This window comes from Polyodon spathula, chromosome 25 (assembly GCF_017654505.1).
Source record: "Polyodon spathula isolate WHYD16114869_AA chromosome 25, ASM1765450v1, whole genome shotgun sequence".
NCBI lineage: Eukaryota > Metazoa > Chordata > Actinopteri > Acipenseriformes > Polyodontidae > Polyodon > Polyodon spathula.
This window is the reverse complement of record NC_054558.1, coordinates 23,703,649-23,830,277: the sequence shown is the minus strand read 5'-3', so window position 1 is coordinate 23,830,277 and position 126,629 is coordinate 23,703,649. Positions and strand designations below refer to the sequence as shown.

General features: G+C 39.1%; 5 protein-coding genes and 1 pseudogene across 6 annotated transcripts; 4 read left to right on the top strand and 2 right to left on the bottom strand.

Annotated features, from left to right (window-relative positions):
- The first annotated feature begins 25,251 nt into the window (after nucleotides 1–25,251).
- Nucleotides 25,252–62,825, top strand: LOC121300278 (serine/arginine repetitive matrix protein 4-like). Its single transcript, XM_041228780.1, has 3 exons — nucleotides 25,252–25,827; nucleotides 60,454–60,594; nucleotides 62,606–62,825. Exons 1-3 carry the CDS (start codon nucleotides 25,697–25,699, stop codon nucleotides 62,823–62,825), a joined length of 492 nt encoding a protein of 163 aa, XP_041084714.1. The 5' UTR covers nucleotides 25,252–25,696.
- A 1,442-nt stretch (nucleotides 62,826–64,267) lies between these two features.
- On the top strand, nucleotides 64,268–76,658 carry LOC121299584 (serine/arginine repetitive matrix protein 4-like). 2 transcript variants are annotated; one of them, XM_041227385.1, is made up of 8 exons: nucleotides 64,268–64,315; nucleotides 66,264–66,350; nucleotides 66,514–66,685; nucleotides 71,906–72,225; nucleotides 72,318–72,533; nucleotides 72,917–73,006; nucleotides 73,235–73,381; nucleotides 73,746–76,658. In XM_041227385.1, the coding sequence occupies exons 1-8, from the start codon at nucleotides 64,308–64,310 to the stop codon at nucleotides 74,032–74,034; spliced, it is 1,329 nt and encodes a 442-aa protein (XP_041083319.1). In that variant the 5' UTR covers nucleotides 64,268–64,307; the 3' UTR covers nucleotides 74,035–76,658. The 2 variants fall into 2 exon arrangements, with proteins under 2 accessions (XP_041083319.1, XP_041083318.1); XM_041227384.1 differs by having other exon boundaries at nucleotides 72,896–73,006.
- A 1,521-nt stretch (nucleotides 76,659–78,179) lies between these two features.
- Nucleotides 78,180–84,951, top strand: LOC121300125 (heat shock protein beta-8-like). The gene is made up of 3 exons (XM_041228542.1): nucleotides 78,180–79,025; nucleotides 82,153–82,216; nucleotides 84,731–84,951. Exons 1-3 carry the CDS (start codon nucleotides 78,674–78,676, stop codon nucleotides 84,888–84,890), a joined length of 576 nt encoding a protein of 191 aa, XP_041084476.1. The 5' UTR covers nucleotides 78,180–78,673; the 3' UTR covers nucleotides 84,891–84,951.
- A 535-nt stretch (nucleotides 84,952–85,486) lies between these two features.
- On the bottom strand, nucleotides 85,487–89,244 carry LOC121300124 (heat shock protein beta-1-like). The gene is made up of 4 exons (XM_041228541.1): nucleotides 88,787–89,244; nucleotides 88,166–88,229; nucleotides 87,942–88,068; nucleotides 85,487–87,166 (listed from the first exon to the last, which is right to left on the bottom strand). Exons 1-4 carry the CDS (start codon nucleotides 89,172–89,174, stop codon nucleotides 86,930–86,932), a joined length of 816 nt encoding a protein of 271 aa, XP_041084475.1. The 5' UTR covers nucleotides 89,175–89,244; the 3' UTR covers nucleotides 85,487–86,929.
- A 2,434-nt stretch (nucleotides 89,245–91,678) lies between these two features.
- LOC121299549 (coiled-coil domain-containing protein 60-like) lies at nucleotides 91,679–110,516 on the top strand. The gene is made up of 14 exons (XM_041227332.1): nucleotides 91,679–92,230; nucleotides 96,253–96,342; nucleotides 97,578–97,657; nucleotides 99,605–99,787; nucleotides 99,925–100,047; nucleotides 101,302–101,406; nucleotides 102,624–102,714; nucleotides 103,085–103,352; nucleotides 105,630–105,717; nucleotides 106,048–106,125; nucleotides 106,773–106,913; nucleotides 107,267–107,404; nucleotides 107,635–107,824; nucleotides 108,091–110,516. The coding sequence occupies exons 1-14, from the start codon at nucleotides 91,940–91,942 to the stop codon at nucleotides 108,196–108,198; spliced, it is 1,974 nt and encodes a 657-aa protein (XP_041083266.1). The 5' UTR covers nucleotides 91,679–91,939; the 3' UTR covers nucleotides 108,199–110,516.
- An 8,692-nt stretch (nucleotides 110,517–119,208) lies between these two features.
- On the bottom strand, nucleotides 119,209–122,834 carry LOC121300047 (annotated as a pseudogene).
- Nucleotides 122,835–126,629: the final 3,795 nt, after the last annotated feature.

Sequence of the window (126,629 nt, the reverse complement as noted above, 5' to 3'; positions counted from 1 at the left end):
TGCTCCACCACTCACACAATGCAATCAGTGTATTTATTTTGTGTAGATGCTCCACCACTCACACACTGCAATCAGTGTTTTTATTTTGTGTAGGTGCTCTACCACTCATACTTTGCACTACAGTCCTGTGTGCTACAATTACATTTCTGTGCTTCACTCTGTACAAATGACAAATACTCAACAAAGGAGCGTCAAAATGGACTTTATTGATTTCAAATGTCAGTTAATATGTGACAAGATAACCCCTGGGAGTGGGGAGTTTGATTGCACGTGTGTGGAAGGGGGTTAATGAGAGCTTTTCAGTGTCATGAAAAGGGAAGCTCATTCCTCCCTGGCATGATCAAATCAGTGTGACAGACACACAAACTCTGCTGTATTCTGCTACTAGATAACTTCTATTAAAAATCCCCACAATTAAATCAATAGTTTACTTTTCATTTACTGCATATTATTATTAGTATTTTTTGTTTTACTAAATGAGAAATAAGTTTTGGACCTACAGTCTGTAGCTGATTCCAGTGTTTCTGGAAGGATTCCTGCAAAAATTGATTTATAACAAGAAAAAAGACACGAACACTGCTTTAAGCGTATTGAGCAAAATTGACCATCTATGTCAGGCTCTCAAGCAGGCTGTGAATGTGGTAGGAGGCTGAAAATTGGTACAGACTAACTGCAATACATGCAGATAATCACTGCAGAAGTACAAGTTTGTGGACCTTTTGCTTCCGATGCTGTACCTATCCTTATATGGCACATTTCACTGTATTGTGCTATACTTGAAAATGTCAATTTTGAAGTGTTTTTTCAGCCATGCAACCACATAGAAACTCCATTTGAAGGGCTGTGGTATTAGACCTACAGTCTGTAGCTGATTCCAGTGTTTCTGGAAGGATTCCTGCAAAAATTGATTTATAACAAGAAAAAAGACACGAACACTGCTTTAAGCGTATTTAGCAAAATTGACCATCTATGTCAGGCTCTCAAGCAGGCTGTGAATGTGGTAGGAGGCTGAAAATTGGTACAGACTAACTGCAATACATGCAGATAATCACTGCAGAAGAACAAGTTTGTGGACCTTTTGCTTCCGATGCTGTACCTGTCCTTAGGTGTCACATTTCACTGTATTGTGCTATACTTGAAAATGTCATTTTTGAAGTGTTTTTTCAGCCATGCAACCACATAGAAACTCCATTTGAAGGGATTTGGTATTAGAATTACAGTCTGTAGCTGATCCCAGTGTTTCTGGAAGGATTCCTGCAAAAATTGATTTATAACAAGAAAAAAGACACGAACACTGCTTTAAGCGTATTTAGCAAAATTGACCATCTATGTCAGGCTCTCAAGCAGGCTGTGAATGTGGTTGGAGGCTGAAAATTGGTAAAGACTAACTGCAATACATGAAGATAATCACTGCAGACGTACAAGTTTGTGGACCTTTTGCTTCCGATGCTGTACCTATCCTTATATGGCACATTTCACTGTATTGTGCTGTACTTGAACATGTCAATTTTGAAGTGTTTTTTCAGCCATGCAACCACATAGAAACTCAATTTGAAGGGCTGTGGTATTAGACCTACAGTCTGTAGCTGATTCCAGTGTTTCTGGAAGGATTCCTGCAAAAATTAATTTATAACAAGAAAAAAGACACGAACACTGCTTTAAGCGTATTGAGCAAAATTGACCATCTATGTCAGGCTCTCAAGCAGGCTGTGAATGTGGTAGGAGGCTGAAAATTGGTACAGACTAAATGTAATACATGCAGATAATCACTGCAGAAGTACAAGTTTGTGGACTTCTTGCTTCCGATGCTGTACCTGTTTTCTCAGCCATGCAACCACGTAGAAGCTCCGTTTGATCAGTTCTGTTTTTTTAAATGTTTGCTTTATTTTATATGTTTGTGTTTTGTATGCTGGTGGCACCTGGTGTTTTTCTTCCCCCTGTGAGGAGCTGTATGAAGATGTGTTCAAATGTTCTCAATTGATGAAGTAACTTGTGTTTCTGCTTTCATTGTGACATTGGTGTTGGAGAACTTCATCATGTGGAACAGAATTGTGTGTATATATATATATATAATATATATATATATATATATATATATATATATATAATATATATACAGTGTTTAGTTTTGCTCATGCTAGATTTGTGTTGAGATTTTGATACATGTTATGCTGTTAGATTTGTGTGGAGATTTAGTTCAGGTGTGTTTTATTGAAAGGTGATGCTGCTCTTGTAGCTATGCTGTTATATTTGTGGCTCATGGCTGTGCAGAGTGTGTGTTCATACCTGTACTAACCAGTGTGAGTGTTCATGTTGCATGCTGTGTGGGTCTCTGGCAGCACCCTGGGGTTTGTCTCAATGCAGTGAATGCAGAGTCTTCTGATGCCTGTGTGTTCTCTTGCAGAGTTGGAGATGTGAATCCCGCTCTGTGTGCTTGTCTCGAGAAATACTTGAAGAATGAAGAGTTAAGTGTATTTGACATTGCTTCCTTCTGTGGTAATGCGGATGAAATGTAACTGTAGCTACATTCGAAAGTGCAGTTTAATTGATTCATGGAAGTGTAATGTTAAATGTAGTGGGAATGCAGCATTTGTATTCAATTTGAAATACGAATGTTCATGCATGTATTGAAATGTACACTATTTTATGTTGAAGCAGTTTCATGAAGTTACAATGACATGCATGTAATGTTACAACATTCAAGTAGCTAAGTAACATTCATGCATATTAAACCCTCAACACAGCAAGTTGTATTTGCAAGACATTTTATTTCAAAGCGAGTTGTTGACTTTTTGAAGCAGAGTAGCTTGAAGAGAAGCATTGTAGTATTTTAAAGGAAGTGAAGTTGAGTTAGGAGTTGTCAGTTTGTCAGTGTATTGAGTAGTGCTTGTTGCCCTGTCTGTCTGTGCTGATGGCTCCTGTTTGCACACTGGCACTCAGGTGACTCCTCCCCCTTCTAGTCATGCCTTTTAGAGTCCATTTAGAGATTTGACTGACATTTTTCCATAACTCTGCAGATGCTGATAACGTTCAGAATGCTGGTGATTTTAATGTGGGCTGCTGTGATCATCCTGTCTCCTGGTCAGCTGTCCACCTCGCTGCTGTGATCATCCTGTCCCCTGGTCAGCTGTCCACCTCGCTGCTGTGATCATCCTGTCCCCTGGTTAGCTGTCCACCTCGCTGCTGTGATCATCCTGTCCTCTGGTCAGCTGTCCACCTCGCTGCTGTGATCATCCTGTTTCCTGGTCATCTGTCCACCTCGCTGCTGTGATCATCCTGTTTCCTGGTCATCTGTCCACCTCGCTGCTGTGATCATCGTGTCCCCTGGTCAGCTGTCCAACTCGCTGCTGTGATCATCGTGTCCCCTGGTCAGCTATCCACCTCGCTGCTGTGATCATCATGTCCCCTGGTTAGCTGTCTAGCTTGCTGCTGTGGTCATCATGTCCTTAGTCAGCTGTTCAGCTTGTTGCAGTGGTCATGTTGTCCTCTGGTCAGCTGTCCACCTCGCTGCTGCAGAAGTTTGTTTGGGGCTGGGACATTGTTCTCAACAGACAGGTGTTTTTTGCCATTTGTTAAACTTTGAAGAGGACCTGCAAGTTTGTCTTGTAGTCTTTACTGCAGTGATGTTGGAGTTTATTTATTTGAGAATCTGTGTTGGATAATGTGCTTTTTGACAGTGAAGTTGCTTTTAAAAAACAAGAAGATAAAATGTACACAATCTCTCACTCACTGTTTGACAAAGAAAGAAAGAAAGAAAATTAGTTTTATTACAAACAACAGTTCTATTAAATGGCCACACGATGGCAGCATTGGATAAGGAATGGCGAGAGCTACGTTCTGCCCGTCTTCATAAAGTTCACTGCATGCTCTTCCCGTTGTAATCCGCTCGACAGAGCCACGCTGAATTAATGAGTTCACCCGGGACGTGTCTCAGTGTGAAACAGCGGGACCTCATTAAATATGTTGGTCTGTGGAAGAAGGAAGCCAAGCGAGGATGTGTTTGCTTTTGTTTTGCAGATTACGATGGACGGAGCTCTTAAACCAAGTGATTGACTGCACAACAAGTGAAGTTAATTTTAAAAAGCAATTCCAGTTATACTGTCAATATGATTGTTGGTGTGTTTTAAAAGTGTTTCAGAAATGTCTTTATATTTGAACTGGTGGTCCAGGTTAATCCGAGTCATTTCAAAGGACTGCTGAGCTGTCCAGTTTTAAAAACGAAATGCTGGTTTCTTACAACCAGCAGTTCTATTAAATGACCACAAGATGGCAGCAAGAGACCATTTTACAAGCGCAGCGGTGTCTGAAATGCGGAGCGGGCGCTGCTGTTCCTCCACTCCGCGTCACAGGTACCGTTTGTTCTCCTTTTATTTATGTATTTTCTCATTTGATCTCTTCTAAAACTGCAAGCCCTTCAGGCTGTATTTTTTATTTTATTATTTCTTATTTATTAATAGGTGATTTTGTATTTGATATAATGTTGTACTGTTCTCTCCTACGTGTTTTATTATTTCTTATATAGTAATGGGTGATTTTGTATTTACTATAATGTTGTACTGTTCTCTCCTATGTGTTTTATTTCATTACATTTTGGTAAAATATGACATCCATGAACTTGCTAGTCTTGCATGACACATTCTTAACCACTGTATTTACTCCCTGTATTTTTAATCAGTAATCAATAATTCAAAATATATCTTTCCATGCTTTTGAAAGCACTTGAATAAGATTAGCAAAATTCAAAATAAATAAATAAATAAATAAATAAATAAATAAGGTTTCCTTTGACTCACAGAATGATGGGGGTTGAGAAAAAACTGTTTTTTCCAAACAGACGCTGGTAGTCTTCCAGGCTGTGTGCAATGATCTTCTGCCACAGAGCCAATCCACCAAGGAGATTAGGAAGTCGTGCCCAAGACAAGCTTGCCTCCATTTAGACAAACTCCTCACTAAAGCAAGTAATCCACTGTCAGTAGGAAAAATGAACTGGTGGAAATATGTAGAAAGAAATATTAAAGTAAAGGTTTCAAGGGCACTTCATTGTTTGTTGAAATAGTCAAGCTACAGTGTGTTGTTCTTGTACTCTCTGGAAATGTATTTTTACAAAAGGAAACACTATATAGCAAGCCAGCTATTTATGAACTGTATATTTCAAAAGGATGCTACCATGAAAATGGACATCTTTTACTGAAAAAAAAAAATTAGTGCATGAGCTCAATAGTTATTACTTGTACGTCTCATTCTTATAAAAAACAATAATAAAAATCTTTGATTCATTGCTTCTGGTTGTATTATTTACATGACTGCTCACAAAGAGAGTCTATCATCAAGAAGTATTAAATGAAAATGTAAAATGAAAAACAAGCTCCGGTAGGACATTTAATCGATTTCTGTAAACATTAGTTTGTAAGCTTAATCTTTACAAGTAATTTAATAGCAAATTAGCTCCATTGTATTGCCTGTAATCGGATGTTGTGAGCGAGACTTTATAGGCCTTGGTTAAATTGTGAAGAAGTTATCCTGCAAAAGCAGGTAGACAATGGTAACCTAGCAACAAACAGTTTAAGCAAGATGAGAGTTCTTAACCTAATTATTTCCTCTTTATTTACTCTCAAGTAAGCAGATTGAGATTGTATTTCATGGTGTTTTTATATTCATCCATTGCTGTATCGAAAGGAAGATATTCTATTTAACCACTCCTGCAGTTTAATAACTCCATGTATGTGGAAGACTATTTTTACAATAGGTCTACATGAAGATAAGAATAAGCCATGGAAGACTGTTGATCAGATAATGAATGAAGATTAAGCAGTTATATTTAACCACCAATAAGTTTTTAGTCATCTTCTACCAACACCACACATTCCCACCATCATCAGTTCTTTCCTGGGGAATTCTCTTTTGTTTTCATTTAAAGATAAGAGACATTGAGGATTTAGTTTGCACAGACAGACAGGCTTGTTCAATATGCCAAAAATATTTACTGCTCAAATTCAGCAGACGCTGGTTATTTGGAACCTTAAAAATTGGGTTCAGTCCCTGTAGATTTCATATGAAGTCTGTCTGAGATAATTGGCTTCCTGTTGGATTAAAACAGAAAGTCATGCTGAGAGAAGAAATTGTTTGGAATGCGTCACCATCTGCAGCTCTTTTTTTTTTTTTTTTTTAGCTATGGCAGATTTCATTACACAGCAGGTTATCATTGAACCATACTAACAAACAAATCTGTTTGACTGTCAAACTTAAAACAATGTAACTCAGGAGTGTTATGTATATTGTTTTATTCCTCTCAGAATAGCCAGCCTTTGGAAAAGAGGGCCCCCTGCTATGTAATAACTCATTGCCTTTAACTGTCTCCCAGGCAAATGTACACAACCCAACAATGGAAATTTAAGAATAAAATGTACACTTTGCAGTAACTCTAGGCCAATGTAACCCCCGAAAAATAACTATTTAAAGAATCATAAATAATTTGTCAATGCATTAATATATTTTGTAACTTGTCTTACTGATACATTTTATATCTATGTAGCTCTATGTAAAGTATTAATAAAGTGTATATATATATATATATATATAGTGAGGGGTGGTTAGGAGTTGTGGGGATTGTGGTCCACGGTATAAACAACATTACACAACTTCCACCATGCTGCTTGTCCCGTCGAGACTGCCTGAATCCTGTGTGTGTTGATGGGGAAAAAAACAGCAATGCAATTATACAGCATGCTTTTGCATTTAAACAGCAGCACCTGAGTCATGTAAATCCATTACTAGAATAAAAATCTTTCTACTAGTGGGATCTACTTTACCCCCACTTCGGGTCGACAAACTCGTTAATTTTTTAAAACGTTTATTGCAGCAAAAAATTTGGGATACTGTTATATATATATTTATATATATATTATTATATATATATATATATATATAGATAGATAGATAGATATGATTTTCTATATTCTATCAATCATCTAATGAAGGGAATGAGAACCATGTCATAAATAATTTATTTTCATTAACAAACCAAATTAAATGTACATAAAACGTCATGCAGACTTAAACAGACTCTGATTCCTGGATAAAATTAAGCTTAAACCAGGCTTGAAGGAAGCCAGGACCTATGTTGTAGATGCACAGTCAGCCCGGGACCCAGATACAGCCTGCATCACCTTCAAGGCAGACCATTCCCTGTATGCAGTATAACAATTATGTAAGATTTTGTTTTAGGTGCTACTGAAAGACATTTGCATCCTGTGCCATTCTGGAAGAATGCATGCCTCTTTGATAGTAACTGCTGTAGATGTATGTGACAGAGGAGACCTTACAGCAATGCCTATAAGATTGAGATGTAGAAGCAGCTGGCACTGTCTTCACCAGCTTCTGGAATAGCCCATGTTGTGTCAGGAGGCAATGATGTCAGGGCCCCTTACCTCAGTGTCTACCATCAGTCCAGCAGGATTAAACACTTGGGTTTTGTTTGTGAGAAGGCCGATCATCTCAAATTTAGGCAACAACCATGCATTTGACAGCATGGCACTTTTTTTTTTTTTTAAATCGTTACTGTCAACTAACAAACAAATATGACTGTGAAAGCCGAGCTGCATACGATACATCACAAAACATTCCACATAAGCTGTACAAAATCGAATTTCTCTTCATAACAATTTCCTAGTAAATCTGCCTGTTTCCTAATTATGCCTTTTAAACAGTTCATCAAAGCGATTGATCAAAGGTTCTAGGTAGAGGGAAGCTTACATGTATTCCTTGAGGAATCCTGCTTAGATTGAGTGCCAAGACAAAACAAAATAATGCTGATGTCAGAAATAAGAGTCCAGGATGTAGTTGAGGTCCCATCCCAGGAGTTTATTTCCAATGCTGAGATACAACTCTAACAGTTGTGCAGATAATACTGTCCCTCTGGGGAAGGGCCTGGATAATACTGTCCCCCTGGGGAAGGGCCTGGATAATATTGTCCCCCTGGGGAAGTGCCTGGATAATACTGTCCCCCTGGGGAAGAGCCTGGATAATACTGTCCATCTGGGGAAGAGCCTGGATAATACTGTCCCCCTGGGGAAGAGCCTGGATAATACTGTCCCTCTGGGGAAGAGTTGGATAATACTGTCCCTCTGGGGAAGAGCCTGGATAATACTGTCCCTCTGGGGAAGAGCCTGGATAATACTGTCCATCTGAGGAAGGGCCTGGCTGCAGAAAGGATGGGTTTAGCTGGATTTCTGTCACTGGGGACCTTATCTCAGCTCGGGCTCCGAAAGCCACAGTTTGCTCTTCATCATTGCAGATGGAAACATGCAAGGGCGCAGAGGGGTTGCATTCTGCAAGTTTTTTTTGTTGCTTTTTGACAGTGTAGAAATGAATTGCACTGTCCAGGATGATACTACTGACTGAGGCTGATGGAGTCCCAATTTAAACTCGGAAGGATTTTAAGTAGCTTTCAACTCATTCTCAGATCAGTAACAGCTTGAGCACAGTCAAAAACATAAACTAGTAGGAGCCAAATAAAATACTTCATGTAAATTATGGGCATTAGTCTTATTTGCTTCATTAAGTAATAAGCAAAATCCAATTTAGGTAACAATTTATTTTAAGCAGTTTTCTAACGTGCAAGTATGGCTCAGTTGCTTGTAGTAACCTTATTTAATGGAGTCAGAAATATAATTAATGTTTGATGCATGCTTACTTAACATTCAGTAGTGCTTGATTACCATTTACTTAGTTTAATGCCTGACCAAATACCATAATAAAATGGATCTGAGGTTCCCTAATCAGTTGAGATTAACATTTCCATTGCATATACCTGCAGCAGTTTCATTTCATTCACAATGCACTGACGGTCTCTGATCATGTTGGACAGCAGGAGATTGAATAATATTCATTTATTCCTCCAGCCAATCACCTTGTAGACACGCCAAACAGGTTGCCATGGTGACCTTACCAACAATGTGATGGTGAGCGTTTCTATTTTTCTGTCCAGCTTCCTGGATATGCCGCTATCAGACAGCATCCCTGCGCTGAGCACATATAACAAGGCTCAAGTCTGTCAATCACATTGGAAACACAGAGCACTCTGGAATTAGAGCTGATTAAGAATGAAATCCACAGGGGGCTGCACGTTGTGTTGAAGAGTCCATTTCCAGTGTGGTTTATGATGTCCTTAGTGATGATGGTAACTTGGTAGAAGGTGCACAGCCAGCCTGCCTTGAGCATTCATTAAAACATGACTGCATATCTCATTGAAACACATTCACTCCATGAAATCAACAGCAGAGGGGGCAGGAGTGAATCATAGCTACAGTGAACTGGAAATGCGTCACTAAAATCAAGGCTGCACAATCAGCTCTAAGAAGCATGTTTTGCTGTTATGGAGAAAACATTTTTAATCCAACAATATATGAAAAGTTTTTTTTTTTTCAGAGCCAAATCTTTGTACATTCCAAGGATGAAATCCCCTGATGGGGCTTGGCTGCACCCAGTGCTTCGGTTAGTTCTAAAACAACACTGGACTAACTTATTATTAGCGTTTTGGCTGCAAAATGTGCTGTTAAAGGCATTATTCACACAGTTTGAACAGAGGGAGGGAAAAATAATGTCTACAGCCTTTTAAATTCAGGATGCTTTAAAGAACCCTTCCCTGGCCGATTTGAAAGGAGGAGTACGGGGCAGTATGCATTTTATTCTCTGTTTTTATTGCAGATTACAGTGGGAATACAGTCATACAGCCACTGCCAGGGCCAGTGACTACCTGAGGAACAAAAAGAATGCAGAGGTAGAATATAACAGCTCAAGCTTCTCGGGGGTGAAAGCCAGACTCATTATTAACAAATCCCCTGGCTGGATGAGATCCTCCCAATAGTACTCAAAGAAATGAAAGAAGTTATTTACAAACTGCTAACCAAGATCATGCAACAGTCTCTTGACACGGGGGTTGTACCAACAGACTGGAAAATTACAAGCGTAATACCAATCCACTAAAAGGGAAACAAAACTGAACCAGGTAACTACAGACCAAGTAAACCTGAGTTCTATTATATGCAAACTTATGGAAACTATAATAAGATCCAAAATGGAAAATTACCTATATGGTAACAGTATCCTGGGAGAGTGTCAACATGGTTTTAAGAAATGGAGATCCTGTCTAACTAATCTTTTGCAACATCGATAATGGATAATTGCAAAGCATATGACATGGTTTATTTAGATTTCCAGAAAGCTTTTTACAAAGTCCCAAATAAAAGATTAATTCTCAAACTGAACGCAGTAGGGATTCAAGAAAACACATGTACATGGATTAGGGAGTGGTTAACATGTAGAAAACAGAAAGTACTGATTAGAGGAGAAACCTCAGAATGGAGTGTGGTAACCAGCGGTGTACCACAAAGATCAGTATTAGGTCCTCTGCTATTCCTAATCTACATTAATGATTTAGATTCTCTATAGTAAGCAAACTTGTTAAATTCGCAGATGACACAAAAATAGGAGGAGTGGCAAACACTGTTGCAGCAGCAAAGGTCATTCAAAATGATCTAGACAAGATTCAGAACTGGGCAGACACATGGAAAATGACATTTAATAGAGAAAAGTGTAAGGTACTGCATGCAGGAAATAAAAATATGCATTATAAATATCATATGGGAGATACTGAAATTAAAGAAGGACTTTATGAAAAAGACCTAAGAGTTTTTGTTGACTCAGAAATGTCTTCATCTAGACAATGTGGGGAAGCTATAAAAAAGCCAACAAGATGCTTGGATACAGTGTGAAAAGTGTTGAATTTAAATCAAGGGAAGTAATGTTAAAATTGTATAATGCATTAGTAAGACCTCATCTTGAATATTGTGTTCAGTTCTGGTCACCTCGCTACAAAAAGGATATTGCTGCTCTAGAAAGAGTGCAAAGAAGAACGACCAGAATTATTCCACGTTTAAAAGGTATGTCATATGCAGACAGGCTAAAAGAATTTAATCTATTTAGTCTTGAACAAAGAAGACTACACGGCGACCTAATTCAAACATTCAAAATTCGAAAAGATATTGACAATGTCGACCCAAGAGAATTTTTTGACCTGAAAAAAAAAAAAGGACCAGGGGTCACAAATGGAGATTAGACAAAGGCGCATTTAGAACAGAACATAGGAGGCACTTTTTTACACAGAGAATTGTGAGGGTTTGGAATCAACTCCCCAGTATTGTTATTGAAGCTGACACCCTGAGATCTTTCAAGAAGCTGCTCGATGAGATTCTGGGATCAATAAGCTACGAACAACCAAACGAGCAAGATGGGCCAAATGACCTCCTCTCATTTATAAACTTTCTTATGTTCTTATGTTCTTATGTATTAACTGAGTGCTGTTCTTCACATTTCCAGAGACGTGACAAAGCAGAACAATAAAAATAATTACTACACAAGGGAAGGGAATTACCTAGAAATGTCACGACTTTATTAAAGCCTGCTCCCTGGATAAGCAAGTCACTTCAGCTAACACAGCAAACATAGAAAAACTATGGTTCAGAAATCAAGACCTTATCATTGTAAAGACTGACATCATTAGACTGGGGTGTGAATATATTATAGCACAAGCTAGCCATTCCCCTACAGTGCCTACCACATTCAAATTAGTAAGCCATGACTGCAAGAAAGATGCTATGAACATGTGTTACACAAAGTCCCACTTTCTTCAAACTGAGAAAACATTTTTGCTTGAAAATGTTGACAGTGTGTGATTGTGAGTTAACGGTTTCTTTCTCTGCTGAGGTGTTGTACCATGAATACTTTCTGTTATTTAAACATGCAATTCTTCATTCGAGACACTGTTTAATATCTATATGTCTTTGGGATTTGAAAAAGCTTGTGTTGCTGCAAAAAGTTATCCCCTAGAAGTAATTTAATTTTTGTTTTTATTTTTTACAAAAAAAATAATTAAAAAAGAAAGTGAATAAAAAAGTATTTGAATATCCATGAAAACAGTCTGATGAAACTGCTCAATGAATGTCAGCTCTTTAATGGGGCAAGTTGATGACTTCATTATAAAAGCTCCTCATATCATGGGGGTGGTCATGCTAATGACATCATAAAGGTTAGAAGGAAGGAATCGGTTATAAAACATTGCTGTGGACAATTGGTGAGCACGAGGGAGTCTCTAATACTCAAGCTATGGGTCCTCAAGGAAAAGCCTGTTATTCAATCAATGGTCCTTGATTAGACAAAGGATACGAATTGCTTTACATTTATTACTATAGAGTAGCAAGTTATTGTAAAGCTACACAATAGAGGCACATATAGAGGTCATTCTTTATAAGGGCATGTTTATAATGCATTAAAGTTGACTGTAGCTTTTATGAGTGAGTGTGAAGTGGTGTCTTGAGCATATTGTAACCGGTGAGCCTGTTGTAGGATTAGCCCACCCCCTGGTATGCAAATGAAATGGTGCACGGGGTTATGGGTGCTGCATTTATTGGAAGGTTATCTGGCTTTTTACCTTCGCTGTGGTGCTTTTACACTAAAGGATGTGTTTTCGTTTGACATTGAAGAGTATTGTCTAGTTGCACACACCCTGATTTGTTCTAATTTTTGATTACTTTACCTAAATTAACACTGAGTAGCCAAGATCAGTTGTGATCAGGGTCTGTGAAATTAGAACAAGGCATCACTGTTTCTACCAAAGTAATTTAGCATATAAAGGCTAGCCAACAGTCCTAGAAATTACTTTTGTAGCATTTATAGTAATTACACAAAAGTAACCTGGGAAGGGAATGCCGTAACTCAGTAATCTTATAGGAGACACTTTTTGTGTCTAAATTCCAACCAAAGATATAAGAACAGCAATTGTGTTTACTTTCAAAAGGGATCCGAAGATGAGTCAAAATTGTAAATTAAAACCAAGGATTAGTTGTACACAGAGTCAGTCATCTTTGGTGAAAATTAATTTTCATTATTCCCCTGCCTGTCACTTGCTGCTGATACAAGTCATAGTGTGAAATAAGGGAGCGGTATTAATGAGTTTTTAATTAATGACTTATAGAGTATTAACACAAGTGGGGCCCTGTTTGGTACCATGGGTTTACTTTATAAAAATTCTATTTATTTAATATACAGACTCCTTTCATACTGGAACTAGTATGTATAATAATAGATTTTATTCCAAGAAGCTCCCATATACACTGAACTCAGCCTCTGTGCTAGATAGGGAAATGTCAGTGCCTTTACCATTCAAATTCTTTGTGTCACACTGTTGTATTTTCATAAATATCAGGACCCCAAGCTCTTCATCAGGAGAAGTTCAGTTAGCATAGTTACTGTATCATTAACAATGGCATGATATTCTGCTAATTAGGAAAAATTTATGCCTGAAGAAAAGTGATGGAGGCATCAATCTGGGGCCAGGCTACCACTGGATTGTGTTTCCTGACATTTAGATTTAGTAAGATGGAAAGTTTTTGTAAAGTTTAAGTGGCCATTAATTAATATGTAATTATGCACAAACAACCGAGTAGCTACAGCATTGTTTAATAGAGTCTAATTCAGAATCCAGACAGATAAACACAGCCTGGTACTTTTCAACTATTCCAAAGATTGTATTTAAACCGCAATAATAACATGCTGCTCAATATATTCCTGGAACCCACAGATACCTTACTGCACTGAGATTCCAGCTACAACAGCCACTATCTTATTTTACATTTCGAATTGATAAACGCTCGCTACCAAAGAATGTGGTTCATTATAAAAAATAATGCTGGATTAGCTGGTGCAGTAAAATGAAAGAGGACAACCATCTTTCACCAGTATTACCATCAATATTGATTTGTTGAAACCAATAATATTTGCTATGACCCATGTCTTGATAAAAATGTAAAAAGAAAGAAAAACTGCAAGAAGAGTCAGTAGGGATTTTAATGGAAGTAAAACATCTCTAATAGTGAAGGGAATATGGAAAGACTTATTGTTATTTACCAAAACCTGAATGCAATTTAAAGAAAACATTTTTAAGGTACAGTATATGGAACCCACGCATAGAGTGAAACAAGGTAATTAGAGGTTTTACTGTCTAAAATATATTTTATGTATGCCTCTGTCATATAAGATACATCATTTTTAGATTTTAAAAAATAATAATAATTTTTGGAATCAGCCTACTGTAGACACAAACACTACGTCAGTGGCTTGAGTCAATGCTTGAGCACCTCCAGTGGACAAAACACAGAGTAAAACTGCAGGAATATAGTGTGAAAGTGGACAATTATCATTCTGCCTAATGTAGATGCTTTGTGTACACAGGGCACACATAGTCTCTAGTCCTGCTCGCACCACAGGACCACGTTGGCTTTAGGGAATGGTGTTTGTTATTTATTTATACACGACTTTACATAGTCCAAATCATGAATTAAACCAAACCATGCTTTTGAGCTTTGAACACATTGATCTGTAATTCCAGAAGAAGGGAAACAACAGCAACAGCAGGCCAGGACTCTCCTTGCAATCACAAAATGGGTTTAACCAATTTGTTTCTGCCTCTAACAATACATCTATTCAGATATTTTATTGCATGCTATGCATTAAGCAACATGGCAAGCCTTTCATTTCTCCTTTAGTTTACCCATAGCTCTCTACACTTATGGCCAGGGCTGTTATCAAAACAGACATTCACAAGAAAATAATGCACTTGTGCTTCTGTGTACCCTTTTAATGGCACAAAAATGACAATATAAAACACCATTACAAGTATATAACAGATGACTGGATTGGCTTATATAACAAAGTTCATGTGAACATTTCAGTGTTTGAGATTGATTATTTTCTAATAGATAGTTAGTTAATGTATTAAGCTTAACCTGGTTATCAGTTGTTTCAAGGTTCCTTTATTATTATTCCTTTTATACCATGTGGCCAGAATCTGATTCACAATTAATCTATTCATCACCCTCTGGCCACATTCTACACTTTACCCATTCTTGACTGCAGGCTGTTTGCCCCACATTTGCCTGGGTCTTGGATTTGATTGATTGTTTTTATATGATTGTGAAGACTTCATTTCACTTTATTCTTGTAAAGAAATCTGAATGGATTTTGCCACTTCCTGCAATCCCCAGTCCCCAACATGTAGAGTAGATTGGAAAATGAGCGCTCGTGTCCCATGTCAAAATCTCATTTATTATAAAACCTCAATCTTCCAAAACAAATGTGCACACATTGCAGATGCAGCTGCTGAAGTGACTCTCTGAGATGGGTTTCTGCACCACCAGTCAAAGTGTCTGTGCAGTTTTGCATGACATACTATTTATTTTTCAATTTGGCTTCTTTTCCTCATTTTCTCATGGTCCCCTCAATCAGTTATTCCCACAAACAACTGCCTTTCTTTTTGTATTTGCCATTGCACGTGTGCTAAATATCTTTAAATATCTAAATATTTTTCCTAAATTGTCACTGCGTTTGCTACACTGTTTTGAGGTCACTTAATTACCTATATACAAGAAACACCTATAAAATGTGTGGATTAAAATGTCATTGAAATACACAGGAATAATTCTCAGAGCTGGACAATGCTGTTTATATTTCCTTAGCTTTCCACATGCTAAGTCTCAGTAGCCTTCAACAACTGGCAGCCTCCTCTTCGTTATAGTCAGATCAATGGGCAGAGCTGCTAAGTGGGGTCGTCAAGGTGCACCAGTTTCTAAACATGATGGATTTACCAATTCTCTGGACAGACAGCCAGCTTGTGTCAAAGAACTTACATTGAACATTAAAAAGTTTGTCATGGTAAAAGTACAGCAGGCTGCATGTATAGTAAATCACTAAAGAATAAAGTCTGTCACCTCATTCTGTGAATGTCAATCCAAATAACGATAAAAGAAATGAAGAGGACTATTGTTGTACATTGATGGCCAAACACAGCACTTTGATTGTCACATGGAGTTTGAGCAAACACTGTCAAGATCCATTACCCGTATTTCATTGCAGCCAAGCTCAGAGCTGAAGCAGACAGGTGTCAATAGGACACTAACACCCCACTGCTTCATCCTGACCACACATGAGTGCACTGATAGTCTGCACTAGCAGATTGGACAGGCATGGTCTGTTGCTCTTATATTTGAATATGTGTTTTAATACATGGCATGAATTTAGATGAGATTCCTTGAAGAGATGTTTTATGTATTATATATTATACACACTTTCAGTTTAACTACCTAATATTGTTAAAGCATGTTTAGATGCAATATTCATTGTTTTCAACTGATACATAAACTAAAGTGTTGCTGATACCCTATATTTTGATTGCATAGTTTTTTAAGCAGAATTGTGCTTTCATATTTCTATTAATATTACTATTATAAACTGAGATGGATATCCTGTATAAAGAAACCAGTCAAATTCAATTCCCTACATTTGCTGTTTTACTTCTAAGAATGGGCAGACTGTTTTAGTTTATCTTTTGGAATACTGAATTTCTACTACACTTTTTACCTGTCTTCACATCCTTAGACAGCAACCTAAATGGTGACTGGTCAATGCAAGTAGTTTAATGTGTGATTTGCCTTCAGATTGGAATGAGTCACTCTGTTCCAGTGACTCGATTCCCAGAGGTGAGCAGCCTGCTGAATTACCACAGCATTTAAAACCACTGTCTCCCCCGGTCTAGTATGGGATTCATGTTCAGACAAGTCCTGTGTAATATAATCATATCTGAACCCCTGGTGATGTGCTCAATCACTAGTAAAAGGAGTGTGCTGAATCTCATTAGAAAACTCAGCTGTATTCGTTAATCTAAAATGAGCTTTGTAAAATGAACGTCTTTTAAAATGAGTTTCACTGAATGAGAACATTGGAAAAGTAGCTGTTTTCATTGATCTCGGTTACAGAAATGTAGTTTTTAATCAACTCAGCTTTACCTTACTCTGCTGTGACTAATGTACATGTTTAGGGTTTGTTTCTTTAATCAAGAGTAGCTGCAATACTTTTCTTTCAGGAAACTATAGATATATATATATATATATATATATATATATATATATATATATATATATATATGTGGGTGTTTGTATCTGAGCAGAGTAGCAAGTAGTTACGGTTTGGTGTGTGCAGTGGGATATGCAGTCTCTTCTTTGTTGCACTCAAGAAGATATTACTGCCAGATTGGATAACGTTATGGGACGGCAGCAGGAGGTTAAGGATTTGGTTTGAAGTGTTTTCTAGATATAGACTTCCTTTTATCATATCAATAGAGAATTAGATTTGTATGCTTCCGCCACACATTATGCAAGACTTGAAAAGTCCCAGTATTGTTTAACACATAGAAATGACTTGCAGTGCAACACCTCTCCGTGGTATTGCCCATCCCTTCAGGTTATTAATAATACAAATATAGCACTTAAAGTATATCAGAATGTCTCCTCAAATCCTTCTGGCTGTAAAAGTGTCAGCATCATATGTAATGTCTTATTATAAAGTTGTTAAGACACTTAGCATGTTGGTGAAAAAAAAAAAGTAAAATATGTAGATGCTAATTAACAATTTCACAGAAGACATACAAGACTGTCATTGCGAACCCATCTGCAGTGTAAATCAAACTTTAGCCACTTTGGAGATGATAACTTTTCTAACTGTGAGGAATTCTGCATGACATTGTATAATTGAGGTGTGGAAAATATATTTGTAACGGCTGATGTCTATATGTTACATTATATTACTTCTGTTCCAACTGTAACAAAAAAAACAAAAAAAAACATTTCAATTAAGCGTGGCTAATGAATGGCTGGTCTCACAGACCCCAATCAGCACTAACCACTACATCATGTTATTATAAAGTCTTAGGCCAAGTTTATGCTAATACAAGTCACTTCAGACTTAATTAAGAATCATTTATTTTTCCTACGCCTGAGAACCATCAGTCCAAAAAGGCATCCCCTTTATTTAATATGCTATGAACCCAATGAAACTGGAATTAAAAGAACACTGGATGAGCTAAACACTATTGCCCATATGACTTTACATATATTATTCACAATGGGTATTGTATCTTCTGTGCTGCCTATTTCTATTGATTATAGTGGAGTAAGGGCAGAACAATAAGGCAACATTAACTAGCGACCATAAAGGTGATATGGGGTTGTAGGACAGCAAACCTCTGTGTACATAACCAGCACAAGTAGAATTGAATGGACCTAGCGTCAATACGACCCACACACAGACCTTCATCCTGTAACTTTATTTATAATACATAACTTCAAAATCCAGCTATATTTGTCTTCTAATCATGACCAACCTTTATTTAGTCCACTGTCAATATCACTGAAAAGAGGGAAAGGGTGACGTCACCGTGCTGTTGTGATAAACACTGAAAGTGGCACAGCTGATGTCATGAATAGAGTTTCTCTGTGATGTGTCAATGAATCCAGAAGGAGAAATCATTGCTCTGATTATCTGAAAGATCTTGAGCAGCTCATAATATATTTACATATAAAGACAATATTGAAGAATTGTTATGGATTTAATCTAAGGGTTATTCTGCAGTAGAGGTACAAACACAGATCCTTTTGTGGAACATTATTGTGTGTATATAAGTTCTCGTGGATAATGTTTCACACTGTTAGGCTACAGTTTATTAGGAGCCAAACTAAATGAAAGCCTAATGACTCAATTTGAAGTAACGGCTGTCATGCTGCTACCTATATCAAAGCTGTTATCGTTATCATTATCAAGAGTTGCAATACAAAGGCCAGAACTACTGGCACCATGCTATGAGGAAATCCCCATCTGTGCTTGATTTGTGTAAAAGTCCATACTGCTCAGGGACTGGGTGTTGTAGATATTTCAATAAAGACCTGAAAAATACATTATTTCACAAACCCTATCAAAGATCCAGACTAGACCCCCTGATTTAGAAATTAAAGAAACTCAGACATACTTTCAAGCCTTTCAGACTCTCCTGAATAAAAGCAGTACGTTGTGAAGAGACAGATAACGAGATACTGGAATGCTTGCATAAGCGCTCTTCTCAGACGATGCCATTCGACCAGAGCTGGAAAAAAAAGACATCAGCACGAAGAAATGACCTGAATAAAGAATGTTTAATTTTATAGTCACTTTTGTTTTTATGGCACATATGCAGTGCAGCTAAATTCCAATTCGTAACGATCAATCTGTACAAGTTAGTGTCTGTTTAATACATACAGGACAGCATGGAGCATAGGCTGAAAGACAGAAACTTATATACCCGACTCACTGATATTGCTTGTATGCATTGCAAGTCTGTGGGAATTCAATTTGCATTTCTGTCCGTTTTAAAGTACCAATGCACACAATATTTAAAACATAACTTAGGCTGGAGATATTGCAGATTGTGTCTCTACTGTATGTAGCAGCACATTATTATTATTATTATTATTATTATTATTATTATTATGATTTGTTCAGTATAATTAATGGGATCAAGCTAATCATAGAGCATGCATGGATTGGTTTATTATTACTAATGACATGGGCACAGTTCCAACTTTACAGAGGTAATGTGGGGATTGCTACTTCACTTCAGGTGCACAGAGCACTCATTAAAATATTCTCTGTGATGAAATCTATTCGTCATACTGGTACATTCTGTTCTGCTCTACCACTGACTGACAGCTTCCTGTCTCTTGCTCTGCTAGATGTTTGTGTCAATCAAAGCAACCTTACGTACAAAAATAAACAAGACCCATCACACCAACAGCAACATTGTGACTTTGAACTGAATTCTGTGTACAAGGCTTCAGACAATCCTAATCTCACAGTTTGCAACGTTCCAGCTTACAAACTTAATTTAGAAAAAAACAGTAACCATCCTACTTCTTGATACAGCCTGACCAATTGCAAAAATAGTTCATTTTTTTCTTTGCTTTGCTTTATGCATTTGGAAACACATTCCAATGAACCTGTACCACCTGCTGCACATGTACAAAGAAAGAAGAGCTGCTGTGATGGGCAGAGTCAATTTGCCTGAAATAAATAGAATGCTCTGGGTCAATTATCTTCTCTCCTGCTGTCTCGGAAAGCCAAACTCAAAGTCTACTGTTCTCATCATTCAAGTCTTTTAGTATGAAGTCAGACAGTCTATAAATGCACATATAACAGTTACATATTTCAGATGAGCAGGTAAAATGTATGGAAAATAACATTTGAAACTGAATATAGCAATCCCAATTTAAATGGACATTTTATATTGCCCTTATCGGCCGAAATGCTTGACTTTTTGACTTACATGTTGGATTTTCTTTTATAGCGAATAATTTAGTATTCTGTACTATTCTAATTTAGTAATCTTCCCTGCTATGCATTTGGCTTATGTAGACAATGCAAGTTAGCTGAGTGCCAGTGTTGACGGGCTCATTTCATTGACAGGAAGATAGCCAAAGATTTTCTAAGAGCAAAGAAAAAAAGACTGCCCTAATCTGGACCGATGCTTATCACTGTTGAGTCTTGGTGAATAATAGGTGCAGCCTGATGCTGTCCTAGTCCCTTGTAAGTGATTCATGTTGGCCTGTAAGCAGTTGCAAGCTATTAAGAGGTGCTTTGCAGGACTGCATACATTACTCTGTCAGCAGCTAATGGGGAATTCAAACTCAAATTCTTGTTTCCCCAAAAAAACTAGTACAGAGCTCAGCCCCAGTTGACAATTTGATTTATTCTAGATATTTTTACATGTTAAATAACTGTTAAACATTTACACATAAGAGTTTTAAGACTGTAAGTAATTTGTTTTACATTTCAGTTCTTTGAAACTTCTTTGCTTTGTATTTGGAGCTAAAAGAAATGTTTTATGCTGTCAGCAAACATTACTGACTTTGAGAGCAATGAATCTTTTTCAGAAAAGGGTTTATTTTCATTTCAGGCATTGTGGAGGCAGTGAATAACAGGGCTGTCACATCACTGCAACATCAATTCAATTAACATTTCACTGTTTGCAGGGCTAATCTCAACCTTGGGCTTTTAAATCAAAACATTTTGCTTTTTTATCATGTTTGGCAAGCAGTGATTTTTTTGAAGACGAGAATGCTCTGTAGAATATGAGTATATTCGTATTGATCCACACTACACAGTGCTTTATAATGCTCTGCGATGGGATAGTAAGGACTGAGAGAGCAGCCTTTAACGTTTATAAGAATCCTGGTAGTTACTGTGCTGGCCTGCTCTGTAAGGATGGGAAGTCTTTTCAAAGGATGAGTTTGGTAACAATGAAACATGCTGGACTGAAGACTGCCATCATCATGTCTTGTCTGGAAAAGCTCACTCTTGTAGTTTTGGCAGGGGGATATTCAACTATTCGTAGTTTTCTTGGAAATTAGGTTTTATGTAGCCCTTTAAATCAGCAAACAGGTCTATTTAGTTAAACCATGGAAGTGCTCATTAAAGAGTCAGCTTGAAACCTTTTGTAATGAAGGTTAAAGAATGTCAAACAACACAAATCAAAAATCCTCTTTTCATGTCATTGACTAATAGCCTCTGACTTCACTAGAATTGCTTCATGATGATAATAATAACCGTTAGCTGTCTGGAGGTAAAGACTATTGATTCCGGGTAAGAGGTCATCAAGCATCAATCTGGAGATCAGAGTCTAATACAAAGAGTACAATACAATACAAAGTCAATTTTCCTGTGCTGTACAAAACTAGATTATTCAACATATTTAATATTTCTCAAAACAATTTTCAGTAATAGTGGTCTATAAAGTCTAAAATCTTAAAAAAAAAAACACACACACACACACACACACACACACACACACACACACACACACAGACACACAATGTGCATGCTACTGTCTACTGAACAGTGTACAACATGTATTAGGACAATAGATTTCTGCTCCAGATGTTTAAGGACAAAGATCTCCTGATATGTTTAATTTTCTGCCTACATTTATTTATCTTGCAACATCAAGCTTATTGAAACAGTATTCTATCTGAGCCACATTTTTATTCCAAATTTGCAGAGTTACTTTAAAATCTGTAACTGCATGTTAATTAAATTAATGGTAATTTATTTCATATACTTAAATACACTCAGCTGAAATTGAGGTGCTAACTGAACAGATAGTCTATATTCACTTGTGTTTTAACATTTTTTCAGAGGAATGTAAGTGCAGCTCCTACAAAGGCAAGCACAGTGGAATCAATGATCTACAGATGTCTGTTAAAGTGATAGATGGAAATTTTTGTATTGCAATAAAAAGAATAAAGGATTAAAACATGAAAGCAGTGGATTTGAGGCTTATAAATGATATTGGGTTTAAAAGAATCTGACCTGTAACTTCAACCAATTACGAGATTTATCTAAACATGGGGATGAGATTTCAATATTGCTGAAAACTGTATTTACTTCTGGGATGAGTGGCAGAGTTTTAACATTTTAAAAGCATTTTGTAGCTTAAAGTACAAACCACAGTACAGTCAACATTGTGTAGATTACAGAACATATACAAAACAAAGGTCCTTCTTTCAAATATTCTGTAGTTTGAAAGTTTCAAACAGTTTTCATGAAAATGTGGGTGATGCTAAGGCTGTCTGTAACTGCAAACACATGTGAAGTGAACCAGATTTATGGGGTATATGGTGCATACATAGGGGTTTTCAGCTTCAACCTTACATCAGACTGGTGGTTTATTTCAGTGGGAGGAAGACAGTAATATCCCTCCTCAGTTCTGTCATCTCATTACTAGCTTATTCACTGAGCCCCTCACACCCCAGAAGCAGAGTGGGTTGGTGGAAAGTCTGTTGCCTCGAGCAGTCTGGATTCGGCTCAGTATGGCATGTTTAAAGATAGAAGAAGGTTGAACAAAGTTATTGGAAAAATATGAACATATGTAAATGAAAAACCTTATCAGAATATTTCAGACTGGACTAACTGGAATCACACAATGCCCGAGCCGGAAAGCATCGTTTGCATTTTAATGAAGCTGTTTTAAGTTAAACAAGCAGAAGCCAATTTCATACAGGCAGTGTACTGCCTTACCCTGGACTTTCAGCAGGACTCGTTGCAATCTGTGCATGCTTTCTATCTTTCAGAAATGAATCCTAAATAATGTGATAGTTAATAAAACAGTGTGCTCTATATTTGAGAATATAGGGCAGTATTAATACAACTGGGCTTAACTATTTTGGCTAAAACAGTCACTAGTTTCATAAGCACATGAATAACTGAATTTGCTTGGATCTATTGATCCTTTTTAGCATTTAAATAGATATCTTTGCCATTGCGGTTTATCAGAGACATGAGAAAATATGCACAAGCTGCTTTGTATTTTCTTGCTTGTTTAATATTATTATTTATTTTAGTTTTATTCTTCTCTGAAAATTAGTCTTTGCACAACATTCAAAAAGGGCCCAAAAATAATAGTGCCGGCTTTTTCTTTAGATTAATGTTTCGGTTGATATACATTCTAGGTCTAAACACAATAGACCTACCCATTGAAGTAAATGAAAATTACATTAGAAGATGAAAATGTAATGCTGGAAGACACCAATCAAAGTCAATCAATGTCAGAAACTGTTAAGTAAGCTGTTCCGCCCCCGTGAAGAACAGGGAATTCCAGAGGCTCCTTTCACCTCCCTGAAGACATCATAACCATGCAGATGAAGGAGGGGTAACCTGCACCAAATCAGAGTCCCATCGTAGTGGAATTTATAGACATACACAGCTATTAGGTGCATCCAGTTCATATTTCCAATTAAAATATCTGCACAAACATGCAATAAAAAAATCTCTTAAAAAATAACCGACAAATCCAGCAAATCTAGACAGGTTAAAAAAGTCTGCATTATTACTCAGCTCTATTTCAGAGTTATTTTCACTGCGATCAAAGGCAGAATCCTTTATCTCATTATTTATTATTGTAAGCGAGTGTGAGAGTCCTGGACAGTATACTCTATATAACATAGATGTAAATGTTAGTCTAGTCTTGTGTCAAATACTTCAGCTATTGATAATAAAGTGTTATATCCTGACCACAAAGCCAAAGCCATTCACTTTGTTACAGAGTATTACTTGAGTAACCTTTTACACCTGCAAATGTATTGCAGCAACACAGCATCTCATTTTTCATTTCGATCAATTAAAATCCTCTGATATTGTAGACCCCCAGAACTCGGACCACAAGCTAAAATAAAACTTTGCTTTGCTGATGATGAAAACCGTTTCACCCAAATACAATGAATCCCATTCAAAATCAAAGTCAACACTACGTCCACAGATGCAGGATACCCAGGGTCAGTTCTGCGAAACAGTTTGGTATATTAACTAATGTGAGGAGATATGTACATTATTGATGAAGACATAACACTGAAGGAAAATCAGCCCTGGTTAAATAAACAAGGTTTAAATCTGTCAGATACAATAGCAGGTCTGGCTGTGATATTAAAATACATAAAAATAAACAAAAAAGCAGCTATAATAACCAGTGCCTGACTGGGGCTGTGGTTCAGGGAACTAGGGGTTAAACTGGACCTGTTTTAATGAATGGTGAGTGCGGCAGCTTTTTCTCCTAGCTATGATTACCTAATTGTCATCTGTTGTGACAGGACGTTGCTAGGTATCCTCAAGTTAATCTGGAATTATGGAAGATGGGGGGTTATTCTACTATTTCTCTAGTGCAATAGAAAGAGATGCTGCCTAGGGGCCATTGTGTCAGGCTCAGACATGCAGTCTTTTGTTACGTTGATGGAGGCAGCAGGCAGAGCCTTTTGTCAAAGACACGGCGAGGGGCTGATATAAAGAGGGAGGGAGAAATAAACAAAAAAGCAGCTATAATAACCAGTGCCTGACTGGGGCTGTGGTTCAGGGAACTAGGGGTTAAACTGGACCTGTTTTAATGAATGGTGAGTGCGGCAGCTTTTTCTCCTAGCTATGATTACCTAATTGTCATCTGTTGTGACAGGACGTTGCTAGGTATCCTCAAGTTAATCTGGAATTATGGAAGATGGGGGGTTATTCTACTATTTCTCTAGTGCAATAGAAAGAGATGCTGCCTAGGGGCCATTGTGTCAGGCACACCCAATGCCTGCTCTCTCAGACATGCAGTCTTTTGTTACGTTGATGGAGGCAGCAGGCAGAGCCTTTTGTCAAAGACACGGCGAGGGAGGGATATAAAGAGGGAGGGAGATGACCAAACCCCAGCCTCGATGTCATATTCTATAAGAGACAAAACAACAGAGCTTCGGCTGAGTACATACATATCTACTCACGTGCACACACACACACACACACACACATGCACACGCAGGCACACACTGCTCACATTAGAACATTTCTACTAGCCTGGGGGAAACTTAAAAGCTAACGGCTGTCAGCACAGGCAAGGTGCAATCATGGACTTTATCTGAATATATTATTGCTTTACTACATTTGGATGCAAAGCAACACATTTCAATAAATAAATAAACACATGAAGCATTGCATTGCGTAACCTTAGTTTCATCAGATTGGTTTGACCAGAAGGAGAGAGATCACATGGACTAGGAGACAAGGAAAGACAGACTGATTGGACCACCCATTTGAAAGGACTGTTACAGCAGTAACTTCCCTCAGTCAGTTTTGGACAGCTCCCTTGTTTTGGCTGGTGCATAAGAGGCAGCAGCAGCAGCAGCTTCAGCAGCATCACTAACAGCAGTGCTGCTTGCTTCCACCCTTCAGCACAGCAGAGTCAGAGTGAAGACCCGGGACCATGGCCAGCGTACAGCAGGGAGAGAAGCAGCTCTTTGAAAAGTTCTGGAGGGGAACCTTCAAAGCTGTGGCAACTCCGAGACCAGGGAGCATCCTTGTAGCCAGCATCACTGCCCGAAGGACTGTGGCTAAGTAAGTGCACTTTTCAATCTGTCTTAAACCCTAGTGTTGCCCTTTATTATGTGACAGGCTTGTCAGTTAAGACATATTTGTTTCAGACATTACATGCATACTTGATGAATTACATTTGCAGAGTTCAGAAAAAGGGCCCCTGGATTACCTATAATAAGCTGTTTTTCTTATTGCACATGTTCCATGTTATCCTCCCCCGATACATACAATTCTCACTATCAGAGGCTCACAAAGGAGGGGTAAAGGCACATAATGAAAAGCACCCCACTTTAACCCGGTGGACAATGACTCTCTTTTCATTCAGCAATCCCCGGAGAACAGCCTCTCCTCTCTTTGTCTGTAGTGGATGCTGATTTTATATTTAGTGTCTTTCAATATCTCAAGGTTTCTGGTAAGATAGTCATTGGCCAGCAGCAGCAGAACAAGTGAAAAGAGATTGATTCTGGAGTTGCTTTATCTCTGCCTGTTATCCAGGAATCACTTTCTTTATGTGCAGTCTGCTTTAGCCAGCAAAGACTCTCTATTTTCCATCTCAGCCCCACCTGTCTTAGGACAGTAAGCATCATCTGAAAAGACATGCATGTAATCAGTCTGGGCTCATGCCTGTTCATTAAAAACTGTGAAGCCCATTCTGTCACATGCTGTTTTTGTCATGATTAAGATCCTAACTTGCATATGATTTGCTTCACTGGGGGTAAAAAGGAAGCTTAAATGTAACATACTGCATAAGTTACAGTTGATGAGTTTTAAGCTCTTCATATAAAATCATGTATCTGTGGGTTGTGCGTGTCAGCACAAACACTTCATGGCTCTGTGTTACATTAAAGTCAATGAAAGATCCTAGTTTAGTACAACTGGATCCACATTCGATTTACTATGATGACATTAACATGTGCATTTTAATTAAGCATCACTGGACAGCACTGTGCTGAACCTCATTTTCATGTTGTGATTTGTCTGGGAATGCTGTAGACTTACACAAGTGTATGAAGCATGGAAGCAGTATGAATAGTCTCCAAGGTACAGTACCTTTGGTAATGTGTGCTTTCTTTCCTTGGAATGAAGACTAACTGTTTTGCTGCAGTGAGCTCCTTATTTTCACAGTGCTGACACGTTGCTAAATTAATTGCAATTTGCACTGAAAATGAGACAGGAAAAAAAAATGTTGCCATTTGCAAAATATGTTAAATATTGTTTCTTCCAAACCAGCTTATAGCTTATACACAGATTTGAAAAGCAGCATTAAGTAAAGAAAGTGATCAACATTAAGAGGTAGATCTCAATGGAAAACTCAGGTAATTATTCATATTGAAGGCACTGTATTAGTCAGTTGGGAGTGATTTTAAAAGACAAATCTGTAAAAGATTGTAAGTAATTACCTGCGTTGTCTTGAAAATATCAGAAACACAATCTATTTTTTATTGTTACTGATTTGTTTATATTTTACAAAGTATGCACTATTAAACATTGTATCTGTACACTTTGTAATATATAATATACATAGTCTTACTGCTATCAATAATTGTATCACTATTGTCTTTGTACACACGAGTATAGAGGCATCTTCATGCCATATAAAATAGAAATACAATGAAGACTGGCTTTGCTCTCCTCGCGCTGACTTCTTTAAAAAATTTAGATCAATTGAATAGACGGCTGTATCTGCATTAAAAAAATCACTGAAAAAAGAAGATTTTGTTTAGACTAAAAAGACGTGAAAAACCAAGGAAGATTCCTTACAAATAATGTGTCAGTCTGAGATCATTCAGTCCTGTTGGGTCTGTTTCTTAAAAACAATGTGCATGTCAGTCTGAGATCATTCAGTGCTGTTGGGTCTGTTTCTTGTGTGCTGGATGAACACTTTTCCGTCTCTAGAACAGTTAAATGGTTTACTGTTTGAGTTAACAGAAGAATGCTTGGAAGTGTTTGATGACTGTGAGAAAGGCAGGAAGGGAGAAAGGGAGATACAGAATGCTGTGCAATTATTGCCATTTCGTTTTTTCTCTTATTGTCCTTTTCTTTTAACGTAACTGGAGCTGCCTGCAGGCCGCCCTGATGCCTGTAGTTTGATAATTAGAGCCGACTCCCCCCTCTTCTCTTCCCATTCCAAGCTAGAAAGGGATGTGTTCACGACCACTCCAGCTGGAGGGCCTCTCTCCCGGCTGTTCTATCCAGCAAGCTGTTTTGTACCGTGCTGGAGTTCATTAAAAATGCAACATATTTTAAAGGGGGGGGGGGGAAGGCTTGGCCTGGAAAGAGCAGATGGCAGGCAGAGAGGCAGGCTGGGAGGCAGGGAGACAAGGAGGCAGGCAAAGAGGCAGGGAGGCAGGGAGACAAGCAGGCAGGCAAACAGAGAGGCAGGCAGAGAGGCATGCAGGAAGAGAGGAAAGCAGGCACGCAGATCGAGAGGCTGGCAGGCAAACAGAGAGACAGGCAGACAGGCAGGCACGTTGGCAGGCAGGCTGATTGTAAGAGAGAGCTCTTCCTGAGCAGATTCCAGTTTAATGAGAAAGAGAGAGAGTGGGGGTGGGGGGGGGGGGATTAAGAAAAGCTCACTATCAGCCTGATCTGAAGGATTACATGTTCATCAGACAAATATACAGTGATGGAATTGCAGTCTAAATAATGCAACATTTCTGTTGAATTTGGATAGATTTTGGTATATTATTGTGTGTTGTCTGGGAGAGGGATGGGGGAGGGGGGTACAGTGGATCTTGAGCGTGTCACTAACAAATATAGATTCCATTTGTATGATTCCCTTGAGGACATTTAACAAGAATCCTGTTTTGCACAAGCACATGGATTGAATTATCATAGCTAAATGTTTGAACATTTGCAACGTGTGCATTAATGCCTGTAGGTGTTATTTCATAAATAACTGTAACTGCAGCATTGAAAACTGTTAGATCAATTACCAACTAAAGTCCTCCTGTAAATGTATGCAGATGAAGCCCTGTGTGTGACGTTATGAACCTGGGTAACACTGAAATATCACTGGCAGTAATTTAAATAATGTGTAAGGAAGTCTCTGGTTTCAAGCATATTCATTGGCTGTGGTGAACTCCAATAAGATTTAGGCAGGATGAATGCACTTTACATGTATTTATTTCAGTTCCTCTAATAAAACGTGTCCTTGTTATTATAGGTTTGTAATGTGTAACCTCTTGGCTAGCCAGGGAATGATTGAATCTTCAACAATATGCTTCAACAAATGACTAGACTGTGGGGCACTGGGATCCCACTGCAGACAGGATCCAGCATATTCCAGTTAACAGCATTGCAATACTTTATTATATTGAAAGGCTCCAGGGCATTCCTTCTTCACAATCACATTTGTGTCTGTTTTGCGTACCATTCATGCTGTTACTGTGTCCGTTTATTGAATGCAATTACAAAACAGAGAGTAGGACCTCCCTTCAGAATCACTAGAAGTGTGAAGTGACTGAGCCCCACCTACACTGAATGAGCCTGGCGCTCAGTGCACTGCATTTCAATAATGCCACAGCCTTTGAACCTTTCTGCACAACAGTGGGTGTAAATATCTAGAGAATCGCTCTTTACTGAGCGTATGTATCATTTCCCAAATGCTTTTCAACAGCAATTCCATGGTTCTGTACGAAGGAGAAAGCTCAAAGTCAGGTACAACAGTATGAGACGGGGTCCGAATGCACCACTCTGGTTATTCTCTTATTGTTGGTGCTACAATGGTATAAGCCAATTGTTTTTATTTCATCAGTGCCTGCATCCTACCATATCAATACATCGTGCAAAATCTGTGAAAGCAGAAAAGAAGACTCATATCAGCGCCACTTATTAATTTCTACAATCCATTGAAAATGAAGCACACGAACTCACACCTTGGTTGACTCATCTTTATCTGCCTATGAAATGCTCTCTCAGCTGTTCCCTAATTAAGACTAATTGATGTCCAGCCTCCCTATTTACGTGTGTAAAGATACATGATTCCTACCTGGGAAAACTAAACCTGGAAGCAAAGCCTTTCCATTAGTACATCCAGGCTGTTTATTTTAAATAATCTAATAGAACATGATAGAAAATATCTCCCCCACCCTGAAGACAGTATATTAGCAGTATATTAGTGCATCTTAGCAGATATGCTATAGAGATGTACTGATAACACTTTAAAATAAGTGTTGGAATTCCAATGTAACTAACGCATGATTTCCTACTGATTTCAAATGAAATTCCTGTTGAATTCAAAAGTCACAAGCATGAATACTTTTCATGACTTCATAACATCTCTCTTAATACACATGAAATAATCATGATCAGACACTTATTTTAAGGTGTTACCGATACACAAAACCTAATGGCTGAAACATGTCAAGACTTTGTATTGCAATGTTAGCTTAAACAGCCACCAGAAGATTGAATTTTGTCATTGCATTTTTAAAAGGCAAATCAAAACTCAAATATACTGGTTTTTATTTATCAGATATTGGATACCCACATTGAAATACAGCACATTTTATGACAGTTCAGAGCTTCCACTAACTAATATTAAAAGTTCTATTTTTAAAATCTACTTCAGTCTGATTTCGATTGACTATTTTTTTTTAACTTGGAATGAAAATAAAAGGATTATTCCAGCTACCGGCTGAACTGAGTCTGCTAAGCATGTCACAGATGGCTTCAGCGGAAGGCTACAGTCTTCCATTCAAGCACCTCTCTCCTGAGCCTCCTTTTATAGTGGAGATCTGAATCCTTTGGCCCAGTAGAGAATCACTGAGGTTGGTCACGCACTTTGTGGTTTGTGTTGTGCATTACACTGGCTCTCTAACAGCTGGGTCATTATGGGGTTTAATCTGTATTGCATTTGGTGGATCTGACTGCACTTAGGCTAACTGCATTGAATACAGATTGAATGTGTTTTATTGAGACAGACACATAAACACTGTTAGGATACAGGAATGCCTGGTGGATTAATATGCCTGTTTGTCCTGTCTGGTCTGTCCTCTAGTGCTAGCACGTGAAGGTGTTTGTATTATGTTTGCTGTGGTGCTTCCAGTTCTAGTCTGGTTTTGGACACAGCAAAGAGTCAGTTTAGTGAGAAATAAATTCAAGGCATTTCAAAGAAAGTACAGAACCTCAGTTAGTTATGCAAGCTGGGGATATCCTTCTGTTCTGCAAATCATGCTTTTGATCCACCTTTCAAATGAAACCACAAACTAGTGACTTGAAAGTGCCTTCAGGTTGTCATGGCACCAGCCAGACACTTCTGCTTCACCATGGACTTGTTATTGAAGGCCTTCCTCGAGGTAGCTTTTGACTTGCTTGGTTATTTACGTGTTAGGTTATATATATATATATATATATATATATATATATATATATATATATATATATAATATACACACACACACACACACACACACACACACACACACACACACACACACACACACACACACACACACACACACACACACACCAGAATTCGATCCTTGTCACATAGTTTAGACTCATTACAATACATTTTTGTAAAGGCCAGTCAAGAGCAGTTTATTGATTGTTCAGTTTTTATCAGCCATCAGTTTCAAAACAAAGCAAACGTAAATTGGATTATGGAATCTTTTCCTCAAAGTCATATAGAGTATGCACTGCATATTCGATAAGGAACTATATATTAGTCCTTTCAAACAGAGGAGAAAAGTATTGTTACCTGTCCCCCTCTATTGCATCCCCCTGTGGGTGCACTATCAACTTGCATTATCCTGTCAGAGATCTCCTCATATAGATGCATCCCCTTGTGGGTGCACTATCGACTTGCGTTATCCTGTCAGAGATCTCCTCATACAGATGCATCCCCCTGTGGGTGCACTATCGACTTGCACTATACTGTCAGAGATCTCCTCATACAGATGCATCCCCCTGTGGGTGCACTATCGACTTGCACTATCCTGTCAGAGATCTCTTCATATAGATGCATCCCCTTGTGGGTGCACTATCGACTTGCACTATCCTGTCAGAGATCTCTTCATATAGATGCATCCCCTTGTGGGTGCACTATCGACTTGCGCTATCCTGTCAGAGATCTCCTCATACAGATGCATCCCCCTGTGGGTGCACTATCGACTTGCACTATACTGTCAGAGATCTCCTCATACAGATGCATTCCCCTGTGGGTGCACTATCGACTTGCACTATCCCACCAGCTAAGCTCAGCAGACCTTTATAAAGTAGCTATGTGATCAATATGTCTGATGTCAACATTATAGACTCAGAGGCTTCCAGAGGAAAGTAATGAACACAAGCCTACAAAGGGGCACCTGCTGGATAAAACTATGCATCCAAACTGTGTTAGAGGCTGGATCTGTTCCAGGGTCGACATGAAACTTGCTGCTGCACTAGGAGATCCTCTAGTTTACGGGTAAAGGGGAGGGAGGGGGGGAGGGGGAGGGGGAGGGGGGGAGGGATGTTCCCTCCCCCCATGGGGGCCGGGAGGAATGTTACTCCTTACAAGCATTCAGAAGATTTTGTAACTATTTCTTGCTTTTGATGATTAACCCAAAGGCTTGCACCAGGAATGTTCCAAGTGTATGATTTTGTTCCTGCAATTTTTTAACTGTTTGGAATACATTGAAACATGACAGCATCTGCTGCATCAATATGACATCATGTGATGCTTCTTGGTAGACTGGGTATTTACAGTATGTGTCCCCCTTATACAAGAGTGGCATTCAGAATTGTGCAGTATCACAAGACCTTAAAAACAAGTGGTATTTTATGTAAAGGGGGTTTAACATTGCAAATGTGCATTTAACATTTAACATGGGAAATATGCATTTAACATTTAACATGGGAAATGTGCAAATAACATGTAACATGGGAAATGTGCATATACCGTATGAGGATTCTTCAGAGTAGTTTAATTGTGTGAGGTCCTTCTTATATGTTGTCTTAAAAGCAGTTTTACATCTCATAGTAGTATTATGAGTATGATGGCTTAATTGTTATGTGAAATTGAGAAGAATTACTTTTGCTTCAGTGTAAACCCTGTATTAAGAAGAATATAAACCGCTACTCTGCCTGCATAACATAATTACTGTGACTGTCTCAAAAACAAAATAAATCAACTAAAAGATATATTGTGTCAGACACTTCTTATTGTACAAGGCTCCTTCTCAATCATTATACAATCTAAACAGAACGTCTCTCAATGAAAGGTGCCTGTACAAGAGCTGCTGCAGAGAGAGAGGGAGAGGTTATTATATTTCCACCCAAAGCCGCTGATCAAATCTCATTTGCTAAAAATGCGGTTTTGAGATACAGTCAAGTTAGCTTATTTTTTCAAAATGTTGCTGTGTGCATGGGTATGCATGTTGCTGTGTGCATGGGTATGTATGTTGCTGTGTGCATGGGTATGTATGTTGCTGTGTGCATGGGTATGCATGTTGCTGTTTGCATGGGTATGCATGTTGCTGTGTGCATGGGTATGTATGTTGCTGTGTGCATGGGTATGTATGTTGCTGTGTGCATGGGTATGCATGTTGCTGTGTGCATGGGTATGTATGTTGCTGTGTGCATGGGTATGTATGTTGCTGTGTGCATGGATATGCATGTTGCTATGTACATGGGTAAGTATGCTATTGCTGCCACTTATGGTGCATTTATAATGCTTTATATGTGAGAGCACTGAAAAATAGCTCCAAAAGGGCATCAGAAAAAAAGGAAAACCTGACAAGATGGATAGCTTTAAGTAATGATTTGACTTAGATAGAACAAATAAACAGATTGTAACTCTGCGGCAAGTAAACGTATGCTTACAGAGGGTTTGCCACATTTGTTGCAGCAGCGCACTCTATTTTTTCACCCCTGTCTGCTGTTATGCATCACACTGGGTTTCTCAGAGAAAGCGAGAGATATAGCTCATTGCTTAAAGCTCTCATCTACAGGTTGATAATCAGTTTGTTTCTTGGCAGAGCTGAAATCAAAAGATTTATTTGCACACAAGTTGTGTTTATAAAAATGGAGTTTTCAGAAGATCTCTGCTGACTCTACATCATTCCGGGGGCAGCACTTTGCTTTTTCAGTGTCTCAGGCATGTTTTCATCCAGTTTCTTTGAAGCAGCTTTGAATTGGTTGACAGGTTTGCTGTGACACGTTTAGCTTGTTGTTGACACAGCTGGGGCCATTTTAATATATCAAATGTTCATGCCCATGAAAACAATGCTTCCAATACATTGAATCAACTTAAACCCAACGAATCCAGTTTCTCAACAGGAACAATGCATGCATCACCATCAACAGTACAGTTACTGTACTGTAAGGAGAAAACATACGAGCAATGATGGGCTTTTGTAACAAACTTCCAGGAGAAGTGGATCAGGAATGAGAGCTCACTTCTGAGGAGGCAAAGCAGCTTTGTAAGAAAATGTGTTCTTTGCAACTTAAACTGATATACTATAGGGTACAAGATCCCCACTGTTTTGCAGTAATTATTTCATGTGCAGAAACATTTTGAACCCAATCTTGTCGTAATATATTTTCAATTCCCTACTGGTAAGTTCATATAAGCCTGTGGCTTTTCTAAAAAATCTAATAGGAGACAATGAAGCCAAGATTTAAAAATACTGTCGATGTTGGAATGAACTTCATACCATAATATTATTCCAAAAAATATTTTTGTCTTGCAGCAAAACCCTAGCATCTCATTTGATTTATCACATTTATAACTGTAAGCACAGTCTGCTGGAAAACTGCAAGAGTATAAAATCTATTCTTGCTTATTCAAATACAATCAAATATTGATTAGATACGTGTAGAACTTGCAGGCAAACTGGCCTATCCAGGGTATAGATTTGTCCTAGTTATGCATGAAACACATTTGTGGAGTTTATTTTTTATTGTTTGGAACTGAATTTACAAATATTGCACCAAAATGAGTAGAGCCACATCCCCAGTAAATGCTACATAGAGCCACATCTCTACATGACACTTTATGGGGAATGCTGGGACTGCAGTGCACCTAGCATGATCTCAGTGTTTCTGAGTATATATCCTGCTGGTCTCTAGACCAAGGGACCAAGCTTTGCTCCCTTCATCTGCAGGTAGGGCAGTGCAATGAAATGACTGTCAGTGCCCTTCTCTCTGCAGATAGGGCAGTGCAATGAAATGACTGTCAGTGCCCTTCTCTCTGCAGGTAGGGCAGTGCAATGAAATGACTGTCAGTGCCCTTCTCTCTGCAGGTAGGGCAGTGCAATGAAATGACTGTCAGTGCCTTTCTCTCTGCAGGTAGGGCAGTGCAATGAAATGACTGTCAGTGCCCTTCTCTCTGCAGGTAGGGCAGTGCAATGAAAGGACTGTGATTGCAACGGACTCCGAATGCTGATTAACCAAAACAGAAGTGAGGGGTTCACTGTCTCCGCTGGCTGTCTGGGTGAATTGTAAACTGGAGTAGGGATATTATCTTCAGCATATCTTTACAACTGGGGTGATGTAAAATAAAATCTGAAATGAACCATTCATATCTGGGTTGTATTTGTGAATGCTCTTAGTAATTTCCTATCTTTTAGTACCAGAGAAGGGGAATTGTTCACTGCAGAAGTCTGGCATTCTCGAGCCCTAATAGGTTTGAAATCTTTCTATAACGTAATGGGATAATGATTGGAGTCTGACTGCTTCTTATTCATTAGAGTGTACCAACACCAGCACCATGTGCTAGATTATTGCAAGCTGTTAGGCATTGTTACAAAGAGGATTGAAGCAGGTTTGATAGAACTGCAAAAATCCTGTAACTGCATTCATATTCATCAGACACTCTGTTAAAAGAGTTTACTTGTTATTAATTTCAATATCAATCAACATGGATTACTTAGAAAGAAGCATTCATTTTGAAATTAAGTATTGTCCTTCAATGTAGATGCTTTTTGCTTTGTGCTGCAGTAAGCCAAAATCTTTGGCTTGCAAAGGCATTATTTTACAAAGAAAAATAAATCTATTTTGAATTTAAGTTGAACATGTTGTTTGCTTATCATGCTTTTTAAACGGCCATTCCCTCAAACTATTTGGAAAGCTTGGCAACCTTTTTTGTGCCAGCTTTGTTCTTGTTTAATACAAGCTGTAGGTTATGATACTGATAATATAATGATAATATGCGTATTTATAGCTGCCTGTGTGTTTATCTCTAATAGGCTTCTGGGTTGGTTAAATAGGTTTTTAAGGGGAGTATAAGATTGCGTTTCAAAGTGAGCCCTATGTTTCTCTGGGAATACACTCAGTCAAGGGTCTCGGGCTGTTTCTCTCACCTGTTTTTTTGTGTTTCATGTCCTGTGGTTGCTCAGCTTGCCAGTAAGCAGTAACAGAATCCCAGACTGACAGGAGGAGAGCTGTGTTAGAAAGTCACTTATGAATGGTGATAAAAGGGTGACAGTTTCTTGAAAGGCTCCTGCGTTTCAACTCACATCTGAAGAAATCCAGTAATGTTGCATATGTTTGAAATATCATTAATAAAATAGGTCATAAGCTGTAAAAAATATAATAAACACGTATTTTATTAAACATTATCCATAGAGAAGTAAAAAATAACTGAATGTTATTATACAGATTTAAAGCATGTATAATATCTTGTCTTTTAAAAATGTGTTTAAACCAATTATTATAACAACAATAATGTATAAAACATGCATTAAAATATATTTAATGTTTCCATAGCTGTGTTTCAATTAAATTGTGAGATCTGTTTAAAGCTTTCTTCACATTGTGACATTGGGAGTCCATTATTTCTGAAAATAAATAGCAAAAAATATGAGTGTTGAGTGGGAAGGCTAGAAATAATGACCATCGATAGAAATGTATTAATGTTTTATGACATTTGAATGAGTTTTGATTTGTCTAAAGCTGAACAAAATCAAGTCTGTTTTTCTCATTTCACATGCCTAGCCTGACATCATTGTTCTAACTTAGCAGTTATGCCCTCTGGAAGCAGCGTGACTGGAAGCAGGATTTAGATAACAGTAAACAAGGGTTAATCTTGCAGATATCTTTCACATCAATTGTAGAGCACTGAGCTGACAGTCTCTGGTGTCGTCCTTGATAATATCCAGTGTGAAGATGTGGCGGTATGACTCAAGGTTACTCATGAATAGAGCGAAGGCTTCGTGCTCGGTGTCTGAAGCAGAGGAGTTACCGAGTGCTGCATCAGTTCTCACTTTTCATTGAGCAAGTACTGCCTCTTCATCACAGCGTCCTTGGCAGACAGAACCCCTCTCTAACCCTGCTACCCCATAAACTCCTTTCTTTGACTTGCTTACCTTTATGCTTAGATATTTCGATATATTATTATTATGATTTCAACTTTAATTTCACTGCATCATGTGCAGGTAGCCTCCATGTAATTAAAATGCCAGAGAACCATCATTTAATGATCTACATTAGGGGAGTTTTTGGTGTGGAGAGAGGTTAGCTTGCATTCAGCAGTGGAGTCTTTCAGCCTTTCACTGCACAGGCTCTTGCATGATCTTGCATGATCTTGCACGATCGGCACTCCCTCACATGTTGAAAGACAGAATCCCATAATCGGCAGCAGTCCCACTGGGTTCTGACTTTTAACAAGCATTTTGGAAAATGATTTCCTGTCTCTGGGGGGACGGGACGGGAGTGAAAATTCAATATGGATTTCAAGGCAATCCCCTAAAGTAAAGGCCTTCAGCTTGCCTTGAAGCAGCGTGCTGGAGAAACAAAGAGCAGCAATCCCCCCACAGTTTTATTTTTTTTAACCATTTAATCTTCTTTGTCTTTCTGGCGTAACATAAACATATATACAATGTATTGTATCCCTCTGCTAGCTTAATTATTAATTTGAATAAATGTCTGGCATTTTATTTTTTGTATATTTTTTTAGAGATGATGAAGTTTTGAAACACAAGAATAGATTCCAGAAAGTTTTACTGAATCCCAAAACTTTCTTTAGTTGATCCAGACAGTGTTTGAATAAAGCCTGTGTTAGCTCTTTGTGATATTGGCCCTATATTTCGGTTTGATCAGATAGATGATATAAAGTGTAGTAAATCCTTCTGCCAGTATTGTGGATCATCATCCTGGCAAATGAACTGAGTTGCTGTGTTGCTTGGCCTGGATAAAATACAAACTTGCCACAGGGCTTGAGTGCACTGTGGCTCCTCACTTGTGCCTATCTGCCAGTACTTCTGGTTGAAATGAAATTGGCATGGAGATCACAGATATTGAGCATCTCTCAGCCCAGCATGTAGTGTAGTGTAGCCCCAGCACAATCTGACCTGCCCACATGCAGGTTTTACATATGCCTTTGTGTTGAAATGTGTTTACATTAGTCATGAAACTAAGCGGACGCATAATACCTCAGCTATTTTAAAGAAAGCTACAGTAGACCTGGCTGGACCCACTTGACATGCATAATCTGATTAAATACAATTCCCTGTATGGAAATGCCAAGGTTCAAAGTGACAGATACAAGCATCCTGCTTTCTTCCAAGAATATTCCTCAGCACTGATTAAAAAAGAAGACATTCTCTTCAATGCTAACGATGATTAGAAAAGAAGACATTCTCTTCAATGCTAACGATGATTAGAGAAGAAGACATTCTCTTCAATGCTAACGATGATTAGAAAAGAAGACATTCTCTTCAATGCTAACGATGATTAGAAAAGAAGACATTCTCTTCAATGCTAACGATGATTAGAAAAGAAGACATTCTCTTCAATGCTAACGATGATTAGAAAAGAAGACATTCTCTTCAATGCTAATTTCTTTAGCTGACGTGTCAGATCATTCACCTTACTTGGATGAAGATGTTATTTTATTCTTTGTTCTGTACTGATTATGTCTGTCATCAATGCATTCTGTGACCATTCCTCTGGACTTGAAGCAACCCATTCCTGCTCATATCAACCCTGCTTTGACACCCAGAGGTACAATCAATGATGCAAGGAGGGTAATGATCTGCTATGATTGGGGCCAGATCTGAAAAGAAAGGCTTTTCATATGAAAAATTATATGAAAAATGAGCCACTTCTAAAACAGGATAAATATTTTGCATTAAAAGAGATTTCAGACAAAAGGTCACAGTAAACTGATTTATGGGCCAATTAAATTAAGAGTAATATAATACTGTCAGTAAAATAGCAAGTCAATATGTTTGAACTCTTCTTCATTTTTTGGAAGCAAAAATAAATAAATCAGTATAACAGCTGTTATTGTTGACAGTATGTTGATATAAATCAGTATAGCAGCTGATATTGTTGACAGTATGTAGATATAAATCAGTATAACAGCTGTTATTGTTGACAGTATGTTGATATAAATCAGTATAGCAGCTGATATTGTTGACAGTATGTAGATATAAATCAGGATACAACTGATATTGTTGACAGTATGTAGATATAAATCGGTATAGCAGCTGATATTGTTGACGTTATGTAGATATCAGAATCTACATACATAGAATATCAGAATCAGTTAGAATTCCTACAGAACCGTCCGGGTCACTGTGAAGGTAGCACTTGATGATCTCTGAAGGATGTACAGGATGTGCTCCACTATAAGCATACGCTCAAAACAGCCATGCACTGACTGTGTGGGTCACAGTCCCCATCATTAAAGGCAGAAGGATCTCAGTCCAGCATTACAATATATGCATAAATACAGCAAAATATTTTTGAAAGGCATCACTTTAACAGGCCTACCCAAGCCCCCCCCCCCAAGAGACAATTTATACTTTTGCATTACTGGAATCCAGAGCATGTTTAACTGAATCGAATTGACCTACTGTGAATTAAACTTAGGCAGTCAAGTAGCCGACCACAGACCACCCACAGGATTGGACCCTGTGAATGTCTCTTCCTGAAGACAATGGCTACAGCAGGCCTGGTATCCTGAAGCAGCAGCAGCTTCTCACACCTGCAGCCCATTTCCACCAGCCCAGCCAGCCCCACTGATAAGGCATTGTTCATCACGGCAACCATCTGCTGGGAGCAGCACTGAGGCACAAGCAAAGGCTGCCAATGTGGCAGGCAGATAACAGGGCTGGGTCGCCACTCTCGAGGGTGGCAAAGCACAGTTTGGAAGAGCCAGTGGAGAGATGGTACAGTTTCATACAGTGAAAAGCTTTAGAGATGGATAGATTTCAGAACAGAAGCTTCAAACTGGATGCAACACATGGCAGGCCACTGAAGAGCTGTATGAAATGTGGTTTAGGGGGTGTCAACTTATTGCAGTGTTAGAGATGCAACAACCTTACAATTTGTATGTGGCTTGCAAACAGACAGGGCATGTATACATAAAGTTTCCACCTTTCTAACTATCAGAACATTGCAATTCATTTCTAATCATACTGCTGTAACAGGGGCCATAGTTCCCTATATGCTGTGCCCCATGAATCACAAGTAGTGGATGTAATAAGAAAGTGGAGCCTGTTTCTAAGTGCCATTGTCACACTTAGCTCTGCTGAATGGAGCTGATGTCCAGGCTAAAGCTGTGTGTTGAAAGAAGGACCCCAGAGGCCTTGTCTTCTGCAATTATGTGCCTTCCTCCTGGATACATGATGATCACTCATGAGCACTAATTGGTTACTGAGCTCTAGTAGAAAAACAGTGAGTTCATGGTTCAGACTTCTTTGTCTCAGCTCATGGTGTTCTGCAGGGATATTCTGTATGAGGGTTGATGGCATGCTAACCAATTCTGAATGTATACAGAGTATATCAAGCCTGGCATGAAGTTAGTTTTAGTGTTGATTTAGCTTTGGGTGTTGGTTGGGTATTTAAGTTTTTTTTTTGTTTGTTTTTTAACAGAAAATGTTTGCATTTCATTTATATCTGTTTGTGATGTTTACAGTGGTGATTTCAGTTCCATTTTGTTTTAGAGAAGCCTTCAAATTTATCAATACTGCCAGTTTCACTTGTAAATTCTACAATAATTTGTACTCTATTAAACTATATTAGAGCACAATGAAACCTATCCTCAATGGAGCCCGTCTTTGCTGAGGGAATCTGGTGTACACTACACACTTGTTTATAGATTAGAATCCTGCTTGTTGTTCCACTCTCTGCTACTAAAACCACATCATGCACCACTTAGTAAATAATCTCACCCGATTCATACAATTCAAATTGACCTTAAAAGTGCACCTCTAGTCTTCCATGAAAATAGACAATATTAGTCATTTTAATAACAGCAGTCTCCAAATAATGAACTCCTAGTCATGACTAATTCCTGCGTCTCAGCTTGTTTCTTCATCCCATGTGATCTGTTTTGAAGCTCATTGGGAGTTACATGCTCAAGCATGGCCTGCATCCTGTTTGTTAGCCAATTAAAAAGAGACAATAGCTGTGGACAGATGGCAAAGAACACCTGATTCCTTCTATATGCTGTAGCCTTTGTGTGTGAGAAAGAAGGCTGAATGGAGGCTGCCAGTGTGTTCTCATTTCCTATTCTATTTGTTAGTCTACAACAAAAGATGAGAAAAGGAAGTGGTTTGGACCATTTAGGAGCTATCTGAACAAAAGCCAGCCCTGTGCTCTAATACAGCTTGCCTTCAGGTTCAGAGAGTAGTGGAGTGTTTCAACTCTGATCATGACAGTATCAACAATCCAGTTCTAAGAATGGATCGGTTGAACTCTATCTGACCCCAGAGCTCTGCGGGCTCCACTAGAACATTCAAAGGATTCTGAGCATTGGCTTCCTGATGTGTAATTGTCCCCTGATTAATTATACATTGGTCTGGCCGCCTCCAGTCTCTTTGCACTCTGAATCCCTTGTGCAGGCCAGTGTGGACGGGTAGGGGACTGTGAACAACCTGTTACTGATAGTATCAAATCGGGGCACTTGAAAAGCTTCCAGACTGCTGGAATACCCTGCACAGCAAAGCAGTAAGATAAAGACAAAGCTGTGGATGCAATTGCACTGGATTGCTTTAAGGAGTGTTATCAGTCTAATCAGAATCGCTCATAGTACATAAGAACATAAGAACATAAGAAAGTTTACAAACGAGAGGAGGCCATTCAGCCCATCTTGCTTGTTTGGTTGTCAGTAGCTTATTGATCCCAAAATCTCATCAAGCAGCTTCTTGAAGGATCCCAGGGTGTCAGCTTCAACAACATTACTGGGGAGTTGATTCCAGACCCTCACAATTCTCTGTGTAAAAAAGTGCCTCCTATTTTCTGTTCTGAATGCCCCTTTGTCTAAACTCCATTTGTGACCCCTGGTCCTTGTTTCTTTTTTCAGGCTGAAAAAGTCCCTTGGGTCGACACTGTCAATACCTTTTAGAATTTTGAATGCTTGAATTAGGTCGCCACGTAGTCTTCTTTGTTCAAGACTGAACAGATTCAATTCTTTTAGCCTGTCTGCATATGACATGCCTTTTAAGCCCGGAATAATTCTGGTCGCTCTTCTTTGTACTCTTTCTAGAGCAGCAATATCTTTTTTTATAGCGAGGTGACCAGAACTGCACATAATATTCAAGATGAGGTCTTACTAGTGCATTGTACAGTTTTAACATTACTTCCCTTGATTTTAAATTCAACACTTTTCACAATGTATCCGAGCATCTTGTTAGCCTTTTTTATAACTTCCCCACATTGTCTAGATGAAAACATTTCTGAGTCAACAAAAACTCCTAGGTCTTTTTCATAGATTCCTTCTCCAATTTCAGTATCTCCCATACGATATTTATAATGTACATTTTTATTTCCTGCGTGCAGTACCTTACACTTTTCTCTATTAAATGTCATTTGCCATGTGTCTGCCCAGTTCTGAATCTTGTCTAGACCATTTTGAATGACCTTTGCTGCAGCAACAGTGTTTGCCACTCCTTCTACTTTTGTGTCGTCTGCAAATTTAACAAGTTTGCTTACTATACCAGAATCTAAATCATTAGTGTAGATTAGGAATAGCAGAGGACCTAATACTGATCCCTGTGGTACACCGCTGGTTACCACACTCCATTCTGAGTTTTTTTCCTCTAATCAGTACTTTCTGTTTTCTACATGTTAACCACTCCCTAATCCATGTACATGTGTTTCCTTGAATCCCAACTGCGTTCAGTTTGAGAATTAATCTTTTGTGCGGGACTTTGTCAAAAGCTTTCTGGAAATCTAAGTAAACCATGTCATATGCTTTGCAATTATCCATTATCGATGTTGCATCCTCAAAAAAATCAAGCAAGTTAGTTAGACACGATCTCCCTTTCCTAAAACCATATTGACTGTCTCCCAGGACCCTGTTACCATATAGGTAATTTTCCATTTTGGATCTTATTATAGTTTCCATAAGTTTGCATATAATAGAAGTCAGGCTTACTGGTCTGTAGTTACCTGGTTCAGTTTTGTTTCCCTTTTTGTGGATCGGTATTACGTTTGCAATTTTCCAGTCTGTCGGTACCACCCCTGTGTCAAGAGACTGCTGCATGATCTTGGTTAGCGGTTTGTAAATTACTTCTTTCATTTCTTTGAGTACTACTGGGAGGATCTCATCCGGCCCAGGGGATTTGTTTATTTTAAGAGCTCCTAGTCCCTTTAACACTTCTGCCTCAGTTATGCTAAAGTTATTTAAAACTGGATAGGAACTGGATGACATGTGGGGCATGTTGTCAGTATCTTCCTTTGTAAAAACTTGTGAAAAGTAATCATTTAACATATTTGCTATTTTTTTTTCTTCCTCTACGATTTTGCCATTTGTATCTCTTAAACATTTAATCTCCTCTTTGAATGTTCTCTTGCTGTTGTAATATTGGAAAAACATTTTGGAATTGGTTTTAGCTCCCTTAGCAATGTTTATTTCTATTTCTCTCTTGGCCTTTCTAACTTCCTTTTTGACTTGCGTTTGCAGTTCTGTGTACTCTTTCTGCATACTTTCTTTTTGGTCCTTTTTTAGTGCTCTGTAAAGTGCCTTTTTTCGCTGAATATTTTTTTTAATTGATCTATTAAACCATTTTGGCAATTTAGTTTTACATTTAGATTTGTCTACTTTAGGGATATAATTGTTATGCGCCTCTAGTACTACATTTTTGAAGAATAACCATCCTTCTTCTGTGGGTGTTTTCTCTATTTTACTCCAATCTACTTAAGAAGAACATAAGAACATAAGAAAGTTTACAAACGAGAGGAGGCCATTCGGCCCATCTTGCTCGTTTGGTTGTTAGTAGCTTATTGATCCCAAAATCTCATCAAGCAGCTTCTTGAAGGATCCCAGAGTGTCAGCTTCAACAACATTACTGGGGAGTTGATTCCAGACCCTCACAATTCTCTGTGTAAAAAAGTGTCTCCTATTTTCTGTTCTGAATGCCCCTTTTTCTAAACTCCATTTGTGACCCCTGGTCCTTGTTTCTTTTTTCAGGCTGAAAAAGTCCCTTGGGTCGACACTGTCAATACCTTTTAGAATTTTGAATGCTTGAATTAGGTCGCCACGTAGTCTTCTTTGTTCAAGACTGAACAGATTCAATTCTTTTAGCCTGTCTGCATATGACATGCCTTTTAAGCCCGGAATAATTCTGGTCGCTCTTCTTTGCACTCTTTCTAGAGCAGCAATATCTTTTTTTATAGCGAGGTGACCAGAACTGAACACAATATTCAAGATGAGGTCTTACTAGTTCATTGTACAGTTTTAACATTACTTCCCTTGATTTAAATTCAACACTTTTCACAATGTATCCGAGCATCTTGTTAGCCTTTTTTATAACTTCCCCACATTGCCTAGATGAAGACATTTCTGAGTCAACAAAAACTCCTAGGTCTTTTTCATAGATTCCTTCTCCAATTTCAATATCTCCCATATGATATTTATAATGTACATTTTTATTTCCTGCGTGCAGTACCTTACACTTTTCTCTATTAAATGTCATTTGCCATGTGTCTGCCCAGTTCTGAATCTTGTCTAGATCATTTTGAATGACCTTTGCTGCTGCAACAGTGTTTGCCACTCCTCCTACTTTTGTGTCGTCTGCAAATTTAACAAGTTTGCTTACTATACCAGAATCTAAATCATTAATGTAGATTAGGAATAGCAGAGGACCTAATACTGATCCCTGTGGTACACCGTTGGTTACCACACTCCATTCTGAGGTTTTTCCTCTAATCAGTACTTTCTGTTTTCTACATGTTAACCACTCCCTAATCCATGTACATGTGTTTCCTTGAATCCCAACTGCGTTCAGTTTGAGAATTAATCTTTTGTGCGGGACTTTGTCAAAAGCTTTCTGGAAATCTAAATAAACCATGTCATATGCTTTGCAATTATCCATTATGGATGTTGCATCCTCAAAAAAATCAAGCAAGTTAGTTAGGCACGATCTCCCTTTCCTAAAACCATGTTGACTGTCTCCCAGGACCCTGTTACCATATAGGTAATTTTCCATTTTGGATCTTATTATAGTTTCCATAAGTTTGCATATAATAGAAGTCAGGCTTACTGGTCTGTAGTTACCTGGTTCAGTTTTGTTTCCCTTTTTGTGGATCGGTATTACGTTTGCAATTTTCCAGTCTGTCGGTACCACCCCTGTGTCAAGAGACTGCTGCATGATCTTGGTTAGCGGTTTGTAAATTACTTCTTTCATTTCTTTGAGTACTACTGGGAGGATCTCATCCGGCCCAGGGGATTTGTTTATTTTAAGAGCTCCTAGTCCCTTTAACACTTCTGCCTCAGTTATGCTAAAGTTATTTAAAACTGGATAGGAACTGGATGACATGTGGGGCATGTTGTCAGTATCCTCCTTTGTAAAAACTTGTGAAAAGTAATCATTTAACATATTTGCTATTTTTTTTTCTTCCTCTACGATTTTGCCATTTGTATCTCTTAAACATTTAATCTCCTCTTTGAATGTTCTCTTGCTGTTGTAATATTGGAAAAACATTTTGGAATTGGTTTTAGCTCCCTTAGCAATGTTCATTTCTATTTCTCTCTTGGCCTTTCTAACTTCCTTTTTGACTTGCGTTTGCAGTTCCGTGTACTCTTTCTGCGTACTTTCTTTTTGGTCCTTTTTTAATGCTCTGTAAAGTGCCTTTTTTCGCTGAATATTTTTTTTTAATTGATCTATTAAACCATTTTGGCAATTTAGTTTTACATTTAGATTTGTCTACTTTAGGGATGTAATTGTTTTGCGCCTCTAGTACTACATTTTTGAAGAACAACCATCCTTCTTCTGTGGGTGTTTTCTCTATTTTACTCCAATCTACTTCTGTTAGTCTCTGTTTCATGCCTTCATAGTTTGCTTTTCTAAAATTGTAAACCTTAACTTTAGTCTTTACTTTTGGGGATTTAAAAAACACTTCAAATGAGACCATGTTATGGTCTGAGTTTGCCAGTGGTTCTCGGACCTCTGTTTTAGTTATTCTATCTTCGTTATTTGAAAAGACTAAATCAAGGCATGCCTCCCCTCTAGTGGGTGCCTTCACAAATTGTGTTAGGAAGCAGTCATTTGTCATTTCCACCATTTCTATTTCATCCTTCGCGCTACCCACCGGGTTTTCCCATTTTATTTGGGGGAAGTTGAAATCCCCCATTAGTATGGCTTCTCCTTTGCTACACGCATTTCTAATGTCATTGTATAACAGATTATTTTGCTCACCGTCTGAATCTGGCGGTCTATAGCATGCTCCTATTATTATGCCCTTTGAATTTTTGTCTGTTATTCTGACCCATATTGATTCGGTTTTATTTTCTTTGTCCAGGTTTAACACCTGGGCTTCAAGACTGTTTCTTATGTATAGCGCTACCCTCCTCCTCTTCTGTCCTGCCTGTCTTTCCTATACAGTGTATACCCACAAATATTATATTCGTCCCCATCACTCTCAGATAACCACGTTTCTGTAACACCTATCACATCATAGTTACCTGTTAGTGCAGTAGCTTCAAGTTCTAGAATTTTGTTTCTGATACTTCTAGCATTTAGATAAATACATTTAATGGTTGTCTTACCTGAGTTGTTGTTCTTGTTTTGATGCGGTCTCCCTTCTGTTTTTTTGTTGATTTCTCCCCCCTTCCTTTCTAGTTTAAATGCTTCCGAACCTGCTTGAGGATCTTTTCTCCGAGTAGACTAGTTCCCTTGTTATTTAAATGCAGTCCATCCCGTCTATACAGATAGTCCTCGTTGTAGAATGTGGTCCAATGATCAAGATAGGTGAAGCCTTCCCGTGTGCACCACGTCTTCAGCCATGCGTTTTGATTAATTATTTCCAGCTGTCCATATGGTCCTTTGCAAGGTGCGGGTAGTATACCAGAAAATACCACAGTTTTGTTTTTCTCTTTTAATTTCCTTCCTAGCTCTCTGAATTTGTTTTGCAGGGATTTTGGTCTGTCTCTTCCAATGTTGTTTGTACCGATGTGGACGACTACTACCGGGTCGTCTCCTGTTCGTTCTAGGAGCCTGTCCACGTTCTCAGTGATGTGCTTGACCGAGGCTCCCGGAAGGCAGCACACTGTTGTAGTAAGGGGGTCCAAACTGCGAACTGAACTTGCTGTGTTTCTCAATATGGAGTCCCCAACAATCATGACCTCCCTTCTTTTTGCTGTCTGGTCACCACTGTCAATAGGGTCCTGGATGTTGTTCCTTTCATTCTCTTGTTGTTGGTTCTGCTCATCAAAATTCTGAAGTGACTCAAATCTGTTGGTTGTTTTGATTTCTGGTGGTTGTGTTTGACGAAGTTTCTTTTTTTCCCTGCTTCTGCCTACCTGAACCCAGCTGTTCTGACCTTCTATCTCCCTGGTGGCTTTCAGTCTGTTAGGGGTGATGCAGACTTCCATGAATTGTGGGTGTGCCAGTTCCTCAAGATCCTGTTGCTGTCTCGCTTCTTCCAGCTCCATTTCTAGCATACTTACTAGTTTATGCAAATCCTGGATCGCGCGGCACTTTACGCACACTTGGTTTAGCTCCGCTGGGTTTTCTCGGATTTCCCACATCAAGCAGGTGTCACAGATTACAGGCTTGAAGACCATGTTGAGGGTTTTTTTTTTGAAGTTTAGTTTCTTCTGCAGCCGTCAACCTGCTTTCAAACTGCTTCTAAACTGCTTTGTACTTTTCCACGCCTGTACTTCTCCCACTCTCTGTCGCTTCCACTCGCTGTCGCTGGGAAGACTGCCTCGTTTAACTGCGTTGTTCTGCTGTGCTGTCGGCTCCTCCCCTCGCCCGTGTCTCAGAACGGCGCTGAATTTGAATCAGCTGCTCCGAGTTTCAGCTTGTTTGTTTTCAGAAAAACACACGCGGCTGTTTGACTTTGAGCTGCTGCTGTGTTTCCCCAATGTCCTCTGTTTTCTGATTAAAGCAATTCAAGATGCAATTTCTCCTTTCTGCTTCTAAACTGCTCTGTACTTTTCCACGCCTGTACTTCTCCCACTCGCTGTCGCTTCCACTTGCTGTCGCTGGGAAGGATGCAGTACTGATGCAAATTGGCTAATGGTCTGTATGCAACAGAACAGGGAAATAAAACTAGACCAATACTGCAGTACTGTTTTGTAGGTTTTGCTGATTCAACACTTGCTTTATCTTTTGAACATGGTTTTTCAGTGATAAAGTTTTACCATATATTATCACAGTATAGAGTATGCGTATATTTGACAGGATAAAGCTCTTTTTTATTGTTACATATCATTTCAGGGCTTTATGAATATACTGGTCCAAAAAAATAAAACTAAAATATTAGTAGACTAATCCCTTGCATTTGTTTGTCACTTTAATCAAACTTATTGTCTTTCAATCATGTTCAAGTTATGCATGTCAGAAGGTAGTAGTTTTGCATCAAAGTTTAGTGCTGCACACATCTGCTTGACTGCATGCTTCAGTTAACCCTGCTGTGATCTCATTATGAACCTTTAAAGGATACAAACTATGTCCGATTGCTGATGCCGATGTGTATCACACTTTAAGGCATCGACGGATGTTAAATATAATCAGCATTAATTCTGCCATTAACAGATGAATAATTTAAGCACATGAGAGGTAATATAAATTCAGAAACAGCTGCAGTTTCTCTCAGCTCCTAATCACCTTGAATGTCACTTGATGACTGATTATTTATTTACGTTCTTGTAATTAGCAGTGGCTTGTTCTTTGATTGTTCTTAGTCATTTCTGACAGATATTAGCATAAGCAGGAGGTGCTTTGATAGCCCAGAAAGGAAGTTCAGTTAAGAATTGCATTTTAAACAGGACTAATTAAACCACAACAGTCTTCCCTGCAGTGTCAAGACCTGCTGAATTATTCCAAACAGGTTCAAATAATCCCCTGCATTTCCATTGGGGTGGTACGTCGATAAAGGTCAGGTTAGCAGGTGTGATGTATTTTCATCATGTAAAGTCTGCTTTTAATTTGGAGTCAAGGTTCAGTAAAACTAAATATTGCATTTGTAACTGGCTGCACTTCTTCTGACCCTAAAACGTTATTCTTTTTTTAATAGTGGTTAGCATAGTGACCCACCTTCTTACATTAAAAAAAATCAATCATAGGGTTTTCATAAAGAGCAAAAGGTATTTCTTCTTTAATAAAAGCCTTAGCCTCTTCTGAAAGCCCAAATACTTCTGAATTCACATTCAGTCATGCTTGATAATTGTTCTTATCTCCAAACCTCAATCCAAATCATCACTATGTGCTCCTGGACTCTTTCTTGTGGTTTAATATCTTCACTTCTGAATGTACTAAATGGATTTTAATTCATGGCAGCTTGTAACAGTAATGGAATAGAAAGGCATTGTTAGCAGTGAAGATTGAGGCCCCGTTTGAGAGAATCAGCTCTAGTCAGGTTCATCTCTGCTGGGATTATAATACAGAGCACCTTCTGACCTGGGCTGGAGGGTATTTGTGCTCATTGCTAATATCAATCAAGCATTGAGTTGGATCATAAAGGTATTTTCTAGTCAAGGTGAATGGTATTGATCATTGCATTGACCATTGGAGGGTCATTTCAACTGGGATACGTTGCTGTATTAGCTCAGTGACCCGTCCAGAGTGGCATCAGTTGAGATGCAGAAGCCTTTGAATGAAGGTATTCAGCACTTCTTGAAGAAATCCAGATATACTTATATAGCGCCCTTGTGTGAATCTTCCTTTTCAGTCTCCAGACAGTTTCAAGCATGTTGACGGCTTTGATTTGACTTTTTAAAGCTACTTACAACAAGCATTCAAGTTCTCTCCTCCACCTCAAACTCAGCTGTCATCCCTACCCAGCGAGAAGAGAGACATGACCAGCAGATAGAAAAGACAATTTAGAAATGTCAGGCCATCATTAACACAGTGAATAAGAAGCAGCATTGTAGCTCACACTAATAGGGTTCAACCAGAAATACGTGATGGACAGACTATAGTTAAGAGTTCATATTGATCTGGCTTTATATTTCCCTTTCTGTTAGGGAGAGAAGACCAGACTGGACCCTTAATTCATTCTGTTTGAATGGCTGTGATTTCACAGAGTGGATTGCTGTAATTTGATTGATGTGCGGTTCACAGAGCTGTGTACAGTGTTGTAATTACAATCTGTGCTTTCGTGATAAAGAAATTAATCACACCATTATGCCATGCTATTTTATCATCAGGCAGTACTCATTTAATAAACCTGCCTCACTTGCCTTCCAAACAATCCAGGTCACTTTAAAGATAGGCAAACATCCATGGGTTTTAGGGGTTATGAGTTTCAATTTGTGATTCTTGTTTTTGAGCTATACAGGTTTAAAGGGAAAGTGAGATGTCTCAGAGTTTGACTAAGAATATTGGAACAACCCTTACATTGTTAGTTAATTTTAGAAGTCAGTATTTAGTTTATGGAAACTATGCTGCCAACTCTATTCAGATTTTGTTGTTTTACATGTTATGATGTTTTACAATCATAAACAATTACTACTAATCTGTGTCTGTGTGCATATGCTGTCAACTAGCCATAATACACTAAAAACAATAATAAAAAAAATCCTTAAGATGTATTCTGAAACTACCATATATGAAGGCACAGTACAATAGAAACAGTTTAGTTGTGTTGCATACATGGCTCCTCTTCTAGGTTTCTATTATATAGTAAGATGTACTGTAGGGTAGATATCCATTTCCAAGTATGTGATATAACTAGAGGCTATGGAGACAGCTGTGATTCTGTTATTAATGTCGATTAATGTTTGAAACATGGCTGGGAACTGATACCATGGACAGCTCATGTACAGAGCAACCATGAGCCAAAGTAGAACTCAAGCAATATATCCTGTTGTCATGGGTAACAACATGAAACAAAATGAGAATAATATATTGGAATCTATTCATAAATAATACTAATAGTAAAATGTAACTGTCTGCATCACAAATTAGTTTGTTTTGTTAACTGGTTCTTCTACATCAATACAATGTTATCCCAGCCACAAGCCTGGTATTGTTTGCCTTTGGCAAAGTGATAAATGACAGTTTGACAGTAGCGGCTGCATTATCTTACCTGGGCTCATTATATCACTAATCTATACGGTTCATAAACCATAGCCATTGCGATATCACTGTCAGCAATGATGAACATGATGGACAGATATCTGTGAAGATGTGCTTTTAGAATTATAATATAGTGGGGCTGGGGGGGTAATTAGAGCAATGAGTTCTGGAGAAGTGTGCATTACCTTCTACATGCTCATTATTATATATTTATTTTAAATCAGACTAATTGCAATGTGCAGAATATTTATCTTTCATTAAATATTAAAATTAATTTTCCTGCGTTTTTTTTTTTTTTTTGTACACCCAGATAACTGCCAGATAGTAGTACAAAATGCATAATGTGGGCAAATGAAAGAATTAATTTGGGGCTTTATATCAGAAAATAAAAAAGCGTTTTAAGATAGTATAGAAAGTAACATCCTTTGCTGACACAGAGATTTGAAAGCAATTCAATACTGGGTACTTCACTATAAGAAAGCCCAAAGTGATTAACTTTTATTCAGAGGAAATTACTTCTTCGAAACTCTTCAGAATGCAAATTTCTAACTCATTTATTTATTTATGTATATATATATTTTTTATTGATTTATTATGTGCATTTGGATAATGAGATGCACACCTTACCCCTATTGACTGAAAATTGGCTCAGGATTCTTGCATCAGATGTGAAGCAATCTTTGCACGTTCTGAGAATCTGAAGATGGAAGACACTGGGAAGTCTTAATTGTCTTGTTGTCACTAAACATTTCAACAGGATGATGCAGTCAATCCCACGGCTTAAGAGCTCACTCTCTTTTCTTGCCTGCTTGGTTTAATTCATGAAACAAATAATAAAGTCACGAGCTGATAATATCATATTGTGAGGGTATGCATATTAACAACAGCAAGCACAAAAGCTTTCATTACAAATAAAAATACAAAAGGTATTCATTGAAGGGCATTGGAGATGCCCTGTAGTCCATATTCCTTCTTTAATTGTCATCCCAAGGATCTGGCCATGCTGCTTGTGGAAATGCTCCTGATTGACAGATTCATGCAGAAGAAACTCATCACACTTGAATGTTTCCTTGAGGAAAGCAAGCCTGCTGGATCTCAATAAATCCTCTCAGAAACACTTCTTCTAGGAAAAGGCACACAATAGCTTCATGGGCATCGATGCAGAGAGATTCAAATCGATATCTTGGATGTGAACTAAAGTATTGCATTTAAGATACAATATAATGTAAAGATCTGTCTTTTTTTCCAAAGGTCAGTTGTAGGGTAAGCTCTTGTTACTGCAGTAGATCAGTGACTAAACCTACTGTAACAGTGGCTGTCAGTGGTATTGAATGACACCATCATTGGCAATAAACCCCACAACTGAGAATGAGTTGCCATTGGAATGTGTGTTTAATAAAAAAGAAACACCAGATACAAAGCTGATTAAAGGGTACAAAGAGCATTAGCCATGTCTGCAAAACTGATTAATACCTGATCAGATCTGCTCTTTTTGTAATTGTTTACTGATGTCTATCCTGCTTTTCTAATTCCCGTTTGAATAAGCTGAATTTAGTTTACTCATTCAAAACTGGAAGCTGAAGACAACCATAATGACCTGCCTATGTGGTGAGGAACACTGGGTTCTGCAGTCATCGCATGGATGGCATGGCAACCAGCATTACTAGTCAAAGATTATATTGTGGCATCTCAGCGGCACTCTACTAGCTTTTGCTTCAAGTACATTGATTTATTTTTCATTAATTAAAAAAAGCTTCATAATGCTGTTAAGTACACTTGTTGTTGCTGCTTACTACATAAGAGAATAAAATAAGCTTTTAAACTGACTTGTCAGTTTTCATGATGGAGAATATAAAATGCATGATGCATGAAATAATTGTACCCTATATAGACTGAGTGGAATTGATCTGGGAAATAAGACATGATGGATATCATCCCAGTGTTTCTAAAGCCTTTTTAAAAAGCAGTTCAAATTCCTGGGATCAAAACCTTTTGTTCAATTGACGTCTCTGGGAGGATCAATTTGTTGCCATTTCACAGGGCAAGACACAACTAATCTGCTCTCTTGTTTTTATTGGCCTTTGGATTCATTTCAAATCAATTCTCATTAGATGCATGTTGAGGTCATTTGATCTTCGACGTATTAATCCTCAACCAGCTCAATCAGATCTGAAATAAAAATAGGGAAATATTCACAGGTAGATAAACAGCTGAACTACAATTTAGAGATAGCTTCCAGAAACATGACATTGTGTGTCAGTATAAGCCCTTTCCCGGAGTCTGCAAAAAGTGGACAAAAATCCAGTTATCTTTTTAAAGAGACCTTTTAATCGGTTTAACAATGGGAGAGGAAGCTCAGCTGGATGTAGGCTAACATGTTCCAGGCCAGCAGGTCGACACCCAGCGAAGTGTGAAGACACTATGTATTCTTATACACATGCAGTTAATGTGATAGGCCTAAGATCTGTTATCCTCTTATTGTAATTCTTCAAGGCTGTGTTGCCGCTGTTGCCTAGATGTGTGTATCCCACTAAACAAATCATGAGGAGAGCTGTAGATAAAATGAAACCTAACATCTAAGAGGTGATTATGTCAGCTTTTAAGAGAAACCTAAACAAAGCTCCCATTTAATTCCAGAAGTGCTTTCAGATTGTCAGTACTGTTTTAGTTTACAAGTAGAACTGCATTTGTTTAAACTCCTGAAGTTGTTCTCCACTCCTGATTCTTCTGTTTTTGAATCAGCAAACTCCCAAATCCACTGTGCAGTGAGAATTGAAATGCAGTTCAGAGTTTGAAACAGGAGGGTGGTAAATATCTGGAAAGCAGATGTGGGATTTCACTGAAAGACCTTTCTGCTTTTTATTTATTTAGACCTTTATAATCTTCTGAATACATTACAAATGCTCTTTGAAAGACTTTAAAGTCTTAACAAAAACATCTGATGTGCTAAGAATTCAATCTTTTGAGATTACCAATTAGTTTACTCTCTTTATGAATAGTACAGTCTAAGTATACCTTTTTCCTGGTTTCCTCTAACAGAAATAAAGACTATACATAATTAATGATGTTGCTTTAGGATTTGTAAAAGGTTTTTGGATTGAGAAATGGCAAAAATTAGTTGGTAAGAGTTTTCTGTTATCCAAATATAGTTTACTGTATGAAAAAAGTAAAAAATATATTTTTTAAGAAGACAAGAAAATTGATATAATTTGGTTCCTTTCAAGCAGAATCACTTCTTCTTGTAGCCCACGTTTGTTTCTTCTGATACTAATACTGCCTTAACTCATGCTCAAACCCCAAAATATATTTTCTTAGCCTATATACTTTTTTATATTCTTTAGGCTGTTCATAACAACCAGCTGAATTCATTTGCAAAAAAAAGAATGATAACGGTTAACACATTTGTAGGTTCAACCGCTGACATGCTTTTTGCAATTTTCTAAATTGCTCGTCTTGTTCAGCAGCACTATTGATTATAAAGTCCCTCCTGCTGTTTCTGACTCTGATTGGTGACCATCTGTCTGCATTTTGACAAGAAAAGTCTGCCACAATGGCAATTATCCTCAAGATGGTACTGCTGGCAAATAGCAGAACCTTCATTTTACCCAAGAGCTGCTTTTAAAGCATATAGTAGAACAAAACATGACAAAATCTCAAAGAGGAGACAAGAGGCAATATTCAACCTGAACAAAACAGGAGAAGATCTCAATGAGGAGACAGGAGGCAATATTCAACCTGAGCAAAACAGGACAAGATCTCAATGAGGAGACAGGAGGCAATATTCAACCTGAGCAAAACAGGACAAGATCTCAATGAAGAGACAGGAGGCAATATTCAACCTGAGCAAAACAGGACATGATCTCAATGAGGAGACAAGAGGCAATATTCAACCTGAGCAAAACAGCACAAGATCTCAATGAGGAGACAAGAGGCAATATTCAACCTGAGCAAAACAGGACAAGATCTCAATGAGGAGACAAGAGGCAATATTCAACCTGAGCAAAATAGGACAAGATCTCAATGAAGAGACAAGAGGCAATATTCAACCTGAGCAAAACAGGACAAGATCTCAATGAAGAGACAAGAGGCAATATTCAACCTGAGCAAAACAGGACAAGATCTCAATGAGGAGACAAGAGGCAATATTCAACCTGAGCAAAACAGGACAAGATCTCAATGAAGAGACAAGAGGCAATATTCAACCTGAGCAAAACAGGACAAGATCTCAATGAAGAGACAAGAGGCAATATTCAACCTGAGCAAAACAGGACAAGATCTCAATGAGGAGACAGGAGGCAATATTCAACCTGAGCAAAACAGGACAAGATCTCAATGAAGAGACAAGAGGCAATATTCAACCTGAACAAAACAGGACAAGATCTGAATGAGGAGACAAGAGGCAATATTCAACCTGAGCAAAACAGGACAAGATCTCAATGAAGAGACAAGAGGCAATATTCAACCTGAGCAAAACCTAAAACCATAGACATTGGTTATCAATGGCGACAAAACATTTATTGCAATTGGTGCAGGATTTGACAGTATCTAAAAAAAACCCCAAACATCCATATTTATTAATTTAGCATTTACCATTATGTTAGAAGGTGTCTGTGTGTGAGTGTGTATTGCTTTGGGTTGCCTTAAAGCAACATGCATTTTATATCCCATTTTGATCCTACTCCACCTCTGGAGAAAGGTGTGCTCAATATTGAATAGTCCAATTTGTGCTATACGTGCATTTTCCAGTTTGTGCTATACGATAACAATTCCAGAGGATTTCACCTGCCAGCATATTTGCAGGGCTTTAACAGATATAAACTGTCCACAATAAACTGAGGTGCTTATAGCTTTGAGAGCCCTGCCATAAATTCCCAGCTTGAAGGTCTATCCCTGATGGAGGAATCGATTTCATTCAAAACTCTCATCAAGAGAGCTTTCAAACTGACATTCAGTCGTGAAGGACCATAAAGCTCTGCAATGACTCCTTTGTAACTATGAATGGAACTTGGGATCAGGGAAAATACTTCTGGAATAAAAGTATCAAGGTATATAACCCAAGCCAAGAGTATGTGTGTGTGTGTGTGTGTGTGTGTGTGTGTGTGTGTGCATGTGTGTGCGTGTGTGTGTTTGTGTGCATGTGCGTGTGTGTGGCATGCATGTCTGTGTGTGTGTCTGTGCATGCGTGCGTGCATGCGTGTATGAGTGTGTGTGTTTGTGTGAGTGTGTATGTGTATGTGCTTGTGTGAGTGATTTTACACAGAGAATTGTGAGGGTCTGGAATCAACTCCCCAGTAATGTTGTTGAAGCTGACACCCTGGGATCCTTCAAGAAGCTGCTTGATGAGATTTTGGGATCAATAAGCTACTAACAACCAAACGAGCAAGATGGGCTGAATGGCCTCCTCTCGTTTGTAAACTTTCTTATGTTCTTATGTTCTTATGTTCTTATGAGTGTGTGTGTGTGTGTGCGCGCATGCGTGTATGAGTGTGTGTGTGTGTGTGCGAGTGCGTTTGTGTGTGTGTGTGTGTGTGTGTGTGTGTGTGTGTGTGTGTGTGTGTGACTTCAATTACATTCAGCAAGCAGCTACAGCCAATTGCATAGGGCATTATTTGTTCCAGGGAGGAAATAAAAGATTGCATTTTGTCAAAAAATGAAGTGTCCTGAGGACGCTTTGAAAAGATTGTATTATAAAGTTCCAGAATGCAATGAACATACCGGATTACATTTTTTATGACTCTGAATTACAGATAATTCTAAACTGACCTGAAGACCATTTATACCAGTCAAACCAAACATAAGGGCTGTGAAATCAAGAAAACTGACTAATAACTCACCCAAACAGTTATATCAATGTATTATTATTATTATTATTATTATTATTATTATTATTATTATTTATTATTAGCAAAAAATTTTCTTTCCCTGACACTCCGTCCGTCCATACAGTCAATGTAAAAGGCACCCTTCCGTGATAACCACTGATTGACTACCCAATGTGTTAGTCATCAAGTCGAAGTTCAGCTAAGGATTGCCATTTCCAAGCTTGTATACATATTGCACGTTAGAATAGCTTATTCCACCTTTGGCTTAAGAATTCTTACCAGAGTATCACTTAAGGACAATTCCTTTTATAAATAATTTATATATATATAGTATATATATATATATATATATATATATTATATATATATATATATATATATATATATATATATATATATATATATATAATGTTTTTTCAAAAAGAAAAACTAGCTCAAGTGTACTTTTAGCCTTCCTGGCGGCCGTGTTGGAGCAAAGGAGTAATCATCATCTGCATTGTTTCAACTGAAAACTTTTTTTAAATATTCGGTTTTGCTCAATTAAGTTATGCTAAGTAAATTTGGAGTAAACATGTCAAATATTTTATTATTTGCAAAATCCAATATAGACATACTCCTTGTAAATTGCTAAACCTTAAAAAGTAGATGAAATGTATGAGCCAGTTTGATACACCTTTCAAGGTTCTTACAAGTACAGAATACTAAATATCAACAACAAAGTCAGCTGAATGTAGAACTGGTGTGGTTTCCTTATTTGGGAAATGAGCAGTTAATTGATAGTAGATTTCCTCCAGGAGTTTGCAGACCAGGACTGCATTGCCCATTCATTACATAAGTAGCTTTGTATATATTTCAACCATTTGCTTAATATTTCAACAATTATTTCAAGGTGATTCCTCTTCCTGCAGAGAGCTACTTTAAATGTCATTAGTCACTATGTTTAATGAGTACCTGTTGGAAAATACCACAGTTACAACATGCAGAACATGAAACAAGTTTCAGGATGGAACAAACTGAAGAGATGATTGGGTTTTCTTTTTGAATTGCAAATGAATAAAGGTGACCAGCACTGTTCTGCAATCTCTGCTTTGTAATGTGTTTTCCTATTGTGTTGAAATGTCATCTGGTTTTGAAATGCATTCCAGCAATTCTCAGCTATATACAGATATGGACAAAAGTTTTGAAATGTCAGTGCTTGTCCTGAGCTGCTAAACAAACCCAGCAGTACTAAAGATGGCTGTTAGAAAAGTTCAATTTGTCACTGAAAAAGCCCTGCCCTGCCCTGCATTTCAAGTCTTATAGATTCATGGTTGTCAAATACCAATGCCTCTTTTTTTCAAGAAAGTTTGTGCAGGTGCCAACCCTAGTGGAAGTGACAGGTAGAGCCTATGCAATCTGAAAGAGACATGCTTGATAATAATAGTAAGTAATACAGCCATACAGAATACTGACTAGAACCACCCATACCATGTACCACTAGTATATTTGCTTTTAGTTTTTAAAGCTGGCTCATGTTTCTGGGATTTCTGTTCTACCTTTATTTTGACAGTTGGATTTCTCCATTTAAGAAATAGACCAAAACTGACTTCAGTACTAAATGATCGCTTCTTTGAAATGTATCTATATGATGTGATTTAGATATGACGTGACTTAGATCTAAGTGAATTCTGAATGAACTGTGTTCTTTGAAGTTGCTCAGAGTGAACTTGGGTGTCAAAAAAAAAGAAGTTCCCATGCTGTGTGCGGCAGTCCAGATCTGCACTGTTTCTATAGATCACGCGGTTTAGTGCAAAACTACAGTATACTATAGTATTGTTTTCATATAAGGTGCGTGCAAGGATTAACAATGACGTAACAAATCATTCATGCCAGGATGTTATTATCTCATTTTTAATATTGCATATGCATTTGCTGACTTTATATCAAGATTATAATTTAAAAAAAAAATTAAATCATATTTCCCATGTGTTCCATACCTACACCAAGAAAAATAAGTTTAGAAATGATACATTGAGGCAATGAATAGAGGAGCTGTGCACAGGCGCCCAGGAGGCAGTGTGGTCCAATGATTAAAGTCCAAGGCTGGTAACCAGAAGGTCCCAGGTTCAGATCCCACCTCTGCCACTCACTGACTCGCTTTGTGACCCTGAGCATGTTACTTAACCTCCTTGTGCTCCATCCTGCGGATGAGATGCTAAATAAGAGTGCTATTGTAAGTGACTCTGCATATAATGCACAGCTCGCAGCCTACCTCTGTAAAGCTCTTTGTGATGGTGGTCCACTATGAAAGGCGCTATATAAAAATGAAAATATTATTGTGTGATTCAGTCTGTGCCTGTTGCAAGGTGATGTGTAAGTATTGATTCAAAAGCAGTTCAGATTGACTTTCTGTCTTCAGTTAAAAGCACTGAGACAAGCTGGTCCCAATGTTTTCTGGATGTATGGGTTTATGAAGGGCTTTTAAGTTAATACCATTATTTTCTTGTACATGATCCCTTCTTCCCCTCCCTTTTATTATTAAACTCCCTTTGTTAAGGCCTCCCATCAATGCCTCACAACCTTGAGATGTGAAAATGAGGCTCGGAATCTCAGGGCAATTGAAGCATGTGAAGGGGAGCTTTTAAACTGACAGCTCATTTGAATGCCGACTTTGGTAGGCTTCAGATTTTATTGGGGTCTTGAATAAAGTGAGTGAAAGGCATGACACACAGCCAGAGGCGTGGGGCGCATAATATAAGAGACAGCTGAGATACAGAAATGTCCCAGAGTATGGTACTGGCTGAGGTACAGAACTATCCCAGTGTATGGTACTGGCTGAGATACAGAAATATCTCGGTGTATGTATATGCACAGTGTATTGTTACTGCAGGCTGTCCAGTGTATGTATATGCACAGTGTATTGTTACTGCAGGCTGTCCAGTGTATGTATATGCACAGTGTATTGTTACTGCAGGCTGTCCAGTGTATGTATATGCACAGTGTATTGTTACTGCAGGCTGTCCAGTGTATGTATATGCACAGTGTATTGTTACTGCAGGCTGTCCAGTGTATGTATATGCACAGTGTATTGTTACTGCAGGCTGTCCAGTGTATGTATATGCACAGTGTATTGTTACTGCAGGCTGTCCAGTGTATGTATATGCACAGTGTGTTGTTACTGCAGGCTGTCCAGTGTATGTATATGCACAGTGTATTGTTACTGCAGGCTGTCCAGTGTATGTATATGCACAGTGTGTTGTTACTGTCGCCTATCCATAAATTAAGCAGATTTGTGAATTATGGAACAGTGAAATAATGAGACTTGTACTGGGAAGATCTGAATTTAGAAACAAGCTGTAAAAGACAGGAACCACAACTATATTTGATTTTAACGACCGTTCTAGCTGGCGAAGCATTTAAATTTCCATTTTATTTTTCTCTAGCAGTGACACATCAAACTGTCAAGCTTACAAAGCAGATGAAGGTAAGCTGGAGCCTACAGTCACGACAGAGGAGACCTCCGACGGGAATGGATGCATCAAAGAAAGGGAAAGCAAGCACCGCAGCCACCACAGGTCACCTAGGTGAGTGGCTTCCATTGGGATTACACAGCCTCGAAACACAATGAAGGAAACCCAGTCAATCAGTATGCATCTCCTTACAGTATCCATGCATAGTGAAAGCATCACTCATTCAAATCCTGCTAAAGGGAAAAAAACAAGACTTACTTAATGACCCGGCACCCAGACTTGCTGAAGTCAGTTTCTAGGCAGCTGCATGTTACTACTTAATGACCTGGCACCCAGGCATGATGAAGTAAGGTTCTAGGCAGCTGCATTTTACTTTCATTTTGGAAAAGATGAAAACCAATTCTAATGCAGTTAATGGTTCCAGGCTGGAACACAAACATAAACATATTAAAACTGAATGTTCATGAGCTAAATCATGATGATTGGGAAAAAAAGGTTAATCATTTTTTTAACATTCAGATTGGTGATGTGCTCTCCAATGTGTGTGTGTGTGTTTTTAAGTGAAGACCTATCTCATTAGTAAATATAGATTATAATGTGAGTCAAAATTTCTGACAATCAGTCTTCCTGCCATATAAATATAGTAAGGTATGATTAATATAGGGAATCATATTGCATTTACCTTTAAATTCCCTAAAGGTATTGCAAAGCAATATCATGTTTTCATATATGAGCCAATTGGCTTGTTGATATGTTCTGTAGTGATTCCTTCAGTAGAGAACGAGAATGCAATGACACAGCAAGCCAGGAGAAAAAGCCCTGGAGAGGAGGAAGTAGGAATTTTAAGGTGTCTAAAGGTTGCGTGAAGGACATTTAGGAACATGTATTACTGGTGTAGCTTGCAAGTGTTTGCAAGAATTTAAAAATGGTAGAAAAATATTGTAATCTTGCTGAACAACTCTGATTCTTATTTATTTATTTTCTTATAGTTTTTTTTGTCTTTTCAAGGTATTGATACTAGGTAGTACAATATCATTTTCTACAGTCTTATAGTTAACACTTCCATACTGACTGGCCAGTTTTGCACAGAAAGCACCAGACACAAGAGACACATCCTCCTTTTTCTGAATGTCTCCTTGTTTTTTAATATACAATATTTACTGCACAAGTCTAGCCATGCATGTTCAGCGACTCATATCTAATTCAAGCCATTTAATTTAATATTTTCAAAACGCCCCCCAGTTTTCATGATAAACTAATTTTCAGCCTCATTATTACCCGAGTGATGTTGTCCAAATGGATTGCTGTTCAAGGCCCCTTATTGCATATCTCACCACCTGAAAGGCCACATTAATAAAGGCTGAGTTGTTTCAAAGGACTCCATTGGCACCAAGCACTCACTGTGCAAATAAAGTGGACCTTTGGAGATTGGATCTACAGTGGAAAAGATGGGATTTGACAAGAGACTCATTTCAATATTGACACATATAAATATATGGAATAAAATTAACATATTAGTGCTAAACACACTCAACCTGCATTTTAATAAGAACAAACTTTATAGTGTTTCTTCTTCAATTCCACTGCACTGGTGCTGCAATGATGGAGTATTAATAGTGCTCTGATTCCACTGCACTGGTGCTGCGATGGTGGAGTATTAATAGTGCTTCAATTCCGCTGCACTGGTGCTGCGATGGTGGAGTATTATTAGTGCTTCAATTCCGCTGCACTGGTGCTGCGATGGTGGAGTATTAATAATAGCTGTCAAGTGCAAAGGGATTAGTGCACTGCTTACTCTTTAAAAACCCAGAGAGCATAGCATTGTGAATGCTTTAGAGCAAAGGAGGCAGAGATGGTGTATTGCAGTTAATCCAGTCTTGAGAAAGTTACCTGTCCTGGCCAGTTTCCTCCAGATAAGAGCTGTTGTTGTTTTTAGAGCTGGGATATTGGGTGTTGGTTTAGTGGCTTCATTAGCTAAAACTGCACTGGCCATGCTTCATGCTAGGGCTCTTGGGTGCACCTGGTGTTTCGATTTAATAATGCTAATAGTTTTTGTTCTATTATTATGGCATAAATAATAGTTGAAAACTAAAGCAAAACAAGTCCTATATATGTCTCTCTGCAGTTTATCCTTTGATGAGGATCTCTCCCCTCCACCTGCACCCAAGGGGAAGAAGAAGAAGAAGAAGAAGAAGAAGAAGAAGAAGAAGAAGAAGAAGAAGAAGAAGAAGAAGAAGTCTGACCACAAGAGAAGAAGGAGGTCAGTGGACTGGCTCACTTTCAAACTAATAACAAGTCCTGGATACCCTTTCATGTGGCTCACAAAAAGCTCAGCAGGGCTCTAATCAGCCGGAGGTATTTTACAGGAAAGAGAACCCTGGTCTACATGTGGAGGGGGTTGTGTCATTGTGAGCGCCTCATCACCTACAATTTGGTAAAAGAAAATGGCAGGTCTGGAGTGTCTCAATATATCTTTACTGCTTTTCAATAGGTCTCCTTCATACAGCCCATCTCCCGTGAGAATGAAGAAAAAGAAGAGCTCAAGGAAAAGAAAAAGAAATAGGTATTTTTCTAACTGTAGTGTCCACATGCTAGTGACTGTACAGGAGTTGATCTCTATAACTGTAGTGTCCACATGCTAGTGACTGTACGGGAGTTGATCTCTATAACTGTAGTGGCCACATGCTAGTGACTCTACGGGAGTTGATCTCTATAACTGTAGTGGCCACATGCTAGTGACTGTACAGGAGTTGATCTCTATAACTGTAGTGTCCACATGCTAGTGACTGTACAGGAGTTGATCTCTATAACTGTAGTGTCCACATGCTAGTGACTGTACAGGAGTTGATCTCTATAACTGTAGCGTCCACATGCTAGTGACTGTACAGGAGTTGATCTCTATATTAATGTAGTATTAAAAGCATATGGGCCTGATGGTCCAAAGAAATCCAGATTTTTTTTTATCTTCAAGACAGCTTTGTAATTGAAAACTTTAAAAAGTGAAATGCAATAACCTCCAGAAAGCAAAATTTTTCTGAAGCAATGTATCTACTGTGAAAGGGTAGCATTATGGCCAAGGTTGGTTACCTGCAGGAAGCAGACCCAGAGACAGAAAGCTGCTGTTTCAAGCACAAATGCACACTTTCATTAACAAAACAAACCAAATAAAACATAGGAACAAACAAACACAAATCAAAAACTCCCTTTAAACTAACTCCCACTGTCCAGGCTGGACATTCATCTTGGAACTGGCTCCCTTTGTATACCATGTGGCTGGAGCTTGATTGACAATCAATGAATCAATCAAGACCCAGCTACATTCCACACGTGGCAGGAATGGGATTTTAACCCAATCCCTGCCAAACTTCAATTTAAAACATACAAACTTTATTACCAAACCACCCTACTTATACCTGCAGGGGGTAGCTACTAATGCAGCTTATCTTGACCTTATTGTTAAATTTAAACACATATGCTGAAACAGTAGCAATGGAAAATACACCAGAAACACCATTCAAATGTTTATACTGCCTTTAAACCAACATTGCAATCATTAGAATAGGCTCTGCCCTCTGCTGTATGTTGTAGCACTTATTGTATCTAATGAAGAACTCCTTTTTGTTTTACTGCAGGTCTGCATCAAAAAAGAGAAGACATAGGTCAGTACCTGTGGATGAAATATTTTACTTTATATCACAGTGATATGTTGATTTATGTTTGAAATGTATTCTGAGAGCTTGCGTTCAAAACCTTGATATTGTTTGGGTTTTTTTTTTCCATTTAGTTCTTCAAACTCAAAAAGTAAAAGAAAAGTTGAGAGAAAGCACATGAAAAGGTAGGTCCCTCCAAACCAATAACTGATCTGTATTTATATTGAAGGGAATCAAAGGCTGAACACAAATGAAATACACACCCTAACCCTAACCCTAACACACACACACACACACACACACACACACACACACACACACACACACACACACACACACACACACATATATATATATATATATATATATATATATATATATATATATATATATATATATATATATATATATATATATATATACACACATCCACCACAACCACCCCAGTGTTGAGTGGAGAAAGGGTTGCAACACACACCAGTGTGGCTCAAACACAGAGCCAGTGTAGAGCCAGTGTTGTGTAGTAACCCTAGAGCAGCTAGAACCAACATGGCACCCAAGGGGTTATCGCTTCAGAACCAGCTCTGCTCTTTAAAACTAACCAAGTACCATTTGGGCATAAATTCCTTTTAAATGTGGCAGCAGTCTTGCCAGTCAACATAAATAATATCCCACCCAGTCATTCTGTGTTGGAAGTAAACAGATAAGACTTGGGGTACGACTGCACTTGTGCCTGTTATCTATTCAGAGATTCCAAGGTACTGAGTGAACACGGCATTCAGCTCTACATTCCCCAACACACCAAAGCCCTCCAGTGTGAAGCACGTGGGGGGCGTTCAAGCTCTAGTGCCCTCCAGTGTGAAGTGTGTGGAGGGCGTTCAAGCTCTAGTGCCCTCCAGTTTGAAGCGTGTGGGGGGCGTTCAAGCTCCAGTGCCCTCCATTGTGAAGCGTGTGGGGGGCGTTCAAGCTCCAGTGCCCTCCAGCCACCTGTTGGATGCTGAGCTGACGCCTTCTGGCTCTCTACTAGGAACACCACTGTATTACTGGGTTTCAGAATATGCAGTCGGTTTAATTGAGTCGACTGGGAATGCATATGTGCTCTCAACCCTCAATATACAGCTCTCAACAGCGCTGCCTCTTCTTCAAAAGCACTGTCCCTTCGCTCACACTGCTCTGTGTGGTCTACATAACAGTGCAGAGTTAATAAAAGATGAAGCTCAATAAAAAAGCAAAGGACTGACTACACTAGAAATAAAAGTATGTTCTTTGTAGTTCAGGTCATTTGCAGTTATTTTATTTGCTGTTCATCAGCTGTGCAGGTTGCAGTTAGATTGCATTTTGGTTTGGGACAAATCATCAGTAAAGCACACTTATTTCTTTGGTAAAGATAATGCTTTGGGCAGTGTAACTGATGCATATCGCATATAGGTATTTCATATTTAACAATTACAACCTCCATTCCCCTGGATCCAAAATATTATTCTCAAATGGAGGCTTGTTTGGCTCATGGGGAAGGTTCTGTGATTAGCATACAATATCCCTGGTGAAATGTATTCCAGTACCGTACCCTTGGGCTGTTTCATTATTTTAGGGAATGCTGATTAGGACACTGTGTTAGACCTAACCCAGTGATCCAGCACTAAATTGCCTTTATTAAACTTTTGATGAACAAAATGTTATCAGGCTTAAAATGTGTAAAAGTGCTTATAATGACACCCAGGGGACGTAAACGTGGTAGTTTTAGACATCACTTTTATATACAGGCAATTGAACAAGGGAAATGCACAGTTCTGTATTTATGCATATCACAATAGACCTTTCTATACAGGGGCTCTGATGCAGATTGGACTGTAGTATGTGCCCATATACATACCAGAGCCATATCCAATTCCTAATTGTAAATATAACTTATTTTCAATGTACATTAAAAATCATACAGTACATATTTTGGAACTCTGTTATTGGAAGCTATGGAAGAATAAATGAAGCTGCTAGAATGACGTTGGTAGGATGAAGCTGGTAAACATGCTACACAAGACACAAGTTCTGATCAGAAATCTTTAGAGCCAGAGGTTGCCACTGTTGCTCTGTGTGTCTGTGAATAATTATTCCTCCATCCTGGATTCCCGTCAGGTCTCGGAGCCATTCCCGAAGGAGGCACCGCTGTCAGCACAGTGAATCCAGGAGTTCCACTAAGCATTCCTCAAGCAGCAACAGCAGGTAAGAGGAGTTCATATATATTTGCAGCCATTCTCTTTTGTCAAGCATGTCACCAATTTCATGGTGAAAAGAATTGAAGGTGTTGTGCTGCAGATATCTACACATTTTCTATGCATTTCTTTTTTTTAATCGCTCACCATTCCTGTTTTGCTTCTGATTTAAGACACAGACGAAGATCTCCAGAATTAGGAAGCCTGCAAAGCTCAGCAAGGCGCTACACCTCCAGGGGAAACCTGCCCATCTCTGTGGAACAGGGCGGCTCAACGTGGGTGCAGTCCAACATGCCCATCTGCAAAGCCCCTCTGAATCACTGCTGCATCTCCTCTGACACAATTGTAAGTGTCACTCACATTATCAATAGGTCCCTCCTGCACCCCTAACTCTATTAAGGACATGTAAAACAAAGCTGGTTTATAATTATATTACTTATTAATGACTACATTATCAAAAGAATGAAAGGGTGTTTACTAACACAGATAAATGGCAAGTGCTCCACACTTGGGACACTTTCCAAGGGAACAGCCCTATGAAATAATGTTCACCTTTGCGTGGTCTGGGCTGATAATCACTCAGAAATAAGGGATGCAGAATGTGTGTATAATTCAACAGCAGCGCTTGTTATTTAAGGGCAGTAAAAGGCTAAATACACAACTTTCTAGCGCCAGGTAGAGACCAGCTCACCATTCTCTGTCAGTGACTTTCAATTTGTATTTGGAAAATCAGAAAATATTTGGCCGTATGGTCACAGAAGAATCCATTTGAACAGTACATATTTAAGTACTTTAAATAAAGAATGGCGCATGCCTACAGTAATAGCTCAGCAGTGATCACAGGCTACAGTTTAACTAACTACTACTGGCACTGACAAAACAAAACAAAAACGCATAGTTCTCCAAAACAATTGTCAGGAAGGAACGCAATTCAGTATTAATACTCAACAACAGGGGTTTGTAAATGTTCTCTAGTCTTGGCTGTTTAGTCTTACTATTGTGTGTTTGCTTGCTGCAAAATAAAACAGAAAACAATTCAGTATTACAATATATTTTTCATCTGGTCTCTGATTGCTTTGTTTCTTGTTTAAATTGAAATTCACAGTTCTATTTCTTTCTGTTTATAAATGGCATATTTAAGGAAACAATGAGGTATCTTGCAGTAAAAACAAACTTCTAACTGACAGATGAAGATTGCTGCGCAAAAGGCACAAATGATTAAACTATTGTCAAAAAAGGAACATTTACAATCACTACCCTTGCATATACAACAATCAGTGCTCTAATTAGGAACCCACAGTGTTCAGTGTCAGGGCAGTAGATATTAAAGGAAATATACTGCTAATCAGAAAAACAAAGCCTCTCTCTAAAATGCCATTGCTGAGCCTAGATTACTTCATGAAAGCTTCATGAGACACAGCTCTCCCTTTGCTGTCAAAGTTGGTTCCTGACTCGCCCCACAGCTATACCCTGCTGCACAGTGCAGTCTGGAGTGGCGAGCAGGTTCAGTTTGTAGTTCTTCCTTTGTCTGTCTCTCAGTTGGTTCCTGACTCACCCCACAGCTATACCCTGCTGCACAGTGCAGTCTGGAGTGGCGAGCAGGTTCAGTTTGTAGTTCTTCCTTTGTCTGTCTCTCAGTTGGTTCCTGACTCACCCCACAGCTATACCCTGCTGCACAGTGCAGTCTGGAGTGGCGAGCAGGTTCAGTTTGTAGTTCTTCCTTTGTCTGTCTCTCAGTTGGTTCCTGACTCGCCCCACAGCTATACCCTGCTGCACAGTGCAGGCTGGAGTGGCGAGCAGGTTCAGTTTGCAGTTCTTCCTTTGTCTGTCTCTCAGTTGGTTCCTGACTCGCCCCACAGCTATACCCTGCTGCACAGTGCAGTCTGGAGTGGCGAGCAGGTTCACAGTCTGGAGTTCAGTTACATTTCTGCAGAGATTCTAGAATGTCATTGTCTTTGCTACGCATTGATAATCCACTATCTTGTTGTAAAGCCTGGAAATCGTTGAGTGATCCTTGCAGAGTGGTGGCTCCACTAGGTAACCCACAATAGTGTAGACTGATTAGTTGTACCATGCTGCATGTTTGATGCATTCCTGCATCCAAAACTATACAAAGTAACGAGAGGTGGACTGACAAACCCCTTCGTAAAGCCCACTCACTTTAATGTTTCTATCCACAGAATTGTTGATAAAACAAAGTGAGTCTTAGTCTAGGGATTTTACCGCCACGTTGTTCTAGATTTGTTTGCACAGCCTATCTGGGTACACACATTGAAATGTATTCCTTTGATGAAGCATGTTGACATTTATACCATGCTTATACTACTTAAATAACTAACGCATGATCGACACAACGGCATCGTGGGTTGTTATGACAACACGTCTTCATTGTACATTGTTCATGTAGTATGAATATTGAATTAAGAAACCACACCACCCCTCCACCCCCTCTGTGTTTGACCTTTTTATTTGTTTTGAATTCATAGCTGGTATACTTTCACGCATTGAAAGTATGAGGCTGAACACTGAAATGACCTTAGATTTGGATGTATCAACACAATCATTTTAAAACATTATAAAAATGACAATGGAATCAATAGATATTTCTCTGAAATGAATTGAATTCCTCATGCTAGCCATGTCATATTCAATAATTACTCAATGAAAAGGTTGTGTGCGGTGGCCTTGATGTCAGAAAGGTCCTCACCTTTCAAACAGGTCTAGTCCAGTGAACTACTGTTCTGAGGACACTTGGTGTGGCACTGAGCTTATTTTATTTTCATACCACTTATCAAAAAAGTAGATTGACAAATATCTCATTAAAAACCTGCTAATTTTTTTAAAATTAAGAAACTTTCTTTTGAGGAGTAATATAAAGTAACAGTATGTGTGCATCAAAGATTAGAACACATTATTATTAGTATGAATTAATCATTTAGCAGACGCTTTTATCCAAAGCGACTTACAGAGACTAGGGGGTGAACTATGCATCACAACTGCTGGTGCAGAGTCACTTGCAATAGAACTTTGGTTGATCCGAAGGATGGAGCACAAGGAGGTTAAGTGGCTTGCTCAGTGGCCGGAAACCTCCAGGTATCAAGCCCTTTTCTTTAACCACTGGACAACTAAGCATCCTTAATTTTAGACGATTATAGCTTTATGTGCCACAAAATACTGGGATACACTTTCAAGATACAGATACATTAACTACAATGGGCTACAGTGTACTTTTGTTACATTATTTAATACAGTATGGCTTTTTTACCACATGGTGAAAATCATTTTGTTAAATACATGTTGTAAAGGCAGGGAGTTCCATCCTTTATCCCCAATCGAATAACTGTGTGCTAAGCGGATGTCATAAATATTAGTAAAGGGTAACCATAGTGTAAGTGCATTTAGTTAATACTCCTGAAAGTGTACCTGTATGGATTGTAACATTAAGAGGATGTACAGAACATGCTCTGTGAACATTCAGGGCAGCACTCTTTACACTTCACAAGAAACAAAACCTACTGCACTTCCTTCATTGCAAATCCTTTCACTGCCTATATTACCAACAGCCATCTTTGATGTCAAAGTGTAAAGAAAATGGAAATAATATTTGATATTTATTTAAGCTATCTGTGACAGGTAGCACTGATTAAATCATTCATTTGCTTTTTTGAAACAATCAAAATGTGGTATTTTGTTGATATCTCCTTTCTAATAATGCATTCCACGCAAATAGGGGACATCTGGGTATTGTTCTCAATTAAATAAAAACCAAATACCACGTTTCTAACACAGCTCTAGAATTTGCACTGCAGTGTAGGTAGAGCACAATTCTGGGAGTTGTAGTTTCTTTAAATGTTATTTCATTGTCTTTCACTTCCAGGCATTCATGTGTAATTGTATGGATCAAATATTTTAATTGCGATTCACCTCCAAGAACTGGGTGGTTTAAATGGGTACCACCAAAATGGCACGTATGCAAAAATTAGCATTCTGCTCCCCCAAAAAACAGGTTGAACTTTTGAAAAGGTGCATATACAAATTCCTAACACTTTGGTGTAAAATTACAATATTACATGGGACCAAGGAAAATATGCCCACTGGCATGTTTTTATATTGTTTGAATTAATACAACCAGTGACCAAAATGCCCATTACATTTATAACACACGAACACAACAAGTACTGCGGGGTCAGTAGTACCTGCAAACCACAGGGAGTTTCAAGTGTAGCCTTATCATTTGCTAAAATGTTTGCCTGCTTGAATTAAACCCTAACCTTTTTTGTGTGTGATTGGTAAGCATTTATTTTAATAGTGTTTATACTTACTGGCAGTCTGAACCAAACTGAATTGATTATATTGTGAAGCAGCTGTCACAATGGAGCCTAGCAGTTTAAAAGTAAAAACACATAACAATACAATATATACAATACAAAGGGAATGGATAGCATGGAGTAACAGAGCCTTCAATGTGCAAACCAGGTCTCCTTTGTGCAAGAACTGTGACTCTCAATGAGATCACCTAGTAATAATAATAATAATAATAATAATAATAATAATAATAATAATAATAATAATAATGTTTTTTAAGAAATTGAAACTCTAATTTACTGTAGCTTTAAAATGAATGTAAATGCAATTCCCTTTAAATGATATACATAGCAGCTACACACCAGTGCACCACCAACATGATATGGATTTTTTTTTTTAAAGGTATTTTTTGTCTGTTTATCTACAGTGTTAAATTAAATGGTGATTTCTAAATTTAGCCAACAGGAAAATTAGGACAAAAAATAAATAGATAAAGAAAAAAATAAAAATGTAATTTAAAATGCCAATTGACAGTAACGCAGGGCTTTGCAGAGAGGGTTTGTGTCTTTTTCTTGTAATTTACGACTCTAACGATGCACTTATGTTGCCCGCTCTTCCCTTTTTCTTACACCTTACCTACTTAAGGAGGAATTCTTGATTGGTAAGTCATGCTATCCGCAGACATAGGGCTTTTCTGTAGGTCGCTGGAGAGAATAATTTTCTTCATACAGGAAAAAAGCACAAAAGATGTAGCTTTCAGAGGGCTTGTAGCTAGAGTGATGGAATATGTATTTGTTAGCGGGTTTTTAATATGTACATAATGGCCATTGTGTGATGTGTGTTCGATGTTCTCTTAAGACCACGCTTTTACTGGGGCTCGTCTTTTGTTTCTCTCTCTCTCTCTGTTTCTCTCTTTCTCTCTCTCTCTCAATTTTAAGCAGTATGCAGTTTTATGCACATCTTTTATCTTTTTTTCTGTTTAATTTTGATTGTTTCTTATTTTATTTTTTATTTTTTGGGGTTTATTTATTTATCTTATAAGTTTCCGGCATTTTTTTTCTACATTGTTCGCATGCTACAAATTTGCATGATGTCTAAATCTTTCCAAGTTTTCCTGTCCCAAAGTACAATTTTTCTATGTGTTCTGTAGGGAGGACGTGCCTTTTTAGAATATATACAGTTCATCATAGAGGTAGATGTTTAAGTTGGTCCTTGTTGGCTGTTCTAGCAAAGCAACATCGTCTCTGTTTTTGTTTGCAGATAAAGCATTCAGGGTCTGAAGCTGGTTTATTTACCAAAAAGGAAAGAAACCATGACATTGTGACCAATCAGAATGAAGGTCATCAGGGTTATGATTCTGGCAATGATACATCCTCGCCGCCATCTACAAAAACAGGCCTGCCAAGGTCCAAGGACGACAAAGAGAAAAACATTGTGTATCAAGTAGGGTTACCCTCTCCGGAGAAACTCCGATTCAACAATGCTGACAGCAGCTCGGATTCTGGGAATTCTGTGAGCAGTTATTCATCCCTGTGTCAACCTCTTCTTTCCACCAGCCCAGTCACTAGCAAAATTGAAAGGTGAGTCTGTTTGGCAAGCTGTTATTTAATACAGCGCTACTGTTACAAAGCGTTCCCAGCAGTGAACGTTAACGTTTCCTATTCTGTTTCAGAGAGGTTTCCTCTCCATGTTTAGGCGCAGTGGGGGAGAAGCGTAGGACCTCCTCACCAGTAGGGGGCTCTCTGTCTCTTAGGGGTCTGTCAAGGACACACTTGCACAGCAGCAGCAGAAGCTGCAGTTCTCGAAGCTCCAGCTGTTCCTCACGCTCCCCTGAACACAAACTCTCCCCTGACTACTCCAGAAACAGGTCCCTGTCTTCAGGGGAAAGGTACCCCCTCTCTCTCTCTCTCTCTCTCTTGCTTCTGTCACAGTCTGAGGGAAGAATTTAGTTGGCTAAAATTATAACATTGCTATTAATATATTGAATACCTTAGGAAGGCCTTGCAAAAGAATTCAACAGTTTTAAAAACAATAGTCGACCCAATTTTCAAAGGTGAAAGAAAAGGGATCTAAAGTACTAGTTTTCTTTTAAATTATCGGATGAATTTAATCTTCAAATTCAGGTTCCTTTGACTTAGAAAGCTGTGTTTTCACTTTAAAAATAATCTACTACTGGGATGTAGAAAGTTGAGATAGCGTATCAAAAAATTGCTGAAATAAACTGGTTTCTAACCATTCCCTTTTATTCAGTTGTTATTCCCGGTCTTCCAGCTACTCTGCAAAATCTCGGAAGAGGAGCTTGGAGAGCTGGAGTTCGGAGTCCTGCAGGAGCCCAAGTTACTCCCGTTATAGTCCAGACAGGTACAAGGAATCAGATTCCTCAATATCAGGACAGCAGCGCTTGTTGAAATGTAGCTGTAATTACTCACTCTTAAAGTAATTTGGAGTTATTGTTTCAACATTACCAGAGCGCTCTGCAGTTTTGAAAGAGTTGATAATGAGTTAGCAGTTCTGTATCTGTAATATATGGATTGTTGCTGGTCAGTGGTTTGTAGAATATACATGTGAAATATTTCTTTCCACTTTAAGGTCCCGAGAGACAGATAATAAGAAGTATGGTTCAAAGGGGAAAGAGTCCAAACGAGAGAGAGAGTGGAGGAGATGCCGGTCATACTCTCCAATGAGGAAGCGCAGGAGAGACTCCCCCAGCCACCTGGAGGCTCGCCGCATCACCAGGTCCCTAGGAATTCAGATCATTACTATCAATGAAGCAGAGAATCATGAGTCTCACACATCAATGCAGAATTAGGAAATTATAAAAGAATGCAATGTGGAGCAAATGTGGAGGGATTGTTATAAGTGCTGCTCATCGTTAGCTTTCCTCCAGTCAGGGTATTAACTGAATTCGGCACATGGTGCCTTGCAATACACACAACAGTTATTTTAAGATGAAGTTTGTGTTCAATTTAACACAACAAATCAAACTCCTTCTGAATAGTGATATAAAACAGCACATGGTCTGTATGCTGTGCTCACATTGCAGCTGTGTTCTTTTAGAGCTGCCAGTAATCTGCTGCTGATGCTGCTGTTTGTCCCACAGCGCTCGGAAGAGGCCGATTCCTTACTACCGGCCAAGCCCCTCGTCCTCCAGCAGGTCCAGCAGCTGCTGCTCCTGGTACAGCAGCCGGAGCCACAGTGCAACCCGCTGCCACAGTAGAACACGCAGCTGGAGCCACTCAACATACCGAAACCACAGCCGGAGCCCGTCCTGGAGATCCGGGAGCCGAAGCAGCCGGAGCCCGTCCTGGAGATCGGGGAGCCGAAACAGCTGGAGCAGCTGCAGTGAGAGCTACGACTCACTGGGCAGCTCCAGCAGGGGGCGCCGCTAACATCCTGCCTGCTGCTCGGTTCTGTCTCCACGCGGAGCACATCATTGCAGGGCTGAGTGGATCACTTGGAGATCACAACTTGAAGAGTGTGAAATACATAAAGGGCATTGCCTGTGAGAGTTGGGTATCACGGTACTGTAATAAGTGAAAATGGTTTCCATTTTATCAATGAAGTTGTACCCGGTATTATGGAGCTTAAATGAAACCCCCAAACCCAAATAAAAATATTGAATTGGCAGGAGGAGGGGCACAGTGACAGCATTCCACAACAGAGTTCCATTCCTCTTCCCTTCATAGCAGCTTGTTATTTGAATTATTTTAGATGCTGCATTTTCGTATTTAAAACTGTACCATATCTATGTAAAGTACTGTGCAGTATTTTAAACTGAAATGAACATGCAAAACCTCAAAGTCATTTCATTTGGACCAATGTTTTGCGTGCATCAGGTGTTGTTTGTTTGTTTTTACATCAACGTTTTAATATTTATTTATTTATTTATTTATTATAATAATATGCAGTGAAGCAGAGAATCAAAGCCATGACCTTCTCAACCAGAACTAAACACATTTTGTTTGGTCGGGCTTCATTTTTCTAGTCATTTTTGTTCATGCAAATGTACAGCTTTGTACACAATCTTTTTCATTTGCTGCATCAGTATGCGGTCAGCATCCAAACTGCTGTGATCTTTCTCTACGTGCTCCAGGTACAGAAATCACTCCTCATTCAGTAATAAAGTATGTAATGGGTGAAGAAGAGCTCTAGAGCCTTAACTGCACTTGCAGAACAGCTCACTTTTATATAAAGGAAATCTAGATGCTGTGGCTTGCTCTGCTTGTATTTATTTGCATGCATAGAAAATGCTTGCAGAGCATATCTTCTATGAATACGGTCCAACCTTAATATTTGCTATATACTGTATAAGGAACATCTTATTTGAAGTTTAACTTATGCTATGTCCCTGAATGGGTATAAGAACTGGTGATCTGAACAGATTTATATACAGTAGCTGGTCTTCTCCAACCCTTCCACCTCTCCTATTAATCAATAAATCTGGTAAAACAGTGGAGCCGTTTAATCAGTGCTTTCGATGATCAGGTTTCAGTCATCTGAGATACATCCCAGCAAACCCTTCTTCAGACAGACACGGGAATGATTCATTACAAGGCCTGGAGTTTATTTATTTCAATATTTTTCTGTATGCCGTAATGATTGTTACACAGTGCTGTATGTATTATTTATTTGTGTTTTACATATTATTTTTTCCGCTGTTATTTATTACTAATGACAACAGTATGTTTTAATATAGATGGTGTCATTATGTTCCAAAAAGAAAAGGATTTTTAATTGTGTTGGAAAAAAGAACAAAATGTTTCTGAGAAAATAGCTCTAGTAACAGTCAAACAATACAACCCCTTCCCCAGAATGTGCAGGTTTTTATTGTCAGACTATGTGAGTGAGGTGTACCAAAATGTCACTTGCAAGCGGTTGATTCATGATATGTTCTCTATGCACTGTATATATTAATGGGAGGGACAATGTCATGCCTTGGTATATTTATTTAATGTATGTATTGTAACTTATTTATAGAGAATAGTACAAATCGGATATTTAAAATTGATGTCACAAAGAAAAAAATATTCTAATACTTTTGGAGTAATTTATTTTAGCACATGCAAATCAATCTCTTTTGGTTCATAGTTCAATTGAATTGTTTGTACTTGATAATGGTTTTCCAAAGACAGTAAGTGTGACTCCCAACTAATCCGCTAACATGAATTGAGATAGCTGTTTAGCAGGTCCATGATCATGGGTTAATGCAAAGCCCTAGTTGTCATAGCAACTGGAAGTTTGTCAGTTAACAACCCAGTCAATGGCTGTGGACTTCCTAAAAGAAACATTAAATAAAGCGGGTTTGGTCGGGTCAGACTTTTAGTCCTAAACCGATATTGCAAGCTGCTCTGTAAATATTTTCCAATTCTCAACAATTTGAATAAAGAGAGTCCTTTCTGAGGACATTAATGTGTTGAATGATGGAAGTAACTTGTGAGAATTTGGAAGAATACAACTTGGTATTATAGGCAAGCTTCTTTTAGTTTGAGCTTATGAACTGCAGTGGAAATGCTTTTATGTGGCTCTCAACAGTGTGTTACACAGTAGACGGAACGCACTGCACAGATAGCACAGTCATTTTATTTATTGTTTCTATTGTGTAATCAATTAAAAAACATAATAAAAGGAACACAAACATCTATATAATCTGAACTTTTAGACTAGTCCTTGGGTTCAGGTAACACCTCCAACGCTGTTGAGAAGATTAATCACAAAGGAGTGGCTGGGCGGCCCAAGGTCTAATGGCATGGAGCCACAGCTAGACTCCCCTTACTCACCTAGAGTCACCTTGGAATCCAGCTAGAAGGTCATATTAATAAGTAGAACTCTACAGAAATAAGGTGTATTTATAAAATGAGTGTAAATCATGTTCCAGCTGCATTCGTGCCCTTCTTCAGTCAAGGGCACCTACCAGTATACGACAGTTAGAGTTTGAAATGTCTTTAGAACAAAAGTCAGAGAGGAGCAAGAATCAAGTGGAAATCCCTGTGCACATCTTGTGTGTGTGTGTGTGTGTCTGATTGTATTATTGTACTGACTGTACCTGAGGACCTTGATTGTGCTAACATTGAATTAAAACACTAATAATAATAATAATAATAATAATAATAATAATAATAATAATAATAATAATAATAATAATAATAATAATAATAATATGATGGGATAACCTACAAAAAGGTCTTCCTCATGGATTTAATTTGTGAGCTTGTAAAAAATGTTTGAAATAAAGCTCTGACTGTCTCCAGTGCTTCCTGTGTCTTTATTACCTTCAGGTGCTGCTTGCTGGGATGCTGTGTGTCTGGGGTGTGCCTAACGTGAGAGTGAACATTGTGACCACATTTAAAGCTATGATAGCTCAGTGAGTGTTTCTGGAACATCCCATGTATCATTGTCACTCTGCATGGTACTATCTGTATTGCTTTCAAGGACAATATATGACAGGAAGAAGTTTTAGCAAAGACTAGAAAGAGCTGGGATTTGTAAAGACTGCAAAAAAGCTTATATGAGATATACAGTAATATGAGAAACTAGAAACTAAAATACAAAAACAAAATGCACGGACAGGTCGCCAAAATGCAGATGTTCAATTTATTATTTATACATGACTGATTGTGTGGGGCCGAGAGAGGGTCGTTTCTGCCCTTGCTTCTCTGCATGGCAACTTCTGCGTGACTTGGCTGGGCTACCCAGTCTCCCCTGTTGACAGTGCCCACCAGCGTGTTAACATGTGGCAAAGCGTTCCATTTTTCTGGAATCTTCTTTAAAGAACTGCAGCACAGAGGAAAGCCAAAAGCAGAAACTGTGTTACATCTGTCTCTGGACTACAGAAAAACTAAAAGCACAAGGGATTCACAACTTACCCTAAAGCAGGGACAGCTCACAAATGTTTTGGGGCCACGGCAATTCCCTCTGGGTGCCGGGCAAGATCACTCTATTCATCCTAGACATAAACATGGACTGAATGCTGGGCAGGCTGCCAAAAATACATGACACTGTTTGTGATCTTTGGAGAACAATTTTAGTTCAAGCAAAAATGTTGAATGGAGTTTGTAGCCAGTGTTGTAAAAATAAATGTTTAACCAAATAAATGCTGTGCTCAAAACCACAGAAAGAATTATAAGGGAATATTGCCTCTATAATAATGCCAGTCACAAAGCAGGATTATTGCCTCTATAATAATCCCAGAGTCATAGACAGAGCCTTGTGGAAGAATAAAAAAAAAATCCATGCACTGTTGGATTAAGGGGCTATTTTACTTAACAAAAAATGTAATTCTAACAACAAAAAAGTATGTTTTGCACCAAACAAACAACAAATGATGTAAACATTTGCAGCGTTATGGATCAGAATACCGCTGCATTCCAAAGAAACATGTAAATCTTAGTAATGCGCGAGTTTTTACAAAATTACATCAAGCATTCTCGCTCTCTGTCTGCAGTCACTGCTATTAAAAACTCAATGACGCAGACGGGGGGGGGCTAAACTCTGCTGACAGCTGAGTGCTTCAATGAGCGGCACTCGCCAGATGGACACACATGGACGGGAAGCGCAATCTCTCCATTCCCTTTGGGGAACGTCACGTGCTACACAGCGCACATTCTAGTAAAGGGGGTTTCGAAATCCATTAAAGCCAGCTGTCTGAGAAAAACTGAGCACAGACCCGGGGAATCCTGCTAGATAAAGCTGAGTCTGCTGCGGATGTTTTCAGAAAACTTCCAGAGCATTTCTCACACCCCGAGTACAGACTATTAGGAGTTTAGTTGTTTCACTGAGTGGTTTGGGTTCAAGCGCTTTTCTACAGTTTAGTAGAAGGGTCAGGTAATCAGCTATTACATTTTAACTACACGATTTATTTTAAGAGACATACGTAATTAGCTTTCGTTGTTCAGTATTGATTTCCTTTTATGGTGTCAGGATTAAAGTTGTGTGAACTATCAGTTACGGTAGTTTAAAAGTTCTCGTAAGTTTCATAAAAGTTTTAACAACCTGAGAACTTTATAAAGACGTGTTTTTGTATTAAAGAGAATGGCAGACGGACACTTTTACACAATAGGCAGCAGGCACAGGATTCCGAGAGACCCGTTCAGAGAGCAGCCGCTTGGGTCCCGGTTCCTGGATGAAGATTTTGGAATGACCCCCTTCTCGGACGAGCTGTCAATGGACTGGCTGGGTTGGGCTAGACCCCGACTCAGCGCTCCGTGGCCGGGTACCCTGCGCTCGGAGATCTCGCGGGGATCCACTGCTACCCCTCCTGGATATGGTGCGCGATACTCAGCCACCGTCCCCGGGGAGCCTTGGAAAGTGTGCGTAAATGTGCACAACTTCAAACCTGAGGAACTGACAGTTAAAACGAAGGATGGCTTTGTAGAAGTGTCAGGTGAGTTTGCGCCTTTAAATAGTGGAGGACAACAGTGTTTTATGGACATTATTATTATTATTATTATTATTATTATTATTATTATTATTATTATTATTATTATTATGATTCACGTGTATTATAAAAGTGATTCAATTAAGAGCCTTTGCAATTATTGTAAACATTACAATAAATGTTTGTTTGCAAGTCAGCCCTTTAGTCCTATACTGTAGTCTAGGGTGCACTGTTCACCAATGGGTTTTGTTGTTGTAATAGTACATACACCCTTGCAGATGCTTTATATTTATTAGTAAATTTTAGATTATCAGTACATAGTTTTGCCTTGTTAATATGAAATAAAATAAGCAAACAATATAGCATGAATACACTGTATGAGCAAATCACACGCAGATTGCCCCCTCCGTGGTAAATGTGCCCACAGTGGAAAAGCAAGCCAAATAAGTCTTGATCCTTGCTAGTCAGAACATGCCTCTTGTTTAGGGTTGTTACAATTGGGAAACCAGCCATAAGCCTCAGTAATATTATGCATGCTTAATCAGTTTGGGGTAAAAGGTATCCTAATTTAAAAGTATGCGTATTAATATGATAATTACTGTTAAACTGAATGACTAAAGTACATGTTTCAATGTGTGGTGAAGTGGGATTTAGGGTGTAATTTTCCAAGGTTTATAACACTGCTGGTTTGAGTAATTCAAAATAATAAGATGGTTTTGAAGTGGCTTCATGAACTTCATATGGGGATTTCTGATCTTTTTCTTTAACTAGAACTCTGTCAGCTGATCACAGAACAAACCTCACTTCTATTGGCAAGTAAAAGGAAGCATTCAACCTTGGCCCCTCCCCCCAGCAAGTCTGTCCAGTCACACTGTTATTTATACATCGTGCACATGATTTGCCCCAAAGGTAGCCCAGTCATGTAAACAAACGGTCCTTCCTCTCCTTCAATAGAGAGATTGTTTTCTGGAGAAGGGTTATGGTTAGGACTATGGAATAAGCCTACTAAATAACTCCAATCAGATGTTAACATATAGTGGCTGTTTCTAATACAGGGGAGAAAATGCCCCACCTAATAATAATAATAATAATATAGTAATAAGCTTTATTTTTATATGACACCTTTCATAGTGGACCACCATCACAAAGCGCGTTACAAGATACGACACTAGGGTGTGTGAACTATGCATCAGCTGCAGAGTCGCTTACAAGAACGTCTCACCCAAAAGACGGAGCCCAAGGAGGTTAAGTGACTTGCTCAGGGTCACACAATGAGTCAGTGTCTGAGCTGGTTACAAGCCCGTTTCTTTAACTGGACCACACAGCCTCCTAGTTAGTGGGGAGTAAGAAGTTAAAACCATAATAAAAATCTTGCCAAGAGCGAAAGCTGAAACTTAAAGATAAACAATTACTCAGCGTTCCATTTTTAGACTCCACTGTTAATTTTGTGACAGACTTTTTAAACAAGGCCATCTCTAGTTTTTAGACACACCTGACTTATTGCATAGGCTTATTGTACAATTACTGTACTGGAATTGCTTCAGCTTCACAGTCTCTTGGTGATCTGCAACAGAATTAAACAGTTGGCTATAGCAAATTACTTAATAACATGAGGAGCAACAGATTTGTATCCAGATCCCTCATTGGTCAAAGCCTTGAACCAATCGGAAGCCGGAGAATGAAACCTCTTTCAGTTCCACATAGCAGCACAAAGGAATACAGATGATTTTTAATGGTTAGGTATTGGTTTAGGGTTAGGGTTACGTTCAAGGTTAGGTATTGTGTTAGGGTTAGGTTTTAGGACTGGGTTAGGGTTGCTTAAGGTTAGGGTTGGGGTTTAGTTAGGGTCAGGGTCAGTTGATTTCGTAGAGTTGCCGAGCTCTGGAAGTGAAAGGTGGGAGTGCTTGGCAAATGCAGTTGAATCATCTGATGCATTCAAGATACATTCTGGCGGATATTCTTCTGTGCACTGGCACACCAGTCGATAAGGAAACATTGATCTGTATATACATACATCAGAGAGAGAGAGATGGGGAGTTCATAATCATACTTATTTCTTTACTTTTCTCTCTCACTTTTGTAAACAAGAGACCTATTTCATCTGTCCTACAATGGAAACATCATGTGCTGAAGCTTGCTATAGCTCTGCTTGTAATCTAAGATGTCATTGAGGGTTTAAGCCTGCAGATAATGTGTCTGACAGAGGAGCGGTGCTGCTTTGACATTTACGAACTGCAGCAGATGGGAAAAGAAGCAGCTGCTGACTGGAGTCCTGAGCGACACTGGAAACATGTTGGGTTTCAAACCCACTGTATGCCTTGCATGAGCTAAGAGAGTGTGGTTCTAAATAATCAATGAGTGAGGAAAGACAGAGACTGAGGGACAAAGTACCTCTTTACTCACAAATTCACTTTGAATTAACCACAATGAACCATCATGCTTTCTGTTTCTGCCACGCGTCAATAACCATTTACTTATGATGACAGATTTTATTATTATTATTATTATTATTATTATTATTATTATTATTATTATTATTATTATTATTATTATTATTACTATTTGTCAGCTCTGAATGCGAAGCTTGGTGAAGCCATTATGTGCGGGACTCACTTTATTCTTTGAAGGGGCTGATTGCTGTCCTTGCTATCTGAAAGCTTGTTCCAAAACAGCTGGACAGTCTCTGAAGTACAGCTTGTTCGGCCACACAGAGACAGCAGATTATCTTATATGGTTTCAGTTTTATCAGACAGAGCAGCTTTGTTTTATTGCCCAAACATTTCAGAACAAACTGAAGGTCTTTTAATTGTCGTTCTCTCCCAATCCCACCTGCTGTTCATCTTTTCTATCTACTCCAGACTTGCCCTGGTTAAATCTGACCACTGCTTTTAAAATTCTTACATTGCATAAAATACAAACATAGTCAAGCTATGCTATGTATTATTCATTGTAGACATTCACAGACCACTTGCTAACTTACTCCTAAATGACTTCCTAGTACAGTACCAAGACATTCTAGTTCAAAGCTGATTCCTGTAGAAGCCTCTTCTGATAGAACCTTTAACCACTCTGTTAGAGTTTTGATTGTGCTGTTGCTGTCTGAATGTATCTGTCGTGATCTCCTTTCCTTTAGGCATGCATGAAGAAAAGCAAGAAGAAGGAGGAATAGTTTCCAAAAACTTTACAAAAAAAATTCAGTAAGTATTTCTTAATCATTCTTTGGCTACGAAAGGACATTTTTAACCATTTCTATTTTTTTTTATAAGTATCAGTTTGCTACCTTGTGCCCAGGGTTGAAATGTGTTTACAGAACATTAATGCAGCTTGAATACACTGGAACAATTAAAAAAATAAAATAAAAAATAAACTCTTTAGATAGGACTTTTACATTGTTGCTGTATTTAGTTAATGCAAGGGTTCAAGGATGTGGTTTATTTATTCCACTCATGGAATCTAAACAACTAATATATATATATATATATATATGCGTGCACACACACACACATACACATACACACATAGTCATTTCAATTAAGGCATTCTGTAGGACCAGTAACATTATAAACAGACCAGTAAAAACAAAGGTATGATATTTGTTCACTTTATATTCATCAGAAATGTGGTTCGGTCAAATAAAAAAAAAAAGCATGATAGGATATAATGATTTATGTTTCACCATGCAATCTGATGGTATTATGAATGGTACTATATAAGAGTGAATATGGTCTGGATGTACATGAATATATAAAGGCTGTTGAGTGTAGCAGATCTTGTGGTTCATCTCAGTGGCGTTGCTGACTGTGTGCTGAGGGTGAGGGATCTCCTCTGAGCGTGGTGGGGATTGAGACAGGGCGGCGCTGGACTGGTTAATCCAGAGATGCTCTACTCTGGCTCTTTCCTCTTGTTTTCTCACAAAGCTATTCTTTAAAAAGCATGCTGGACCTTTTCTGTGAGGTTAGCAGAATCTCATGAGAAGTATTTTATGTCGCCCTTCCGGGAGGTAAACAAATATCCTGCAGGACCCGTCCGCTGAGAAAGGCACCCTATATAAAAACACAACCTCAACATCTCTGCTTAGGAAAGTGGCACTGAACATTTGTTTTTAACTGCAATATTTGCAACATTGGCTGTCAATTATCCATACTAAAATAATTAAGTCATGCTTTGAATTATAATCGGGGCAGATGGATATTGTAGCTATTATGTGATAAAGTTCATACCCAAATGCTGTGTGCAGAGCAGAGCCTCATTATACTTCATGTAGCGCATGCCTTGTGCTGCTGATTAGCCTCAAAATGGATTTTAGAGAAACCCTGCTAATGAAATTGTGTGAGGGTATGAATTATGAGATGACTCTGCAGTTTATTTAAACAGCAAGTAACTTGGCAGCTTATATGGAAACTTGAGTGAATCCTTATTAGGAAATGGCACTTGTCCACAGTACAGCTGCTTCAGACAGAAAGATCAGGATTCGAATCAACAGCCTTTGGTATGCTACCGGCATGTAGTTGGGTTTAGTTGGCTAGAGAAGCTTTTATTTGTTTGTTCCTCACACGGTTTCAGTTTTATATGTATTTCTCCTGTCCATGTACTGTACATGCACTTTTCCATTATTCAGTTCTGTATCCAGCTAAAGCAAAGTTGTTGGATGAATGCTTTGTGTGGGGGGCAGAATGCAAGGTCCAAGACAAGAGTATGCTTTAAGGGTAGATATGTACCAGCATGGCCATGCCAATGTAAAAGGAAAAAAAGGAAAATAGCTTTAGGCAGAAGCCCAAAATAAATGCACTTTCAGTAGTAGGCAGCATGAATTACATTGTGTAGCTTAGCTTAGTCAAACATACACTAGGTGAAGATAAGGCTTTGTGAAAGCATTGCTCGCTCCAAGCCAACAGAAACACGTCCAATGAGAAGATGGCTCGGCTGCCAGGCACTGGAATTCACTGAAGTGGTGCAACTGCAGAACAGAATCATGGCATCAAAATCAAAGTGAAAAGAACCATTTCATAATAATTTCCCTATTTAGACAAAGTGTGCCCAGACTCCGTTTCAGGTATCCAAGTGTTCTGCTTTTCTGTGGCTAATAATGTGGCAGTAGTGACCTGTGTATGTGTCTTTACATTCTGCTGCCATGTAGCCATGCATTTCTGAGATACTGACCCTGTGAATGTTGAGAGTGATGTTGATAGACTGTGGTTGCAGAGTCCGATAGTGTCAGTAGCTGCTGTAGCTTCCCTAATTAAACAGGCCAGTGCAGGCATGGCACCAACCTTCTGACGAGAAATTAGAAACTACAGAAGCTGTAGCCTGTTTATGAGCGTGTTGTGTTTATGCTTACTCTTCCCCCCTTTTGTATTTCAGTAAAATTACTAGAAATTGTTTTACCTGCTTTGATTTGTTGTTCTAAAGGATAAATAAACCCTCTACAGCTGCTCTAGTCCTGCTTGGGGACTTAAAGTTGAGAAGGTGTGCCCAGCTAAAATTAAACTGCCCTCTGTTAAGTGTCAAAGGTCTAACTGGCATGCAGCAGGCATGTTGAAGACATGTGAGAATATGGCCAGGCCTAAATTGATATATTGATTGCCAGTGTAACCTGACCACCTGTATGAAAGATAAGTGTCTGCTTGGGAGTGTGTTGCATATTTTGGTTTGTCACTCTGCTGCCTGCCTGCTTTACCTGACCCTATTGTATATTGTTTTTCTTGTTCCAGGATTCCTGGGGATGTTGATCCTGTGACAGTCTTTGCCTCCTTGTCTCCTGAAGGAGTTCTTATTATTGAAGCTCATCAGACTCCACCATATTACCTCTTTGGCAATGACAGCGGAGGAGAGGAAACAGAGTTTAAATCTCAAGAGACATCTGTGGCTTAGTCCCGGCACCTGGAGTGTCAGAGGTGGCCTTAAAGGTGAACCGTAATCCTGAGATCATCGAGGCACAGCATCCGATACAAAGTATCTCTTATGTGATGAGTATTCTGAACAATCACTAACACGGAGCATTCATAATTAAAAGAAGATGGGGGAACAGCTGCATTGCATAGAAATTATTCACTGATTTCTCTCTGCTAATTACAAAGCCCAGTGTTTTCCCAAAGGGTTCATGCAATTTGTAAACATCCACAAAGCACACCACTAAAAGCTGCCCCTGGGGTTTTAATTCCAAATGGTGTGAACTGTTTGTAATGCTCAAGCTATAACAACTGTATATACATTGGTTAATATTTTCAATCATTTGTTATAGAGGTCTTACAAAAAATGTGTAATTTGCTTTTCTGTCTGTATATGAGATTATGATTCTGGTTACCTAATAACTTAAGTGCCTTTGAAATTAGGTAAATAAATAAAACAGATTATTGTTTTTTATTTTTGATGTGAAATAAAAAGACAATGCATTCGAGATTCTGTGTACTGTTTAAGCAATACAACCTTCCCAAGACTATCACTGAGAGCACCTGTAGTGTTAAATTTGCCTCCTGTTGTGTGATTTGGAAAATATCCCATCTACAAATATACACTGTAGATTCAAACTGCAATGAACTGAGTTTAAAAGAACCAGAAAGGCATGCTATCCCTCAACTAAAATCTCGGATAACCATGGCAGTACAGTTATGGGCACCACTATTGAGTTAAAATAGCACTGTAGGCTACCCATATAGGCAGTACAACAAAACCGACAGTGATTTCAGTTCTATCTTTTACGAAGGCAATGCATATGATTGATTTACTTTGCAGAACACACTTCAAACATTTCTAAACACTTTTCATGAAAATGACAACTTAGTTAACTGAGATTTGAAGGACTGAAAAGGTGTTCCTGTGGCCATCACTAAACCTCATAAATATAAACCTCGCAATCTGTAAACGTTATACCTTATGCGCTCAGTGAACAGTGGTTAATGGGAAGCCTATGTTAATAGGCTGAATGTGGGTCTATCCTGTATATTCAGGTAATTTCTTGACGGTGCATAATAATGTATAGTTTTACAGTAATAGCACATCATCGTGTTAACTTTATATCCTGCATTCTTCTGCAAAAACCTTGACAAACTCCAAGATTCATTGGGCATTGGCAGCATTGTCTCCCAAGTCTCACTCCTGCAGAACTGGACTCAATGAAAATGTCTTTAATGACAGCATTGTCTCGCAAGTCTCACTGTTATAGAACTGGACTCAGTTCTGTGACGATGTCTTTATTGACAGCATTGTTTCTCAAGTCTCATTCCTATAGAACTGGACTCAGTTCTGTGATAATGTCTTTATTTAATATCTTTATAGGTTTGCTTTGCCTAGTTTCTTCAATATTGAGTCCATATTGAGTAAGTATTGGAAGCTATAATGTTTTTGAGAGATAAAAAATTGGCTTTTGTATTTGAATGATTTATAAAATGTTATTAGCATTGATCGAAATGGCTTGTTTTGATACATACAGCAGACAAGCATATAATCAAATACTGTTTAAAAATTGCTTTCATAAGAACTACTGGCATCCAAACTGTGTTTGCCTTCAAAAAGCCTTCAAATACAACACAGTGAAGCATCAGAACAAGCCTTCAAATACAACACAATGAAGCATCAGAGCAAGCCCTCAAATACAACACAGTGAAGCATCATGAAAGAAAAACTCTCAAAATAATTTGTAAATAATGAATGTAGTCACATAGCTACAGGTTTATAATATTGATGGTAATATTGTAAAGATTTAGACTATCTAAGCACACAAGAAATGAACTCTAAATGCCCCTTGGGGACAATTTATCAGTATTATAGCTTTGGCTCTAGTGCAGTACATTGCATAATTTTCAGTATTCAGAGCAAAGCTTTGTAAATGTTAACAATCATGGTGTAAAGACGGCTGCACCGACACCCCAGGGCATTGTACACTGATCTCAGCTGGGCTGTGTGAAATCTAATCAGGACTGCCCCGCCTGGCTCTTGACCGCCTCAGGCTGTTCTGCGTCCTGTTTCTCTTGGACCTCTTGCTCCGCTGCCTGGGGAGCCTGCTGGTCACTGGGGGCTGGCTGTTCTTCCTGGTCACTGGGGGATGGCTGGTCTGGCTGGTCACTGAGGCCTGGCTGGTGTTGCTGGTCGATGGTGGCTGGCTGGTCTTTGTGGTTGCTGGGGGATGGCTGTTCTGCCTTGTTCACCACCTGCACAGAGAGTTTCCTTTTTAGTTAACAATATGAATTACTTCACAGAGTCATGGTGCCAATATAGTTAAGAGTTTTGTTGTATTCTATTGAAAGAAAATACATTAAACATTCAGCATTGTCAATCAGATTAAATGGTGGGTAAAGAACAAATGGAAGGATATAGGTTGAGCTTTGGCCTTCATTGTCTTTCCCCTGGGGCACTGAGATTATATTGAGCCACCCGTCCAGGTTCAGCTTGACTAGACTAGAAAAGGGATGGTGAGAACACCTCCCTCTTGGTAAGATAATTGCTGTGTGATGGTGGTGAGGAAGGGAAGGTCAAAGGGAAGGGAAGGGTAGGGATAGCAAATTAAACAAAAAGGCTAAATGATGGCATGAAGAGAATTAAAAGCAGGGCTATACAACCTAAAGAAACGTCTTAGTCTGGTCAACAAATGTTTCAAACAAAACAAAACCGTGCGAGAAAATATTCAGCATAAGCGGTTCTTTTGTTTCATGTGCAGATATATGTATGTATGTACCAGGAAAGGAATTACATGTATTTATGTACCAGGAAAGTAATTTGACTACCTGGATTGTTAAATAATTGCTTAACAACAAGATTTAAAGTCCAGGAGACTTAATCAACCACAACTCCAGCTTTAAACACACTGGGTTGATTGCGTTGGCATATGAGGCAATTGGAAACACCACCCCTCACCCCCAACTGATATTTCTTGAAGGAAGGCAACGAGCCCATGCTGCTGAATCTGAAAGGATTCTTCTTCCTCACCTGTACAGGGATGACAATCTCGACCGGGACCCCAACAGCAGACTTGAGGAGAGGGACATCCAGTGTGAGAAGCCCTTCAGGGGAGAGTGAGGAGGCAATGGCCTGGGGAGCCACCCCAATAGGAAGCCTGCAATGTGCACAGAGGGAAGAGGTCATAGCATGTGTTACTGAATGTTATTATTCACTCCGACAGCCAGCATGCTGTACATGAATCTTTAACTTACTTATATTTCCTTGTGAAGCATCTTGAAATTAAACCATGTTCATCCTGCCTTTCTTTGTGTTTTCCTGGAAAATAATTACAAACATCTGAGCTGGAATAAAACATACAAGCTTTTTGGAAATAAAAAGCTTTCCTCAACCTCAGCTTGGCCATGCCCAGTATTCAGAGGGAGTGGGCGTGACCAAGGCGAGGTTCCCCAGCGTGGGATTGCTGACAACTTTGTCTCCACAATGGAAGCAGATACTGCTGTATTCAGACTTACAAGAGGAAAATAAAGTTTGCTAAAATTACAGTTAAGGCGTCGATCTGATCAGCCACAGCTGGTTTTCATTAAAGAATTTTACAAGACTCAGCAACTCTCTTTGAGTGGGGAATCGACCTCTATCTGTGGTAATCTCGTGATTAGCCCTAAAAAGAGGTGGCTTATGCACTCTGGGGGATTCCCCTGTGCTGCAAAATGTTCTAATAAAATGCAAATCGATCAAATAAATGCAAAGATGGAACATAGGTAAGAAATGATAGATTAATATGATGTATTGTACAGTGAGGAAAGAATTCATTGCTTTAAATAACACTATAAACAGCACTGTATTTACAGTAACCACTGGAAGACTTGCGGTACCTGATATCTCCACATAGTTCCCCTTGGCTTTGATAGTGATTTCCTCAGGGGTGAAATGGTTTACATCCAGGCTGATCTTCCAGCTGTCGGGTCCAGTTCTCACCTCGGACATTCCCCCACTCAGCTGCCTCTGGAGGCCCTGCCTGCAGACTGCCTGCTGCTTCCCCAGAGAGAGGGCCCAGTTGGGGGATTGGAGGTACCCTGGCCAGGAGTAACAGAGACGTCTCCTCGCCCAGTCCACCCAGCATAAGTTGTTCTCCTCCAGGAAAGGGGGCATCCCGAAATCTTGGTCAAAAATGCAAATCGGCTGAGCCCAGTCCAGAAAACGATTCCAATTCCAGTCCCGTCGAAACAGGGGGCGAGGGAAAATCCTGCTTGGCTCAGCCATGACAAACAAACAGTTAACAACAGCAAAGGACAAGAAGAAGAAGAAGAAGAAGAAGAAGAAGAAGAAGAAGAAGAAGAAGAAGAAACAGTCTTTTAAATATATCACCCTTTCTTCTTTTTTTAAGCTTTTGAAAGTTATTTTCAAAATCAATTAAAATGATAAAATGAATGAGAAAAAGTAAGGTGATATTGGTTGTCTTTTCTCTTCTTTTTTAAAGCACTGGGGAGCTGGTATATAATTGGAAAGGTTAGATCTTACAAAAGCTTTCTGCAGCTCTAGGATGTCGCTCACACTATTTATATAGCCTGCCTGTTCCTTTTTACGCATATTAAGCATTAATAACTATCCTATGGCATGAGGAAGCAGGGATTGGGTGATGGGCTGCGAGACAGTGCTGTGACTTTTATGTTACACCATGCTTGGAAGAGGGAAGCTAATTAACTGTATTTATAGCAATGTCAGGGAAATGGCAAATAGTTGGCGGGTGACTACAACTACACTGGTGATGTTGTTCTCTTCAACTCTCTTGTCACATCCTGGTTCTCTTTTCTTCTCTCCATAGTACCCCCTGGCCACTGCTTTGTTATGAAGGTTTTCTTTACTCCAGTATGACAGGTCTTAACATTTTTTTCCTGTTCGAGCTATTAATTATACAACAGCAAATGCAGAGATCCTTTTATGCTATGCCCAATGTCTTCTACTGTGTGTCCTGCCTCACGAAGCTTTTATGCCCAATGTCTTCTACTGTGTGCCATGTCTCACGAAGCTTTCAAACTGTTTAAAAAAAGAACTTTATCAAAGTGTTTGTCAACCGCCTACATGGTTTTTAAATCCTGAATTTCATGATTATTCCACAAATAAGGAATGATTGTTTATGACCCTTTTTACGATGGCGCTCATAAGCTAATGTAGTATTTTGTTTTTTTATAACAATTTCAATGCATGAAAAGCTATACACTCAATTTATGCAGCTTAAAATGGGTAATTGTTTTGCTTATATGAACTCTATAACAGCTTAGCAACACATTCTCATTTGAAACAATGCAGTTCACCCAGTCATTGTAGTGATGGTGGTATATAAAGGCACATGAATAGATGACTTGTGAGAGTTTTAAAAGATGTGCCAATTAAACCGATAGCATATTGTGAGGAATTGTGTGAATTAAGGAAATCCTCATCCGCTCCCCTCATATTCCATTTTTTTGTTTTTGTATGTATGTTTAGAAAACGTTTTTAGAGATTTAAATAGTCGATGCTTGATATCGAATTGATATGAAGTTTAAATTCTGCATTAACTACCAGGGTACACCAGCCCTGTTAAAAAAAACAGGCAAGAACTTAGTTATGAAAATCGGTATTTTAAAAGGGAGAAAGAAAGCATGTAATGAAAATGAGCAGAATCAAACAAACAAACAAACAAACAGAAATGTTTAAAAATGCTAATAGGTCCAGCAATTAAACAAAACAAAAGATGTAAAAAATAACCATGACAATAAAGCCACGTGCCATACTTCAAGCAGTGAAGCAACCTTGTGGTTTTAAAGAGTGTTACACATTATTCAGCACCTTTTATATAATAATGCGTATTTCAACAATATTAACACTGAAGCCATGTAAATAGACTTGGCCTATCCGACATTGATTAATGGAAAGCCACCTAGCAGTTACAATGTAATGCAAAAGAATGTCAAGCGCTACCTGTGTGGCCGAAGTCTAACTTGGGAGAAACCAACTTTCACAGACGGGACACAATAAAAGTGCACTTTATACAATTGCTTGAACAATTATAAAAAATTATATATTTATAAAAAATGATATATTTATATATTTTTTTTATAATTGTTCAAGCAATTGTATAAAGTGCACTTTTATTGTCATTGTAGTGATGGTGGTATATAAAGGCACATGAATAGATGACTTGTGAGAGTTTTAAAAGATGTGCCAATTAAACCGATAGCATATTGTGAGGAATTGTGTGAATTAAGGAAATCCTCATCCGCTCCCCTCATATTCCATTTTTTTTGTTTTTGTATGTATGTTTAGAAAACGTTTTTAGAGATTTAAATAGTCGATGCTTGATATCGAATTGATATGAAGTTTAAATTCTGCATTAACTACCAGGGTACACCAGCCCTGTTAAAAAAAACAGGCAAGAACTTAGTTATGAAAATCGGTATTTTAAAAGGGAGAAAGAAAGCATGTAATGAAAATGAGCAGAATCAAACAAACAAACAAATATATATAAATATATATATATATATATATATATATATATATATATATATATATATATATATATATATATATATATATATATATAAAAAAACAAACGGTAGATTACAACATTTTATAAATAAAAGCACACTCATTTCCCCGTGTTAGGACACACTCGCTTCTAAATGAAATTAGTGTATGAAGTATCCTTCCCTTTCTGCCCATCCGCGCCCCCGCGTTTATATTGATCTGATCCAGCATTCCTGTAACTAAGGGAAACAAGACGCAAGCCAATGTCCACATAGCCAGAGTAGAACATATATTGCTGTATATATTCTTACCGAACAGAAGATACTTTATTTATAAAACAAATGTTACACTTCGTTTTATTATTGCACTTTAAAATATCAGCTGCTGTTTTGGAAAATATAGCAAAGCAGGCGAATCGTTTACTTTGTAAATAGTGGATAAAGTGTTTCCAAACTTTTCTGTACTCCTGAAACTGTGGATAAGTGCAGAAGTTGTACGAATTGTTTTGAATAAAAACAGCAATGCCTATCAATTCAAGTAAAACTTTGGATCCACGCAGCTTTATTATTATAAGGCCGCTTCCCATTAGCCCCCCGAAGGGGCAGAAACTTCAGGCAAGAAGCGACACTGTGTATAGCGCCTGGGAACCATGCAGGGAGCAAGTCTTCAGGGAGAATTATCACCGGAGACAGAAGCAACTCAGTCAGCAAGGCTACAGGACAGCTAGCGGGAGACCGTACCAGGAGATTGGGGAGCCTCTTTACCTAGAGCCGAAGAAACTAATACTCTACTCGCTGGGGCAGCAGGACCAGGTAAGTGGTATTAATAATAATAATAATAATAATAATAATAATAATAATAATAATAATAATAATAATAAATAAGAAGCACCAAAATGAACTCGATTTATTCTCTAGCAACATCAGAGGGACCCATTTTCAAATGACTCTTTTGTACAGATGGTTTTAAATCTGTTTTTTAAAGCCAAACTTGGCAGTTCAGTAAAACATTTGAACAATATAGCGTTGCACGTCCCCATGTGTTGCTACAACTGTGTACATAATGTACCTGTCATTTTTCTTTTCATTGTTAACATCCTGACCATGTTTTTAAACTCTGTTTCAAAGTTCTATTCAAAATGGTGCGCTGGGGGTTGAGATCTGTTCTCTACTCTAAATCAATGATTCTCAACCTTGGTCCTGGGGACCCCCTGTGGCTGCTGGCTTCCATTCCAGCCGAGCTCTCGGACTTAACTAGACCTTTAATTGAACTGATAATTAGTTTAATTTTACCTTTTTTAAATTGTTTTCATCTCTTAAATAATTGCAGATTTCAAGTTAGCTATAACATTTTATAAGGAACTTGAACTCTGCAACTGTTTAAGAGCTGAAAACAATTAAAAAGGTCTAATTAAGCAAATTATTAGTTCAATTACGGGTCTAGTTAAGTCATTGAGATTACTGGCTTTTCTGTTCCGTTCCACATCATGGATTATTACTGCTGTGTTACTTGTTTGACATGGTGGGCACTAATCCTGACACTATCAGTGCACTAGAGCGGACATTTAGGAAATAACTTTGAGACAGAGTTTAAAGTGTAAAGAGTTGTCAGGATGTCAACAATGGAAAGAAGAATGACAGGTATAGTTGAAGCAACACATGGGGACGTGTAACGCTATATATCGGAACCCTGTTACTTATTCTTTAAAGCTCTGCAAAAGGTTTCAGAGGGATAATTTACAGGTTTATTCCTTGCCTGATAGATGCTTAGAGACCCAGAATTTCTGAAGGCTGTACTATGATGCTATTGCCTCTAAGAAGCTTAAGCACCAGCTCTATAGACTGAATAATGTTAGGAGAGTACAACAAACACAGGGAGGATTAACACAAGTAATAATATCATTATTATGAGGCAACAGGTGGTGATACAGATGTATTATCTAACACCATTTTGAATTAAAGTCGCTTTGGTGGAACAGACATGCATTACTCACTTTGCAGAGAATCGTTTGTTGAGAATCACATTCACAATGTTAGCTGACACACACATACATGGGACTGGAAATAATGCTCTGCAAAGGGTCTGGCGTCAGCAGGCATACACTGTTTCATTTGTCTTTTTATTTTTGTAGCTCGCAAAGGAAATACACCTGGGGGTCGGCAAATGTTAATGCATCAATCTGAAAAGCATCACAGCGTGTGTGTGTGCTTTAAATAGCATGGGCAGAGGTGTGGAGATCTAGAGTCTAGTGGGTGATGGGAGATTTGATGTTAAATGAGTGCTTTATTTCTGTGGACATTACATTCATCATGAGTGTTACAAGGGCAGTATAAAGGACAGGGGCAGTGCATGGGTACTCCCATTAACACTACAGCTACTTACAGGATCGGTTTTGTTTTCTGATTCTGTGTTAAGCTTCATTGTTGCTATTTTTATCATACGTTATTTAAAGTGGACATCTCAAAATGCAGTGGTTACTGTAGAGCAGTAATTTGCTTTGCAATGTTGTATTTCTGTCAGAAGCTTTTACGTATGCTGTATGTCTGGGCAGGACTGAGGCTGTGGAGCACAGCTCCACTTTGATGTAGGAGCATTTCTATGGAGTAATAAAAGGTGAAATTTTAGCTTTGCAAGTGTGAGCTCAGAGTGTGAACGGGGGCTGTCCAATAAACACAACAGCAGCTTTCAAGGGTTCCAGGGCATTTTTACACCTCTGTTGCCAGTCAATTACAGGAATGCTTTTCTTTCTCTTTATGCTGTTTTATTACATTGAATTTAAATACAAATGGTCCAGTTTTCTTGCTGTTGTTGTAGGTCATAGCGGTCTACTTTTTTTATGTAACTAATATCTCGAATTTTGCAAACTTTTTTTTTTTCTTGCTTGGTCTGTTGAAGTCTGTTTTTCTTGACACAACCTCCTGAACAGCTGACCTAGCTGAGTTTGTGAAACACATCTCTGAAGCTATTGTTCCGAAGCTGCCATGGTGTGGGGATGTAACCTGCCGAGATTTAGTTCAGATGAGGTTGTCCATGAATGGCTGCAGGAAGTAACCAAGTGAGCAACCTAGAGAGGTTTTGTGTGTAATACATCACTATGACAACGGCCATTTGTCAATATCTCAGGTGTGCCTGTGTGTGACTGTGACAACAGGGTATTAAACTTTTACAAACCTATTTGATTACATTGGAGCAACAAGCTTTACACATGCTTGCATCGTATTTGATGAGCAATTCTTGAGAAGTAGCTGCAGTATATGTGGGTTGCTTTCACAGGGCAATGCCACATAATTATGAAGGTGCTACAGCAAGGCTCTTCTTAATACTGTAAGTGAAACAGGGACTGTGGTGTTACATGCCATCATCAATATCAGATACAAGACACTTGAAACCAAAACATATACAGGCAAGTCATTTACAAATATATAATTTCTGATCAACAGAGCATGTTCGCTACCTCTGTATTGCAGATATGCGAACTGTATAATATATAGTGCAGATTAATTCATTGACTTATATATATACACACACACATACAGTGAGTGTACAAAACATTAGGAACACCCCCTTTTGCCCTCAGAACAGCCTCAATTCGTCGGGGCATGGACTCTACAAGGTGTCAAAAGCGCTCCACAGGGATTCTGGTCCATGTTGACTCCAATGCTCCAATCCAATGCCCACAGTTGTGTCAAGTTGGCTGGTAGTGGATCTCTACTCCTAATAGCTTGTTACATCTCATCCCACAGATGCTCAATTGGATTGAGATCTGATGACTGGGCAGGCCACTGCAGTAAGCTGAATTCACTGTCATGTTCGTGGAACCATTCCTGGACAATCCTAGCTTTGTGGCATGGGGCATTATCCTGCTGAAAAAATCCATTAGCGGATGGATACACTGCTGCCATGAAGGGATGAATCTGATTGGCAATGAGGTTCAGATATCCTGTTGCATTCAGATGTTGCTGCACTTTTATCAAGGGGCCCAATGTGTGCCATGAAAACACACCCCACACCATCACACCATCACCACCAGCCTACAATGTTGACATGAGGCATGATGGATGCATGTACTCATATCAGCGTAAAACAGCAGGAACCAGGATTCATCAGACCATGTTTTTCCAATCTTCCAGTGTCCAGTGTTTTCGTGCCATAGCCCATTGTAACTGCAGTTTCATGTGTTTTGTTGAAAGAAGTGGAACTCTGTTAGGTGATCGGCTGCCATATCGCATTCTTGTCAAGGTACGGTGAGTTATGCATTCTTTGATGGGTCTTTCGGCACCAATGTTGTACTAGACTGTCAGTTGACTAACTGTAGCCCATCTGTGCACCCTCCTTTGGCTTCTTTCATCAATGAGCCATTTTCGACCACTGGCCTGCCGTTGGCTGGATGGTCTTTGGGTGGTGGACCATCCTTGATACACAGCGGAAACTGCTGAGCGTGAAAAACCCAGCAGCATTGCAGTTCTTGACACACTCAAACCGGCGTGCCTGGCACCTACGACCACACCTAGTTCAAAGGCACTTAAATCTTTTGCCCATTTACTCTCTGAATGGCACACATACACAATCCATGTCTCAATTGTGTCAAGGCTTAAAAATCCTTCTTTAACCTGTCTCCCCTTCATCTACATTGATTGAAGTGGATTTAACAGGTTACATCAATAAGGGATCATAGCTTTCACCTGGATTCACCTTGTCAGTCTATTTCATGGAAAGAGCAGGTGTTCCTAATGTTTTGTACACTCAGTGTGTGTGTGTGTGTGTGTGTGTATATATATATATATATATATATATACACACACATATATATGTGTGTTTATTTATATTTTGTTAGATATGTAAAGATGAGCGTAACATCAGAAAAGAAGACGTACCAGAAGATAACTCAAGCGAAGCAGCCCTGGGCTCAGGCACCGAGAGGAAGGTATTTCTGTCTGTCATCCTTCTACTGTTTGGAAACTCCCAGTCGGGGATAGAGGCAATATCCCTCTTTCATTTCAGGCAGGATTTGTGCTTTAGGTTGGTTTTGTTAGTTTTACCTACAGATGCAATGCAGGTGTGATGATAGAGATAGGAAACCTTTCTCTTCAGATGTAATGCTTAATCTCACACCAGAAGCTAAACTACCCCCCCTGGAGGCAAAAGTGTTACATTGCTGTGCAGTCAAAAAGAAATGTGAAAGTTAATTGCAGCTGTCTTTTAGTGCTCAAACAGGAACACTGATTAATACGAATGAACGTAGAATGCGATTTTCAGATCCTGTTTAGATTAGCACTGATTGAAATCTGCACCATTGCCTAGGTTTTGTTTTATGTTTTGGATTATTATTATTATTATTATTATTATTATTATTATTATTATTATTATTATTATTATTATTATTATTATTATTATTATTATGTATTTATTTCTTAGCAGGTGCCCTTACCTAGGGTGATTTACAGTTCTATACAAAAAATACATATCAAGAGTTACAGTACAATTAAGAGCAAGATACAAAATACAATTACTTCAGTCCTAATAAGAGCAAATACAAAACACAGTAGTATACTTAAATTGAATAAAAAAGTTGAGCTAGTTTGTAAATGTTTCTGCACTTATAATAGAGTGGTAATAGTGACATGAGTTTTCTACAGCTGCTGTCTTCATTAGGGTAGCATGGTTCAAAGTTTAATTCAGTTTGGACTACCAGAGTTCGGATTAGAGAGCGTCTACTGTACATGAATGAAATATTTCTTAAAGATAATAGGAACTGAATAGGAAACCATGTCTGTATTGTATTAGATTAAGTGGGAACCCATGTCTGTATTGTATTAGATTCAATAAGAAACCATGCTGGTATTGTATTAGATTCAATAAGAAACCATTCTGGTATTGTATTAAAGTCAACAAGAAACCATGCTGGTATTGTATTAGATTGAATAGGAAATCATGCTGGTATTGTATTAGATTCAATAAGAAACCATGCTGGTATTGTATTAGATTCAATAAGAAACCATGCTGGTATTGTATTAGATTGAATAGGATACCATGCTGGTATTATATTAGATTAAATAGGAAACCATGTCTGTATTGTATTAGATTCAATAGGCTACATACTGTATAATATGTGCTGTGTCTATTTCCAGTACTAATGTAAATATATTTTCTTCCTTGTAGGCTTCATCAGCAAAATGGCTTCAGCAGAAGAACAAAGAGAATGAACTAAAAATTCTGAAGAGATACCTGTCTCACACAAGGTAGACCCTTCACTCCTCCAATACAAATTCTCAAGAGACACCTGTCCCGTCGCACACAAGGTAGACCCTTCACTCCTCCAATACAAATTCACAAGAGACACCTGTCCTGTCTCACACAAGGTAGACCCTTCACTCCTCCAATACAAATTCACAAGAGACACCTGTCCTGTCTCACACAAGGTAGATCCTTCACTCCTCCAATACAAATTCACAAGAGACACCTGTCCTGTCTCACACAAGGTAGATCCTTCACTCCTCCAATACAAATTATCAAGAGACACCTGTCCTGTCTCATACAAGGTAGACCCTTCACTCCTCCAATACAAATTCACAAGAGACACCTGTCCTGTCTCACACAAGGTAGATCCTTTACTCCTCCAATACAAATTATCAAGAGACACCTGTCCTGTCTCACACAAGGTAGATCCTTCACTGCTCCAATACAAATTATCAAGAGACACCTGTCCTGTCTCACACAAGGTAGATCCTTCACTGCTCCAATACAAATTCTCGAGAGACACCTGTCCTAGATGATTATAAGTCTAGAATCCTTTGCTGTCAGTTCTATATGAAAGTACACTGAGAGACAGGAAGATAGTCAGAATCACAAACCCAGCTGGTTATGGCTGAACGGGAGCAGGAGGTCAGATTTCTCTTTCATCGCACCGATGGCTTCATGCTCATTTTATGGATATCAATTTGGCAAATAACTCCAATTAGCATTTACTCTTGTTTGGTCAGGGCTGCGTTTCAGAGTCATGTATTTTAAATGCCATTTGCAACACGGCTTATCCTTAATAAGACCTTAATCATTGAAGGGTAAAAAGGAGCAGTAAATCTATGAGTGTGTGTGTCTGTGTCTGTCTGTGTGGAGCTGGAGCTGTCCTACAAAAATACTCATACAGCAATTGGAAAAGAGAGCAAAGAGCAGGAAGAGTAAGGAGACCACTTCTCATTCCTTTGTGACGTGAAGCTCAGAACACTCCCTAGTCTAAAGATAAACTATTTCACAATGCTGTGAAAATAAGTCTCTGTCATTTGCTATTGTCAGACACAAAAGATATTGCAGCCATTTCAGCAAGGATCATTGAAAAGATTCCTTGCCTTGCTTGTGTGGAATGGTTTCTCGGAGATTGTGATCTTGTCTGTAGTATTACAGTATGCGAGCTGCAGATATAACAACATTCCAAGAATTCTTCCCAAAATGTCAAGCAAACGGACCACTACATTCCCCTATGTTTCTATAATGAACACAAGCCATGTTATGAACACCTTGACTCACACAGGATTCTAGCTGAACCTACATGGACTTAATCAGACCTAGTCACCTATTTTCCATTCTCCCTGCTTGTCTTCGTACTGCACCATAACCACCAGTGATACATGTTCTAGAGGAAATCTTTTGTCTTTCACCAAGCCTGTGAATACTATTGACATGTTAGCGTTTATTCCCAACAGAAACAAGATCTACAAACCAGAGCAACTTGTGTGCCTTTTAAAATCACATCACATCAGCATCAATTTGAAAAGCGTTTTCATTTCCAAATGGATGTCAATGAAAAGCAATTTGCATGCTGAGATCAGACTGACAACAAACAAATGTTCTGAGGATGACTACTCACTGGTGTTAAATTGCTGTAATAAACTCATTATTGTGAATTTTACTGGCATCGTAGGTTGCTTAATAATGGATGTTTCATTTGTAGTTGTCAGTTTATGGGGGAGACAAAGTTATTACATTTTCCCTCTGATTACAAGGAATAGACACAAGCATCTAGTGCTGCTGGAATAATGTTGTGCTTACCCTGCAGCCTGTGTTTAGGAAAGCTTGTAAATGATTCATGTAAGGGAAGTCATGGGGTTTTTAAGGTAAGTTTCTAAAACCAAGCTATAGTGTGCTGTATGATGGAGTCCCTATATGAATTACCCGGGTTGTTGTATCCACAGGCAGCTGGTGTCCGCAGTGAAGCAGGGTCGTGGATATTTCCAGATCCTGCAGAGGGAAGAGTGTGACCTGTGCAATGCCCAGCAGGGGGAGCTGCTGAGCTTCTCTGAGAGCAGGCTCACTGAGTGCCAGCCCCACCAATCCTCCTCTGACGAAGCCCCTGAGAGCGAGGAGGTTACAGAGAGGTAACCAGGGAGGCTTCTGCACCCACACTCCTTTCAGTACAGTTGAGCCAGATGTGTTCTCTGAAAAGGATGAAACCGGATTCCAATCTGGTGGTCTGTTCTTACTCTCAATAACGGATGAACGGTGTTGATTTTAGTTTTTTCAGAACTGAAATACCTGCACAGCGAAGCGGCTTGCACAGGAAATCTTCCAAGAAGAGTACTGCCATGCGACCCTTCACCCCTGTTCACTCCTCCCTTACCTGCCCACAAGTGACTGTGTGAGTACAGGGCTTATATAGAGGGGAGGGAATCACATTCCTTGCATGATATACTGATGTATAATGAAAGAGGTTTGTATTGTGATATATTAACAAACATATTTCCAGCATCCCACTTGGGATGAAGCTAAGAAATGATACACTGTTGTGCTTTAGTTTTCCCCTGACCCACGTATACTAAAAACAAAGTGAATAAGAAACTGTAAGTAGATAAAAACCCAGAATCAATACTACAGATCGAACATCATTTTCCACACTTGTAGATCACTATGCCTATGCTTCTTGCTTGAAGAAACAATGATGTCATCGATGCTGTCTGACGGTGCTGCTATTTAAGCATGCGGTATATGGTAAAGCTTTTTGGATTGCACCATGCAGTCTAAATATGTAAGTGACTGTTTGCATAACTGAGTACAATGTGCATTATTCAGTGTCTCACTGAAATGTGTTCATACTTGTAGAGATGTATTCTTCCTCAGACACACAAATTAATGTTTTATTCGAGCGCAATGAAAATAATGGTCCACTGGTATATGAAACAAGAAAATAACAGCAATTTCAAAGGTCATTATCTGTGTTTGGATGGATTGTAATAGGAAACACTTTGCCTGCCTCGTTCGTCTGGAGTTCAGGCTGCCATGACGAGCTCAGTTCAGGAGCCATGCTGAAATGGGAAACATCATTATTATTTGAATGTTTAAGACAGATAAAATGTGCTGAGGGTAATGGAGTGAATGTATTCACCATGAAGGAACAGAGATAGAAACAGGCATCTCACCGCCTGCTGGCATTCAGGAGGTAGAGCAATCATCTGCAGGTTTGCATTCCTTCTGAGAGGCCAAGAAGCAGCAGGATTTAATCCGAATCTGCTCATCGTAAAGCACATAATATATTTTCAAAAGTTGTCGTTCTGCTTTGTGATCTGCATTTAAAAACGTCTTGCATTCACATATATTTATAATTGCATGTTTAATAGGAGGATCAACCAGAATCACTGGCTAGTTACTTGTGCTGTGTTTCTAATTAGGATTCCATTTTCCAATACAATACAAAGTTGTCACTTTTAATTAGTTTTAGGGTGAAAACCCAAATCTATGGAGTTGTTAATGTCAGAATGGGAATGCCCTGCCATTTTAATTATACACCCCATTCACTTGTATTTTCCTGCTACAAATGTATTGATTGATTATTGACTTGACTATAAATCTCAGAAAAACCCTTGAGCAAAGCACTGTGTTTTTTCTTTTATTGCAGAGAAGCGGTTTTTCGGCAGCTGTGTTCTCTGAACTGGCTCTTGGAGGCTTTAACTGCAGAGCCTGCAGGTAGCACAGGGCCTGTCTCTTCCTGCTGGAGTTTAAAGTAAGCGCACTTTGTGCATGCGTGCGTGCGTGCGTGCGTGCGTGTGTGTGTGTATGTATTATATGAGCAAGCACAGTTAGACCAGGCTGTGTGAGTTAGGGCATGTCTTTCTTGATGTGCACAATTAAAAGCATTTGGAGCAGATTTAGTCACTGTTCTGTGCAATGTGTTTGGACAGGACCTTAAAGTGCTTGGAAGTATAAAGCACAATAATTGGCTTCACTTTACATTTTGCCTGTCCTTTTAACCCTTGCACAACTACAGTCTACCCAGCCGAATGCTGCTTTCATAGTAAACTTAAAATAATAAGAGCAAATGTTCATGTTACCACAAAGCTAATGACAATTCAAACCCCAAATAATGTAGTAATACTGTGTAATGAACTTGTTGCAGAGTAAAGATATATGTTAAATTTAATTCCCTTCTGCTTGATAATGATAATACATTTTATATATTTTATATCATAGTATATATATATATATATATATATATATATATATATATATATATATATATATATATATATATATATATATATATATATATACTGTGTGTGTGTGTGTGTGTGTGTGTGTGTGTGTGTGTGTGTGTGTATATATATATATATATATATATATATATATATATATATATATATATATATATATATATATATATTTGGATCTTGGATCTCATCAAGTACTGATAGCTTTAAAAATTATTGTGCCAAATAGATTCATACAATTCATCACACTGAGAGGAATAACCCAAGCCAGGCACTACAGAACAGTATATAGCATGGAATATTAATCTTCAAAGGACTGCAATCCTTACTGTTGAAGCACGAAGTAACACAAGAGCATTCTATGAGGCCCGTATTACAGCCTGAAGCTTTTAATAAAGCACTGCCTGTGTAGTATCCAGTTTTATATTAAACCGTAAGCTTGGAGGGGAAATGACTTGATCATCTTACTGGATGGGAGCTTCATGGGTATTATGGAGGAAATTAACCCTTTTTTATAGGGCTGTAGCTCGGCTGAGGTTTTATCCTGCCACTGTTTCACTGACGTGAATTAGCATTTCTATTAAGTTTAGTGCCCAAACCTCACCTTACAGGCAACATAACATTCATTGTTAAAGGACAGAAGTACTGTAGGTGTCACTTTTGTCTTATAAGTTCATTCTTTGTTTTGAATTTCTTTCTTTTTTGAATTATTACTATATATTTATTTGTTTAGAGATCCGGGTGGAAGCAAGATGACAGTGAAGAGATTGAATAAAGAAAAAAACATCGAGACAAAATGGGACCAGTTTATTACACAGCCTAAGGTATTGTCATTTTTCACTGGGATGAAAAGATCCCAGTTCAGGGATTCCTTGCAGGACAACCCGTTGTGTGGGTGTTTACCAGTCTGATGAATGGATTAGTCATTTTGTTTAATTGGCCATGTATATATTTGGTCTATATTCCGTGCATTATCAAGGCAAAATCTGTATTTTGGATGGCATTTTTGTTTTTTTGCACTGAATGTAATTATGTTGAAAATGATTGGAGGTTAATGGGGCTGAACAAGCCAGTGCCCAGTCATATATTTTGCATTTGTATATATATATATATATATATATATATATATATATATATATATATATATATATATATATATATACACACACACACACTGTGTTGGTTCATTTCCAGCCCAGGAAGAGTCCCTCCAGGATCCTTCACAAAGTATCACTGAGGTCCCGGAATACCTTCCTGAGCTCCCCCCGGCTCAGCGTCATGTCATCCACTCTGACCCCCCTCATGGGGAGCATGTCTTCCCTGACCCCCGGCTCTGAGTACCTGCCAATGGGAGCCTCAGGGGGGGCTGTGGGAGGAGCCTGTGAGAGCGAGGACAGCCAATCCGCAGCTAACATCTCTGCGCAGCAGCAGGACCAAGAGGAGGAGGCACCGCTGTCTGACTGTATGCATCACAACCCGTTTCTCTATTCTAATATACAGCAGACCCTGATACTGATGTGATAGCATATGGAAATGACGCCACATTGTTTATTATTAGTTCTGTGAGATATTAAGAATGATGTGTCCACCAGGTAGGGTTACTTCCCGTTCTAATGAATAACATCCACCCCATGTGTAGGGTAACAAGGATTTATCGCTTGCATTTTTTAAATTTCTAAACCCCAAGCCCTGAAACAAAGAGGAGTTGAAAGATCAATAGCAGCACATACTGTGGGCTTCATTTATTAAACAGATACAGTATAGTCTACTAAACAGGTTAACATTTGTACAGAGATACAGTTGGTTTACAAAACAAACGTATGAAGAAAAAGCAGTAGAACTGCAAATGACCTGAGCGTTAGATAAAACACCGGCAACATACACCCCTTCACATGGAGATGCAAATAACTATGAACGGCATGACTCCAAGTATTCATTGTGTCTGGCCCTTCCAAGATAACCTTCAGGGTAGCAGGTACAGCAGTGTTTGACACGACTCTGCCCACTGTTTCTGAGCTGACAGGTGCTGTCTGGAAAGGGTTCTGGTTGGCTGGAGCGGAGAATGAGAAGTATCAGCACCCCATCTGTGTTCTCATTCCCAGTGCCAGTCGACAGGAACAACCTTGCATACACCTTAGTGCGGAGCTGGTTGTCATGGGAACACGAGGCAGTGAGAGGGCGACTTTACTCCAGCCAGCCTCTCTGAGCAGAATTAGCTGATGTGGGCACCTCTCTCAGATAATGGAAACTAATCAATTTCAACATTGGGCCTGCATCTGCATGTAATACAAATCTACAAAAGGCTATTGCAGTTTCTACAGGATTGTACAACAGTTAAGGATTCTCAACAAATGACAAACAAGAACACATATAGGCTATAACGCAATACTTAACCATATTGACTCCAAATAAACCTCACTGTACTGGCAAAAACCCAGCATGCAGCCATATACCACTGATCTCTTTAAATAAATAGACAAAGCAGGCTGGAGAAACCTTTTACTAAACAAATACTCTGTAAAGGTAGGAAAAAAAAAAAAAAAAAAACATGTTTGTTCAAAAAAAGAATCGCTTGCTTTTTATTTTAGTTATAAAATAACTTTTGGCGCCACCATCTGGCCGTTGTTGATATTGTAAAACAAATAAATCTTGCAGTAAATAGCCAACAGTGTTTAATTAGACGTACTGCCAATCTGACGTTTTGCGAATATGTGTTGGCCACCAGAGGGAGCTGTTCTGTTAATGCTATATTGCACTGAATCTGAATCTGAATAAGTTTAAATGTTCTGAGTTTGCTATAATATACAAATGGTTCAGGTTACAAATTATTTTATTTGAAAGTTTGTCTGTGAGTTGAGATTACAGTAGGATTAAAATTCCTTACCCAACATGTACCAGCAGTGAGTTTTCTAGAATACAACGTGCATTTAAAAAGAATTGCAGTTTTATACATTGAAGTCACTGCTGTTAAACAGATTGTGTTTGTGCAACAAGACAGTTTCAGGAGAGTGGAAGTGAAGGCGTGATTGTGCAAAATAGAAACTCAATTTAATAACATTGATTTCATGACAACAATAAGCTTTGATAGCTGTGCAGATTGCTTTGGATAATGATTGTTGTTTGCATTGTTCTGCTCTACAGTCATTGAAAGGGTGTTTGTTTTTCAGGTGTAGGTTTTTAAAGCTGGAAGGTTTGATGCTTTTTGTTTCCTCTTTCTGCTGCATCCCGTCTTCCCACCTTATCTCTGTTAGTGAGCATGTGTACTGAGGCCAGTGTCCACTCCCGCTATTGGAAGCTTCGGGCCACCAGTATATCTGCATTCCTCCCAGCACTTCAGCACACTGCAGCTGAGCACAGCGGATCTTTAAATGTCACTGGATTTATAACTCAGATTAGTAAACACAAATGTCATGCACCATTAAATGCAGTTTTATTTTCTTTGTTTTGTGGCATTTGAATCTTTTTGTAATGCCTGGGAGAACACAGCTAAGCACTGGCAGCTGTCATTTCAGATGAATATTGCTGAAACTTTAAACACGTTGTGCTTTCTAGTGCAGATTATGCGTTATAGGAATGCAGAGACGTTCGCTCATTGTCTGGTTTACAGGGATGTCCGGAGTTGTATCATTGGCCTGTGTTAGGCTAAAGCTCAGATACCAAGGTTAACATCCCTGCAGGTCTTTTAAAGAGTCATGGGATCCCTTTGGGGAATAACTATTATAATGACTTGTGTCTGCAGACCTGCAGAAGCTGTTAGAATCTGCTCACCAGGCTGTGGACAAGGAGCTCCATGACACAGACCAGGAGAAAAAACATCCAGATCAAAGGTGTGCTTCTGTACAGTAATAATAATCTGGGGTTCAGTGATGAGGAGTAATAGAGATCACGTGGGCTACGTGGGTAAATTTCTTCATGCAAGTCAGCAGAGAGCTGTAATATCTGACAGCAATGTAATCAGCACATTCAGTGATTTCTGTTTGTTTTGTTATTCCATCTTACAATGACTGAACATGCCTATCAACTGAGAGAGAGGCAGTTCAATACAATTATTAATGTGTGATTCGTTTCTGTACTGGTGTCAGGTCTAGAACCAGCACAAAGGAAATGTTACGTGTGCTAATTGTTTTATTCCCTTTATATCTCATTGTTTCCATCAGCTCTTTAGAATTCAATTACATCAGTGGAAGAGGAAGTCAGGATAAACAAGTGGGAACAAAACTGCAGAGGCCTAAAAGGTACACTTCAGTGTTTCTGCCACAGTCTACTGTAAAACTGTCCAGAGATTAGAATACGTTTAGAAAGTCAAATAAAAAACAGATCCATCTGCAAATGATTTAAAATAAAACTGTCCAGAGATTAGAATACATTTAGAAAGGCAGGTCAAATAAAAACAGATCCATCTGCAAATGATTGAAAATACTGTAAATGTTGCCTGAAGTTACATACAGGTTGTGGAGTTTGCACTTTTTTTTGCTTAATTTGCACTGACAAAACATCTCTTAAAGATGTACTGTATACATGCATACAGAACTGCTTGAGTTAGACAGCTGGATCACAATAATTAAACTTCATGGTGCACATCTTTTTTTTTAAAGAGAAAATTCCGCTTGAATTTTATAAACCCTGAGAATCAAGATCCGTGAGAATGTTTAGAGTCCTTTAATTATATTACTTCAATCCTTGGCAGTATTTGATCTAGCAGGTTCTAATTAAGCACTGGGATATGCACTTTGATGCTATGTGTGGTATGGGGCTGTATGTTAAATGCCTATGTTAATGTCATAGTTTTAAATAGTTTCTAAAACATAGTTTCTAAAGCAAAGACACATGTGTGTTGCTCCCATGCATACTCAAACTCTTTCTTCTCTGTTTACACCCAAAGCTCTCCTGCAAATCGGTGCTCTGAAACCAGTCAGTTCATTGCAAGCAAATCTTCATTATCTTCTGAGATGAGAGACAAATTCAATGAGACGGCTGAGGAGGCTGCATTGTGTCTGCAAGACACTTTGGAAAACACTGCTAAGTAAGTGTAACCTTGTCTGCAACACCCAAAGTGTGTTCTTTCACAGCGTGAAGCGTATGGTTAAGGATTCATTACCTTTGTGTTCCTGGGTAGCAGTGGAGAATGAAAGCAGAAGTATGAAGCAAGTGCATCACATGAATCAATGTATCGTACTGACATGGGAATGGGCTCCTGCGATTATGTACCGGCAATGTCCCCATGTCTTTTTCTTATGTTATTAATGAGATAATTCACATTGAAACAAAAATTGCCTCATATTTCCTACATCTTCTTGTGCCAGACCTCCTAGTGACACGTATTTATGTTGGCTTTGGGATGCTATGAGGAATCCTATCTTAATTTGCAATTTGCAGGAAGCGTTGGGAGAACAGTAAGCGCAAGTTTCAATCTCTGGAACACGTGACAGACTTCCACCGAGACATCAGTCTAGTGAGAGCTGCAGCAAATAAATCTGACAGCAGGGATGAGAACAGTCAACAGAGCACAACGTGGTAAGAGTCTATGCTGCTGTCTTCGAGGTAACAACAGAACAACATCACACAGGAACTGGTTTGCATCTCAAATGAGTAACGCTTTGTAAATGGAACCCTGATTACTCTTGGAATTGTGTGCAGTATTTTAAACACTGGCGATTACTTACAGGATGCACAAAATTAATGAAGGTAAGAAACCTGCAGTAAGACTATCTGTTCAGCTGCCCCCTTTGTTTACTCTGTGGTAGGTTTTCCGAGCTCCTGTCACATATTCCGAAAGCCATGCTGGAGAGTCGCAATGTCAGGACCATCCTGGAAAAGCTGTCCAGGCTTTGCGACAAGCAGAGTCTGAGGGTTCGGCCCAACCACTTCCTGAAGGTTCTGAGCGGGATCCGAACATGGGAGCTGTGCTCTCCGGATCTCTCTGTAGCGATTGAGGTACGGTTTAAACACACACCTGCATTTCACCAGTCTGATTTATTTATATAAAAAGAAAAAATTATACTGACCCAATGCTAATGCAGTGGTCAGTGGGCTGTTAAGTCATTTAACACATGCTAAAAATAAATAAATACATAAATCAATTAATAAAGCAAGCATGGAAAACAAGAAGATTGACAGCAAATCAAAGAGGTTCCCGTGAGACTGCTGGTCTTTAACCCACAGTCCATGCACTGACACTGTGGGTCACATAATGCTTCTAGATTGTCCGGGAGCACATTGTGCAGATGTCGAAAGAAGACTATGAAGCCTGGCTCTTGCCTAGAGTAGGACTGCCCCAGAGAGTGAGGAGCGCCCCGGCAGTGAGATGAAGCCTGCCAGAGAGGAAGAGATCCTGCAGCCTCTACTCAGCAAGAGTTCCTATAGGTCTGTAACAGAAGATGTTGCACAATATTTCTGCACAGGCTGAAATCTAATTCACAATTCGTGTGCCATGAGAAAGCTACTAGTCTTCAAACAGATCATACAATTTAGTATTTATTTTTCAAGAATATTTTAGAAATGGCAATTTCCTCAGTGACATGTTAAAGGTAAAGTTTATATTTCATGTATTTTTATACCTTTGTAAAGAACAGGCACAGACTAAAATAGATATCCTCCGCCTGCTGGAAGCACAAAAAAATTGGCAATATCACAATAATCCGTTTTTATTTCGCTTTCTGACTTATACATCATAAAAAAATTAAATGCTGAAAACAGGGAATTCCTGTAATATAGGAGTTACACAGTCCTGTAAATATGGCCTGACAGTGAATTAACCATTACTGAAGTTTCAAGTGTCAGGTGTGTTGAACCCTGAGGTGTCAGGAAGAAGTGTCTTGAACCCCGAGGTGTCGGTGACAGGTGCGCTGAACCCCGAGGTGTCGGTGACACGTGTGCTGAACTCCGAGATGTCAGTTACAGCCTCTGATGCTGATCGTTTGCATAAGAGATAAAGACTATGACATTAACTAAGCAAATGTATTCCGAGACCATTCCTTTACGCTATTTGGCATTACTTACAAGTAATTGCCACTTTTCTTGCGAAATTGCCTGTCCTTTACAGTGAAATAATAATTTTTAAAAAGCAGTTTTCATGTGATAATGACATGCACGACAGGAACACTTCCAGTGTTGGGATGATGAAGTATTTTGTTTTAAAATAATTGATTCAACATTAAGATAAATATTTATAGTGGAACTTGTCGGGTCTATTTAATTTCACTGCTATGCACTGTAGCGTAATTCTGTTTAAAATGGTCCTATACTGTAAGAAATCACTGACAAAGAGTAATTTGAGTAAATTGCTTTGCTCCAAGCGAAATGTTTTACTGCTTCAGCTTTACTTGCTATAACTGTTTTGTTTCACTAGGGGGTGTGATTGCACGTATGATACTTTTAATGTCTATTGGATGTACTTGTTTATTGGTTATGTATTTGAATTATTGTGCATTTTAAGAATATATGATTTAAAAAATTGTAACTTGTGTGCTGTTGAGTGTGTTTTAAAAGCTACATGTGTTTTTCTTCTACCCATTCAATGTACAAGATTGATATGAGCCGCTACGAGGAACAAATAAATGCACTTCAGTCACAATTGACTTTCAACCTTTACTCTTGTGATTCCCTGCAATGATTACAACCCAAGGTTACAATTCACAAAAACAAACAAGCAATCTATCTGGGGCTTGGCTCAGCTTCATCAGACACGGTCTATTCAGTACAAAGTGCAATTAGAGAGGCTCTCTTCAGATTAGATTCCATGAAAAATACAAAACAAATGCTCTCCTCTCAGTGTTGCTGAGTGGAGCTCTACATACCTCAGGCACAATTACAAACCCTCTCCTCTCAGTGTTGCTGAGTGAGGCTCTACATACCACAGGCACAATTACAAACCCTCTCCTCTCCGTGTTGCTCAGTGGAACCCTACATACCACAGACACAATTACAAACCCTCTCCTCTCAGTGTTGCTGAGTGGAGCCCTACACACCACAGGCACAATTACAAACCCTCTCCTCTCAGTGTTGCTGAGTGAGGCTCTACATACCACAGACACAATTACAAACCCTCTCCTCTCCGTGTTGCTGAGTGAGGCTCTACATACCACAGGCACAATTACAAACCCTCTCCTCTCCGTGTTGCTGAGTGAGGCTCTACATACCTCAGGTACAATTACAAACCCTCTCCTCTCAGTGTTGCTGAGTGGAGCCCTACACACCACAGGCACAATTACAAACCCTCTCCTATCAGTGTTGCTGAGTGGAGCTCTACACACCACAGGCACAATTACAAACCCTCTCCTCTCAGTGTTGCTGAGTGGAGCTCTACACACCACAGGCACAATTACAAACCCTCTCCTCTCAGTGTTGCTGAGTGGTGCTCTACACACCACAGGCACAATTACAAACCCTCTCCTCTCCGTGTTGCTGAGTGAGGCTCTACATACCACAGGCACAATTACAAACTCTCTCCTCTCAGTGTTGCTGAGTGGAGCTGTACATAACACGGGCACAACAGCAGCTGTAGCTCCTCCAAAGCTGCCATTTAATTTAGTATCGTACTGATTTGTTTTGCAAATGTTTGTCGCCTGCTGTTTGTGACAAGCAACATTGCCCCCGCAATATCACCAGTGATCACGTCACACATGTAAATGGCAAGTGACTAAACTTAGAAACAGGATTATAAAATAGTCAGGCAAAGCAGTATCAATGCGCCAAAGCAACGATTACATGCAGCTCTAAGTGCACATTGTGAGTGGGTGCAGGGCTTCACAAGCTGTTACCACAGCACAAGTGGCTGTCTCTAGTAATAAACCAGGCTAGTAATTATTAACTTGTTTCCCGTGTTGCACTCAGCCCTGTAGAGTTTGCCCATGTGTTAAGGACATAAAGACCTGTTTCTAATTTTATTTTAAGGTGACACTGTCATGGTGTTCCAACCTTGACTTCTTGGTAGAACCTGTTATCGAAGTTGATAGTTAATAAAAACAAACCTTGTGTAACCAGCTTCTTATCTTTCCCTGTGACTCCAATTTGAATTGCTAGCATTTTCCAATTGGGGTTATTAAAGCCTCAAATTTGCACACAATTGAGAGTCAAATGAACCTACCGCAAATGAACTGACTAGCTACTGTATGTACAAGACACGTTTAGTATAGTAAAGCCACAACATGGGTTGCTTTATATTAACATTCAAATGACCGTTAACTATCAATGTAAAGAGGATTCCATATAATAAACTAATCAGCAGACAATAGCATCACAGTACTGTGCCATCATCCCCTATGATAAACTTCCATCTCTGTATAATGCCCTGTTGAGCTGTGAGTGACAGAAGCACTCAGTTGATTGATTGAGTTTAGATGTGCACACCTACTATCAAATCCAATGCAAAGGGTGTCAGTACAGTTTTATGCTGAACCTCGAACCTGTAGATTACATAAGCCTATCTAACAGCTATAAGATGACATTCATAAAATAGTGAATTAACTCTCACAAGAACTAATGCAATGAACTAATGCAATATGCTGGTAGAGTTACAATGAACTGAATCACAGGTGCATTAACTCATGCAATATGCTGGTAGAGTTACAATGAACTGAATCACAGGTGCATTAACTCATGCAATGTGCTGGTAGAGTTACAATGAGCTGAATCACAGGTGCATTAACTCATGCAATGTGCTGGTAGAGTTACAATGAACTGAATCACAGGTGCATTAACTAATGCAATGTGCTGGTAGAGTTACAGTGAGCTGAATCACAGGTGCATTAACTCATGCAATGTGCTGGTAGAGTTACAATGAGCTGAATCACAGGTGCATTAACTCATGCAGTGTGCTGGTAGAGTTACAATGAACTGAATCACAGGTACATTAACTCATGCAATGTGCTGGTAGAGTTACAACGAGCTGAATCACAGGTGCATTAACTCATGCAATGTGCTGGTAGAGTTACAGTGAGCTGAATCACAGGTGCATTAACTAATGCAATGTGCTGGTAGAGTTACAGTGAGCTGAATCACAGGTGCATTAACTCATGCAATGTGCTGGTAGAGTTACAATGAGCTAAATTACAGGTGCATTAACTCATGCAATGTGCTGGTAGAGTTACAGTGAGCTGAATTGCAGCTGCATTAACTCTGCATTAAGATATTTGAATTGCATTATTCTTATGTGTGTCGTGGCAATGTTCTGAACACCACCACTATTACAGGCAGGGCTGCTTCTCTCTTTGTCCTGAGGTCACACATAGCACTGCTGCACGGATCTGTAACTCCTCGACGGAGGACTTGATAATGCTTAGTCTTGGAAGGGGCTGGAATGAGGAAATGCTTCAAGCTTAACAATGGTTAATGCATTCTCATGAAATCTACAATCTGTTTTAATAAACTTCAGTGTACCCACACTAAGCATTCTGAATGCCACTCTGCCAGTGACGTAGCAGCAAGGAATTTGAATAACTCTTCAGTTTGAATACGCATTTGTTTCCATCAGATAGTTACATTTACAAGAAAATGTCACCTTTCAGGTGTGGAAACAGCCCCAGGGTTAAAAGTGGAAACACTTGCCAGGGCACTGTATGAAAGAGCTGACCTGAACGCTTGCCTGGGCACTATGTGAGTGTGCTGACCTGAACACTTGTCTGGGCACTGTGTGAGAGTGCTGACCTGAACGCTTGCCTGGGCACTGTGTGAGAGAGCTGACCTGAATGCTTGCCTGGGCACTGTGTGAGTGTGCTGACCTGAACGATTGCCTGGGCACTATGTGAGTGTGCTGACCTGAACGCTTGCCTGGGCACTGTGTGGGAGTGCTGACCTGAACGCTTGCCTGGGCACTATATGAGATAGCTGACCTGAACGCTTGCCTGGGCACTATATGAGATAGCTGACCTGAACGCTTGCCTGGGCACTGTGTGAGAAAGCTGACCTAAACACTGATAACGATGTAAGTAACAGACAGGATATAAATAACCCAATTCAGGGATCTGTGTGCTGAAATCAGCAGGTGCCTTAGACATGTATCCACAGCATGTACAATATGTAAGATTGAAACAAGCAGCTCTTAACTAGTTCCCTTCAATTGCTAACCCAGTTTGTGTCAGTAATATAAAAACTGCATTCTCTAGGAGCAGCATTGTATGTGTAATGCATTCTTGTTAGAAATGTCTGTGCAAAATTCCCAGGATATTGCAATCAGAGCTCAGAATTAAGTTGGTTACTATTACTTTGACCAAATTTCATCTCTGCTGAATCAGAGATTACAATGACACTGTTACATGCCTGCAGTGACACTGTTACATGCGTCACAATGCACATTCAGTATAATCGTTTACTAAGATCGAGTTACTGTGTGCCACCAAAAGATCTATGAAGCCCATATTAGATACAGACAGTTAGGCGCCTCTCATGCAGTGCTATGGAACACGGAATTATAAAGTGTTCTTTTCATTTCACCCAAGTAAATAACATGGATCAGCTGCAGCTCCAGCCTCCTCTCAAGCAGAACAAGCCCTTCAGTGCAGAGTTTACCAGAGTCTAGGAGGTGTCGTTTAGAAAGCTCCAGTATATTTGAACATAGTATAATTGAAGCTCCATGCTTTCCCCGTACATGTCTACATCTGCATTCCGGCACTTCATCTAAAGAGCACAATAAAAACAAGTTGAAAATCAAAGTCAAAATGTCAAAACATCTTTGTTCAATTTGATTTGCCTTCCCAGGGGAGGAAAAAGAAAAAAAAAGCTGTCCCAAAGGAAGCTGTTAGCAAGCAAATAGAAGCTTTGCCTGTTCAAACACTGTGTCATAGGGGTGCTGTGACATATTTCCAGCCTGTACCGGAAAGCAGATGTTTTTCTCAAGTGAAACCTGTGCACAGACCACTGAACTGACTAAACCGCGCCAAAGAGCAAGCAGTCAGAGACTAGACTCCAATCACAGGAGCCAACAATCACCACCTGTATTCTGTAACTAAAAAAACAAAACAAACAGACAGTTAGATTTGATGCAGAATAATAATAATTCTTCTTCTTTCTTCTTCTTCTTCTTCTTCTTCTTCTTCTTCTTCTTCTTCTTCTTCTTCTTCTTTGTCGTCGTCGTCTAACTAACGTGAATTTGAGCTGCTACTCCCTCTGTTATCAGAGGTCACTTCTGTAAATGGATGAACGCAGCTCTGTTTTGGATACAGACTGTGCTAGTATTTTTGCAATTGAGGGTTTTTTTTTGTTGTTTTTTTTTGTCAGTTTGTTTTATTTGCCTTTTAAAAGATATTCTTTTACACTTGAGTTTTAGACTTGGGATAAAATCAAATACCAATATGTTTCTCTTTGTCTGATCCATTTAACTAAACAGCAAACCCACAGACACACATCAGACTGCTGCTGTATTCATAGTATTGCTTTTCAAGGGTGCTTGTGTCATGTTCCTACTGACTGACAACTGAAATACAGAAATACATTATCGGATACATAAAAGCATTTTTTCTTTTTGCACAAATGAATTGCATTGGCACTGATTTAGATGTTTCAATGCAAAATAGCAAGAAAGCACATTCCTAAACTATAGTAAACATAGTTATTCAGAGAATATTCTCACGGTTAGTAAAACAATCTCTCACACCCCTCTGCAAGCTCCCTCAAAATCTGATAACCAGAAAACCATTTACATTTACTAATCTGACTGCGCTTCTATTTAACTGCTATTCAAATTATTTGTGACTTTTACCATTATATTCTCTAAATGAATACTGATGCTCATGGGGATTTTTAATGAGGGGGGCTGGGGGCAGCTCAGTGTATTCAAATCAGCTCTTACTATCCACTGATTGCCTGTTGAGTTCTCATCAGTTCTGTGTGTTAAGGTGTGTGAGGGACAGGGAGTGAGTCCATGAGCTTGGTACCAGTGCTTCCCGCTTCAGCCCCTAATCACTGCACAACAGCACCAGCCCTGCGTGGGCTGGCAGTTATAATACAGAGGGTGATTAGTGGCTCCATTAACTCCTTGTTTACCCCAGCTGCATTTATTTACCTTTATCCATTTCTGGAAGTTGCAGCTTTGCTACTTGTTGCTGCAGAGTGTCCCTCTACATGTTTGATCCTGTTGGCATGTGTGGCTCCAGTATAATTCACATGATTCACAGCTTGGGAAGGGTTTTGCAGAGTGGTCGGCTACATGTTTGATCCTGTTAGCATGTGTGGCTCCAGTATAATTCACATGATTCACAGCTTGGGAAGGCATTTTAGTTGCATCAGTCTGTATTTTATGAGAATAACCTAGACATCTCTTTTCACAATGCCACATGTTCAGGAAGGGTAACCATGGTAACCGAGCAGAGTGTCCTGTAATTTATGCGCTGAGCTCACAGTTTGTGTTTATTCAAGATCACAACAGGAAACCAGAGGTTGTTGTGTCCTGATCGAAGAGTTTCATCATGTGGAACTTTCAGTACCTCTCCACACTGGGGTGGCATTCTTAACAAACATACAAGCAGTGTCTTATTGCTTTATTACAAACAGCAGCACCAGCATTCCTGAGAAGCAGACTGGAGCCAAACTGTTTAAAAAGGCTGGAAGTAAAAACAATCTCTATATTAAAAGCCTTTCTCCTGACTCACATCTCACTCATCAGTGACTGACGCAGACACTTTCCACAGCAACACACTCCAGAGAAGAAGCAGTGATAAAACAGAGAGCTTGACTCGTTACTGCTAGCAACTAGGACGGGGGGGAGGCTTCGCTATCATTCTTCTGTTACTGTGCTACGCAATGCCTGTATCAAACAAAAGCCCCTTGGTTGCCAGTGGTAACTTCATATAGGTTAGCTTTAAATTCCATTATCATTTCATAGTGTGTTTTAACTGTGAGGACAGCATCTGCGTCAGTCGATGCTGACCAGTGTGCGGGTGTGTGAGTCAGGAGAATGTTTTTTAATGGTTTTTATATGTCAGACTTTAATTTTCATTCTAATTTGGTTCCATTCTGCTTCCCAGGAATGGCCGGTGCTGCTCTTAAACAAAGAGGTTGTTTTATTTTTTTGTTCTTGTGTGAGTGTGTTTGTGGTTTTTCAGTCACACTGAAACTGGCAGGAAACTGAAAAAAACCCTATTTGTCTTTCCCCACTCAGCTTTTTAAAGTGCGTGAGGTTGTGATGTTGGGAGCTGTAAATATTTCGGTGTACCACAAGCTCTTTTAGATTCCTCTTGCTTTTAAAAATGGTTTTGAGTTGCTGAATAATATATACGTTAAGATCTGAACTTTCAAAAGTGTGCATTGAGATAGAGATAGTGACAAATAGAGCGTTAGTACCAACAGCATGTTGATAAAGGCATCGCAATTCAGATTGAATAGGTTCTAGAACGTTCTTTACATAGTAATAATCAATTTTATACAACTGATATACACCAATGCTTTTTCAAATAAAAAAAAAGAATGAATTGATTTGAATCACAGCAGATGCTATACTATTGAAGCTTGTATCTTTAATTAGAAATAAGAAAGACATCAGGCAGTAAGTTGGACTCCAGAAGGACAATAATCTTCACAAGATTGGCTCACATGATAAGCGGTACAGGCCTCGGGACTGGGGTCAGAGGTCAGACTCTTGTTTATTCTAATTGAGATGTCTGTGGGGGTTGTGAAGAGCCTCTGTTGCACAATTGTAGTAATAGGGTAATAGTTTATATGTGGAAATGTATGGCCCTTGAATATTTCACTTGAACTAATCAATGTTCAGGCAGGCCTTGATAGAGCCATTGATTGATTGCCTCACCCCTTCCTCACAAAGACCTGGACAGACACAGACCCTGCATGTGTATACATGTATCTGAACTGCTACAGGGAGGGGCTGGATTGCTTTTCACATGCATTGATCTGAACAAGCGCTTGCTTTTATAACCTGTTTTCTGAGGGAGTTCCTGAGGCATTTTCATTCCAGCGATGAATTTTGTTAAAATGAAACTATAAATTCAAATGTGTAGAAGTTTGCCATGTTCAATTCGCATGACCATTTAGCAGTTTACTAGTTCCCATGTTAATACATTGACCCTGTTATACCATACTCCTCTGTGCTCCACTGTGCTTGCCATTGCCTCACCTTATGTTTCAACAACACTGAACTACCATCATTGCAAAGCCTTTGAACTGAGTGCTGATAAATGACAAAGCAGGATGTTTCCCCAAGTAGCTGTGATTAGAGCGAGTGTAACACCCATGGAAAGAATAAGAGAGAACGCTGAAATATGAGAACAATAGTGTGCTGGAGGGGGGTGCTGTCGTGCTCTTGTCACAGAGTGCCTGATACGGTTGAACAGTATTAATGCTTCTATACCTGTCTTATGGAATGGTACAGCAGAGGTATTAACACTGCAGATTTACAGCAATCCTTCCAAGGCAGACTGCAGGCTTGTGTTACATCTTGACATCACTTTCTAATTTAATTTGAGCTGTCAGAGCTCACATTTCTTAAAATGAAGTGAAGTAACTGGAAACGCTATGGTAGAATGATATACCCCACTCAGTGTAGGCCTGGGTCTGGAGAGTAGTCCTGTAAGCGTGGCCTGCTTACTGTGCATGGAACTTCCCACCAAAACATCCGTCTCTTTTCAAGATTCCTTTTGTATCTCTTATGACTGAGTGTTTGAAGCTTTGGAGGAACGGTTTCAATGGTTTTAAATGGGTTACTCTCAGCCTGCCAATGCAACTCTATCGAACGAAGGTTCCTGCTGATAAACTGTGAACAACAATCGGGTATTGATTCCACACACCATGTTCCCTCAAAGGATGTCCCTTATTATGACGTGGTGTGAGGAAGTGTCAAGGTGATTAAAAATGAGGCAAAGCTTTTGCATTGACAACAGCGACTGCTTGTTCTACTGGAGAAACATGTACGTGAGAGAGTCTCAAAATATGGAAACTTGAAGATATAAAATATTGGTCTAATGTCCTGAAGAAATACTTACTTTCATTTCTCTTTTCTGAAAAAAACTTAAAAAAATGACCCACGTGAATGTGAGGAAATTCAGCGAAGCGTCTCCATGGGCTGCGTGCTGACAGCAAAGAGGAAGTGCTGACTAACACCGCCTTGTGGAAACTGAGAGGGGAGCAGAGGGGAAGAAGCAGGGCCTGGTTAACAATGCTTCACGTCACATGATAAGGAGTCGGCAAGAACAGAAAGTGGGAATTACCAGAGCAGGTTTCTGGCTCCAGTGAGGGAGTTATCTTGACGATAATGCTGGTTCTGGATAGGTATACTGTTAATCTCATTTTTGATCGGCAGTTTTTATGCATAGAATTTGAAGTAATACTGCAGTATGGTATTGTAATAAAAGCCACTATGTTCAACGGTGCTATAGGAAGAATACTGTTACAGTAGATTCTAGTGTTTGTTTAGTATTATCCAAATGAATGAATGTGGCCCTGTTATCACACTGAAGACAAGCACCAAGGACTGCCTTCCTCATCACCGGGAACAAAGAGATTAATTGGTTGAGAAAACTGTCAGCTGGGTAATGGAAGCTGGTGGAAGGCTGGGAATCTAGCACAAGGCACTGAGAGTGCTCTGCACATGTGTGATCATCATAAGACACTGTGCATTTCCAATACTTCCAAAAAAGTGAACTTGTGACCCATAACAAACTACAGATACAACAAAACAAAAGAGATATCCTAATGTTCCACTGACAATAGGGCTGCCTTGGGTGTGTCCATGCATGGGTTTGCTTTTGGGAGCAAACTGAAAATAGATCATGTCTGGCCTGCGGTGAGTGGGTCTGTTTCAGGGGGCAGACTGGAGCTTCTTGTTGTAAAAAGTTGTTTTAATGAATATCTGCATAACAGGTTAGTGTTCCAGAAGGGATTACAGCTTGACCACTTTCAAAAGTATGACTACCAAGTCAAAAGTGAGAAGTGGTCAAATGCCACTTTGTCAAAATGGTCCCAATTACCAAGACTAGTCAGGTGAAAACAACTGTCATACCAAGAACTACACTGGGTCCTGTTGCATTATACAGTATGGTCTCTTCATATATGTGTCAAAAGCTGCATGAGTCTTCAGCAAGCAGCAGCCCTCTATAAATGGGGAGAAAATTGGGCAGCAGTACCATTGCATTGTGGTACTCAAGCAGTTATTTTTAAATTGCATCTCCCAAACCTGCACAGGGCACTAATAATGGGGCTTACTACTCACTGGCAGCAACAGCAGGAAAGAAAGAACGCATCAAAAAACAGATGGTGCTGTACTGAGGCTGAACATGTTTAGATTTGTGTTGAAATGTTGCTGTAGCATATGACTTTAAATTGTCTTTTCCAGACTTAATCCTAGATGTATCCTATAACAAAGTCACAGGAGACAATTTTATTGCATTTTTTTTTTTTTTTTTTTTTTTTTTAAATTGCACAAGCAGCTTAAATATTATAGGAAGAAAGCATCCCCTGAAAACAATCATGAGAAATCAACAGCATTGACAGAGCAAAGTCATATGAAATAAAAACAGAGGACAGAGAAACCTGTATGCTTTATACATGCTAAAACTAAAGATTGACTTGACAGATCAGGTTATAGTGCTGGACAGCATAAGCAACTCAAGGGGAATTACACAAAACAAACCATAATAAATAGTTTTATCCAATACAGATGTGTCCACAGGACTTATAAAAATAGACGGGACACTTGCTCACCTAAAAAAAAAAGGATTTCATTTATCTTTCCTTTTGGACTAGTAACATTAGCATCGATACCAATTTCAAGCTTTGGGAAACATTCTTGCAACCTATACAGGAAGCTAGATTAACATCTGCTTCTTAAGGCCAAACAATGATCACCCCCACTTAAAGTGGGTTATTCTTGAATCAGAGAAATAATCCCTGTCTTATTTACAGTGCAATGGGGGTGGGATACCACCTGTATCTAACACCTTCACAAGTTATGAAGTTGCCGTCAACAAAAAGGCAAATCTCATTTTTGAAACGATAAGACTTTATAGAGGACTATTCAGTTTGGGTCAGTCGTCATTTCAAACACTGATTAACTGGGGAAAGAGTTCGTTGGCAAACGCATCCTCCCATGAGCCATCCGAGCACAGCGGAGAGGACATGTTACTGAAGGGGGAAGGGGACCTCTCGTAGCCAGAGTCGCTGTAAGCATCCAACATGTAGCCTGATTTGTCATGATTGCTTTGGGGAGCAGGAGGAGGTGCAGAGGACAAGAAGTCATCAACTCTCATGCCAGGGATCAGAGCCACATCACTGGGCTCCTCCTTCACACAGACTGACAAGACCTCCATCACTTCCTCCTCCACCTTCACTACTTTGACACTTTCTTCACCCTGCTCCGCACACACAACCTCCTCAGCCAGGGGTTTGGTATAGATGTGGTCAAAGTGGATCAGTTCATTAATGGCTTCCAGCTTAACTGGTGGGGTCCCCAGAGGCGGAGATGGGGAGGCAAATACTGAATCTCCTGCGCCCCCAACTTCTGACCGCTCCTTAGGCTCAGAGTTGTGATACTTGAGAAACACTTCTGGGTCAAGGATGTCCAGAAGGCTAAACAAGAGATCAGACTGAGGAAAGAGAGAGAGATGGGGCACATATAGTAACTTGTCAAGTGACTATCCTTTAAACACCAAAAGAATGATAAATTCAGAAAACATTTCAAAATACAGAATGTTCAGTAATCTAATAGAAAAGGCAGTTTACTATGCAAACAGTACACCAACACTGATTTATTGACCAAACCCCCACACACAAGGCTTTGTTCAGATATCTGCCATTCTGCCCTGCTCCAAGCTGCTAATTTACATAAGCTGCTCTCTACAATATTCTATGGAATTGCTGATGGTTGCAGCAGACTACAGACATTCGTGAAACCTCGAGACCCTGCATATACCTGTGTAGTTCTGCATGTGCAAGACAATGTATACAACAGTAGCACAGTGGGATAGTGTTCTGTAAGCAAGCAGTAAGAGTAAAGGCAGCTCACCTCAGGGCCTGAAGAGTCAGGAATGTAAGTACCCATGTGGACTTCTTCAGGTTTGATGATATCTGGGCCTGCACCTGCTGCGGAGGCACACGTAGCCCGAGTACTGCAGACTCAGAAGACCCGCTCACCAAACTGACATCACCCACACAGGACTGCACCCGCTGGAACTGCTCCAACTGAAGCTGCAGGGACAAGAACACACCGATCACTTCTACACATGAAAAAGGACCAAGGGCACTCTAAGCACAGACTGTGCTTATAGTACAACAATCAAATACATTTATATTGCCAATCTGTGCGAGGGAACATACTGGTGAACAGGGAAACAGAACCAATGGAGTACTTGAAACTTTACTTCCACAAACATGCCAATGTCGGTGAATACACAGCCTTTATCTAAACCCATCCAGCATCTCAGCCACTGAATTACTGAAAAAAAATCAGTGTGGTTACCTTGGTCTCTTTCTCTTCTACTCCAAGGGTATCCAAACCCAGTCTTTGACGCAGTTCCTCATTCTCTGCCTGAAGACCCTCTGCCTTCTCAAGTAGAAGTTGATTTTCAATGAGAAGTTTCTCATTCTAGAAGAGGGGTAGAATGCAACATTCGACATCAAGTATTGCACAGCAATATTTTCTTTCAGCGTAAAAGCATTGCTACAGTATTGTGCTGGAACAAATTACTCCATTTCAAATGTAAATTGCATCTACTTGATAGAACAGTCATGTGATCCTGGCCAATCTGCAAGACCTGCTCTATCAGGAGCTTCAGAACTGAATGGAGCATTAATAGCAAGATGCCCCCTCCCAAAGAAGCAGTGAGAACAAACTGCAGGGGTTGAGGCTGCCAACATTGGTATTGTGTAGTTAGAAAGCCAGGATTGCCAAGAGAAATACCATACAAGCTTACACTAAAGTGTGTATTCCTGCAAATAGAAGACTAACACTAATGCAAACTGCACGATGTGTGAGCAATGTCTAATTAAAACCGTTAGTTACCTTGTACAACTACACCATTTGTGCAAGATAGCTAGATACAGATAGATATGAAAGACACCCTCCTTACCTCAACCTCCAGCTCTATAACTTGCTGTTCCAATTCGCCCATTTTTGCTTTCTTTCTGTCTCTAGCAGTCTGTGCTGCTACTCTGTTTTTTAATTTCCTATGGAATGAAACAGAATGGCACGGATCAGCGATGGATGCACAGGGAGAGCTGCAAGGTTTCCGCGAAAGGGTTTATTAACATGCCGGCCAGTGAGCCACTAGGAGTTCACAAAATTGCGTAACCACACAGCCATCTTGCCACGCAGGCAGGCAGACCAGGATGTGAATTCTGGAGTTTATGAAAACGCAACTGTGTGGCTGCCAATCAGGGAATGCTATTCCTACCGGTATAGAGGCTTTACACACATGTAAAAACAAACGCATTAAAAAAAAAAAAAGGAAAAAGGAGTACTTTAACGACTCCTGGAATACGAAGAACCGGAAATTAAACTCACAATGCAGTATGTGTGATAATATTGTTACCGGTAGCTATTACAAAAATACATTCTTAATGTTAACTATTTCTAAATCTATTTTTGTATTCATGAAATGCATGACCATTTTCTGAAGAGATGTCCACCACAGTGTAAAAAGAGATAAGTAGATTCCACCCGGCCTTACCTTCTAAGTGATTTCTCTTCCGGGCTCAAGTGTGTGAGCCTCTGTCGTTTGCGAAGAGGCTGCCCTGATCCATTTGAATCTGAATCCGATGAAACCTGAGAGGCCGGCGGCAGCACTACAGAGATGGACCGGTTAAACCCACCCGGTGCTCCAGCTGCTGTGCCAGCCTGTTTCCCGGAGATCAAAAGCACGTTATGGGCTAAACCTGCCCCAGTACCTACGACAACCATTCTGTATGCCTGTTTGGGGGAAATTATGAGAGATTATAATTTAATAGACCGCTCTCTAAAAACCACCCAGCGTCCCTCCTTTCGTCAATTTCTATCTGTTCTGCTGAATTCCTGTTGCGTTCAATTTCTACTATCGTGTTCCAAAGCGATTGGCCAATGAGAGCTCTGACATCGAGGGGATCTCAGCTCCTATTGGTCACGGAGCTGATGTAATTTACGTCAGAAATGGGATCAGACGGTGTTTTCCTGAAAGACTGGGCGTGTTTGTTTAGAATCATGGGGAGGATGGTCTGTCCGGTTAAACACAGGGTGGGGGCCCAATCCGGTAGCAAAAGAACTTTCTAGTTTAATTTATTTTCTTTTGAAAGCAGCCAAGGAGAAAAATGCAATATAGAAATATGTGCATGTAAATCGCCGTTGTTAAAACATCCCTGTGTATATTATTTAAAAGACAAACAGGTACCTGTAGGCTACACTTCAGTACATTACATTTTCACAGGTTCCGTACAGGCACCGTCTGGAATACCACTGTTATCTACTGCTTCATATTTCAAATCGAATTGTCAGGTTATGTCGCTTTGTAATTCGTGTCGAAGCAGTCAGACAAAAAAATCTCAATTTTACTTTTTTAAACTACGCCAGTAATAATGTCTCTGTTTATAGCATATATGAAAAACCCTTTAGTATAATGACTTACTTTGGATGTTTAGAAACGGCTAATGTTATATTTTGGATAAGCGGGGCTTTGAAAAACAATGTCATCTTGAGTCAACAGCGTTATTTTCCATTGATATTGCAGGGAGTTTTTAGTTTCTGTGCGGTGGTCGGCCACTTCTGGATTCTTAAAGCTTTCGGGTATACAGCTGCTTCTCTTTGCAGTTTCAGGGCTATTTTTAAAGCTTCACGGTCCCTTCTTTTGCTTAAAAATAACTTCACATGAAATCTTTGAGTTGCAGTTTCATGTTCTTTACATATCAGTGTCGGTAAGTTCAGATTCTGAATGTGCACGGAATTGTACAGCAACTTGGTATAATGCAGTTAAATTCATCTCAATGCTTTTAAGACACACGGTACAATGTAGTGTTCGTTATCAATGCATGTTTTAAAACATGTATTATGGGATGCCTATGTCTGTGTACCATAGTACTGATGAAAGGTAAACCGCATTGTATATAAAATACTTCAAACTCGTAATTAAAACGACTCGAACAGCGTCTTGTCTCACTGTTGGGTGTTTAATCTACTCTGATGAAACTTCATGAAACCTGTCAGTTCATGCTTACCACGAGCTTATCTGGACAGCAGGCAGGGTTTCATCATCTCCTCATTAACTGCCAGTGCTAGTATCAGATAATGTGCTGTACCTCAATGAAGTGGTAAACTCTGCAGGACTGTACTGGTGCTCAGTCTCCCTGCATTACAGCACAACCGAGTTATTGCACTGACTTGTAACTTGTACAACAGAAAGCATTAGAGTCCATTATATATATATTATATATATATATATATATATATATATATATATATATATATATATATATATATATATATATATATATATATATATTTTTTATTTTATTTTTTTAAAGCAGGACCTAAATAAACACGGTATATGATTCACTAAAGGATATGCATGTATATGAGAATGTAGTGGTCTAGTAAAGTCATTTGCTATAAAAAGTCTGATGCCTGTTATTTTATGTTTTTCTGACCTAGTGTTTAGAGTTGAGGTATGAGAGACGCAAATGATACATTTCATCAGCTATAACAATGTTTTAATGGTAATGTTGCAGTTTACCCTGCGGAACATAAGCAATATTTTACACATACTTGGACATGCTTTAACTCGCGCATTAATATCCAAGACAGCAGCCATTCCTGTTCCATTTACTGCATGACACAGTGATGCAAGACCAGGCCAGTTAAACTGTAGAATAGAAAATACTTGTGTCTGGATTTGATGAAAGTTAACATTCAAAGAGATCCGTTCCCAGATTCCTTCACTCATTTGCAGGCTTCATCTTTCTCAGCGGCTGGTTGTGAGAGCTGATTTGTTATTCATGCCCACAGTGAATAAAACCTTTTGATGGACACGATTTAGCAGTTCCACCCACTCTCGGACGGAGCCTGTGTCCTGGTCTTCTGCGTTACTGTGGTACTTTACATTTAAGCAGATCCGCCCATATAGTAAATATTGACAAGCCTGGCTAACAGGATGTACCACAAAGCTGTTCCAGGTGGTTTGCATGTATCTCTTTGTATTTTGATTGGCAAAATGTGTTTGTTGAAAGGAGCGGCTTCCACCCCTTACACACACACTCACACCCACCCACACACGCCCACACACACTCATACCCACACATTCACACCTTACACACACTCACACCCACCCACACACGCACACACACACACGCACACACACACACCTTACACACGCACACGCACATACACACACATTCACACATTCACACCTCACACACGCACACGCACATACACACACATTCACACATTCACACCTCACACACACACCCACACACACACACACACACACCTTACACACGCACACGCACATACACACACATTCACACACACACACCTCACACACACACCCACACACACACACACACCCACCTTACACACGCACACGCACATACACACACATTCACACACGCACACGCACACACATTCACACCTTACACACACCCACACACACTCACACACCCACACACACACACACACGCACACACACACACACACGCACACACACACGCACGCATGTCCCAGTGCAATTCATTTGAAAAAAAGCATAATTTAATCAAATGCCAACCTTTCGGGCTCTTGACTGTTAGAGACTGTGTTTCAAACCCATTACTAGCAAGCATTACCACCTTTTTATGATTCACCTGAACTTTGTCCAAACACTGTTTAGGTCAGTATTAATACTAACCAAAGAATGTCTGAAATAACAGGTTGAGAGAATGAAATGACCCACGCAACCCCCTTCCCTTCCATTACCTCCTGCAATTAGGAGCACTCAGCCTCAAGTTATCCATATACAAATAATTATCCAAACCAATAGTGGCATGTCACACTATATCTGCTATGAAATGTCATTTACATCACAGTTTAGTTTTAGTACAGTAGATCAAATTATTGTTTCTCCACAGATACCATTAAGAGTGAACTGCGATTTAGCTATAAAATTAAACATAGGTACTCCCATAGGCAATTGCAGTGTTAATAAAGTATAATAATATGACCTTTGTGCATTGTGTTACTTCAATATACAGTACAGTCATCAAGATAAACGTTAAAGTTAAGCATGAAGTATAGGGTGGCTTGCAAGGGACACCCAAGTAGGCAACAATACAATAAGGTGCATTACATGCTTGACTTGTATAGCAGCTGGTATGTGTTAGTATGCACAACATATTGAACCAGAGCAACTTGGCTGTGCCCAACAGTCAGCCTGACTCCTTTTTATCTTGAGGCACGGGACAGAGGTCAGGGTATACAAACAAAAAGCCCCTCCCTCCCTGACACGTGTGTGATAACATGCAGTCTCATGTGAAGGATCCAGGAATGGCCTGGGGTTTATGCAAACAGCAAGTCATAAAGACAGCTAGGAAAACAAGCTTACAGGACACTAGGGTACTGGATTTAAAAGGAAGATTGTATAACGCAGTCTTGCTTTCTCATCTACACATCTTCTACACTTGTACTCTCAGCTCTGGTGTAACTCAGTCAGAGACACTTTACAGGATGACACAGGGGACATTTTAACGAGTGTAACGCAAATAAAAACAAGATATCAATCAAGATCCTGTAGAAAAGGAAGTTAAGCAGCATCCTGACACACAAACACAAAGACACACACACACACACACAAACACACACACACAC

Bases quoted from the DNA above. Each gene is read 5' to 3' on its own strand.
- LOC121300278 (XM_041228780.1), top strand. From the start codon at position 25,697: ATGGCCAGCGTACAGCAGGGAGAGAAGCAGCTCTTTGAAAAGTTCTGG. The intron at 25,828-60,453 runs GTAAGTGCACTT...ATTTTTCTCTAG, and splicing joins GCCCGAAGGACTGTGGCTAA to CAGTGACACATCAAACTGTC. The intron at 60,595-62,605 runs GTGAGTGGCTTC...GTCTCTCTGCAG, and splicing joins AGCCACCACAGGTCACCTAG to TTTATCCTTTGATGAGGATC.
- LOC121299584 (XM_041227384.1), top strand. The intron at 66,351-66,513 runs GTAAGAGGAGTT...TTCTGATTTAAG, and splicing joins TCCTCAAGCAGCAACAGCAG to ACACAGACGAAGATCTCCAG. The intron at 73,007-73,234 runs GTACAAGGAATC...TTCCACTTTAAG, and splicing joins TCCCGTTATAGTCCAGACAG to GTCCCGAGAGACAGATAATA.
- LOC121300125 (XM_041228542.1), top strand. From the start codon at position 78,674: ATGGCAGACGGACACTTTTACACAATAGGCAGCAGGCACAGGATTCCG. The intron at 79,026-82,152 runs GTGAGTTTGCGC...CCTTTCCTTTAG, and splicing joins TGGCTTTGTAGAAGTGTCAG to GCATGCATGAAGAAAAGCAA. The intron at 82,217-84,730 runs GTAAGTATTTCT...TTCTTGTTCCAG, and splicing joins AACTTTACAAAAAAAATTCA to GATTCCTGGGGATGTTGATC.
- LOC121300124 (XM_041228541.1), bottom strand. From the start codon at position 89,174: ATGGCTGAGCCAAGCAGGATTTTCCCTCGCCCCCTGTTTCGACGGGAC. The intron at 88,230-88,786 runs GTACCGCAAGTC...ATTATTTTCCAG, and splicing joins GAACTATGTGGAGATATCAG to GAAAACACAAAGAAAGGCAG. The intron at 87,167-87,941 runs GTGAGGAAGAAG...CTCTCTGTGCAG, and splicing joins AGATTGTCATCCCTGTACAG to GTGGTGAACAAGGCAGAACA.
- LOC121299549 (XM_041227332.1), top strand. From the start codon at position 91,940: ATGCCTATCAATTCAAGTAAAACTTTGGATCCACGCAGCTTTATTATT. The intron at 102,715-103,084 runs GTATTGTCATTT...GTTCATTTCCAG, and splicing joins AGTTTATTACACAGCCTAAG to CCCAGGAAGAGTCCCTCCAG. The intron at 106,126-106,772 runs GTACACTTCAGT...TTACACCCAAAG, and splicing joins AAACTGCAGAGGCCTAAAAG to CTCTCCTGCAAATCGGTGCT.